This window comes from Euleptes europaea, chromosome 18, assembly GCF_029931775.1.
Source record: "Euleptes europaea isolate rEulEur1 chromosome 18, rEulEur1.hap1, whole genome shotgun sequence".
Lineage (NCBI taxonomy): Eukaryota > Metazoa > Chordata > Lepidosauria > Squamata > Sphaerodactylidae > Euleptes > Euleptes europaea.
Genome location: NC_079329.1, coordinates 5,339,640 through 5,478,330, shown reverse-complemented (window position 1 = coordinate 5,478,330; position 138,691 = coordinate 5,339,640). Strand labels below are relative to the sequence as shown.

The 138,691-nt window shown below is 43.7% G+C and overlaps 10 protein-coding genes, 1 pseudogene and 1 gene segment (V, D, J or C); 2 read left to right on the top strand and 10 right to left on the bottom strand.

Annotated features, from left to right (window-relative positions):
* Window positions 1-2,761: 2,761 nt before the first annotated feature.
* On the bottom strand, window positions 2,762-3,730 carry LOC130490218 (olfactory receptor 6X1-like). Its single transcript, XM_056864043.1, has one exon. It carries the CDS (start codon window positions 3,728-3,730, stop codon window positions 2,762-2,764), a length of 969 nt encoding a protein of 322 aa, XP_056720021.1.
* Window positions 3,731-6,896: 3,166 nt separating this feature from the next.
* Window positions 6,897-7,862, bottom strand: LOC130490217 (olfactory receptor 6X1-like). The gene has a single exon (XM_056864042.1). The coding sequence runs from the start codon at window positions 7,860-7,862 to the stop codon at window positions 6,897-6,899; it is 966 nt and encodes a 321-aa protein (XP_056720020.1).
* Window positions 7,863-12,545: 4,683 nt separating this feature from the next.
* LOC130490216 (olfactory receptor 6X1-like) lies at window positions 12,546-13,517 on the bottom strand. Its single transcript, XM_056864041.1, has one exon. The coding sequence runs from the start codon at window positions 13,515-13,517 to the stop codon at window positions 12,546-12,548; it is 972 nt and encodes a 323-aa protein (XP_056720019.1).
* Window positions 13,518-17,921: 4,404 nt separating this feature from the next.
* On the bottom strand, window positions 17,922-18,893 carry LOC130490215 (olfactory receptor 6X1-like). Its single transcript, XM_056864039.1, has one exon. It carries the CDS (start codon window positions 18,891-18,893, stop codon window positions 17,922-17,924), a length of 972 nt encoding a protein of 323 aa, XP_056720017.1.
* A 2,927-nt stretch (window positions 18,894-21,820) lies between these two features.
* On the bottom strand, window positions 21,821-22,744 carry LOC130490214 (olfactory receptor 6M1-like). Its single transcript, XM_056864038.1, has one exon. It carries the CDS (start codon window positions 22,700-22,702, stop codon window positions 21,821-21,823), a length of 882 nt encoding a protein of 293 aa, XP_056720016.1. The 5' UTR covers window positions 22,703-22,744.
* A 3,427-nt stretch (window positions 22,745-26,171) lies between these two features.
* Window positions 26,172-27,116, bottom strand: LOC130490213 (olfactory receptor 6X1-like). The gene has a single exon (XM_056864037.1). The coding sequence runs from the start codon at window positions 27,114-27,116 to the stop codon at window positions 26,172-26,174; it is 945 nt and encodes a 314-aa protein (XP_056720015.1).
* A 30,904-nt stretch (window positions 27,117-58,020) lies between these two features.
* LOC130490211 (olfactory receptor 6X1-like) lies at window positions 58,021-59,031 on the top strand. Its single transcript, XM_056864036.1, has one exon. The coding sequence runs from the start codon at window positions 58,021-58,023 to the stop codon at window positions 59,029-59,031; it is 1,011 nt and encodes a 336-aa protein (XP_056720014.1).
* Window positions 59,032-78,915: 19,884 nt separating this feature from the next.
* Window positions 78,916-79,484, top strand: LOC130489951 (immunoglobulin heavy variable 3-7-like). The segment is given in 2 exon segments: window positions 78,916-78,961; window positions 79,111-79,484. Coding segments are annotated over 2 exon segments (420 nt in total).
* A 7,646-nt stretch (window positions 79,485-87,130) lies between these two features.
* On the bottom strand, window positions 87,131-92,367 carry LOC130489950 (vomeronasal type-2 receptor 26-like). The gene is made up of 4 exons (XM_056863735.1): window positions 91,567-92,367; window positions 90,860-91,078; window positions 89,854-89,980; window positions 87,131-88,029 (listed from the first exon to the last, which is right to left on the bottom strand). Exons 1-4 carry the CDS (start codon window positions 92,365-92,367, stop codon window positions 87,131-87,133), a joined length of 2,046 nt encoding a protein of 681 aa, XP_056719713.1.
* Window positions 92,368-104,137: 11,770 nt separating this feature from the next.
* Window positions 104,138-116,569, bottom strand: LOC130489948 (vomeronasal type-2 receptor 26-like; annotated as a pseudogene).
* Window positions 116,570-121,960: 5,391 nt separating this feature from the next.
* LOC130489345 (vomeronasal type-2 receptor 26-like) lies at window positions 121,961-127,251 on the bottom strand. The gene is made up of 4 exons (XM_056863042.1): window positions 126,451-127,251; window positions 125,865-126,092; window positions 125,227-125,353; window positions 121,961-122,862 (listed from the first exon to the last, which is right to left on the bottom strand). Exons 1-4 carry the CDS (start codon window positions 127,249-127,251, stop codon window positions 121,961-121,963), a joined length of 2,058 nt encoding a protein of 685 aa, XP_056719020.1.
* A 5,590-nt stretch (window positions 127,252-132,841) lies between these two features.
* Window positions 132,842-136,902, bottom strand: LOC130489676 (vomeronasal type-2 receptor 26-like). The gene is made up of 4 exons (XM_056863447.1): window positions 136,102-136,902; window positions 135,600-135,827; window positions 134,968-135,094; window positions 132,842-133,743 (listed from the first exon to the last, which is right to left on the bottom strand). Exons 1-4 carry the CDS (start codon window positions 136,900-136,902, stop codon window positions 132,842-132,844), a joined length of 2,058 nt encoding a protein of 685 aa, XP_056719425.1.
* Window positions 136,903-138,691: the final 1,789 nt, after the last annotated feature.

Here is a 138,691-nt window from a genome sequence, read left to right as displayed (position 1 = left end):
TTTCTCTTCCATTGTTAACTCTTCAAACCATTTTGTCCTAAGTTTCCATGAAGATCATTATAATGATAAAATGACTACGAGCCAAGAGGATCACATTCCACACACCATGTTTCAATCAAGGTAGCTACAATGATCTTGCAATTGCTCTATATCACTACATTCAAAACAAGAGAGAGCAGAAGCCCTTAGACTTCTCTGTTAGTTTATATTACTAGGAAATGTTGAGTTAATTATTTTAGAATTATAAGGTGGTCCATTCTGAGTGATTCTCAAGGTGGATCCTTTGGAAACAAACCCATTTCCAATGTTGTAGGTAACTGATCGACCATTATAATGAGCTCAACCAATTAAGGTCAAATCCCTGTTTTATCGACCCAGGGGGATTTAACAACACAGGAAAATCAAAATTACATTTGGCTTGATGTCAACCAAAAATGAGTGCTGAAGAAAGGTATACACTACCTATCCTTTTCCTATTGAAGGCATTTTTGATCTCCTTACCAAAGGAAAGGATTGTGCCTTAACAGATCCCCAATGTTGTTTCACTGCTGAGTGTTTGAGACCCATCGTAATGCAAGTTGCAGAGTCTTCACCATTTCTATGGAGTCATACCCTGCCAAGAAGCTGGGCGACTGGTAACCTAGAGACCAAGCAAGTTAATAACAATAGGCATGATTTCCCTAGAGTGGGACATAGAAGCAGGAGACCAACACAGGCATTTTGAGTTGAACCAAGACAAGGAATAACTGAGAATCAACCTCTTTGTAGAAGTCATAAAGAGCAAGAGTCCAGTAGCCTGAAGTGAGCCACAGCTCACTTCTTCAGATACAGCTAGAATGTGAGTCCATCTAATCTATCTTTAAGTAGAGAAGAGTGAATACTTCTCTACTTAAGGATAGATGGATGTAAGAGTAGATGGACTCACATTTTAACTGTATCTGAAGAAATGAGCTGTAGCTCATGAAAGCTCATACCTTGCCAGAAATTCTGTTAGTCTTTAAGGTGCTGCTGGACTCTGGCTCTCTTCTACTGTTATTGACAGACTAACATGGCTACCCACCCATCGTGAACTACCTCTTGTAGAAAAGGTATTTCCCAGCATTCACCCCCCCCCCCAAATGGCTGGATTTTGTCCACTGCTTATATCTATCCAAGGTGCCAACTGAAGGCACCCGTCCACTTTCATCCTGTGGTCAAAACTATTAGTAGCAGCTGGTTGACCCAAGTGTGATTGTGCATGTCCCCACTGCAGGTAGAAAGGGGAAGAATGCTAGGCAAGGCATTAGGCAACGAGGCAAGGGAGCCCCATAATGCTCATACACATGGATTGAGGGAATAAACATTGTCACATTGGGAAATAAAAAAAGAACCCTCTGTGAACATTTTTTTTAAGTTTGTGTGCTCACCAACACTGTAGCTTGCACTTGTGCTTTTTTTTGAAGCCACTGATTTCCTTGGCAATGGTGCTTTCACTTTCCAATCAGATCCTTGCAAGGGAGGAGCATAGAGCACTCCAAGCCAATCACCTTTGGAGAACAGATGTAGAGACGTGCAGCTCCCCTTCACTCATTCCTGGGGGGGTGTTATTCTTCACAAGTACTGTGGCTGGGAAAATAGAGAGCTGTATGCAACTTGTTCAGGCAGGGGGGAGTAAAATTCAACACCTTGGATCAATTTGCTTGACACTCGGGGTTCTAAAGTGGACAGCACCCACTTCACAGCAATTTGGGTGCCATTTGGTTGAACAACAGTGGCGACAGACCCCCCCCCCCAAAAGATCCCCCATAGGGAATAATGGCTGACAGGGAGTGTGGGGGAGAGTTTTGCAAAGGAAGCTACTTTCACTTTTTGAACAGAAACAAAGAGACCACAGCATGGAAGAATGGCAAATGCACAGTTTATAGTGAAAAGGTATTTTATTATTCTTAGTCACTGTAAGAGTGAGAAAATGAAATGAATGCAGATGGGTTTTGTTTGTTTGTTTAATGCCATAACCAGCCAAAGCTCTCCTGCTATGCTTCCATTTGACCATCACTATGTGTGTTTGTGTAAAGTGCCGTCAAGTCGCAGCCGACTTATGGCGACCCCTTTTGGGGGGTTTCATGGCAAGAGACTAACAGAGGTGGTTTGCCAGTGCCTTCCTCTGCACAGCAACCCTGGTATTCCTTGGTGGTCTCCCATCCAAATACTAACCAGGGCTGACCCTGCTTAGCTTCTGAGATCTGGCAAGATCAGGCTAGCCTGGGTCATTCAGGTCAGGGTAACCATCACTATAGGAACCAGTAAAAAAGAAGTGTGGCTGCACAGAGAATCACCTAAGTTGGGGGTTCTGTAAAACTGAAGCCCTCTACTCGATTTCATTGGAACAGAGCAGGTCTTTACATAACAGGAAGGATTGTGTTCTGTGCAGATTTGGGGCCATTATGTTCATAAACAGCTATCCCAGACCCTCATATATGGCTCCTATTGAAAATAAGGGCCACAAACTCCACAACCCCCCAAACCACACAGGTTTGAATCCCAAACTGGTAATGTTTTACTGCAAAATAAGCAACCATAATTTTTAAAAAGTATCCCACCCAAAGTCTTGATCAGAAATCATAATGATTTTTTCCCTTGTCGCACACCCCAGCATCTTGCTATTTTCAAAGAGTGAAGCACTCTAGCAAGTGAAGATTCCCTGGTAAAAGGTGGGAATCCCTTTTCTCGTTGCTCTGAGAAAAGATGGAAACAACATTTCCTTGCAATTTCCTTGCAAAAGCTACTGACCAACCATCCTTCCTAAGAATGTTTTCTCTTTGAGGGGTCCTCCTGTTTTACGGACTGTTCTCCAGAAGGCTTGCTTTACTTCCACATTTCTTATTGTATAAATGAAAGGGTTCAGCATGGGCACAAGGACCGTGTTCAAGAAGGAGACTGCCTTGCTGAGGTGAAAGGAAGAGTGCACGTTTGGCCGAATATACATAAAAGCGATGGCTCCGTACAAAATTGAAACCACCATCAGGTGAGACGTGCAAGTGGAAAAGGCTTTCTTGCGCCCACTTACTGAAGGGATACGTAACATGGTAGAGATGATGCAAATGTAGGACACCACAATGAGGAAAAGGGTGATGACCATAATGGAGATGGCCGACAACAACCCCAGGAATTCTAGCAAACAGGTGTCAGCACAGGACAAACTTAAGACTAGCCCAATATCACAGAAGTAATGGTCTAGGACATTTTTATCACAGAAAGGCAGAGTCCATACCAAGACAGCTTGGTAGAAAATATGCACAAATCCTCCCAGCCAGCATCCCATGGCCAACTGGATGCAGACATTTTTCATCATGATGACTGGGTAGTGAAGTGGTTTACATATGGCAATGTAGCGGTCGAAGCCCATCACAGTCAAGAGGAGGAGTTCAATAGCACCAAAGGAGAAGATAAAAAAAATCTGCGCCATGCAGCAATGGTAACTAATGGTGGTCCTCGTACTGATAAATGTCTCCAATAATTTAGGGACTACTATGCTGCTGTAACAGATCTCTAGAAAGGCCAGGTTGCACAAGAAGCCATACATGGGTGTTTGGAGTTTCTGGTCAATCGTCACGATAATGAGGATGAATCCATTTCCCAGCATGCTTAGGCTGTACATCACCAGAACAACCGAGAAACAGAGGCCATGTATGTTGTAAAGCAAGGGGAAGCCCAGAAGGACAAATTCAGTAACTGCTGAGATATTTGTCATACCTATAAATAGAAGAGCCACGTCAAGTATCAGAATGTGTAGGAAAAGTTCCAAGGGGCATTTTATTCAGTAAAACATTCAGCCAAATTTTGAGTTTTATTTCCATAGGGAAGACATTGAAAGTGGGATTGTAGGAAAACATTGCAGTACCTGAGCTGGTTTTTTTTTTTTTTTGGAAGTTCCTCGATGTAACTGGACTAGCCTTTAATCTACAGGTGTGTGTGTGGGGGGGAGAGATCGCTTATATGAAATAAGATAATATACAAAATTCCCTGACCTGCATAGATACGCCTAGTCTGCATAATCTATCCTGGCTTCGCTAGTCAGGGGAAGGGGCAACAAGCTGTCCATTGAATCCCCACCTTCAGCCTCCCCTTTCCCATTTCTAAGACTCACCAGGCCTTGCCCCTGACCTCGCAAGCATACCTTTGAAGCCATGAGGGCTACAAGCTTGCTTTTCCAGGGTACATACAAACGGCAAGGCTGAGTTACAGAGGAGCTGAGTTCTGTGTCTGGCTTGTTGCTTTTCGAGGGACCACACAGCACCCCAAGTCTTCATTTTCATTTTTCTGTCCTGTGTCCTTGAGCACTATGGTATGACCCATTTTACCAATTTGCTAATTTTTCTTAGTTCCATTTTATTATACATTGTGCTGACAGGTACAGGCATTGCCTGCTGGGAATCACTTTTGTCAGGACTAGATCTACATTTTTTGGAAGGGGGCAAAATTACCAATTGACCACCCCCCTATATTATATACATATTTTTCTTTATATAATTTGCTGCCACGGCCCCCTTCTGCTTGCAGCTCGGGGCTGCTGCCCCCTTGCCCCCCCCAGATCTGTCCCTGACTTTTGCTCCTTACTGGGTCCCCCCACAAAAAAAATAGAAAAAGAGGTACACTCTCCACTCACCTGAAGGTCTTGCAGCCTGCACTGGATGGATGCAATAGAAAAATGGGTTATTTTCTAACTGATGGAACATATTACAAATGGTACACAATGAGAGACTATATCACACTGGGATTCTGTAGCTGCATTGACAGCAAAACAAGTTGCATCCTTCTTTCTCCTGCTCCTAAACCTAGTTACTGGGACATTGTTTCTGTTGTGTTAAGTGGAGTGTCTCAGTCTCCAGGATATTTTTAAATTTAAAAAAATAATTACCAAGCAACCATTTTGAGGCCATGCATTTGATTCTGATGCAAAGCATCGTACAAAGGTCAATAAATCGGTGCATTGTCTTCTAAGGTTGAACTTATGATGCTATACATGAATACATTGTGTGTATATGTGTGTGTTAAGTGCCATCAAGTCACTTCCGACTCATGGCGACCCTATGAATGAAAATCCTCCAAAATGTCCTGTCTTTGTCAGCCTTGCTCAGATCTTGCAAACATGAATACTTTATCAAAAATAATTGTACTTCTATCTCACCAACCTGAGATAGACCAACAAAGGAAGAAAATGATGTCAAGTCACAGTTGATTCATGGCAACCCTCTAGGATTTTCAAGGCAAGAGGCAAACTGAGGTGGCTTGCCATTGCCTGTCTCTGCATAGTGCCCTTGGACTTACTTGGTGGCCTCCCATCGAAGTACTAACTAGGGCCAACCCAAGATCTGATGAGACTGGGCTAGTCTGGTCTATCCAGGTCAGAGCAACAGGCAACTAGATAAGGACAATGAATGACAGGCACCAACCTTATTATTTTTCTATGTATTTGACATGTTCTTTAGAAGCCACTTCTGCTGAAGTGGAACAATTTTGTATTCCTTTTTGATGGTATATCAAAGCATCTGCTGTTATTTCCCAAAGGAATGTATCCAGAGAAAAAATAAACTCTCCTAGACTTGTTAAGAACATTAATTAGGCCTCAAAAAGTGTTTCTTTTAGTTGCTGCTGCCGTCCCCTTTTGCGTGCTGCCTGGGGCAGGTGCCCCCCTTCCCCCCAGATCCACCCTGACTTTTGCTCCTTACTGAGTCCCCCCCCCAAAAAAAAAAACCCAGAAAAAGAGGTATGGTCTTGCAGCCTCCGCTGGAGGGATGTAAAGGAATATCAAATTCTTTCCTAACAATGGGAAATATTACAAATGGTACACAATGAGGTGCTATCTCACATTGTGGTTCTGTAGCTGCACTGACAACAAAACAAGTTGTATGTTTTTCTTCTGCTCCTAAACCTAATTACCCGGACACAGTTTCTGTGGAGTTCAGTCGAGTTCAGCGGAGTGTGTCAGTCTCCAGGATGTTTATAGAATAAGATGACCGACTACCAAGCAACCATGTTGGGGCCATGCATTTGTAACAATTGGTTCAGGAGATCATGAATTCTACAATTTGGAAAGAACGTAAGAAAGGACATGCTGGATTAGATCAAGGTCCATCAAATCCAGCAGTCTGTTCACACAGTGGCCAACCAGGTGCCTCTAGGAAGCCCAGTCAGTTCCAAATCAGTAGGCTGTTCAGGGAAGAACCATAGAGTGGGAAGGGACCAGCAGGGTCATCTAGTCCAACCCCATGCACAATGCAGGAAATTCACAACTACTCCCCCCCACACACCCCCAGTGACCCTTACTCCATGCCCAGAAGATGGTAAAAAAAAAAACCTCCAGAATCCAAATTAAAATGGCCCAAATCTGTTGCTAGTACCATTGCTTTGGAGAGGCGATTTCCCCCCTGAAGTTTGCTATATATTTAGCCAACTTTCTTTTGGAAGAAGAGACTACTATGCTGGAAAAAGGCTTCCTATTGAACTGTGGTAGAATCAAAATTACCTGGATGGTAGCCTGATTTCACCACATCTTGGAGGCTAAGCAGGGTTGGCCCTGATTCATGCTTGGATGGGAGACCACCAAGGAAGTCCAGGGTCACTACGCAGAGGTTGGCAATGGCAAACTATTTCTATGTGTCTCTTGCCTTGAAAACCCTACAGGATCACCATAAGTCAACTGTGACTTAATGGCACTTTCTACCACCAGAATCTAAATGTAACTACAACAAATTCATCTAAAATACACAAACATTTCACAATTTAGATATGAATATACACATTGGTGAACTTAAGAAACAAATGCGATTAGAGAGTCTCTCCACTGAAATATGAAATACTGTCCCCCACTTTGAACTGTTGCATTACTGTATTTGTTACCAACCTTTTATCCACTTTTAAAAATGTTCTTTCAGCAGTCTTATCTTGTGCACCACACTTCTGATGGCTTCTTTCACCTCTGAATTCCTGATGGTGTATATGAAAGGGTTCAGCATTGGGGTAAGGACAGTATTCAAAATGGCTACTACCCTGCTTGTGCGGGATGAGGAATGCACGTTTGGTCTCACATACATGAAGATGATAGCTCCGTACAATATGGAGACCACAATCAGGTGAGATGTACAGGTGGAGAAGGCCTTCTTGCGTCCTGCAGCTGATGGAATGCGTAGGATGGTGGTGATGATGAAGATGTAGGACATCACGGTTAAGATCAAGGTCGTAATAACAATTAGCACAGAGCTCAGCAATCCCAAAGACTCAATGAGGTGAGTATCGGCACAAGCTAAGCTTAAGACAGGCCCAACGTCACAGTAGAAGTGATCGACAACATTGGGCCCACAGAAGGGCAACCTCCACACAATGAGAGACTGAAAAAACATAATTATGAATGATGAGTACCAGGTGGCCAAAGACATCTGAATGCAAACATGGATGGTCATGATCATGGGGTACTGAAGTGGCTTGCATATGGCCAAGTAACGGTCAAAGGCCATTGCTGTGAGGATGAAAAGCTCAGTGGTGCCCAAGATGAAGTGGAAAAAGCCTTGGATCATGCAGCATCGGAAGCATATTGTGGTCCGTCTTTCTAGAAGTGTTTGTAGCAGCTTGGGTACCACCGTTGTGGTGTAGCAGACCTCCAGAAAAGCCAGGTTGCTCAGGAAGAGATACATGGGGGTCTGAAGTCTCGGCTCGATGGCTACGATGACTAGGATGAACCCGTTCCCCATTATGGTTGTGATGTACATCAACAAGCCCACTACAAAGAAGACTCTATGGAGATCACGTAGAAAAGGAATGCCTAGAAGGATAAATTCAGTCACTACTGATGAATTCATCTCCTTCGTGATAGTAAAAATAACCATACTATCCCCTGAAAATATTCAAAAATCACCTATCATTTTGTTTGACAAGTTTTAAAGTGAGAAATTTGTTTTAGCCATATTTCTAATTGAAAGCATTGCCTTTTTCACACTGACATGCTGTAGAGACCTTCAGAAAAATAATGCAGTAATCCTTGATTGGTGTTATGATACTTATGATTTCCTCTTGTCATAAGCTGCACACTTATTATATATCAAGCAGGGGATTCAACTACAGCTATCAGCTAAGTTTTGTTTCCTTTCTTCTCTATCCCTAACATAGAATCTTCTCTGGATCAAATGACTTTTGGAGGGGTCATTTATCTCCTTGATCTTCTAAGGACCCAATTTGTCCATGCTTCAAGAATTCCTCTTGAGACATTTCCCCTCCAAGTAATTGTTAACTGAGTGTTGTAATAATAACTAATACTAAGGGTTTCTTTGTTCTCCTCTTGCTACTGAAGTTTCAGAACAAAAGATACTTCAATTATGAATGGATGCTCATGGGAAAACTTCCTAAGAGGTAGTGTTTTCCCATGTCAATTATCAAGACTCATTCAATATTAGAAGGTTTCTGAAGACTGCGTGAAGAAAGTTTGTGCCCATGTGAATGGAATTTATGACTATTAGTAAATGTCACATGTTGGGAAAAGAAATCAAATGGCCCACCTGTTTCATTAGACTCCATCTGTGATAGGGTTTAGAAGGAAATTCTTAGCTCTTTTTCTTTCATTATCAATGGCCACCAGATCATTCATTAGTGTGTAATCCTACTTCTCAATTTCAGAAACTATAAAAATCAATGGAATGTTTCAAACAATAAAGGGAATTTTTTAAAGGGTCTACAGAGAATGTGTTGTAAGTGCTGTTCTCTGATGAAGCCAACACTAGCAATCTAAGGCACAAATATATGTACCTTAAGAGTTTAATGACCAGAATTCAGGACCCATGGGCTCATATTAAGAATGTCTCTTATTCTTCCAATAAAGACTCACAGCCCATTCCTGAGAGCTGAAGCAGCTGGGGATGGCATGGTCGTGGTGGGGCTGCAGTGCCTCCAAAGAGGTTTGGCCACTGCAGCGGGGTGGGGGGATGAGCTGTTTTAGTAAAGAAATTTAGAAAGGAGGGAAAACACTCCATTGAAAACAGTGATGCTGCACCAGCAAAAACCTGGTGCAGCACCGCTGTTGCTAAAGGGGGCATTCCCGGGCTGAAAGGGGTTAGCTCCTCATCCCAGCAGCTCCTCCTCCCAGAATGCCTCCTGGGACATCAGTGCGAGGACTTGTGCTGACAAGACCCTGGTGGGAGGCCAAACCAGTGTCTGAGGGCCAAGCTGCTGCGGTAGTCCTAGGGGCCAGTGAAAGTGGCACTGCGCTGGTGTCCAAGCCGGTTTGCATGGCACAGGTGGCACAGACACCGGCGTAGAGGTCTGGGTGCCTCCTAAGCCCCTATGGCCCCCAGACTCAGGAATGGGCTGTCACTCTTGCAGAAAACAGTCTGGTACAATACAAATTTCTAAAATATTGTCCCTGAAGAAAATATTCTGTCAAAACACACTGGAGCATGTGTTGCATTTGGTGCCATATGCAATGATGAACACACCGCTACCATTAGCAAAATGAAAACGCAAGGTGTCAATGTGAGTTAAAATAAAACTTATTAAAAGAGATTTTTCAGTTAAACTGCAAGTTATCATCTCTTTCTGTCATGTTAGTGTGGGTTCCCTTTAGCAACAGAAAACGGACTGGAGTAGGAAAAAAGGATATAAACAACCTTGCCATTTAGTTATTTTGATTAACCCATCAGAGCCTAGCAGGAAGGCTATCTGATCTCTGGTATCTAGTAGCAGTGTGCATAATGAAATTGCTGAGCTGAAGATATACGTGGATATCTCTGATTCAGGTTGGTACAGTGATTTCCAAGAAGAGTGATACAAATCCAGGCTTGTTGGTATTAAAAAATACCCTCTGTGAACATTTTTTTTAAATAGTTTGGGTGCTCACCAAAACTGTAGTTTGTGCTTGTGTTTTTCTTTGAAACCACTGATTTCCTTGGCAATGGTGCTTTCCCCTTCCAATCACATCATTGCAAGGGAGGAGCATACAGCACTCCCAGCCGATCACCTTTGGAGACCAGCTGCAGAGACATACAGCTCTCCTTCACTCATTTCTGTGTGTGGGCAGAGTCCTTTTATTCTTTTCAAGTGCTGTGGCTGGGAAAACAGAAAACTGAGTGCAAATTTTCAGGCAGGGGGTGGTAAAATTCAACACCTTGGTTCAATTTGCTTGAAACTTGGGGATTCTATACTGGACAGCACCCGCTCTGCAGCAATTTGGGTGTCATTTGGTTGAAAAACAGTAGTGACAGCCCCCCGGCCAAAAGGTTGCTCATAGGGAATAATGGCAGATTGACAGGAAGGGACACGGGGTAGAGAGTTTTGCAAAGGAAGCTACTTTCACGTTTTGAACAAAAACAAAGAGATTACAACATGGAAGAATGGCAAATGTACAGTTTATGGTGAAAAGATATTTTATTTATTATTGTTAGTCACTGTAAGAGTGGGGAAATGAAATTAATGCAGACAGGTTTTTGTTTGTTTGTTTAATGCCATAGCCAGCCAAAGCTCTCCTGCTATGCTGCCACTTGACCATCGCTATAGGAATCAGTAAAAAGAAGTGTGGCTGCACAGAGAATCACCTACTTTGGGGTTTCTGTAAAATTGAAACCCTTTACTCGATCTCATTGGAACAGAGCAGGTCTTTACATAACAGGAAGGATTGTGTTCTGTGCAGATTTGGGGCCATTATGTTCATAAACAGCTACCCCAGACCCTCATATATAGCTCCTATTGAAAATAAGGGCCACAAACTCCTCACCCCCCCCCCCAAACCACACAGGTTTGAATCCCAAACTGGTAATGTTTTACCGCAAAATAAGCAACCATAATTTTTAAAAAGTATCCCACCCAAAGTCTTGATCGGAAATCAGAATGATTTTTTTCCCTTGTCACAAACCCCAGCATCTTGCTATTTTCAAAGAGTGAAGCACTCGAGCAAGTGAAGATTCCCTGGTGAAAGGTGGGAATCTCTTTTCTGTCTCACCTACCTGAGAGAAACCAATGGAGGAAAAAACCAATGTCAAGTCTCAGCCAACTTGTGATAACCCCATAGGAATTTCAAGGCAAGAGACAACCAGAGGTGGTTTGCCATTGCTTGCCTCTGCATAGTGACCCTGGACTTCCTTGGTGATCTCCCATCCAAGCACTCAGCAGGGTCGATCCTCCTTAGTTTATAAAATCTGATGAGTCTGGGCTAGTCTGGGTTAATTAAGCCTCAAAAAGTTTTTTTCTTTTAGTTCTATTCTCCAAGTGCCTAAACCCTCTGCAGTTGGAATCAGAATTGTCTTTCTTTGTTGTGGCCATGACAAGAATTGGGCATTAATGCACAAAGACTAGAATATCAAAGAACACTGTGTGCATTCCACTGAAAGGGCCTTCCTGTTCCATCTCTCAAGGAACAGAAGATCAAGAGAACAGTGCTTATATAGAAGGTGCTGAGAACAGTAGTGAATGTTAATTTGGGGATCCCTTTCGTTGTACCCTGTGTGTCAGTCCCCCTCCCACCACATAAGAAATAGCTATGTTGAAATATGAATTACTTCACTGTATCCTCATATTGTGACCTTTTATGTGAATATCATAGGGTTGCACGGGAGATACGCCACCAATTCAATTGAGGACAAAATCAAACGCTCAGTGAAAGGCTGTTTTCCTTCATTGTTTTGATCTTGCCGGGAGAAGCTGCATAATTGGCCTCTGTAAAATTCCAGCCCTTCCATTTTCCCTGCCTGACTCTGAAAGCTGAAAATGTTTGTGGCGATCCCAACCTCCACACTGTATCATGACTGCTCTCTGCCCTCTCTCAGTTTCAGTCACCTTTAATGGCATTAACAGTGGGTAGCCGTGTTAGTCTGTTTGCAGTAGTCAAAAAGGGCAAGAGTCCAGTAGCTCCTTAAAGACTAACAGAAATAGTTTCTGGTAGGGTATGAGCTTTCGTGAGTCACAGCTCACTTCTTCAGATTCTTGCCCTTTTTGACTACTTTAATGGCATGATATTCTGCCCTCTCTCACTGTCATCTGGGAATTGTAAGTCTATCTAGCATGTTCTGAGGATGTGCCAATGTGAAGAACAGCACAGGCCAAAAAATGATCACTTCAAATTTAGATTATTTGAAATGATACATGATCAGCACAAATTGGCAGGTAAACAGGGATCTAAGTGGTTGGCTAAACATGGAGATGCTGTAGATGTAGCTCACATCGTACTGACTTTGCGAGCATATGTCAACAGCAGTTCCACCCTTAGCCATTCAGTGGTCGAAAACTATCCCAAATACTGTTAATTTCAATTAAAAGCAATTCCACAAAGCAATATATGAAGTTATTTGCTTAAGTCATTCTATGCAGAGGAGATTCCATTTGGAATGACTGGTTTACAAAAAATGAAGCAGTGTTAAAGTTTGCAAAGTAATGCTGAAGATGAAAACAGGCTCCATATATTCAGGACACTCATACATCCTTGAGCAGAATATTATATGTTTGAGTAGGTTCCCCCAACTACACTGTTTATCAGTAAGGGTGCTTTTATTATTATGTGTCCTGATCTCAGATTTCTCACACCATTAACATTATTTGCTGACTTTTTTCAACACACTTAAAAAATCTTCATTCAACGACTGTCTCTTTTTATGGATTGCATTCCTGACAGCAGCCTTTACCTCTGTGTTCCTTATTGTGTAAATGAAAGGGTTCAACATTGGAATAAGGGAAGTGTTCAGCACCGCTAGTACCCTGGTCAAATGAGATGAGGAATGCAGAGTGGGCCTCACATACATGACCATCAGTGCTCCATACAATATAGACACCACAATCAGGTGAGATGTACAGGTGGAGAAGGCCTTCTTGCGCCCGACAGCTGAAGGAATGCACATTATGGTGGAGATGATACAAACATATGAGACTATGGTGAAGATCAAGGTCAAAATAACCAGTAAGACAGCACTGAGCAATCCCAGAAGCTCACTGAGGTGAGTATCAGTACACGCAAGGCTGAACATGGGAGCAGCATCACAGAAGAAATGGTCAACAACATTGGAATCACAGAAAGGCATCCTCCATACAAGGAGACACTGAAAAAACATGACGATGAAGGATGAGTACCAAGTGGCCAAAGACAACTGAATGCAAACATTCTTGGTCATAACCATTGGGTACTGGAGCGGCTTGCATATGGCCAAATAGCGGTCAAAGGACATCACAGTCAGGATTAAAAGCTCCGTACCTCCAAATGTGAAGTGGAAGAAGTTCTGGGCCATGCAGCAATGGAAACAAATTGTGGTCCGCGTTTCTATAAGCGTTTGTAGTAGCTTTGGTACCACAGTTGTGGTGTAGCAGATCTCCAAAAAAGCCAGGTTGCTCAGGAAGAAGTACATGGGAGTCTGAAGTCTTGGCTCAATGGCCACAATGACGAGGATAAATCCATTCCCCAAAATGGCTGTGATGTACATGAATAAACCCAAGGCAAAGAAAACCCTGTGTAGATCGTAGAGAAATGGAATCCCCACGAGGATAAATTCGGTCACAGCTGATGCATTCATCATCACTTCAGTGGCTGCAAAATACTAACTGACCTTCTCAAAGGGCTCCGATTGCAAACAAAGAGCACTTTCTACCTTTATGTGAAATAAAGACTGAAAGAACTGAAATGATTTAGGTCAGCAGGTACCGTGTAGAGCCGTAGTCAGAATGTTGGACTAAAAGCTGAGAAATAAATAGCCATTAGAGAAGGGGGTGAAATCCTTTAGGAAAGATTCTGTTCTCAGTCAGCACAGAAACTTCATTGTATATCAACAAAATTGCTTGTTATTCAAAGGATTCAAAGGATGAAAGGATAATTATTCACTTGCTCCAACTCTAGATAATTTTACTCAGTGATTCTGTAACAAGGATTGTTACGGAAGACTATCTCTTCACACTGAGATTCTGTAGAATCAAGTATAGCTACAGATATGATGAACTAATTCTTAGAAGGCTTGATAGTCTACATCTTGCAATAACATTGTTTTCAGCACCCACCTGGATGGCCCAGGCTAGAGAAATATCATCAGTTTTTGGAAGATAAGCAGGGTTGGCCCCATTTAGTACTTGGATGGGAGACCACCAATCAATCCAGGGTCACTTACACAGATGCAACGGCAAACCCCCTCTGTTCGTCTCTTTCTTTGATAACCCTATCGGGTCGCCATGTCAGCTACAACTTGACGGCTGTCTCCACCACCAATTGTTACAAAAATTCTGCATTTGTCCTTCTATAACTATAGCTTGTAAAAGGATTCTTATTATTTCAATTTTTATTCAATCCTCAGCAGGGGGAAGCTTCTTCACTATGTCAGTATTTTCTCATGGGAATGACTTCAAAGAAGGTAAACTTCTCCCAGGCCAATTAGCAAGAGTTATTAACCTTTGTTGTTTGCTGCTGTCCAAAATGGCATCATGGAGTTATCTACTGAGCTATTATGAAGACTGCAGAAGAATGAAACAATCTGGACCATAATCCAAGATAGAGGAATGTATCCTTAACTCAAATGCCTTATTTCACTAAATTTCTGAATTATGCCTATAGGAGTTCTTATGATTCCTTCTAATTTCAGTTTGGAAATGTCTTAAATTTCCAAACAAACAAATAAAAAATGGGATTTAGACATTTCCACATCGAAAAAGCAATCCATCCCACTATTCTCATCCAAGTTTGCAAAGTTAAATCTGTTAACTTTTTATTTACTAAATGAGATGTATGGACTTCCTTAAGTTCCTTTCATTCCATGCTAGAGTTCGATTCAAAATGATTAATAAGGTAATCAATCAATCAATCAATCAATCAGGTACCTTATTCAGATTCCAGAGTGCATCACCCCTCTGCTCCTCACCCTTCCCCTCCCCCCACTACTGCCTCTGTTTTGTTTGGCTTTTAGGAGGTGGTATGTGTTCCACAAAACCCTCACCTCAGCTTGCACTTCTGTAGGACCAAGTCCCCATGGCTGCCACCCTATGATTGGTTGGTTCCCTCTGGTTAAACAAAGGGCCAAAACGCATGGTCGCTTTAGCCTCCTTTATTCCCTGTTTCAGCCAGAATTCAGCCAGGATCGAACTCACATTCGGCGAAACACATGCGTTCAATCCTGGCTGAATCCTGGCTGAAACAGAGAATAAGGGAGGCTAAAGTGACCATGCGTTTTTGCCCACAGTCTGGTGTTTAAAGTCTGGTGAGAAAGTCTGCACCTCCTTGGTGGAGAGGAGCACCAACCCAATATTATTTATCTGAGCAGCATGTGTGGTGAAAGAGATGGGCCCTAACACCTCTCAGCACAGGTTTATGTTCAGATGAGGACAAATAAAACTAATAGTCTTTCTGGACATGTTTAGACCTAGAGAAGTTGCCCAAAGAACTTCTGCCCATTAGCACCTACCTGACAGAAGAAGCCCACGGGGGTGGGGGGCATTATAATACTGCTTGATTCTTTATACCAGCCATGAATAAAGCTGAGTTTGATGCATACTCTTGGTCTTCATTCAGGTGTGTTCACGAAGTGTCCACTTTATTGAGAACATGCATGTACGCATGTGCCATCAAGTGGCAACCAACGTTTGGCGACCCCAACAAGGTGCTTTCAAAGCATGTGAGAGGCAGAGGTGGCTTGTCATTATCTTCCTCTGCAGAAGAAGAGCTTGGGGGTCTCCCAACCAAGTACCAAGCCTGCTTAGCTCCCGAGATCTGATGAGATCAGCACCGCCTCCCATCCCTTATTGAGAATGGGGTTATATTATTAAAGCTAAAATTATTATTAAAGCTGATAATGATTGACAGTCACCAGTGGAAGGTTAGCTTGGGTTAGCAATCTTGGTCTTCCTTGTTTTGAATTTCTTCCTCATGCCTCAGACTCATCTCTAACTTGGTCTCTTCAACAATCTGCATCTTTTCAATGAGTCACTGTTAGGAATCACTGAATCCCTTGATTTTTCTATATCTGCATTATCTTTACCAGCATCTCACAAAAGCATACTCAATTCTCCCCCCCCCCCTTTTAAAAGAATCCTCTCTCGCTATCTCTGTTTTCAGGGGTGCCATTTAAAGAAGACAATCCCCTCATTCGATAACACATGACTTTTCTTTCGGAGCATTTCTATCTCTGTCCGCTCACTGATTATGTACCCTGATTGTGTCAAGTGGAAAGGAATAAATGGTTTTAAGTGCTACATATACATGCCAGAAGCAACTATTCATTTGCTGATAAAGAGAGTGCCCGATGTCAATCACATCACGATAATTATTACAAGATCAACAAAAGTATATTATAGTTAGTGATGCTACAGTCTTGGGATTCTACAATCATGAAATCTGAATATCCCCTGATTGCTGTACTATTATTCTTACGGGTTGATTATCCCCCTAACTGTGAAGTAGCTAAGACATCCCATACTTTGAAATGAGCTGAACTTCGTAAAATGTTGTTTTCAATAATTTCGTAGTCTCTTGCATATAGCCCAAATTGGTCACAGTAACACTCATTCCAAACCATTTACCTTAGAATCATAGAATCATAGAGTTGGAAGGGACCACCAGGGTCATCTAGTTCAACCCCCTGCCCAACTACCTCCCCCCCACATCCCCAGTGACCCCAACCTTCCACCCACCATGCAGGATCCCACAATCAAAGCACTCCCGGCAGATGGCCATCTAGCCTCTGCTTAAAGACCTCCAAAGACGGGGACTCCACCACCCTCCGAGGCAGTGCATTCCACCATCGAACAGCCCTCACCATCAGAAAGTTCTTCCTAATGTTTAGGTGGAATCGCTTTTCTATTAGTTTAAATCCATTACTCCGTGTCCTAGTCTCTGAAGCAACAGAGAACAAGCTAGTTCCGTCATCAACATGACATCCCTTCAAATATTTAAACATGGCTATTATGTCTCCCCTCAACCTTCTCTTCTCCAAACTAAACAAACCCAACTCCCTAAGTCTCTCCTCATAGGTCATGGATTCCAGACCTTTGACCATTCTGGTCGCCCTCCTCTGGACACGCTCCAACTCGTCAACATCCTTCTTAAATTGTGGAGCCCAAAACTGGACACAGTGACACTTCAAGTGACACTAAAGAATACTCTACATTTTCCCACACACAAGCCACAGAGTATTAATGATTGGGTTGACAACAATTTTAAGCACTCACTGAAAGGACATTTTCCTCAGTTATTCTGATCTTGCAGGGTAGGTTTGAGGGAAACTGCATAACTTGGCTCCCAGTATTCCAGCCCTTCCCTTTTCTCTGCCTCATGCTCAAAGTTGTACATCTTTCTGTCAATTCTTTGCTCTACACTGGAGCACAACTACACTGTGCATTCACACATTGCTACCTGGGAACTGCCCTTTTTGCAGGAACTACTCAAGGTTGTTAATGATAGGACATTTTGTACGATATAAATTCAAAGGATTGTCATCAATTGGAAGATGGCATATAACATACATACACCTGGGAATGTCAGTCTATACAGTATGTTCTGAGTTTGTCCCAACTTTAACAATGCTGCAGACCAAAAAAATCAAAATTTAGCTGATTTCAAATGATGAATGACCTGAACAAATCAGTACTTTGTGAGCAGATGTCAACAGCAGCTCCAAAGTAGCCACCAACACTGCACCTAGTGATTGAAAACTATTCTAAATGCTACTAATATCAAATTACAAATGATTCATCAAGGCAGAAATAAGGTTCTTCGCTTGACAAGAATAGTTATTCTATGCATGGGATATTGTATTTGTAATGTTTATAAAAATGAAGCAGTGTTTGCAATTTAATATTCAAGATGCAAAGAAATATATACATTAAAAAGAATATTATACCCTCAAGCAGAACATTGCCAGTTCCACTGGGTTCCACCTACTATTATCAGCAATTGTGTTTGTATCTCCACGTATCCCGATCGCAGAGTTCTCATGTCACTCATATTATTTACCAGCTTTTTTGGACACATTTAAAAACTCTTCATTCAGCAACTGTCTCTTCTTAGAGATTGCATTTTTGACAGCTGCCTTCACTTCGGCATTCCTTATTGTGTAAATGAAAGGATTCAGCACTGGAGTGACAGTCGTGTTCACCACCGCTAGTACCCTGGTTAACTGAGATGAGGCATGCAGATTGGGCCTCACGTACATGGCTATCAGTGCTCCATACAATATAGACACCACAATCAGGTGAGATGTACAGGTGGAGAAGGCCTTCTTGCGTCCCTTGGCTGAAGGAATGTGCATTATGGTGGAGATGATGTAGATATATGACACAATGGTGAAGATCAAGGTCAAAACACCAAGTAAGACAGCAGTGAGCAATCCTAGAAGCTCATTGAGGAAGGTATCAGTACATGCAAGGCTGAACATGGGAGCACCATCACACAAGAAATGATCGACCACATTGGAAGCACAGAAAGGCATCCTCCAAACAAAGAGACACTGACAAAAAAAGACAAAGAATGATGTGTACCAAGTGGCCAGGGACAACTGAATGCAAACGTTCTTGCTCATAATCATTGGGTACTGGAGTGGTTTGCATATGGCCAAATAACGGTCAAAGGACATCACGGTCAGGATTAAAAGCTCTGCACCTCCAAATGAGAAGTAGAAGAAGTTCTGGGCCATGCAGCAATGGAAACAAATTGTGGTCCGCGTTTCTATAAGCGTTTGTAGTAGCTTGGGTACCACCGTTGTGGTGTAGCAGATCTCCAAAAAAGCCAGGTTGCTCAGGAAGAAGTACATGGGAGTCTGAAGTCTTGGCTCAATGGCCACAATGATGAGGATAAATCCATTCCCCAGGATGGCTACGATGTACATGAATAAACCCATGACAAAGAAAATCTGATGTAGATCGTAGAGAAATGGAATTCCTACAAGGATAAATTCAGTCACAGTTGATGTATTTACCATCACCTCAATGGATGCAAAATAACAAGTATCCCTCTCAAATGGCTCAGAATGCAGACACACAAAATTTTCTATCTTCATGTGAAATGAAGACTTAAGGAACTGAAATTGTTTCGGTCACCAGGTTCAGTGTTCTACAGCAGTCAGGATGTTGGATTACAAGTTGGAAGATCCAGATCCAAATGCAACCTTGTGCTTACCTGTCACTTGAGTAGCCCTCAGAGAAGAAAAAGAAATCCTTTAGGGATTATCAGTCAACTTAGAAATTCCATTGTATATCAACAAAAATACTTGTCAGTCAAGAGATAATCATTTACTTGGTCCCAAAATAGGCAATTATTTTCCATGTATAAGTTCATTAAAAGGGATTGTTACAATGTATTGTCTTTCTGCACTTTTGTTCCTGTGGAATTAACTAGAGCTATGGGTGATGCAATATTTCTCATATGGGAATGACGCTGAAAAAGGTACAATTCACTCAGACCAATTAACAAGAGTCATTAAGAAGTTACAGACTTACCTTTACAAACAAGCTTGAGAACAGTAGAATAAAGTGCTGTTCCATGTGGAAATGCCTCAAAAAAGTTTGTTTTGGGTTATTTCAGAGATTCTTAATGGCAATTCAAAACAAGGTAGAACAATAGGGCACCTAAAAAGAACTGCTGGTACTTCTTATTTCACCCTTCCACACTATTTCCTCTTTACCTACCCTGGCATACCCCATTAGGGTTGGTTCTTCTTCTTCACAACCGGTGGGAGGATTTTGGGCGGAGCCTGAGGAGGGCGGGGTTTGGGGCGGGACTTCAATGCCATAAAGTCCAATTGTCAAAGCTGCCATTTTCTCCAGGTGAACTGATCTCTATCGGCTGTAGATTAGTTGTAATAGCAGGAGATCTCCAGCTAGTACCTGGAGGTTGGCAACCCTATGCCCCATAGATTCTGCTTCTTGCTTCCTTCTCTCCTCCACATCCATCAACCAACTTTATTTATGCCCCCAATTTTCAGATTTTCCTCTTTCCCTTTCCCTGGCATCTTCTCCCTGGGAAAACTCGGCAGGAGGTCAGCCTCCAGGTCTTTGCAGCTGGAAACCTGCAAAGACTTGAGAGGGGCAGCTCAATCTCCCCACACTATTTCCCCTTCTCCTGGCAGCCCTCATTTCCTCCCCTCGCTCCCTCCCTCCTCTTTCTTTCTTTCTTTCTTTCTTTCTTTCTTTCTTTCTTTCTTTCTTTCTTTCTTTCTTTCTTTCTTTCTTTCTTTCTTTCTTTCTTTCTTTCTTTCTTTCTTTCTTTCTCACATAAAAAACAAGCTGCCTTTTATCTGCCCCCCCTTTCAGCCATATTACTATTTCCTCAATGGAAACCTGAATCATATTGCATTGTTCTCTTCTCCTTAAGGTTGCCAACCTCCAGGTACTAGCTGCTGATCGCCTGCAATGACAACTGATCTCCAGCCGATAGAGATCAGTTCCCTTGGAGAAAATGGCTGCTTTGGCAATCGGACTCTATGGCATTGAAGTCTCTCCCCTACACACACCCTGTCCTCCTCAGTCTCCACCCCCGAAACTTCCAGCCAGTGGTGAAAAGGGGCCTGGCAACCCTAGCCACATATCTGTTTAATCCCGCCATTAAAAGAGACAACATTCAACAAGGGCTTAAAATATTCAGGGTTTCATGTCCCAGTAGCAAGTTCTTGGTGCAAATCAGAGCTATCAGTCACAGGTACTGTATCTGGGGAGGGGAGATAATCTTGGCAGACCCTGTTACTAATAGCTAGATTTGAGTCCAGTTGCACCTCAGAGACCAACATGATTTAAGGGGTATAAGCTTTCAAGAATCAAAGCTCCCATCGGATCTAACTGTTCTGCTGCAGGCCGACATGCTGACCCTCTGAAACTACTTGTCATTAATATCTCATGTCTTCTATTTAAGAATATATATTTTTTATTCCAAGCAGAAAGAAATAACAACATATAACAGCAAATAACAACCAATAGAACAACAATAGACATCTGTGACAAGTTTCTGAATATCTAAAAATATGCCCATGGGCAGCTGTTGTCTGTACGCTATGTGTTTGAACGTCGATAAAGCTATAAAGTCCTCAATACATTGGATTACTGGCGGTAGGCATTTATCTTTCCAGTATTGCAATGTAAGTCTTTTAGCAACAGTAAGGGCATGGAAGGTCCGTTTTCATTAACCATCAGTCAGTCTCCAGTCAGGCAAATAGTTTAAAAGTACATAAGCATCCCAAACAATCAATGAATAATCTAATACAAAATTGATCTGAGTAATTATTCCCCCCAACCCAAAATAGACAATAACTGCACAGGCCAAAAATGTATCTCTAAGAGACACATTTTGTAAATTACAGTGCCAAAAATAAGACACTTTATACATTGTCCTTTTCCAAAATGGCACTATGGTGTCCCTTATATCCTAAACAATTGTTTTGCTTAATAAGTCAAAGCTTAATGTCTGTAGAAACAACAGGTAAGATATTTTTCCTGAATTGTGCAGGGGGTTGGACTAGATGACCCTAGTGCATCCTTCCAACTTTATGATTCTATGATTTATGGCATATCCCATTGCTTTGGCAAAATAGGGCAATCTAGCTCCTTATCTCATTCATTTCTGAGACTTTGCATATCATCTTAATTGATCAATATCAAATATTTATGAACAAGCATAAATCAATCTTGCATGTCTCGCCTATTCAGATTTTAAGGGGATTCCAGTGGAAAGGAGTTGCAATCATAAATATCACTACCCATGCATTTAACAATATTGGGTATTAGTTGATTGCACTGAATTTTGAAAATTGAATATATGGCAAGGAAATTGGAGAAATCGCTCATCTCTGAGGTGTTCAGGGTCCAAGAATGCAAAATTTCCACTTACTTAAATAAATAAAATTTGGTGAAATTAAAATCAATACATGGCATGCTTATACAGAAATATCTTATTTATGGTTTCCTTCAAAACCTCTTTGACTTTCTCATTCCTAAGGCTGTATATAAAAGGGTTTAAAAGTGGGGTAACCACCGTTGTCAAGATAGCAGCAACTTTATCAAAGGCGAGGGAGTAGCTCTGATTCGGACGGACATACATGAAGATGGAACTCCCATAGGCGATGGAAACCACCGTGATGTGAGAAGCACAGGTGGAAAAGGCCTTCTGCCTCCCTTGTCCAGAAGGGATTCTGAGGATGGTGGAGATGATGTAGGTGTAAGATACCACAGTGAGCACCAAGGAGCTGAGTACAACTAGGGAAGACATGAAGAAATCAAGGAGTTCTAGGAAGTGAGTGTCCACACACGCCACCTCCAGCAAGGGAGCGATGTCACAGAAAAAGTGGTTGATGGTTTGACGACAGTAGGGAAGTCTGGAGACAACAACTGTGGGACAAAGGACTGACAGAAATGCTCCCACCCAACACCCCAAAACCATACAGAAGCAGACTTGTCCATTCATAATTGCAGTATATCTCAGTGGGTTGCACAGGGCCACATAACGATCAAAAGACATCACAGCTAAAAGGATGAACTCCACTGTCCCCAGAAAGAAATAAAAATAAGTCTGGGTAATGCAGCCACTGAAAGAAATTATTTTCTTTTCAGCCAGAAGATTGGAAAGCATCTTGGGAGCAATCACTGTAGTGAAGAGGATGTCCAGGAAAGACAAGTTGCTGAGGAAGAAATACATGGGAGTATGGAGGCTTTGGTTGGTCCATATCAGGAAGAGCATGACCACATTTCCCATGAGGGTGAGGAGATAAGTGAGAAGTAATATCACAAAGAAGAGGATCTGCATCTCATTGCGGACTGGGAAGGACAGGAAGACAAATTCTTTAACTGAAGATTGGTTGCTAGAGTCTGACTCCATTCTTTGCTCCCTCTGAAAAGACAAAAGAGAACTGACTGACACAATCTTTGTTATGTGAACTGAGTTGTTGGTCATCTTAGCTAAAAGATCATGGACTTCCTGAGTTCGATGTAAATCCTAATTAAAGAAACAATTAATAAACCCAGAAGTGGACAAACTGGGCAGTTGAGTATCACCTCATGCTTTTAGGGCCTTTGACAGTGAAATCTTACAGATCCCTCAAACAAGATCATAATGTGGGAGATCAATTACTAACTTAATTAGGTGGGACTTCAGAAATATTCCAAAAGAAGAGAGAGAAAGGATTTCTGCTGTGGGCTTCTTGAGAGTTTATGGAACAACCAACTTGGTTCAGCTTCTACACAGAGAAAGGAACAGTTGTGGGGTATGGGGATGAAGGACACAGAAGACTACATGCATATGTGGAAGCAATAGGGAAGGAAAGCCTTTGGGGAACCAGTAAAATTAACATCTGCCATGATGCAGCAAATAAAAATGATGGTTTTTGATGGAGAAGTTACTACTAACAGAAACAGTAGCAACAGTTGGAGTATTACTGAATTTTCATTAAAATCAAGACTGACCTTGCTTGTAAATGGGGAAGGGGGGATACACATCTAAACAATGTGCCGCACTGTTTCTTGTACTCTCCAATCTAAGGAAACTAAGGATGCATGAAAGTCGTGGTATTGTATACAGATGAGAAACCTCCTCAAGTAAAGGAAGCAACTAGCGTGGTATAATGGTTAGAGTGGTGGACTCGAAACTGGAGAACCGGGTTTGATTCTCCACTCCTACACATGAAGCCAGATGGGAGACCTTGATCTAGTCACAGTTCTCTTAAAGATCTCTCAGCCCCACCTACCTTACAAGATGTTTGTTGTGGGGAGGGGAAAAGAAGGATATTGTAAGCCGGTTTGATTCTCCTTAAATGTAGAGAAAACCGGCAAATAACATTCTACTCTTCTTTTGCTGCTGCTGCTGCTGCTTCTGCTTCTGCTTCTTCCTTGAGTCTGATGTTTTCTTCTGTTTCTTTCTCTCTAGCTCCTCCTTTTCACCTTACCTACTCCTCTTTCCCTCCCTTGGACACACATGTACACATCCATCCCCAATGGTGTGGGAATTGCTTAGCACAAGAAACTTAGTGGTTGCTACTCTTTCTCTTCATTCTGCAAGGGGTTTGATTTATTAAGAACTTTCATGGTTCTCATGGGGCCAATTTGCAGAACATTTCTTTGTCCCAGGGCTTCTTCAAGGCTGCCCAGTTTCTCAGTTGATGGAAGTCTAAAGAAATCATGATATTTGATATGAGACAGGACCGCTAAATTCCTCCCTTTTCTGCCTAGGGTTGCCAACCTACAGGTACCAACAAGAAAAACAGCACAAGCTTCATGTTTGTACTTGCTACTTTACAGCACTATTTGTAACTTCTTGTTGCAACCTTCAGGTACCAGCTGGAGATCTCCTGCTATTACAACTGATCTCCCGTTGATAAAGATCAGTTCACCTGGAGAAAATGGCCACTGTGGCAATTGGACTCTGTGGCAATGAAGTCCCTTCCCTCTCCAAACCCCGCCCTCCTCTGGCTCCACCCCAAACCTCCCGCCGGTGGCAAAGAGGGACCTGGCAACCTTACCGATCCCTACCGAAACTAGTTACGGCCTACACAGTCAGTGACCAGGCCTGTGTAAAACCACCTTCACCTTGACATCATGAAGCAGGTGAAAAAGGCAGTCCAGAGTGCCAATGAGGGGGAACCCTAAAAAACCTTGCTCGGACCCATAGGTAGGGTTGCCAAGTGCCCAGTGGTGACAGGCAAAACCCTGCCGATCTAGCAGGCTGCCCGCCGACCAGCTGAGGGTTGGCGGGCAAGCATGCATGTGTGCTTGCACACCACGCTGCATCACTTCCGGTTTACACCAGGAAGTGCCGCATTGCAATGGGCCTTTTACCACTCAAACTCCCGGAGAGGAGAGCATAAGTCTCTCATTAAATGTGTCTACACAGTCAAGATGGACAGTCAGCGTGGCATAGTGGTTAAGAGCGGTGGACTGTGGAGAGGCCGTTCAGAGAGGGGAGATAATCTCAGGAGAGCCAGTCACTAATAGCTAGATTTGAGTCCAGTAGCACCTGAGAGACCAACATGATTTGGGGGATATAAGCTTTCAAGAATCAAAGCTCCATCAGATATCGAGAAAGTTATGGTGACCCTCTGAAACTACGTGTCATTAATATCTCATGTCTTTTATTTAAAAACTATATATTTTTTAATTCCAAGCAGAAAGAAATAACAAAATATAACAGCAAATAAGAACAAAAATAAACATCTGTGAAAGGTTTCTGAATATCTAAAATATGTACATGAGCAATTGTTGTCTGTATGCTATGTGTTCGAACATCGATAACGCTGTGAAGTCCTCAATCTATTGCATTACCAGAGGTGGGCATTTATTGTTCCAGCAACAATAAGGGCATGGAGGAGCCCCGTGGTGCAGAGTGGTAAGCTGCAGTACTGCAGTCCAAGCTCTGCTCACGACCTGAGCAGAGGTTGATGGAAGTTGGTTTCAGGTAGCCGGCTCAAGGTTGACTCAGCCTTCCATCCTTCCGAGGTCAGTAAAATTAGTACCTAGCTTGCTGGGGGTAAAGGGAAGATGACTGGGGAAGGCACTGGCAAACCACCCCATAAACAAAGTCTGCCTAGTAAATGTCAGGATGTGACGTCACCCCATGGGTCCCCGTGCTTGCACAGGGACCTTTACCTTTAAGGGCATGGAAGGTCCATTTTCATTAACCACCAGTCAGTCTCCAGACAGGCAAATAGTTTAAAAGTACAGGCAAATAGTTTAAAATACATAAGCATCTCCAACAATCAATGAATATTCTAATACAAAATTGATCTGAGTAAATATCCTCCCCCCCAAAAAAAAACAATAACTGCACAGGCCAAAAACATATCTTTAACAGACACATTTTGTAGGTTACAGTGCCAACAATAAGACACTTTATACTTTAGTTTATTGTTGTTACGGTCATAGATGAGTACGTGTATAAACAAACAGTCTTAAACCAGCACATATATAAAATGCAATGGAGGTAGTTGTGAATTTCCTGCATTTGTGCAGGGAGTTGGGCTAAATGACCCTGGTGGTCCCTTCCAGCTCTATGATTCTGTGCAGAGACAATGAATCTTTGCTCATGTGTGAATGTCAACATTGTGCGTAAAATTTTAAAAACCTCCCACACACACACCCAGTGCCCAGAAGATGGCCAAGATGCCCCCCCATGAACTGCCCAAGTTCATAGAATCAACATTGCTGACAGATGGCCATCTAGCCTCTGCTTAAAAACCTCCAGGGAAGGAGAGCTTACCACCTCCCCAAGATCATCATATATTTATTTACCATTTGTTGTCCTCAAAGATTTTGTTCTTGGTGAACCCCTTTTTCAGAGCATCTTTCACTTCCTTGTTTCTGAGAGTGTAGATAAAAGGGTTCAATAGTGGGGTGACCAACGTATTCAGGAGGGATACCACTTTGTTCATATTCAGTGAGGCATGACCTGTTGGCCTGATGTATATAAAGATGATTGCCCCATACAACATGACAACCACCACCAAGTGAGCAACACAAGTGGAGAAGGCTTTCTGTCGCCCAGATGCCGACGGGATTCTCATAACAGTCGAGATGATGAATATGTAGGAAACAACCGTCAAAAGAGAATTGCTGAAGACTACAATGGTGGCAATGACAAAGACAATCCATTCAATGGGGCGGGTGTTGGTGCAGGCCAGCTTTAACAATGGTCCAACATCACAGTAGAAGTGGTTGATGATGTTGGGTCCACAGAAAGGCAGCCGGAACACCAGAATTGTCTGCACCAAGACAGTCATCAGGCCGCCAAACCACGAGCCGCATGCCAGTTGAACGCAAACCCTGGTGCTCATGATGGTGTGGTAATGAAGAGGGTGGCATATAGCCATGTACCGATCGTACGCCATGGCAGTGAGGAGGAAGAATTCCGTGGCTCCCAAGAAAAAGTGGGAGAAAGCTTGAGCTTTGCAACCAGCGAGGCTTATGGATTTCTTGATCACTAGCAAATTAGCCAAAAGCTTCGGGATTGTAGAAGACACATAGATGATGCCCAAGAAAGAGAGGTTGCCGAGGAAGAAGTACATTGGCTTGTGAAGCGTAGAATCGTAAGACACAGTGGCAACAATGATGACATTTCCTGTGACGGTTAGTACGTAGATCACCAAGACACCCACAAAGATGAGGATTCGCACCTTTTGGATGCTGGGAAAGCCCAGCAAAATAAATTCAGTTACGACTGTATGGTTCTCCATCCCTACCTGTGGCAAACATAAAAATGAACATGTTGAATGAATGAAATGTTCTGTCTAGTTCAAGAGTCCCCAACTTTTTTGGGACTGTGGACATCTTTGAGATTCTGACACGGTGGTGGATGCAACCATGGGAGGCAGAACCACACACACGTGTACAGAAGGAGCTGAGGGGATGAGGAGTCATTTTAAAAAATACACGGGGATGTACAGTGTACAGACTAAAGCCAACACTATAGTTGCAGCTACCACGAAAACACAGTGATTTAAGCTATGGAGCTAACCGGATCTTCAGTGGCCTATTAAATCCCTGCTGGCAGGAGCCCCATAGGCCGCACTTGCTTTCTAAAAAAAATACTTGGTGTGGGCACTAGGAAAGGTGTCAGTAGGCTCCATGAGAGCCAGTATGGTGTAGTGGATAACAGCAGTGGTTTGGAGCAGTGGTTTGGAGTGGACTCTGATCTGGAGAACCAGGTTTGATTCCCTATTCCTCCACATGAGCGGCAGAGGTTAATCTGGTGAACTGGATTTGTTTCCCCACTCCTACACACGAAGCCAGCTGTGTAACCTTGGGCTAGTCACAGCTCTCTTAGAGCTCTCTCAGCCTCACCTACTTCATAGAGTGTCACCTGCCTCATCGAATGGGGAGGGGAAGGTAAGGTGAATGTAAGCTGGTTTGATTCTCTCTTAATGGCAGAGAAAGTCGGCATATAAAAACCAACTCTTGTTCTCTTTCTTTTTCATATTGGGGACCTCAGGTCTCGGTTATCATTCTGTCTGCTGACATCTGGCTTCAGGGAAGCTTTTGGCCAACAGGAAGAAACATCCCAAGGAGAACATAATGATTTTACCCACTCCCTGCTATTAATCTTCACAATCATGCTAGAAAGATAACGCTATAGCTCCCTAAGCATTTACATATTTCTTTTTTTCCTTTTTTTCCCTTTACACACTTTTTTACCCTATTCTTTAACATTCAAGATTATTACCTTTATTTATTTGACAAGTTATCAATGAAATTTATTACAGGATTTTTGTAAGAAAAAAAATCCTTAAAATAGACATTCAAAACCATTTTTTAAAAAATCTGGATTGTAGATTTCAATTTAAAGAAAAAGTACAAGTCCTATTAGCCTGATTTAATTTTTTTTTCAAAAAAAGGCTGTATCACCTCTCGTTCTACTATACAAAAAAAGAGAGGCAATTTCTGCAGGGGGGCTAATGAAAGATCAATACTCGCATGTTTAAGTGTCTAGACTGCGCCCTGGAGTAGGCATCTTCTGTATTTTCCTCAAAAAACAGTTTTGATTTGTCCAGAACATTTAACAGAGTGGACCTGTTGCTCTTCTTTACTTGCCTGGAAGGGGAAAAAAAAACATGTGTGAACTGCCTTATATGGATCATTGATCAATGTGGCTCAGTATCATCTGCTGTGGCATAGTTAAATTGTGCAACTCCCTGCCCCAGGATGTAGTGATGGCTGCCAACTTGGAAAGCTTTAAGATGGGAGTGGACATGTTCATGGTGGAGAGTGGTATTCATGGCTACTAGTCAAAATGGATACTAGTCATGATGCATACCTATTCTCTCCAGGATCAGAGGAGCACACCAGTTATATTAAGTACTGTGGAACACAGGCAGGATGGTGCTGCTGCAGTCGTTTTGTTTGTGGGCTTCCTAGAGGCCCCTGGTTGGCCACTGTGTGAACAAACTGCTGGACTTGATGGACCTTGGGCTGATCCAGCACCGCTTTTCTTACATTCTTAGGTACATGCTACCTGAAATCCTTTAACTAGAGATGCCAGAGATTGAACCTGGGACCTTCTCTGTACAAAGCACTAGCTTTACCACTGAACCAGAACTCCTAAGTAAAGAGTTCTGGCTGTTCCACCACATGATACATCTTTCCTTTCTTTTTTTCTCAACAGTTTTTCAAAAGGGTGCACAGCTTACATCAATACCTCGTTTAATAGCAAAACCTGCAATGTATGTGTGTGAAGTGCTGTCAAGTTGCAGTTGACTTCTGGTGACCCCACAGGGTTTTCTAGGCAAGAGAAGACCAGAGGTCATTTGTCATTGCCTGCCTCTGTGTTGTGACCCTGGACTTCCTTGGTGGTCTCCCATCCAAACACTAACCAGGTGGGACCCTGCTTAACCTCTGAGATCTGATGTGACTGGGCTAGCTTGGACCATCCTGGTCAGGGCAAAATATGCAATACAAAACTACAAAAAAGGTTTGTAACTATTTAGAATCATTAATATGAATTAATATGAATTTAAGGAGCCCCGTGGTGCAGAGTAGTAAGCTGCAGTATGGCAGTCAAAGCTCTGCTCACGACCTGAGTTCAATCCTGAGGAAAGTCGGTTTCAGGTAGCCGGCTCAAGGTTGACTCAGCCTTCCATCCTTCCGAGGTCGGTAAAATGAGTACTCAGCTTGCTGAGGATAAAGTGTAGATGACTGGGGAAGGCAATGGCAAACCACCTTGTAAAGATAGTCTGCCCAGTAAACGTCGTGATGTGACATCACCCCATGGCTCAGTAATAATCCGGTATTGTACAGAGGGCTACCTTTACCTTTAATATGAATTTGTTCTCACAGATCTTCAGTGTATTGAATTATCCAACCCTCTTCTCCTCTTCACCTCTTTTCCTCTTCAAGCCTTATTTACCCACCCACACGTTCCCCCTACAGTGTGCTTTATTGATTCATCTTATACTCATGAGATGCCACAGTATTTAAATCCCTTACCGACTAAGGTTTCAATCCTAAATTCACATTGTTTGACTGAAGCCTCAATGGATTGAATTCTGGGCATGTTCTCAGAGGACTGGCTTGCATAGTCACAATACGTAGCATTTCAAGTATTCTACTTATATTGGTGAGTAATATTTTACAACAGTCCTGTCATGTAGACCAGTGTTATTATACACACATATTGCAGATAGGAGGTTCCCCTATAAGCATCTAGTTGTATTCTTGTCAAAAGTGAGATTAGAACTTGGCATTTCCCTGGACTCCAGCATAGCACAGGGGTTCAAGTGTTGGACTGAGATCTGGTATGCCCAAGTTGAAATCCTCGCTCTGCCATGGAAGCTCGCTGGGTGACCTTGAGCCAATCACACTTTCTCAGCTTAACCTACCACACAAGAGTTGTTTTTGTGAGGGTGAAATGAAGGAGAGGAAGAATGATATAAGCAGCTTTGTGTCCCCGTTAGGAAGAAAAGCAGGGTACAATTTAAATAAATAAATAAACCCTTTGAGCCATTATACTAGTCCAAGATACAGAAGGAAAACAGCAAGATTTAAAAAAGGAAACAGATACATACAGTCAGTGAAGTTTTGGTTGGCAGAACGGAAATGAGAATAGAAGTATTGTTATGAAAGTCAACTCTTTGCTAGAAAACACAAAACCACAAATTACCCTTCCAGGTTTCCACTCAAGTAAGAGTTTCCGTTTCTAAGTTACTTTATTTCAAAAGCTCAGGCTATGGTTGTTCAAAATTACCCAGGAACTATTTCCAAGAAAGAAGGACCTATTTGGTATTGATCAGGCTGTCCCTTACAATATTGCCCACACAATCTGATTTTGGTAACATACTGACTGAAATACACCTTAGGAACCAAAGGTGAAGGGTACTTACAGGAGGTGAAAGTAACAAGAAGAAATGGATTAATCGACATCCTTTGACATTAACGGACTCCTTCCCAGCCTATGGATCCACGGTAATAAAGCCATTCTTGAATCAAAGCAAATCATATTTTATGATGAAGAGTTCGAAACTCAAGACCCCTGGAGACCAATGGTAGTAGTAAGCCAAGTAAAGAAAGAAACATCTGTGGCAGATTTTGCTTAAATCATTTATCTCGACCTACGATCAGTCTTTGCAAAGAAATCAGCCAGGGTAATGAGTTCCTTGGATACATGGACTGTATTTCGAAGGGCAAATTTGCAATATACAAAATAGTTTTGAAGAAGCAAATATGAATGTACTTCTGGGACTCCATTAAGTAGGCAGCCTCCTCCCTAGGGTTGTCAATTCTGGTTGGGGGAATTCCTGAAGATCTGGGAGTGGAGTCTGGGGAGGAGAAGGACCTCGGTGGAGTATAACGCCATAGAGTCCACCCTCTACAGCAGCCATTTTCTCCAGGGGAATGGTTTTCTGTCATCTGGAGATCAGCTGTAATTCCTGGTGATCTCCAAGCCCCACCTGAAGGTGAGCAAGCCTACTCCTCTCCTCCCACACCATTACAGTTCCCTGTCATTGTGGTCTCCTTAGGAATGTTGCAGATGCGGATACAGAAGTCCCAGGCTCAAAATCTCTGAGGACAATGAGGACAATTAGCTAGCATTAGGCGAGTCAGCATATTCCCATTCAGAACTAAGAACCACCACCCTTCCCTGTGCTTGCAAAGATTCTTGGGCCGTCAGTATGTGAGTTGCCAGGGAGACACATCTGCTGGACCGACCTCCCATGACAGAGTCCCATTATTTTTGCCCTCAAGTCACAGCTGACTTATGGTGACCCCATTCATGTGTGTGTGTTAAGAGCCATCAAGTCGCTTCTGACTCATGGCGACCCTATAAATGAAAGTCCTCCAAAATGTCCTATCTTTGACAGCCTTGCTCAGATCCTGCAAATTGAAGGCTGTGGCTTCCTTTATTGAGTCCATCCATCTCTTGTTGGGTCTTCCTCTTCCTGCTGCCCTCAACTTTTCCTAGCATGACTGTCTTTTCCAGTGACTCTTGTCGTCTCATGATGTGACCAAAATACGATAGCCTCAGTTTAGTCATTTTAGCTTCTAGGGTCAGTTCAGGCTTGATTTGATCTATAACCCACTGATTTGTTTTTTTGGCAGTCCACGGAATCCGTAACACTCTCCTCCAACACCACATTCATACATCTATAAAAATGACCCCATTCATCCATCTATAAAAATCCTTCTGGACTCCAAATTAGGACTAGATGAATGCCACTTATTCATAAGAATAGCTGGGGTGAATCAGATTAATGGTTCATGAATGGAACCGCATCCTGTTTCGCAGCATGGCCAAACTGATGATCCCCAAAGGCCCACAAGCAGGTAACAGAGGGCAAAATCTCCCCCACCCTTAGGAAATATATATACATGAGTGCAGTCAAGTCACAACTGACTTATGAAGACCCCAGAGAGGAGCTTTTGAGGCAAGCGAGAAGCAGAAGTGGTTTGCTATGGTCTTCCTCTGCAGAGCCTTCTTCACAGTCTCTAATCCAACTATTGACCCTGCTTAGATTTCGAGATATTTTTTTTTTATATAAATTTTATTAGGTTTTATACTAAAAGTTTTCCATTACATTGAACAACATCTATAACAATATCAAATTTCAATTCTAACTTAAAGTTGTTGTAATTCCATATCATATAATAAAAAAAAGAAAAAAGAAAAATGGAAAAGTTTTTAGACTTCCCCTTCACCTCTGTCTGCCTCTTAATAAAAAGTTCATCCCGTCGTAGGTAATCTAATCTTAATAAACTATCAATACTATATATAGAAAAAAAAATCATAGTCTGTTAGTAAATATACTTATACTTAATCATTATAAAAAAGATCAAAAATAATCCTCTGGATCAGATTAGAAAGTATTCTTCCATTCTTCCCATTTTTAACTCATATTCACAATAATGCATCCACGCCCCCCATTCCCCCAAAAACCGAACGTCATTTTCTTCATTTAGAATGGCTGTGAGTTTTGCTATTTCTGCCACTTCAAACATTTTGACAATCCAGTCTTTTTTCTCAGGAGTTTCTAGCCCTTTCCATTTCGCTGCATAAAGCAGTCTCGCAGCTGTTGTGGCATAAATCAAAAAAGTTCTTTGTATTGCTAAGTCGTCTGGAATCATACTCAATAGCATCATTTCTGGTGTTTTGGGTATATTCTTTTGTAGTATTAATCTCAATTCATTATAAATCATGTCCCAAAAGTCTTTGGCTTTGTCACAGGTCCACCACATGTGATAAAAGGAACCAATTTCTTTGTTACATTTCCAACAAGTAGGGGACATCGTTTTATAAATCTTTGCAATTTTCTTGGGCGTTAGGTACCATCTATACATCATTTTATAAATGTTTTCTCGCACTGACTGTGCTTTTATTCCTTTTAGATCTTTGGACCATAATCTTTCCCATTTATTTAAAACAATATCATGTCCCACATTTTGAGCCCAATCGATCATAGTTGGTTTAATCGTATCCTGCTCACAATATATTGTTAAAAGGAGATTATACATTTTAGAAATCAGTTTTGTATTATTATCTAGTAAAATCCTTTGAAAAGAAGATTTTTCTTTAGAAAAACCTTTTTTAGCATCTTGTACAAAAACTGATTTGATTTGGTAGTATTGGAGCCATTGTAAATCATCCTTAAGAAGTTGAAAGTCTTTTAGTGAGCATTTCCTTCCTTCCCAATTAATTAGATCTTGATAAGTAATAAATTTGTCTGGTCTAAGTGGGCGCAAAGTTAGCATTTCTTGAGGCGATATCCACATCGGTGTTTCTGGTTCCAAAATGTGTTTATATCTCATCCAGATATGAAGTAAAGAGGACCTGATTATATGGTTACGAAATGTTGCTTGTAATTTAATTTTATCATACCACAAATAACCATGCCATCCACTTAAATTATTATAACCTTCCAAGTCTAACAAACGTATATTTGACAAGTTCATCCAGTCTTTTAGCCATACTAAAGCTGCCGCTTCAGCATAGAGTTGAAAGTTAGGCAGTGCTAAACCTCCTCTAGTTTTTAGATCCACCAAGTATTTATGAGCAGTCCTTGGTTTTTTCCCTTGCCAGATGAAATTTGAAATGTCTTTCCTCCAAATTTCAAAATATTTAGTTTGTGATATTATTGGTAAATTTTGGAATAAGAAGAGCATCCTCGGTAAGACATTCATTTGGATCGTTGAAATACGTCCCATTAGTGACAATTTTTTATTTGACCATATAATCATATCAGTTTTAATCTTACCCCATAACTTGAGGTAATTGTTGGTTATCAGATCTTTATTCTTTGCAGTAATCCAAATTCCCAGGTATTTAACTTTGTTAGCTTTCTCCCAACCAGTATATGATATAAATTCCTGTTGCTGTGTTTCCGATAAATTTGTAAATATTATCTTTGTTTTTTCTTGATTCACTTTAAAGCCTGATACTTTTCCAAAATCGTCCAGAGTCTCCTGAAGTATATTCATTGACTGTGTTGGATTTTCCAAAATTAGCAGTAGGTCATCCGCGAATGCTCTCAACTTAAATTCATGTTTTTTAATTCTTAACCCGCGGATGTCCTCCATACTTCTTAGTTTCACACATAGCGGTTCCAACACCAACAAAAATAAAAGTGGGGACAAGGGACATCCCTGTCTAGTCCCTTTCGTGATTTGGCAATTATCTGACATTGATTCATTAACCAAAATTTTAGCTTGTTGGGAGGTATAAATAGCCGATATACCTTTCTGAAAACGATCTCCAAAATTCAATTTAACCAAAATCCGTTTCAAAAAGTTCCAAGAGACCATATCAAAGGCCTTTTCTGCATCCAAAAATACAAAAGCTGCAGTTTGTTGAATATTCTGGTCATAATATTCCAGTGAGTCTAGTAAAATTCTTACATTGTCTTTTATTTGCCTTCCTGGTATAAAACCTGCTTGGTCCTCGTGTATAAGATCCTTAATAAATTGTTTTATCCTACATGCCAAAACCGAAGCAAAAATTTTGTAATCCACATTTAACAAGGATATAGGTCTGTAATTAGATGTTTTTTCTGGATCTCTTCCTTCTTTGGGTATCAATGATATAAATGCATGTGACCAAGTCTCCGGGGATGTTCCCTCGTCCAAAATTGCGTTGTAAAGTGAGCCAAAAAATCCAACTAAATTGTCACTAAATGTTCTATAAAATAATGCAGTAATTCCATCTGGTCCAGGTGTTTTATCCGTTTTTTGTCTCAGTATTGCTTCTTGTATTTCTTCCCTTGTTACTGGAGCTTCAATACATTCTCTCTGGGTCATTGACAAAGCTTTCATCTGTATTGAGTCTAGAAATTTATCGGAGTATTTTCTTTCTGATATAACTTAGAGTAGAATGAAACAAATTCTTTCTGGATTTCTGAAGTTGAGTAAACTGGTCCTTTAACAGTTTGGATTTTTGTTATAATCTTCTTTTGGAATGAGTCCTTCAGTTGTGTTGCTAAAAAACTTAGATTTCGAGATATGATGAGATTAGGGTATACTATGCTGCCTGTCCTTCTCTCTTGAAGTCTTCTCTCTTGAAGACTTCCTTGCATGATCTTTCTTCTAACAAGAAATTGTCATTGTGTGTTTGTGCACACATGTGCATCATGCAGGCTTCAACAGTACTATGCGTACTGATGAGCATCTTCTTTGGATCTGGTAGCGTGGCTGAGCGGTCTAAGGCACTGGATAAAGGCTCCAGTCTCTTCGGGGGCATGGGTTCAAATCCCACCACTGCCAGTATGTTTTGGGGAGGGGCTGTAGCTCAGTGGTAGAGCATCTGCTTGGCATGCAGAAGGTCCCAGGTTCAAACCCTGGCATCTCTAGTTAAAGGGACAAGGCAAGGAGGTGATGTGAAAGACCTCAGCCTGAGACCCTGGAGAGCTGCTGCCGATCTAAGTAGACAATACTGACCTTGATGGACCAAGGGTCTGATTCAGTATAAGGCAGCTTCATGTTTTCATGTGTTCATGTGCTCCCTTACGAAAAGCAAGTCCCAAAACGATCAAGGATGCACTACATCTATTACATTGCCCATGACCACTAGAGGGAAGCAGAGTCCAAGTAATGTGGGAAAGCCACTCTGAAGGCTCCTACTGCATTGGGTCGCGCTGCTTTGGTTGGGCCACACAGCTGTGGGTGTGAGGCACTTTGGAGGTTCATGTACAGAACAAAAAGAATACTCCAATGTGCCCAAAGAAGGCATGACAAAAAAGGCCTGTCTTCTCTCAACTATCTTAGTTGACTTTGATCCTTGGTCCATTTGCATTCTGTGGACACTGTTAGTGGAAACCATCATGGATCTCAGGAGCTACTGTAGATAGAAGCACAGGAAGATGAGATGCTACTTGTGTAGGTTTTAGGGTTGGGGTAGCGAGGATCTGATGTTCCAGAATGGCAAGGCGGTTGTAAACTTGGCATTGTCCCAAACCAGTGGATCTAAAAGACCTTCTCTGAATCCTGTTTACATGGGAATATGTATACAAAGTTCTCAAGATAATTGGGGGGATGTTATTGACGTTATTTAATACAGAGGGCAGCAAATTGCCTTCAAACGGGATAGATAGTGCCAGGAATGGGACCCTCGGTCCTCAACGTGTGATATGGATCTTCTCTCGCTCATCCTGAGCTGACTAAAGAGTCAAGGCAATTTAACATGACTAAGAGGTAACTGATATTTGTTGCAGCTACCCCAATGCAAATGACACTTCCTCTGAAGGCTCCTATAAGAATTACCCCCTAGTAGAGCTTTCTTGAAGACTTTCTTGCAAGATCTTCCTTCTAACAAGAAATTATCATTGTGTGTTTGTGCACACATGCATATCATGCAGGCTTCAACGGTACTATGCGTACTGATGAGCATCTTCTTTGGTGAGTATACTAAGCTAGGAATGGTGAAAATAATATGATGTATTCCTCTTTGGGGAAAAGAGATGAGAAGCTTTTTGGCCATATCTTGCAGAGGTCCTCAGCTGATTTTCTATATTCCTGAACAGGATGAACTGTGTACATCATGGAAGATTGGATGATGACCTGCTAATTGTTCTCAATGGCTGTCTCCGGTCCAAATAACTGTAAACACCGATTTGATTGACTTGATTGAAGGATTCTGGTGGTCAGTCAGAGTGGTGATCACTTTAAATGCTTTGTAGATCATGGTTTACCATGATCAGCTGAATCTGAGATTTAACTAAGGCCATTTAGGCAGGGCTGTTTCCCTCACTGTCACCCCCGCCAACTGGTCCGGTGCTTGGTTTTGATTATGCATGCCTTTCCCGACTGTCAGGGGTCGCCTCACTCTCTCCGCACCTTTTTGGGGATTTTGGCTGTGTTTTCCGGATGCCGTTTTAGCGAGAATCTGGAAAACGTGGGCAAAATGGAATAGAAATGCATGAGGGGAGTGATGCAACCTCTGACAGTAGGGAAAGGCATGCATAATCAAAATGAAGCACCGGAGCAATCCGTGGGGGTGACCGTGGGGAAACAACCCAGCCCAAATGGCATAAGAATGGAAAACACAATTTAGACTTGAGTTACTATATTTTTCCTTATCTGCCTCAAGCCACCCTATGCTTTTGTTTTCTTCCTCATTTGCTCCTTCTGTCCCTCCCAACCATCCCTTGCATTTATTTTGGAATCTGTATCACTCAGTTATACGGTAGCTATCAGACTACAAAGAGTCCATCAGCAAAAATGGTTGAGGCTAACCTCTGAGATTTCCATTGGGGTTGGAGAACAGATTAATGCAGAGAAGAAACCATCAGGACACGACAGGTTGGACAGAACAATCTCCTGGCTTCTTCCGATTAATATTTTTTCTCTTCTCTTTCCAGCTGCTAAATCCCAGATCACGGTCGTCCAGCCTTCTTCAGAAATTCGACAGCCAGGGGAGACAGTGATTCTATCTTGCAAAGTTTCTGCCTCATCTTTTACTCAGTACTGGATGGAATGGGTTCAAAAACTCGGTGATCAGGGACTTCAGTGGATCGGAGAGATCAGCCCAGATGGCACAGTAAAAAACATACGCCGGATTTGGCAGGGAAGATTTGCCATCTCCAGGAATAACTCAATTAACATGGCTTACTTAGAGGTAAAGAACCTGGGAGCTGCTGACAGTGGCATCTATTATTGCAGCTCCCACAGTGGGATGAAGCCATACACAAACAAGGAATTGCATCTATGTTGGCACCTAATTTGGTGGATGGGGAACAGTGGCATGGTCAAAAACATTCTTCACAAAGGACTGCAGAGTCACATCTCCCCACCCCACCTCCCAAAAAAGAGTCATATTCAAAAACTTCTCTGACATGGTGCATTATGGCCAGGTAAGAGCATTGGACAGCCAGCAGTACCCACATCTACCAGATTCATAGAATCATAGAGTTGGAAGGCACCACCAGGGTCATCTAGTCCAACCCCCTGCACAATGCAGGAAATTCACAACTACCCCCCCACACACACACACAGTGACCAGAAGATGGCCAAGATGCCCTAACCCTCTCATAAACTGCCTAAGGTAATAGAATCAGCATTGCTGACAGATGGCCATCTAAGCACTGCATAAAAACCTCCAGGGAAGGAGCACTTAACACCTCTCGAGGAAGTCTGTTCCACACAGGAACCACTCTAACTGTTAGAAAATTCTTCCTAATGTCTAGATGGAAACTCTTTTGATTTAATTTCAACCAGTTGGTTCTGGTCTGACCTTCTGGGGCAACAGACTCACAGTGTGTGTTCTCTAACTCAGGGCAACGTTGAGATCAGGGTTGCCAACCACTTAAGATGGAGAAGCAAACCTCTTAAGGGAGAATCAAACAGGCTTACAATCACCTTCCCTCCCCCTCCCCACAACAGACACCCTGTTAGGGAGGGAGGTGTGGTGAGAGAACATGACTAGCCCAAGGTCACCCAGCTGGCTTCTTGTGGAGGAGTGGGGAAACCAACCTGGTTCACCAGATTAGCGTCTGTCGCTCATGTGGAGGAGTGGGGAATCAAACCCAGTTCTCCAGATCAGAGTCCACCGCTCCAAACCACCGCTTTTAACCACTATACCACGCTGGCTCTCTAAGTGGGTTCTAAGCCAAATCAAGCCTGAACTCTCCGTAGAAACTAAAATGACTAAACTTACGATATTGTACTTTGGTCACATTCTGAGAAGACAAGAGTCACTGGAAAAGACAATAATGCTAGGAAAAGTTGAAGGCGTCATGAAAAGAGGAAGATCTAACATGAGATGGATTGATTCAATAAAGGAAGCCATGGCTCTCTGTTTGCAAACCTGAACAAGGCTGTTAACAATAGGATATTTTTGAGGTTATTAATTCATAGTGTCGCCATAGGTCAGAAGTGACTTGATGGCACTTAACACAGTAGTTGATGTCAAAGTCCTTTTCCTGTGACCCTGAATAGGCAAGGCCAGTCAGACTAGACAACACCAATCTTGACAGACCAATGGACTGATCTGTTATAAGAGAGCTTGGTGTGGCTCATGTGTAGGGTTGCCACTAGGTCTCTCTTCACCACTGGTGGGAGATTTTTGGGGTGGAGCCTGAGGAGGGTGGGGTTTGGGGAAGGGAGGGACTTCAATGCCATAGAGTGCAATGGTCAAAGCAGCCATTTTCTTCAGGGGAACTGACCTCTTATTGGCGGGAGATCAGCTGTAATAGGAGGAGATTTCCAGCTACTACCTGGAGGTTACTATATAGAGAAACAGCACATGGCTCAATGTATTCACAATTGAAGTAAGAGCATGTTACATCACACACAAGAATATTTCAGAATCAATATATTCACAACAAAATTCAAAACTGAAATAAAACATGTTACATCACACACAAGAAAAACCACCAAACTGAAATATAGCCTCGCAGGGCTTAAGGCAATGCCAATAAGGGCAAGTTCAATGCAGCCAGTCAGCTTAACAAAATATAAAGCCTTTCAGGCTGTAACTGAACGTAAATGCAAAGAGCCAAAAGGCTATAAATTACAATCACGAAAAGTAGCAAGGAGTAGCAAGAATAACAACAATATATTATCCAGACATCGGGTCCGTCACAAGGACGCGTTTCGAAGTCGTCTTCAACTTGCCGACCCAATTAATTCATGGAGCAAGGTGGTCATGAATGCAAAAATTCACATTTTAATATGCATCCCCTGTTATAACACTAGGTGTTATAGATTTAAAATGAAGTTGATCTTGGTGGAGAAAATCACCACCTATGCTCGGCTTGCATTCCTTGTGAAGGAAGATCAGCTGTAATAGCAGGAGGAATGCAAGCGTTCAGTTACAGCCTGAAAGGCTTTATATTTTGTTAAGCTGACTGGCTGCATTGAACTTGCCCTTATTGGCATTGCCTTAAGCCCTGCGAGGCTATATTTCAGTTTGGTGGTTTTTCTTGTGTGTGATGTAACATGTTTTATTTCAGTTTTGAATTTTGTTGTGAATATATTGTTTTTGAAATATTCTTGTGTGTGATGTAACATGCTCTTATTTCAATTGTGAATACATTGAGCCACATGCTGTTTCTCTATATAGTTGCACTATTTCAGCATAGGTTCTTTCCCTTCTTAGTAGTACTACCTAGAGGTTGGCAACCCTACTCATGTGTAAGAAATCTTTTAATGCAGCTGCCTAAAGAGGTTCTCTTTAGCATAGGTTCTTTCCCTTCTTAGTAGTACTACCTAGAGGTTGGCAACCCTACTCATGTGTAAGAAATATTTTAATGCAGCTGCCTAAAGAGGTTCTCTGCATGAAAGGCTAAGGAAGCGGTGGATATATAAGCTTGTCCATTTGTTGGCGAAACTGATATGCAAATGAGGAAACAGAACGTCTTTATTAATTCCACCCAAACCATCACCCACCAAGATTACTCCAACAACCGAAGTGGAAGAGGATAAGCAGTGATTGTTGAGATGGAGAAGCGATGCCTGTTGTACGCTCTTTATTTTATGGCAGGATTTTCAGGTGGGCAAATTCCACAGGAATCAAAGAGGTGATGGTGTCATAGATGGAAGCCAGAGTATATTCATTTTGGAAGGGTAGACTTGTTGGTATGCTGTACAAGAGGTAAATCTGAGACCAGTAGCACCTTTATCTGATGAAGGGAGACTTGACTCTTGAAAGCTTATATCCCCAAAAATCTTCTCTAAGGGAGTATTGGACTTTAATCTAGCTCAGAGTAAGTTAGACTCAGTCAATTGCCATTCTTTTAAATGCTTTACAACCTAAATCTGTTTGTCATCACTGAATTTGAATTGAAGAAGAAAAAGAGTTGCTTTTTATACCCCACTTTTCTCTACCTTTAAGGAGTCTCAAAGTGGCTTACATTCATCTTCCCTTCCTCCCACACAACATGGACCTTGTGAGGGAGGTGGGGCTGAGAGAGTTCGGAGATAACTGTGACTAGCCCAAGGTCACCCAGCAGGCTTCATGTGGAGGAGTGGGGAATCAAACTCAGTTTTCCAGATTAGAGTTAGTCACTCTTAACCACTACTCCACACTGGTTATATTTTGGAGGACATTGATTCACAGGGTCACCATGAGTCAGAAGTGACTTGATGGCACTTACACACACACACACACTATTCTCTATGTTACCATTCTAATCCCCACAGACACACTAATAGCCCATCACACAAACATGCTTCACACAAACACATAACTCACTCATTCTCATAAAGCATATCTCACCCTGGGCAATTCACATGCAGGAAGACGAGCCAACCAAGAGAGCTATTGGACATCACCTTGGCATTCAGGTTAGATGGTCAGGAGCTAGAAGATGATGCTGTACATGAGGGTTACAAGTTCAAATTTGGAAAACATTATCTGTTGTATCCCCACAGGTGTGAAGCTTGAAGTCCAACTCATCCAGTCTGGTGGTGAAATCAAACAACCAGGAGAAACCATCAAAATTTCTTGCAAAGTGTCTGGATACACATATACGGACAAAGGGATGCACTGGGCTAGAAAGAAACCTGGCCAAAGTTTGGAGTGGGTGGCTTCTATCACCAACGGGAACGGAGACACTCAGTATTATGCCAGCATTTTCAAAGGAGGCCGACTCATCATCTCGAGAGACAATCCCAATAACTTGTTGTTCCTAGAAATTAGGATGCTGAAGCATGAAGACACTGCTGTGTATTACTGTGTCAGGTGGGGTGGCTCACAGTGGGGGAGGAAAGCAGCCAAGCCGTTCAAAAACAGTCAACGAAGGAGACTCAGTTCCCAGTTGGCTGCCAGTAGCAAAAAGAACCCTCACACTTTCCCTTCAATGCTCCACTAAACCAGCTCCTCTGAGGTTCATTCTCCTTCTTCATAAAGCCATATTTGGCTTGGTAAAACAGTTGCCACAAAGGAAGGAAAACCAGCTGTGTTTATAGCAAAAATACCACAAATGTAGTTGCTAACGGGTCCAGTCAAACCACAGTTTGCAAGATCGCTGAACTAGATTTATTTCCTCCATTACAAATAAACATACAAATCAAAGCTGTCATGGGGGAAATTCATTGAAGGGGGAAAAAGGGAAGGGTAGAGGTTAGAGGAGTGGCTTAACTCTTTCCTCTCTGGCCCTTTCCTAGCTCACACAATGACTATTTATCAAACTCTGAAGATGCCTGCCACAGCTGCTGGCGAAACGTCAGGAAAGAAAATACCAAGACCACGGTCGCACAGCCCGAATAACCTACAAGAACCTAAAAATGAACTGTTGACCTAGAAATGCACATTCTTTGTGGTGGCTCTTCCCTTGAGGAATGGCCTGCCTGAAGAGATCAGAAAATACTCTGTGCTTCTGTCATTACTCAGCATACGCAAAACAAATGTTCATGAGGCAGGGGCAGTTCAAGGTTTTGTGAGGCCCTGGGCACAGAATGCCTGGGCCCCCCCATCTCCTACTATAACTACCACAGGACACTAGGGTTGCCAACTGCCAGGTAGTAGCAGGAGATCTCCTGCTAATTCAACTGATCTCCAGCCGATAGAGATCAGATCACCTGGAGAAAAATGGCCGCTTTGGCAATTGGACTCTATGGCATAGAAGCCCCTCCCAAGCCTCACCCTCCTCAGGCTCTGCCCCCAAAATGTCCCACTGGTGATGAAGAGGGACCTGGCAACCCCACAGGACACCCATTCTTCCAGTCCACCCACATCTCTACCTGCCTGCGTTTCCTTCCTTCACCCACCTTTTATGATCCTTCCTACTGACCCTATTTTTTTCCCCTGACAGTGCAGGGTAGGGTTGCCAGCTCCAGGTTGGGAAATACCTGGAGATTGTGGGGGCGGAGCCTGAGGAAGGGAGGGTTTGGGGAGGGAAGGACTTCAATGCTCGAGAGTCCAGTGGCCAAAGCGGCCATTTTCTCCAGGGGAACTGATCTCTATTGGCTGGAGATCAGTTGTAATAGAGATCTCCAGCTAGTGCCCGGAGGCTGGAAACCTTAGTCCTGGGTGATGTATGCAGATAGAAAAACCACCGCTGTGACTGCCAGAATTACCACCGTTTCTTCCCTTGCAGCATATGGTTGGGGGCTCTGCAGAAGTGGGCCCTGACAGAGACTCTGGGCCCTGGTAGCTGCCCCACCTCAGGTAGGATTGCCAGTTCCAGGTTGGGAAATACCTGGAGATTTTGGGGGTGGAGCCTGAGGAGGGCAGGGGTTGGAGAGGGGAGGGACTTCAATGCCATAGAGTCCAATTGCCAACGCGGCCATTTTCTCCAGGGGAACGGACCTCTGTTGCCTGGAGATCAGTTGTAATTACGGGAGATCTCCAGACACCACCTGGAGGTTGGGAACCCTAACCTCAGGGTGTGCTGACATTGGCCCTGTCTCAAAGACATTTTTAATCAAGTGATTAGAACTGTAGTAGAATGGAACAGATGAGGAGGGCACTTTTAGAAGGGAATGGGATAGTAGTTTATTGCAGAGTTTACTGTATGCATCACCTTGCTTTCGCTGTGTTGTCTTTGACCTTCATGAATCACTTCCTGCATTATTGTAAGCCATACTGTATATCGGATATTTTGTTTGCATCCATATATCTCTAATTCTCAGCATGGCAAAATCTGTGACTACTGAAATTCGGAGAAAGGCAGATCTTTTAGAAATCTGAGGGAAGCCCCAGGTTTGCAGGACAATCTGAAATCTAGAAACAAACACAAACACATTGGAGGTTAAAACCACCCAAAATAATAGAATTGTAGCTTGAAGAAATGAATGCCCATTGGTAGACAACCACACAATATTATAAGCCTTCTAGCCTTGATTATGGTCAATAAAAGAGACGTCATGACTCACATGACTCTAATCCCCCCATTTTCTGCTGTCTGGAGGGACATGGGCAGCACCAAAAACTATCTAGAGGTTGATAACCCAAGTAGGTGGGCCATAAGCACATAGTAAATGCCTGTGATGAGAATGTACAGCCAGCTTACGAGAAGAACTTTTTAGTTCGCCCATTGGCTAAGCCTTCTTCCCTGCCAGCCAACATCTCATGCTTTATTTGAAATGACAGAGGCTACTATGGTGAATATTTCAGAGTCAGATTCCTGAAATAAATTTTATCTATTAAAAACAAACAAACCGATTTTGCTATATGCAGAGTCAACACAGTTGGTTTTAAAAGTATGTGACATAATTACAAAGTGTTGGCTACCTTAATTAGTTTCCTTAACTGTCAGGAGACAGATCAGTGAAGAGTCCTGAAAGATCTTTACAAACTTTCTGAATCCTTAATTTGTGATTTATTTTTACATTGCCACAAGGGGACCAGGGACCTCTTGGAGTATCCTCCCCAGGAAACCCTTGCATTAGTAATAAACAAGTCACACAAGAAAGAATGACTTCCCTTTAACAACAATGATCTCTATTGCTCCCATCAATGACACATTAAATAAAACATTAAGTAAAAATGTTTACTATGTTATTTGTAAAGGTGATCATGACTTGATTCCTTCTATATTATTTGCTGTTATCTCAGCTTTTGTAATAGTTTGTATATAATGTGTTTTATTATTATTACAAAATAAAACATAGGGGGAAAGTTTTGCCATGCATCCCGGAACCCTGACAGTCCCTTGCTTTGAAAACCCTATTGGGTTGCGATAAGTTGGCTGTGACTTGACAGCACATTACACACATGCACTCAGAACACAAAAGGACAGTTTACTGACCTGAATGAGCTGGGATTCAGTTATCTCCACCCCTTTCAATTTGACAAGCTCCTGATTCCCCCACAATAGGCAAAAACAAAGCCTCCCCTCTAGTCTTTAAAAGCTGTGGTTACCACTTGGGATCATTGGCCAAGCCGGTTCACACCCTTCCAGCAGGACGTTTCAACTTTTTGTCCCATCAGTCAAAATATTATGGCTGTTTAGTTCCTTCATAGTCCTGAACTGGTTCTCTTGTAAGTCGCTGCTTTTAAACTGGGTGAACACATTATTAAGTTTTGTGGGGAGGAAAAGTGCTCATCCGTTCTCTTGCAAGTCATCGCTTTTAACCTTCATTATTTTGAGAACATATTTTTTTATGCCCGTGTGGAGTACATGATTCCATGCTTTTGTAAACTCATTTTGAACTAAAATTATTGCATTATTAAACTATGGGCCTCTTCTCTCTGCAGGGGCCGCTACAGAAGTTGTCCTCATGCAGTCAGGCCCAGAACTGAAAAAACCTGGAGAATCCACCAGGCTTAAATGCTCCACTCGAGGATTTGATCTGAGCACTACCTATATTCACTGGATCCGACAGTCTCCAGGAAAGGTGCCAGAATGGCTTCTTTAATTTTATTCATCATCTAACAACACCTACTCCCCAACCATCCGAGGGCGATTCACGACCTCTAAGGACAGCTCCCACTCGTATCTACAAATGGACAACCTCAAGCAAGAAGACACAGCTATGTACTATTGCGTAAAGCACCGTGAATGAAACTGCCCTGGGCTCATGCAAAAAGCCTTCCACTGTGTAATTTTGGGAAGGAATGTGCTGCTGGTGGTGCTAATGTTCCACAACATTTCAGCCGAGGAAACAGAACTGGGATAGGAAACCACAAAGATGAGAATGTAGAAAAAGAAATCTAGCTTTACTACCAGAAGCTAGTATCTAGGACCTTCTTCTCCCTCCATGAAAGTGACTTGAATAAATAGATAGCCTGACCTTAAAACCTCCCTTCATTGAACCACCACCTATTACTGCTCACTGTGGCTGAACTGTTAAATTAATGCTCTTCAGGGTAAAAAAAAATGTCCAACAGAAATCATCGTCTGATGTGCCACTGTCCTGGGGTCACCACACAGGGTTTCAGGGCTTATTGGCTTGGTCTTAGAAAGGTGTTGTCTTAAATGGAAGGGGATATGCAAATAATGGGCTTGTCCATCCTTTAAAATCCCCTTTCCTTGCCCCGGACTCCAGTTGATATTGCAGAGGATGCGTATAGCTCCCTTCCCCTAATTGGAACTTGGCATATTCTGCCGAGCTTTTCACTCTGAGCCATCCAACAGAAATGATTCTTTGGGTCCATTTCATTGTCACTCTCTCTGCTTTCAAAGGTATTTCTTCTTTCTGACTGTCACACACTGCATGATATTTGCAGGAAGCTAAGCAGTGCTGTTTTGGTTGGTAATGTCTCTCTTCCTTGCTAGGTGTCCAGTCTGATGTGACTCTGGTGGAATCTGGAGGGGGTGTGAAAAGGCCCGGCGATACCCTCCAACTCACATGTACAACATCAGGGTTCAACATGGATGACTGCTGGATCCACTGGGTCCATCAGGCTCCCAGAAAGGGGCTGAAGTATATTGCACAGATCAATAAAGGCACAACGTACTATGAGGATGCTTTTAAAGGCCGATTCACAATCTCCGCAGACAGTTCAAGAGGGCTGACTTATCTGCGTATGACAAGCCTGAAAGCTGAAGACTCGGCCGTGTATTACTGTGCAAGGGAAGCACAATGAGAAAAAGAGAACCAGAGCTTGCACAAAAACCTACACTGCGGCCAGAAAAGGGGAGGGGCAGTCTCTGGTGGTTTCCTTTTGAAGAAGTTTCTGGAAGAGAGGAGAAAAACAGGTTGACCAAAGAGGACTTGTAAACCTCAATGGGTCATCTGTGGTTGCTTTATATGTCACAAACTATTTCTACAGCTAACTCTACTGGGGAGAAAAAGCCCAGGTAGCCCCTGAAATCTCTGAGGTTTGCGGTGATGCCTGCATCACCTAGAATGTCAGACTAAGATCAGGAAGATGCAGGTTCTAAGGCCCACTCTACAACAGAAGTTCACTGTGCGATTTGGGACCATTCATGCCCTCTCAGGCAGACCGACTTCACAGAGTTGTTGTGAGGGTACATGGGTAAGAGCAGAATGATGTAAGTTTCTTTGGGAGCCATCGTGGTGTAGTGGATAAGAGAGGTGGTTTGGAGTGGTGGACTCTGATCTGGGGAACCAGGTTGGATTCCCCACTCCTCCACATTAGCGGTGGAGGCTGATTTGATGAACTGGATTTCTTTCCTCACTCCTACACATGAAGCCAGCTGGCTGACCATGGGCTAGTCACATTTCTCTTAGAGCTCTCTCAGCCCCACTTACCTCATAGGGTGTCTGTTGTGGGGAGGGGAAGGGAAGGTGATTGTAAGCCGGTTTGAGTCTCTCTTAAGTGGTAGAGAAAGGCAGCATATAAAAACCAACTTCTTCTTCTTCTTCTTCGTCATCTTCATCTTCGTCTTCGTCTTCTTCTGGGTTTCCATTGAGGAGAAAGCTGGGGTATCAGTCCAGTAAATGAGTAATAAATAAAGCTAAAGTTATATTAATTAATGTTTATTGTGTGGTTTTAATCGTTTTAACAGTCAATTTATTATGATTTTCTTGTTATATTGTTATAATGTTGTTACCCGCCCTGACCCCTGCTTGGCTGGTGATTGAGGGTGGGTTAGAAATAGAAAAAAAGAAAGAAAGAAAGAAAGAAAGAAAGAAAGAAAGAAAGAAAGAAAGAAAGAAAGAAAGAAAGAAAGAAAGAAAGAAAGAAAGAAAGAAAGAAAGAGAGGGAGGAAGGAAGGAAGGAAGGAAGGAAGGAAGGAAGGAAGGAAGGAAGGAAGGAAGGAAGACCAGGTATGGGGCAGAAGAAAAGGGTTGGTGGGGGCATGGAAAGGAGCAGGGAAAAAGGAGGGAAAATAACATTGTGGGAAGGGGATACATGGGGAAACAAAGTGTCTTTCCACAAGTTCTTGTGAACGTCATGCTTTTAATGATCACATTCTTAGAATCATAAATGTTTGCTAGACTTGCAATTGCAAATAAAACTTTGCTTCTTATGTAAAGGAGGATATGCAAAGCATGGAACAGCTGATATTGCTTCCTCTTCCTATGTAGTATCCAGCATAGTCTGCTGAAAGCTTTCCTCCTGAGCAGCCAACAGAAATGATGCTTTGGATCCCTTTGATTGTCACTCTTTCAGCTTTCAAAGGTATTCCCTTCCTTTTTGCTGAACTCAAGTGGTTGAAACTTTGCAAGAAATGGTTACAATAAATACCTGCATGTTTGGTCTATCTTCCTAGGAATCAAGTCTGATGTTTCATTGCTAGAATCCAGAGGAGGAGTGAAAAGCCCTGGCGGTTCCTTTCAACTCACATGTACAACATCAGGGTTCGATATCGAAAGTTTCTGGATGGGCTGGGTCCGACGAGGTCCTGGAAAGGGGCTGGAGTCGGTCTCGTTCATTAAGACTGGTAACACTTACTATGGAGGCGCTGTTAAAGGCCGATTCACCACCTCCGCAGATGCTTCCAACAAGCTGGTTTATCTGCATATGACAGGCCTGAAAGCTGAGGACACGGCCATGTATTACTGTGCAAGATACACGGTGAGAAAAAGTGAATCTGAGCTGACAAAAAACATTCATACTGCTGCCAGCAACAAGGAAGTCCCTGGTGGTTTCATATTGCAGGAGAAGCAGTCAGGATGTTAGCTGGGACAGTGAGCAAAACAGCTGGCTGTCCCAGGGCTAAATGGGGCTACCGTCAATGTGTGTCATAACTCTATTTACAAACTAAGAATAACTGACAAACCACACAAAATACGAACAAGTCCAAGGTTGGAGAAAAATGGCCACAACTATTTATTGGCAATAGCTGGAAGAAAAAGCATTGGTGTAACATGAGGGCTGGATTGGGGCATCAGCAGGCCCCATGCGAACTGATGTGAGCATCAACTCCCAGCGAGCCCGCTGGGAGTAGCAAGGGATGGCGGTGCCGGGAAGTCACCTGGGCATGTGCCACTTGGTGGTTCCCCCACCACTTGGATAGAGGCCACCCGTGCTGCCTCCAATCCAGGCATCTCACAACTCTTGGCCTCCCCAAAACCCCTTATTGGGGTCCTCCAAAGGGAGGAAAGGGGCACGCAGGCCACTTCCCCACAGCAAACCAATCCAGCCCCATGCTTAATCTGCCTAAGTTGTGACAATAATGACTAGATAAACAAATAATAACAGGGAGGGAGAGTTGGGACAAAGTCGAGGACGGACTGGGGAGTGGGGCAAGCCCCCTTTAAATGCAGAGTAGGAGGACCAGAGTGAAAACTCCCCTCCTGCTCTGCCATCCTCAATCCCGCCCCAACAACTGCCGCCCTCCCTCGATAGGCTCATTTGAGTCTAGGGCTTTGCCCTGATTGGCTGGGAGCCGAACTGCTCCCGAGCCCAACAGAGGTTGCAGCAGGCGGCAAGCCACGTGCGCCCGGCCCCCCGCAGCCCCCACACCTCTGTGCCGTTGCCTCCCGCCCCCGACCAGGACACCAAACGCGGCTCCGGGTAAGTCCTGGGAACCATTGCTGGCAAGGCTTGTATTAGCCAGAAGAAGTAGAAGAAGAGTTGGTTTTTGTACCCCTATTTTCTCTACCTTTTTAAAGGAGCTGGCTTACAATAATCTTCCCCTCCTCTCCCCATGACAGACACCTAGTGAAGTAGGTGGGGCTGAGGGTGTTCGGAGAGAACTGTGTCTAGCCCAAGGTCACTCAGCAGCCTTCATATGGAGGAGTGGGGAAACCAACCCCATTCACCAGATTAGAGTCTGCTGCACAGGCGGAGGAGTGGGGAATCAAACCCGATTCTCCAGATTAGAGTCAACCACTCCTAACAACTACACCACGCTGGCTCCAATAACATATGAGAAGTTTGTCAGGGATCCCTCTTTCTGCAGTCCCATGTAAATGAACCAGAAATGTCCTACAAGCCCAGGTTCTTCGCACATCAAAGGAGTGTATAGTGAAGGTGGCAGCCCCTAAAGGAAGCCAAGAAGTGCTGGTCTCTTGGGAAATCACAACAAGGCAGGGCACTACTTCAGTTCAAGGCCCCCAGGATTAGCAGGTCAGGAAGTGGTCACCCGGACTAGGAAGTTTTATGAGAAATCAAAAGACAGCAGGGCACCTGTATGGTTGCAAAGTGTGGCTAGAAGGGCAGGGAGGTGTAAGATTCACACATGACTTAGAAGACCAGGTGTGTCTTGCTCCTGCTAACTGGAATGAACTTGGGAACTTCTTCATACAAAGCATGTTCTCTACCCCTGAGAAACCCTGTGGTTCTCTCATCTCCCCTGTCCTCCTCATCATTTAGAGTGTCCCATGTAGATCTGAATGGCTGTTGAAAGGTAAGCAGGAGAGTTCTTTATAGATATTATCTACTGGGTTTCCTGAGCAGCAAATGTGGCTACTTCTGAGGTTACAGCAATCGAAGAGACAGTGGCAGAGGTTTGGGCTTCCCAGAAGAATCAATGTGTTTATCGTGCTTGTTTGCTTTATGGAATTTAGTACAATGCAGTGTACATTGACGGGTTTATTGGGGGGGGGGAGTGAATCGATTGAAAAAAAGAAAGAATATAAGTTCTAAATAGGATGCAAAATGAACATGGCAAAGTTAGGCTCACCTGAAATAATGAATAATTCTTAATAACGGTGGCTGCAGTTGAGTGCCAGAGAGTAAAACATCTTAAAGCATTGCACTTGGATTCCAAATGTGACCAGCCAAAACAACAAGTAAACCCAAATCTCACTGCACCCTGAAATCTAGCACCCATCGTTGTTTGTACCATGTTTGAACTGTTCAGTGACCTGTTAAATTAATACTCTTCTGGCTTAAAAATATACAGCCAAAATTTTTGTCCATTATGACTGGGGTCAATCAACCAGCTTTAGGGTTTATGGCATTGGGCGTGGGAAGATGATTTCTTATATGGAGGGGAATATGCAAATAGTAGGACTGTTCTTTCTTTAAAATCCCTATCTCTTCCTCTGGACTCCAGTTGATCTTGCAGAGGATGTCTGCAGCTCCCTGCCCCTAACTGGAACTTAGCATATTCTGCCGAGCCTTTTCCTCTAAGCCATCCAACAGAAATGATTCTGTGGATCCATTTCATTATCACTCTCTCCATTTTCAAAGGTATTTCTTCTTCCTTACTGTCACGCAATGGATGAAATTTGCAGGAAGCTACGCAGTGTTGGTTGGGTTCGTAATCTCTCTCTCTCTGTTTCTTAGGTGTCCAGTCTGATGTGACTCTGGTGGAATCTGGAGGGGGTGTGCAAAGGCCTGGCGATTCCCTCCAGCTCACATGTACAGCATCAGGGTTCAACATAGACAACTACTGGATGGAATGGGCTCGTCAGGCTCCAGGAAAGGGGCTGGAGTGGGTTGCACGGATCAATAAAGGCAGTGCATACTATGCAGGTGCTGTTACAGGCCGATTTACAATCTCCAAGGATAGTTCAAAAGGGCTGATTAATCTGCATATGACAAGCCTGAAAGCTGAAGACACGGCCCTGTATTACTGTGCAAGGAGCACAGTGAGAAAAAGAGAACCAGAGCTCGCACAAAAACTCACATCATGGCCTCGGGGGAAGTCTCTGGCCATTTCCCATTGAAGAAGAAACAGCGGGGAGAGAAAAACATTGTGCAAAGAAGCCTTCCAAACCCCAAAGGATCATCTGTGGTTATGTGGTATGCCAGCATATTTCTGCAGACGGCTACATTGTGATAAAAGCCCAGGAACACGCTGAAATCTCTGATTTCTTTTGTATGTAGTCGTAGTGTTGCCAGCTCTGGATTGGGAAATACCTGGATATTTGGGGGGTGGGGCCAGAGGAGGGTGGGGTTTGGGGAGAGACTTCAATACCATAGAGTCCACCTTCCAAAGCGGCCACTTCTTCCAGGCGCACTGATCTCTGTCGCCTGGAGATCCGTTGTAATCCCAGGAGATCTCCAGCCATCACTTGGAGGTTGGCAAGCCTAGTGGTCGAGGGGTATGTAGTGATGGCTGTCACTCCTGAAGGATGATGGCGGGCACCTGTGTTCTGCTGCTGGCATTCCCAGAGATTCAGGGAAGGACAAAGATCATGACTCTGTTATCAAGGTGATCAAGACCCTCTCCAAAGTTTATGTAAGGCTTTTAGGGTAGGACGTGGTGATCCCAGAAACTTCTCCCCATATGGCTGGAGGATTGGGAAGCCTTCTGTGTCATCAGTAGGCATCTGTGAACATGCACAGCTTTAGAAATAGGACTACCAGTTCCCTGCTGGGGGCAGGGCATCTTCCCTACTGGCTCCTGTTTCCCACCACTGCTCCTGTTTCTGGTGGAAGAAAAATAGCGGGGAAACAAAATGTCTGTGATAGCATGATATCACTTATGGGTAGGGTTGCCAACCTCCAGGTACTAGCTGGAGATCTCCTGCTATTACAATAGAAATCAGTTCACCTGGAGAAAATAATCGCGTTAGCAATTGGACTCTATGGCACTGAAGTCCCTCCCCTCCCCAAACCTCTCCCTCCTCAGGCTCTGCCCCAAAAACCTCCCGCTGGTGTCAAAGAAGGACTTGACAACCCTACTTAAGGGGAAAGTCTGGAAGTGATGAGACTTCTTCTAGGAATTGCCAGAAACTCTATGGAAGGGGTGTCAAACATACAGCCTGTGAGCCAGATCTGGCCCCTTGAGAGCTCTTATCTAGCCCGTGAGCCAGCCGAAAGAGCCATCCCCCCCCCACTCTCGATCTGGGCTGGCAAGGCATGGCCCAGCCCAACCAAGTGACATTTATGACATATCTGGCCCTCGTAACAAATGAGTTTGGCACCCCTGCTCTGTGGTTTCCCCCTGTGTTTAAGGGTTAGGTTCTTTGTCTCCTGTGCTAGTTCAGGAAAGAATTTCCTGGTGATGGCTCTCACGTTCCTCAATAATGGTAACTGGGCAAAAAGGATAACTTATACAAACCACAACTAGGAGAGAAAGTAGAAACGGAAGTTGATTTTTACTGCAGGAAGCAGATGTCATGGAAATCAGTTGTTGATGGAGAAACTGCCTACATGCATGAAGAACCCAATCCTTAAATTGATCCCAGGATTCAGTATTCATCATCTGTCCTTCTTCAGAGCCTTCCCTACTCCTGTAAGGGTTACTGTGATCCTATAAGTTTAAAACAGGGTTGCCAACCTCCAGGTGGTGGCTAGAAATCTCTGGCTATTATATCTGATCTCCAGGTGACAGAGATCATTCCCCTGGAGAATATGGCCACTTTGGCAATTGGACTCTATGGCATTGAAGTCCCTCCCCACTCCAAACCCCACCCTCCTCAGGCTCTGACACCAAAATCCTCAAGTATTTCCCAACCCGGAGCTGGCAACCCTAGTTTAACGGCAAACTGATGGAGAGTCCATGATATGAAGATGCTTTATCGAGCTGTGGTTCAGCTACACATCGGAACATCTACCCTAAAAGGTTCAAGACATCCAGTGTTTTCAGAGGAAGTCTTATTCAGTTCTCATCCTTTCAACTGGAGAAAGCTTGGGACCTTGTGCATGCAAAACCCAGGTCCCATCACAGCCAGCTTAGTGTAGTGGTTAAGAGCGGTGGTTTGGAGCGGTAGACTCTGATCTGGAGAACCAGGTTTGATTCCCAACTCCTCCACATGAGCGGCAGAGGCTAATCTGGTGAACTGCATTTGTTTCTCCACTCCTACACATAAAGCCAGCTGGGTGACCTTGGGCTAGTCACAGCTCTGTTAGAGCTCTTTCAGCCCCACCTACCTCACAGTGTGTATGTTGTAGGGAAGGGAAGGTGATTGTAAGCCGGTCTGAGTCTCCCTTAAGTGGTAGAGAAAGTCAGCATACAAAAACCAACTCTTCTTCATCTCCTCTATGTTTCCTTTATATATTACATAGCAAAAAGAAACCACCGTTTTTGCAAACAACGCATAGAGAGCTGCAGCCTACACTGAGTCTCTGAGAAGTCTATTTTAAAGAGACACATGTTGCAAGGCAAACTGCTTATTTATACATTTTTTAAAAAGTGATTCCTATTGAATGGATTATCCACTACAGAGCTTTATCAGGTGATCTTATATTTCTGGCATGTAGATAACCCCGTGTCTTCTTCTGTGTCTCAAGAACAGAAAAAGAGTGTCATTAAGAAGAGTGTAAAATTCTTCTCCCATCAGTCCATAACTTCTCTCCCCACCATTATAAAGTCTACCTCATGCTACTTTTCCTTCAAGAAGAGTAAGACAAAGCTTCATGGTCATGTTCGATTGGTTAACCTTAGCAATAAACCCTTCTTCTGATGCCTCCACAGGGCAAGCCAGGAGATTATCTTTACATTCAAAGTGTGTATACCTCCTAACCAGAAGCCTCTAATGAGATCACATATCAATGAACTGCACTATTTCAAGGTTTATCACGTGATACAACCAGGCAGTAGCACATTGCAAAGTTTTTTGCCAGCCCCCGAGGGGCAAAAGAAACATCAAGTGTGATGATGATGATGATGATGATGAAGAGTTGGTTTTATATGCTGACTTTACCTTTTAAGGAGAATCAAACTGGCATACAATCTTCTTCCTTTCCTCTCCCCACAACAGGTAACCTGTGAGGTAGGTGGGGCTGAGAGAGTTCTAAGAGAGTTGTGACTAATCCAAGGTCACCTAGCAGGCTTCATGTGTAGGAGTGTGGAAACCAACCCGATTCACCAGATTAGAGTCCACCACTCTTAACCACTACACCACGCTGGCTGTCACATGAAGGGTCCTCACATGATTCCAGATGTTACTGGGCAGATGCGATTATTGCCTCCGTGGCAGCCACACCTTCCCCCAAACATCTCAGTTTTGAGCCTGTCTTGATCTCATTTAACAGGACTTCCTTTTGTGTCATGCAAATGACTTTCTGGCGCAGCCTTCTTTAAAGGAAATTCCTGGTAGGAGATACAAAAATCAGTGTATTTGATTGTATTCCCCTTCAGGTCCTCTGAATTCTTGCCAGAAATCAAAGAATGGAATTGGGGATCTTGATAAGTTTCCTCCTGTTCTTCCCAGCATGTAAGAGAACCTCCCGTTATTCCCTTATGGAGATGGAATCATGGATTCCAGGGTGATCTCTTCTTCATGGCTTTTAATAATGACTTAACATTCTTTTACTGTCCTGCGGGTTTTTCTTCCCAGACCCTTGAGAAGACTGGTCATGGGGTGAAAAGGCCGGGGGAGTCTCTACAACTGACCTGCACAGTGTTTGGATTCTCTCTATCAAGCTGGACTATAGATTGGTTCCGCCAGCCATCAGGGAAGGCGCTGGTGTGGGGTGGAACTATCTGGGGCAACAGGAAAACCCTGTACAATTCAGCCCTCCAAAACCGGATAAGCACCACAAAAGACACCTCAAAAGGTCAGGTATTCCTGCAGCTGAGCGGTCTGAAACCTGAGGACACTGCCAGGTATTACTGTGTAAGAGGGACAGTGAGAAAAACCACTTTTGGGGGCATGACAAAAACTAGCCTTCCAGAAATCTCAGTGTCATTCATGCATGTGTTTGTGTGTATCAGCCTCACACAGACCCTCTTTTCATCCTGCCTATTTCCTCCAGCACTAGTGCATGGCTGCAAAAAGCTTTTTCCTGCCTCGTGTAACTAAAATGACTAAACTGAGGCTGTCGTACTTTGGACACATTATAAGAAGGCAAGAGTCACTGGAAAAGACAGTCATGCTAAGAAAAGTTCAAGGCAGCAGGAAAAGAGGAAGACCCAACAAGAGATGGAAAGGAAGCCACAGCCCTCAATTTGCAAGATCTGAGCAAGGCTATTAAGGATAGTACACTTTGGAGGACATTGATTCATAAGGTCACCATGAGTCGGAAGCGACTTGACGGCACTTAACGCACACACAAACACAGTTAGGAGATGATCACCCACACTAGGAACACTTGAGAAATCAAAAGACATCAGAAGGCTTTTATGGTTTCAGATGTTTCACCTTCAAACGATTTGTCCTCAGAACACCTTTCCATTAAAAATAGAACATGTTACCCAACTTTTAATGAGCTGCCTACCATAAATACTTTCATGATGCTCCAGATGCTGGATGTTTAATTGGTAGAAATACAAACGAGCCTTTTTCGTTCCTTCAAGAGTTGACTCTCTTGATGTTCAAAATAACTTTCTGCACATTTAATTGTTCTCCTTAGTTGTTACAGGAAACACCAGGCTAGCATTAGAAGAGCTCCTCTGGGAATTTTTCAGTTATTAACAAACAAGTTTCCAAAGAAAGGAATATGCCATTTAACAAGAGTGATGTCTCATGCTAAATATACCGGCAACAAACACTTTCATTTGTCATTACTCACTTTTTCTTGAATACCTACTATTTTATGTTAAGGGGTTAGAATTTGTAGTTGAACGAAATACATTGCTAGCATCAGAGGATGGAACAACACCAATCAACCTTGGGTCAAATGTTTCCAGAAGAAATTGTTATGTGGGTGATCAGACAAATCTTTCCATCTTCCTGACATCATGAGGTATGTAACTTTGTAGGTTTTTCAGAGAAGATGTCTTGCAACCTGTGTTCTAGTTCAGTTGTCCTAGCACCTGCTGATTTGTTCTTATAATGGCATTGCTATACAAAAGAATTCAGATAAGAGTCTTTAAATATTGCTGTCTATGCATGATTGCTAATGGAACATTAGATGTTTATACCATTTCTTAATATTAAAGATGACCAAGAATTCTTCAGTGAACCAACAAAGCTGTAAGCTTAGCCAGGAAACCATTACTCTGGGCTATTTCTCTATCATGAGCCAGCATCGTCTAGTAGTTAAGAGCAGCGGACTCTAATCTGGAGAACTGGGTTTGATTCCCCATTCCTCCACATGAGTGGCGGACACTAATCTGGTGAACTGGGTATGTTTCCCTGCTCCTACACATGCAGTTTGCTGGGTCACCTTGGCAAGTCACAGTTCTCTCCGAACTCTCTCAGCCCACCTACCTCACATGGTGTTTATTGTGGGGAGAGGAAGGGAAGGTGATTGTAAGCTGGTTTGAGACTCCTTAAAGGTAGAGAAAAGCAAGGTATAAAAACCAACTCTGCTTCTTCTTCAGACAGAAAAGAACAACATATACCTTGCTTTGAAATGTACAGATTAATTTGCATGGACTTTATCTTTCTACACAGTGATTCCGCAGAGTTTTTGTATCTGATGACCAATCGGAAATGACACTCTGAGCAAATTTTGAGGCACTAAACTCTTTATGACTCTTTCATGTGTTCTCTGAAGCATGTTCTCTATCTCTTTTTAAGACAACTGTATTTTAAAAGGCAGTAGAAAATGAATATAGAGATGTATGCATAAAAATTCGAGCTAGAGGAACATGAATAGATAAGATATCTTGGACCTGTATGGATTTAGTATTGAAGAAATTGTTCCCAGATGTAACTAAAAGCATATATGTATGACAATATGTATAACTATAACTGTATAACATATAACTACATATACTATATAAGAAATGTATGCATATGTGTTTCTGTAGATACAAACAGTTGTGGTCAAATGCTTTCTTTCTTTCTTTCTTTCTTTCTTTCTTTCTTTCTTTCTTTCTTTCTTTCTTTCTTTCTTTCTTTCTTTCTTTCTTTCTTTCTTTCTTTCTTTCTTTCTTTTTGAAGGAATGAAGGAATGAAAGAGATGGAGGTAGGCAATGGAACATTAATCATTGAGTTTGTTCCACATACCCAACTAATATGATACAGGTCCCCAAATACTTATAATGAGCAGCCATGAAATATAGGAATGTGTTTGTGTGAATATGAGCAGTTGTGATCAATTTTTTTCCCTTTTGTTTTAGTTAAGGAAGATAGGAGATGGAGGTGGGCAATGGAACATTCATCACTGAATTTGTCCTTCTGGGATTTCCTGAACTTCATGGAATAAGGATGGCGTTTTTCACTCTTGTTCTTCTGATGTACCTCATTTCAGTCTTGGGAAACTGTCTGATCATCACAGTGGTCTTCATGGAACCCAAACTCCACATGCCCATGTACTTCTTCCTCAGCAACTTTTCTTTGGCTGAACTCTGGAGCACCACAGTGGTGGTCCCAAAGATGCTGACCAACCTCGCCTTGGACCAAAACACCATCTGCTTCACCTGCTGCATGGCACAAAGCTATGTTGCATTCTCTATGGGAGCCACACAGTTCTTCAACCTCACTGTCATGTCCTTTGACCGTTACACGGCCATTTGCAAACCTTTTCTGTATAATGCCAAGATGACGAATGGACTCTGCTTGTCTCTTTCGTTGCTGACTTGGTTCAGTGGGTTTACGCTGAACTTTTTTCAGGCGATTGTTGTCTGGGCTTATCCCTACTGCAGGCAAAATGTCATCGACCACTTCTTCTGTGATGTTGGGCCTCTTTTGAAATTAGCTTGCGTTGACACAACTTTGATGGAGCTTATTGGCGTCTTTTATGGGGCTGTCGTCATGTGGGGCTCATTTCTCTTCACGCTGGTTTCTTATGCATGCATCATCACCACTATAGTCCGGATCCCATCTGTCAGTGGACGATCAAAAGCCTTTTCCACGTGCTCTTCCCATCTCACTGTGGTCGGCATCCTCTATGGGGCAACCTTTTTTATGTACCTCAGACCGTCGACCCAAGGCGACACCCGGATCAACAAAATGATGTACCTGATGATTATAGTTGCTTTGCCCATGATGAGCCCTTTCATCTTCACAATCAGGAACCACGAGTTCAGAGCTGCCACCAATAAAGTACTGAGCATATTGGACCGTATTCCTCCGTTTGCATTCATGGAGGTAATGAAGCAGCAGGTGCCCATGAAAAAATGCCCCCCGTGCTCTCGGAAACTGTGACACCATCAGGTATCTTCAAAGAAGCTCCGAAAGGAAGAAGATCTCGTATCGGAAGGGCCCTTAGAAGTTCCTCAGTTTAAGTCCCTGCTGAAAGCAATGCTCTCAACCAGGCACTTAGCTTCTATCTTTAGATGACACATTAGACCTTACTGTGAATTGTATCCAGAGAAAAATTCAGCGTTAAAAAGATACCCGAGTTCCATCCATGAGACAAATATTAGGATGTATGTGAAACTCCACCCATCTGAAGATCTCTCTGAAGATCTTCTTTCCGTAGTGCTTCTAATGCACTGGCAAGGTACCATTTTATTATTTTTGACCTCTGCACTTTGTTCATTGGCCAGCAGACAATCAGTTAGAAGCTGTTTACTGCGAGAGGTTTCCAGGGTGCACCTGCATGTTTCCACATGGATGAAATACATGTGGAAAAGAATGCCAGTGTGGGTTAATCCATGCATTGGTCAATTGCAAGGGAGAGGGGAGCATGACCTGAACATTTTGAGAAGTTGCACATTCACCAATTCCATAATTAATTTTGAAATTCAGCAACTTAAAGCAGAAGGCAGCTACTGTGAAGCCAGAGACAATAACTGAGTGGAGGGGGAGAAATCTGGTCACACCTTACCAAGACAGTCAAGGAACACATGGAAATTCTGACAGATCCTATCTTTGGAAGTTCAGTCAGGAGGACTTCTTGATTGCTCTGTCAGGATGGATAAGCAGTCAAGGCATGGTGTAGGGGTTAGAGTGTTCAACTACGATCTAGAAGACTTGGGTTTCAATCCCCACCCTACTGCAGAAGACACTGGGAGAGTTATCCCCTGTGTCAACTTAAAGTACTTAACACTGTTGTTGTTGTGAGGATAAAATGGAAGAGGGAAGAACAATGTTGCAGCTGCTTTGGGTTCTCATTGGGGAGAAAAATGGGACATGAATTAACAAAAACAGAACAATGAAGGAACTGTTCTCTGGTCTCTTTTGATTATTTATGTTGATAATATCATTGCTCATTATTATTGCTCACTGCTGTCTTCTACCAGTGGGTGAAGACTTTCTGTGTTTCATTGGCATTCCCTGGTATCATAGAATCATTGAGTTGGAAGGGGCCACATAGTCCAACCCCTTGCTCAGTGCAGGATCAGCCCAAAGCATCCCTGAAAAGTGTTCACCCAGGCGCTGTTTGAAGATTGCCAGAGAGGGGGAGCTCACCACCTCCCTAGGCAGCTGATTCCACTGCTGAACTATTCTAACTGTACATTTCCCCCTAATATCCAGCTTACACTTTTCCACCCATAATTTAAGCCCATTATTGTGAGTCCTGACCTCTGCTGCCAACAGGAGCAGCTCCCTGTCCTCCTCTAAGTGACAGCCTTTCATTTATTTAAAGGGAAAGTATAATCAATCACCCCTTCTTCCTAACCAATGTTTGTTATGTTTTGTATGTATTTTAACTGTTTCGTATGGATTTTAACTCTTTTAAAATTGTTTTAATGATATATGTTTGGGAGGAGTGGCTTATTTTAATGGCTTGACACAATGTAATTTTATCATGTATGTTTTAAATTGTTATCCACCTTGGTGGCCCTTGTAAGGGCAGAAAGACGAGGAACAAATTCTGTAAACAATCAATCAATCAATCAATCAAACAAACAAATAAATAAATAAATTTTGTTTAGGGATGATTTTGTACTTTTCATACTGAATGAAAAAAATCAGTTCTGAAAAGAAGAGTTGGTTTTTATATGCTGACTCTCTCTACCACTTACAATCATTTTCTTTCCCCCTCCCCACAACAGACACCCAGTGAGGTAGGTGGGCTGAGAGAGCTCTAAGAACTGTGACTAGCTCGAGATCACCCAGCTGGTTTTATATGTAGGAGTGGGGAAACAAATCCAGTTCATCTGATTAGCATCTGCCGCTCATATGGAGGAGCGGGGAATCAAATCCGGTTCTCCAGATCAGAGGCCACCGCTCCAAACCACCACTTTTAACCACTATATCACGCTGGCTCCTTTTGCTTCTTTAGCTAACCAGTACCCACAATGCCTGTTTAGGTACTGGTGGGGGGGGGGAGAGTGTTTTGGATCCTTGAATCCATCAGCAGAAAGTGCTTATGGTTACTGTTCTTCCTGGCTTTTCTCTTAGATGCCATTTCTGACCCCAGGGAAACATATTCTTGGGGCTTTGAGACCCAAAAATGGTAATGGCCACATGGGTTGGAAGGCTGTGGTGGGGAGAAGAGTACCGTGCTCGACAAGTGGGTCAATTGAGCGATCTCACGACAAACAAGCAGGGTATGTGCCCCTTCCCCAAGGGATCGAGATGATTTAGTTCACAGACTATGCACGTTAGTTGGCCCTATAGCACTAGCAGGTAGGGCACAGGTGGAAAGCTGCAGAGTGTGGTGCTCAAAGCAAATTTCAACCAAAAAAGCCTTGAGGCAACATCATAAGGAGCTCCCCTCACATGTTAGAGAGGGTGTTTGATCAAAGGAAGTCCCTCTGGTAGCCAAACTCAAGTCTGAATTCACATCACACCTGCAAAAACATATCTTCTGCCTTATCTCCCAAAGCCGTGAGATGACCAAGAGTCCTTCCCCCTATCCCTCTGCCCGGTGCATGTCTTCCCCTTTTATTTCAAAGGCATTCAAGCTGAAGCAGAATATGCAAAGGTCTCATTTCCTCTTTAAAAGGAGCCCTTTCCTCCCCGTGGACAACCCCCCATCTCCCGCTTCACCTATTTCAGTGGGTTCTCCTTAGATCTTCCATTCCACTGTTCAAAATGTTATGGCTATTCAATACTGTCATGCTCATCAGTTGGATGTCTTGTAAGTCCTTTTAAAAAAATTCTTCAACCATTACATCCCCCTGATCAACTGTATTGTTTCCTGGCAGCTTTTTTTTTTACCCCCCCCCCTTTGAATTTTAGTTCTGCAGTCCTAAACTCAGTGTATTTCTTGTACATTAGAGATATTTGCTGTTGGAGTGAAGTTTTTTTTATCAGAATTGATAATGATCCTTGAGTATCAGCGAGAAAAGTGGGCAAAATGAGTTACTATTATTATTATATTTTAGTGGGACCCAAGGTAAAAAAAAGGGGGGGAAACAATCAGATCTTCTTTTGAAAACAAATGTTATTAAACTGTGCACCTTTTCTGTTTGCAGGGGCCAATTCACAGGTTGTTCTCCCCCAGTTGGGTCCTGAACAGAAGAGGCCCGGAGAGTCCACCAGGCTGACCTGTTCCTCCCAAGGGTTTGATCTCAGCAGTTACGGCATGCTCTGGATCCAGCAGTCTCCCGGGAAAGGGCTCGAATGGCTGGTTTATTATTATACATCCTCTAGCAACAGCTACTCCCCGACCATCCAAGGGCGATTCATGGCCTCCAAGGACAGCTCCAACTTCTACCTACAGATGAACAGCCTCAAGCCAGAAGACATGGCTGTGTATTACTGTGCGAGAGACACAGTGAAGGACGGTTGGTCTGGGTTCGTGCAAAAAGTAAGACACAGTGAGGAATGAAGGGTCTGAGTTCTGTCAAAAACCTTCAGCTAACAGAAGAGATGCCCCTAGGTGGCACTAAAGATCTTTGAATTCAAAGTAATGTATGGCATTGGAGACATGCAAATAGCTACATATCAGATTCCACGCTGGCTCCTCTTCCATACCTGGCACAAAGCTCTTTTTTCTCTCTGGTTCTCGTATCTTAGTAACACCTCCTCTAAGAAGTGGTGGATCCCCATAATGTTGGTTTTTATGTGCCGACTTTTTCCACCACTTAAGGGAGAATCAAACCAGGTTACAATCACCTTCCCCCTTCACAACAAATAGCCTGGGAGGTAGGTGGGGCTGAGAGAGGGTGACTAGCCGAAGGTCACCCAGCTGGTTTCATGTGTAGGAGCAGGGAAACAAATCCAGTTCACCAGATTACCCTCCACCACTCATGTGGAGGAGTGGGGAATCAAACCCGGTTTTCCAGATCAGAGACCACCACTGCTCCAAACCACCACTCTTAACCACTGCTCCACACTGTAGCCCTCTAAAAGGCTTTCTCCTTGCTTGGCCAGGCTGTAACACTGTGGTAGAAGAGCGTGGAACAGGGGCGAGAGGGGGGAGTGTGGATGCCATTCCAGCCTGTTCCTTAATCCCTTGCTGCTGCTGCATGGCAGGGGTGTGTCTTTGCACAAACACACACACACACACATTCATTCTGGAAGCAGCCCCATTTCTGGTTGCTCACTGTTGTTTGGTTTCTATGTTTGAAACTGTCTTAAGCACGGAAGAACATGGCCAGTCCTAGCTTGTACCTTATTCCCATTTCTGCTTAGTGTGTCTCATGAAACTATCATTGGAGGGCCTCAAAGAGAGAAGCACAAAGCTTCAAAGCCATGTTGGATTGGGTTCTTTTGGCAGCAGTCACCTCTAGCCAGCATGGTGTAGTGGTTAAAAGCAGCAGAAAGTAATATGGAGAACTGAGTTTGGTAACAAATGGAAATAATAAATAAATAAAATAAACCTTGGGCTAGTCACCATTATCTCCAAATTCTTTCAGCCTCACCTACCTCACAAGGTTTCTGTTGTGGGGAAGGGAAGGTGATTGTGAACCGCTTTGGGACTCCTTAAATGTAGAGAAAAGCGAGGTACTGTATAAAAACTGACTCTTCTTCTTCTTTTGGGGCCACCACCACAGCAGCTCAAGTGGGAGCTACAAAAGGTTTATGTTCTTGTCGAATGGATGGGCTGATCCTTCCATGTAATAAACCTCAAATGGAGAGACCACCAGACAAAGCAAATGACTGTTTTCATATGTGACTGCTTGTGTCTGCGTGTAAAGTGCCGTCAAGTCCCAGCTGACTTATGGCAACCCTCTTAAGGGGTTTCTAAGGCAAGAGACGAACAGAGGTGGTTTGCCAGTGCCTTCCTCTGCATAGCAACCCTGGTATTCCTTGGCGGTCTCCCATCCAAATACAAACCAGGGCTGACTTTGCTAAGCTTCCAAGATCGGGCTGTACCATGCTGCTCCCCCCCCCCCCATATGTGGCTATTTACAGGAGAGCAAATGCAAAAGAAAAACTGGGTGTTTTTCTTTTGCATTTGCTCTCCTGTATTTATACAGCTGTATTTATACAGTCCTTTGTATTTATACAACTGCATTTCATTGACTGGCAAACCCCAAAGAGGTTAATGTGTTGTCTTAGTCTGTTGCCTTCCATTAGATGTTAGACTTGGCAGCTGGGGTGATGAACAGAGGTGAGATTGCTCCCCCCACCTGCTCGCAGACACACGTTCCTTCTAACATCTCAGGTTTAAGTCTCTCTTGCTCTGTTTCAATAGGAGTTCCTTGCTCTTTTTTAATAGGAGTTCTTTTGATGTCATGCAAATGACTTCATGATGCAACTGTCTTTAAAGGGACACTTCAGACATAACAGGCACAGGGTCCATGAATGAACCCCATTCTCCTTCTGGTCCTGGGAGTTCTTGCCGAACATAAAGTCATGGGAAAGAGGCTCTTGGTGATTCTTCTCTTGATCTTCCCTGCCTGTAAGAAAAGCTTCCATTTCCCCTCTATGATTGCAGCATTTTGAGAGCCGCGGTATCATTTCCATTCTTTTTACAGTTTTCTATTCTTTCCTGCTCTGTAGGTGTTTTTTCTCAGACTCTGGTGGAGACCGGTGGTGGGGTGAAAAGGCCAGGAGAGAGTCTACGGCTGACCTGCACAGTGTCTGGATTCTCCATAACAGATTATGGAGTGAACTGGGTCCGTCAACCAGCAGGAAAGGGAGTGGAGTGGATGGGAATTATCTGGGCTGGTGGAAGCAATAACTATAACCCCACTTTGCAAAGTCGACTAAGCATCACAAGAGACACCTCCAAAAGCCAGGTTTTCCTGCAGTTGAACAACTTAAAGCCTGAAGACACTTCCACATATTACTGTGCCAGAGGCACAGTGAGACAAACTCTTTTAGACGCGGCAGAAAAACCACCCTGCCTGAAAGCTGAGCATCACTCATGCATGCGTTTGTGTGCAGAAACTGGACGGAGGGCTGCTTTTCCTCCTGATCATTTCCTCAGCTAGCAGTGTGTGAAGTGTTACGCCACACATTTGCTGGCACAATTCCTTTAACAAAGATACTCTTCTGTAGGCAGGGCCCTGGAAATGTAACATTAGTAAACTAAAAAAAAAAAAAAAAACATGTCACCCCTCCCTCCCCAAAGTGTTACTAAGGAACCGACCATACCCTTTGATGAAATTTCTGTACCAATAGTGGATCCAGATTTAGTGATCCACTGCTGGCAGAGATGCCCATGTGGTGGACCTTATGATTCTCAATTGACCGAACTTCAGTCTCTTTGCTCAGTCTTAGGCATTGTGACTGAGTCTCAAGTCTATGGCCTTTTATGCAGGGACGTTTCCCCGCGTTCCCCCCCCCCCCCGACTGTTTCAGGGCTTCCTTTGGATTATGCATGCCTTTTTTGTCCGCCCGAGGTTGCCTCACTTTCCTCACATATTTTGCCTGTGTTTTCCAGATGCTGTCTTAGCCAAAATCTGGGAAATGTGGGCTAAATGCACGGGGAGAGCAAGGCGATCTCTGACGGACAGAAAAGGCATACTTAATACAAAGGAAGCCCTGAAGCAGTTGGCGGGGGTGACGTCCCTGCATAAACGGGCTATGACTGCTGCCATAATGGCTGGCTTCATTTTTAAAAAAAATGAAATCACGGGTTCTCAGAATGAAGACTTCTCAATAAATATATATTTTTTTCTTTTTCTTTGCATGGAAGAGTGGCGACTTCTCAGGGGCAGTGAGTGTGAGGCAATTTCTCAGGGGCAGAAAAGTCATGCATAATCAAAAGGAAGCCCCGAAGCAGTTGGCAGGGTGACCACGGGAATCATCCTTGCATAAAAGGCCCATGTCAGCTGCTATAATGACTGCCATCATTTTTTTTTTTTTAATGAAAGCTCAGATTCTCAGAATGGAGAGTTAATAACTATTTTTTGTTTGCACAGAACAGCAGCAGCCACCTCTAGTTTTCAAGTAAGCCTGTTATGTCAGCTCTGGGGAAAACAATGTGTGTGGGGTGGTGGGGGTGGGATGAGTTAGACATTCAGATCCCAAGGAAGTAATAATCTCATGAGGTTAAGTATGGTGATAAATTGATGCAGATGGAGGCGGCAGCTTGGTCAGTCAATTGATTTGTCCAATGGGCGAGAAATCCGCTCATTGTTTGAACAACATGACTTCTTGTGCAATGTGGAACAGATGCCCATTCATTTTATCCATTTATTCAGGTGTGGGGGGAAACATAAGGGAAATGTGGATCATTTTTTAAGGTTAGATGGCCATTTGTCAGCAATGCTGATTCTGTGACCTTAGGCAGATGATGAGATGGAACACATCTTGGCCATCTTCTGGTCACTGGGGGTGTGTGACCAGAGGTAGTTGTGAATGTCCTGGATTGTGCAGGGGGTTGGACTTGATGACCCTGGTGGTCCCTTCCAACTCTATGATTCTGTGATTCTATGATTCTATATATGGAGAGAAAAAGTTTAGAAGAAAAGCATTTTGTTCTGCAAATGTTATTCATAGGTAGACAAAAAAGGAGTATAAAAGGTTTAGCTTTTAACTCCGTAAGCTAACCGAAACACTTACTTTTCCCAGGTCTCTTTCTTTAGAGGTTGCTGGGCAGATGTGTCAAAGAAAAGAGGTGAGATTGCTGCTCCCTGTGGCAGCTAGGTGTTCCTCTTAACATCTTGGTTTTAAGCCTCTCTTGGTCTCTTTTAATAGGATTTCCTTTTGCGTAATGCAAATTACTTCCTAGTTTAGCCTTCTTTAAAGGATCATTCCAGGCATAAGATGCAGAATTGAAGGTCTTGCATTCCCTTCAGGTCCTCTGAATTGGTGCCAAAATCAAATTTATGGATCTGGGGCTTTGGATATGTTTCCTCTTATTCTTCCTAGCGTGTAAGAGAAGCTCTAACTGTTCCCTTGTTTAGACAAAATCATGCATTCTATGGTCATCGTTTCTTCATATCTTTTAACAATGGTTTCACTATATTTTTTTACTGTCCTGTAGATGGTTCTTCCCAGCCCCTTGTTGAGACTGGTGGCGGGATGAAAAGTCCTGGAGAGGCACTACGACTGACTTGTACAGTGTCTGGAGTTCATCTAACAACCCATGCAGTGAAATGGGTTCGTCAACCCATGGGAAAGGGACTGGAGTGGGTTGGTGATATTTGGAAAGCTGGAAGCACTTACTATAACAGTGGCCTCCAAAGTCGACTGAGCATCTCAAGAGACACCTCCAAGGGCCAGTTTTTCCTGCAGCTGAATGACCTGAAGCCTGAAGACACTTCCATGTATTACTGTGCAAGCCACACTGAAACAAACTCACACAAAAACTGCCATTCCAGGAAACCTGGGGGAGGGGTTGTGGCTCAGTGGCAGAGCATCCGCTTGGCATGCAGAAGGTCCCAGGTTCAATCCCCAGCATTTCCAGTTAAAGGAACTAGGCAAGTAGGTGATGTGAAAGACCCTTGCCTGAGACCCTGGAGCGCCACTGCTGGTCTGAGTAGACAATACTGACTTGGATGGACCAAGGGTCTGATTCAGTATAAGGCATATTCATGTGTTCATGTGTTCACTCATGGATGGATGGATGTGCTATAGATGGAAAGAGGCTCCTCTTTGAACACATGAACACATGAAGCTGCCTTATACTGAATCAGACCTTTGGTCCATCCAAGTCAGTATTGTCTACTGAGACCAGCAGCGGCTCTCCAGGTTCTCAGGCAGGGGTCTTTCACATCACCTACCTGCCTTTAACTGGAGGTGCCGGTGATTGAACCTGGGACCTTCTGCATGCCAAGCGGATTCTCTACCACTGAGCCATGGCCCCTCTTTCATCCTGTTCATTTCCTTGGCACATAGTCCCAGATATCATACATCTTTCATTCTCCAGCACCATTTCTTTGAAGCAAAGAACCCAAACAATGTGGATCTAACTGCTCCCAAGTAGCCAACATTCAGTCTCTTTGTTCAGTGTGATAGTCAGAGGGAATGTCATTGCATTTTAAAGAAAACTTTCCTGAGAATGAGCCCCTTTGAATAGTCCAGATTAAGATTCTGAGTAGACATGGGCGGTTTATGCAGGGATGTTTTCCCACGATTACTCCAGCCAACTGCTTCGTGGCTTCCTTGTGATTATGCATGCTTTTTCCAACCATCAGAGGTCACATCGTTCTCCCTGCAGCTTTTGCATGTGTTTTCCAGATGCTGTTTTAGCCATTCTCCATTCCTACACATGAAGCCAGCTGGGTGATCTTGGGCCAGTCACAGTTCTCTCAGAATTCTCTCAGCCCCACCTAACTCACAAGGTGTCTGTTGTGCGGAGAGGGAGGGAAGGCAATTGTAAGTTGGTTTGATTCTCATTAAAAAAAGGAAGAGAAAGTCCACCTCTTCATTCATTCATTCATTCATTCATTCATTCATTCATTCATTCATTCATTCATTCATTGAACATCTAATTGGTCTCCAAGTCCTTTCGCAACTCTCTGTCTCTCCCTGCCTTTTTTTTTTTTTTTTTTTTTACTCTTCCACCTATATAATGTGTTTAAATACTACAGGGGCTTGTTTTTCATGAAGATGGTTTCAGGTGGGGTAGACAACGCCATGTTGGTTTACAGTAGAAGAGCAAGCATCAAACCAGAAGCACCTTAAAGACCAACAAAAGAGTATAACCTTTTGTGAATCAAACCAACTGTCACAGCTGACAATGGGAGTTTGGATTCTTGAAAGCTTATTCCCAGCAAAAAACTATGTTGCTCTTTAAGATGCCTCAGGACTTAAAATCTTTCCATGAAGAAGAGCTTGCATGTTATATGTTGGGTGAGATGCAAATCAAGGGGATGTTCGCCTCTACAAATCTGTGTTCTCTATCCCTGACTTCATTTGACAGATTAGCTCTCAAGTTCCTGGACTCAAGAGGAAACATCTAATCCTCCAATTTAAGGATTCTCCCAAACTCCACACATGATGGCACATTGGCTGTACTGGGTTTTCATTTTAGCAGTTTGTGAAGGTATTTGATCCCCTTGAGTTCAATGTGAGAAGCGTTCTCCTCACCTCTGATATCACTGTTATGAGATGTGACCCATCATAATGATTAGTACTGTACATGGTATAAAAGTAAGACTAAATTAACATGGTTTCTGAATTTTATATTTTGCTTTCTAGGAGTCCATTCAGAAATAGTTCTGACCCAAAGGGGTTTTGAGCTGAAGAGGCCCGGCGAGTCTGTTCGTCTGACATGTGCCACAAGCGGATTTGTTGCAACTGCCGGAGGGATGGACTGGGTCCGACAGAAGCCGGGGAAGGGCCTAGAATGGCTGATATACTACTGGAACCCTTCTCAGACCAATTACTATTCCTCCACCATCCGAGGACGATTCACAGCCTCCAAGGATAGCTCGAATTTTTATTTGCAAATGAACAGCCTGCAAGCAGAGGACACAGGGGTGTATTTCTGTACGAGAGACACAGTGAGAGAAAAACAATCAACGGTCATATAAAAACCCTTCTGGAGAATTGAACGTTAAAGGTGTTTCCTGATGGTGGAGCCAAACACCACACCAAAGTCAGAACTGAGGGGGAGAACTTCTCTCCTTGTTACCAAGGAGCTGATGTTCAAGACAGAATATAGAGATTCTATTCATTAGTATGAATGGCCTGAAGCCTGAAGACGCTTGCATCTATTACTGTGCAAGATACAAAATGAGGGGAAACCTCTGCTTGATGGTATAAAAACTACCATCCAGAAACCCAGACATCACTCAGGCATGTGACTGTGTGCAGCACTGCAAACAGGCCTCTCTTTCTGCCTCTTCATTTCCTCCCGTCCATGACATTACACATGATTCACTCTGTAGCATTATTTCTTGCAGGGAAACCTACAGCAGCAATAAAATATTAGATGTTGGAGAGCCTCAATAAGTCTGCTAAGACCATGAGATTGAGTTTTGGATATCAAGCAGCACTAGGGTGGCCAGGTCCCCCCTCCCAAGCGGCAGGGAATTTTAGCGGGTGGGCCTGAGGTGGCTGCTCGTGGGCATGGGAGCCCTCACATGATTACGTCACTTCTGGAAGTGCTGTACCACCATGGTGAATTTAACACCCAAACCTGATGTGGCACTTGGGGAAGTAAAAACGGAAGTGATGTCATCATGTGCACACGCACACGATCGCCACTCCCGGAGTGGCTGGGTGGATTGGCGGGCATTTGCCAGCCAAAACCAACCACCTGGCAACCCTACACAGCACCCCAGTTACAGTGGAAGCAGAGCGACAACCACAGTCTCTTTGCTCCATGGGGCTTAGTGTGAAGAGACTGCCTGGCGTTTGGCCCAGGACTTGTCTGGACATCTCTGTTCTGTATTCACAATCTACCCAGATTCAGGAGCTTTGAAACAAACACCCAGTGGATATTCTTTGTTATACAACAGTTCACTAGACCTTTGGCTTTCTCACTGCCTCTCAAGCCATGTCTTGTTGGTGTGGATCAGGACATTATTTAGCATGCTTAGGCTTTGCCCTTACGTTGAGATCCTCCTGCGAATTCCCTGGAACCAGACGTATCACTAGGGGCTCGAATCCTGCTTTTTTCGCTCTTCAAACATTCTGATTCCTGCAACAGAGCTGTGGTTGCATTGCAGTAAATGACAGCAAGAGCAACAATCCCTTTTTTGCAAACAGCAGACAAAATTAGATGTATAACAAACAGTCGGATCTACCTAGGTGAATATCTTGCTACTGCAATCCTTCATCTCCAGGATTTTGGTGTCTGGACCAGTAAGGGAATAATGACAATTGTGGAATTTCCATTGATGTGTGGATACAGTCATTTACCCATTCACATCTGTCTCTCTCCCTCTCCCTCTCTCTCCCCCCCTCTCTCTCTCTCTCTCTCTTTCTTTCTTTCTTTCTTTCTTTCTTTCTTTCTTTCTTTCTTTCTTTCTTTCTTTCTTTCTTTCTTTCTTTCTTTCTTTCTTTCTTTCTTTCTTTCTTTCTTTCTCACATGTTCTTTACTCCACAAGCCCTCCAGCCAACTCATTCATCCAGCATCCAACTGGTATACAAAACCTTCTCCTTCACTCTCTTTCCCCAATGTTTTTTTTTTTACACTTCTACCTATGTAATTGTCTTTGCAAATAATCTGTTACCTTCTTCTGTCAAAGTACAACACTGTCAGTGGTTGAAAAATTGCAGAAGAAATTCTTTTTTATGAAGATAATTTCAGGTGGGAAGCCAACACCATGTTGGTCTGCAATAGAAGAGACAGATTCAAGTCCAGTTGCATTTTAAAAAATAACAAGTATTTCCAGGGTAAAACCCATTGACAGTCAAGGCTCCCTCCATATCTGATGAAGGGAACATTGACGTTCAAAAGATGATGCCCTGCAAGAACTTTGTTGCTCTTTAAGGTGCTGTAGGACTTGAATCTTTTTCATAAAGTAGAGCTCCTCTCTTATACGTTGGGTGAGATGCAAATCAAGGGGAATTTTGCCTCTATATCTGCGTGGTGTTCTTTTCGGACTTCATTTGGCAGCTGAGCCTTCAAGTTCCTGGGTTCAAGAGAAAACATTTAACCCACCTCTTTCAGATTTCTCCCCCAAAGCACAAGCAATGGCATATTGTCTTGGCTGGATCATCATTTTAGCCATTTGTGAAGGTATATTTCTCCACTCAAGAACACAAAGAAACACTTTCCTTGCCTCTAATATGATTGTCATGACATGTGACCCATCTTTATGATTAATGCATGGAATAACAGCATGACTGACTTAACGTTGCTTCTGAATTTTATGTTTGCTTTTCAGGGGTCCATTCGGAAGTAGTTCTGACCCAAAGGGGTTCTGAGCTGAAGAGGCCTGGTGAGTCTGTTCGGCTGACATGTGCCATCAGTGGTTTTGTTGTCACTAACTATTGGATGGCTTGGGTCAAACAGAAGCCAGGGAAAGGCCTGGAATGGCTGTTATGGTACAGGAAATCTTCTGAAACCAATTACTATTCACCTAGCATCCAAGGAAGATTCACAGCCTCCAAGGACAGCTCCAATTTTTATATGCAAATGAACAGCCTGAAAGTGGAGGACTCCGCTGCATATTACTGTGCAAGACAGACACACCGTGAGAGAAAAAATATCAACGGTCCTACAAAAACCCTTCTGGAGAACTGAATGTGAAAGGCATTTCCTGGTGGTGGAGCCAAACACCACACTAATGTCAGAACTGAGGGGGAGAACTTCTATGCTTATTTCCAAGAGACTGATCTGCAACACCAAATGTCTATACATTTCATATCTTTCTCCCCTTTTCAACAAAAATAATGTCTTTAGTTGTTCCAGTTAACACACAAACTTCAGTCCTGACTTGCTTATTCATAATAATTGAATGAAGTCACCACATGATATTTTTTCCCAGCCAAAGAAGAGAAGAAGCTTGGAGTTCAATCTGAGTATGGAACGGTGACAAAAAACGGAATCAATGAATGGACTTCTAACAAGAGACAATTGGAATTCCAAGAGGGGAGAATTCAGCTCCCCTCACCCAAGTGTGCATCAGGCTCAGACACATGAATGAAGAGAAACAGAAGGAACATAGGTGCTTACCAGAATATGCTTTCATGTACTTTTTGAATGTACCTATTTGATATCTATGTTTACCAAGCAGTAGGACATTCACACACTGCATGCATAAGTGTGTGTGTGGGAGGAAGACTGTACATTAAAAGTATGCATCAATCTTTGCAGGCATTTAGCAAGTAAAACTTTTTTTTCGGGCAATGGAAAGTGCCAAAGAAAGCTTCACCCAATGTAAATCAGGCTGCCCAGTAAAAAGGTGGCAGTTCTCTCTGTCCATGGTTTCTCCCAAGTCACCTGATACTGGGATTATGGAAGACAGGACAGAGGATACATGTTTCTGACAGTGGCCAGACATTAAAACAATACTTAGATCTGCTGAGATCGGGTGATACCATTCTGCCTTCCCTCCATGTGTGTGTGTGTAAGGTGCCGTCAAGTCGCAGCCGACCTATGGTGACCCCTTTTGGGGTTTTCATGGAAAGAGACTAACAGACTAACCATCCAAATACTAACCAGGGCTGACCCTGCTTAGCTTCTGAGATCTGACGAGATCAGGCTAGCCTGGGCCATCCCCTCCATATGTGCCTATTTATTTGAGAGCAAATGTGAAATAAAAACAGACGGAGTACTTTGTATTAATAGAGCTTCATTTCATTGACGGGCAAACCCCAAAGAGGTTAACATGTTGTCTTAGCCTGTTGGCTTCCATTAGATGTAAAACTTAGCAGATCTGGAGATAAAAACCCGTGAAATTGCTCCCCCCAACAGCTCACAGACACATGTCCCTTCTAGCATCTCAGTTTTAAGTCTCCATGCTCTCTTTTAAGAGGAGTTCCTTTGGTGTCATGCAAATGACTTTATGATGCAGTTGTCTTTAAAGGGATGTTTCACAGATAGCATGCACAATCCAAGGTCTTTGAATGAAACCAGTTTGCCTTTAGTTCCTCGGAGCTCTTGCATAAAGTAATGGAAATGAGGCTCTTGATGATTCTTCTCTTGATCGTCCCTGCCTGTAAGAAAAGCTCCCCTTTCCCCTCTATGTCTGTAGCATTTGGAGACTTTCAGATTTCTCTCCCAAAGCACACGAGATGGCATATTGTCTCGGCTGGATCATCGTTTTAGCAATCTGGGAAGGTATTTTTCTCCACTTAAGAACACTAGAGAAACAGTTTCCTTGCCTCTAACATAATTGTCATGAAATGTGACCCATCTTTATGATTAATGCATAGTATAACAGTATGACTGACTTAACATTGCTTTTGAATTTCACGTTTTATTTTTCAGGGGTCCATTCGCAAGTGTTTCTGACCCAAAGGGGTTCCGAGATGAAAAGGCCCGGCGAGTCCATTCGGCTGACATGTTCCACAAGGAGCTTGGTTATGACTGATCATTACATGACTTGGGTCAGACAGAAGCCAGGGAAAGGCCTGGAATGGCTGGTATATTACTGGAAATCTTCTAAAACCAATTACTATTCACCCAGCATCCAAGGTAGATTCACAGCCTCCAAGGATAGCTCCAATTTTCATTTGCAAATGAACAGCCTGAAAGTGGAGGACACTGCTGTATATTACTGCGGAAGACGCACATTGAGAGAAAAAATATCAAAAACCCTTCTGGAGAACTGAATGTCTAAGGTGTTTCCTGGTGGTGGAGCCAAACACCACACTAATGTCAGAACTCAGGGGGAAAACCTCTCTGCTTATTACCAAGAGACTGATCTCTTAATGTAATTCTTTTCTTTCATGTTGGTGAACATCAGAAATGGATGACCAGTTTATAGCATCAGAATACAGCAGGATACATACAGGGTCCCCAACCCACAATATAACTTTTTATATTAGAAGATTTTACTGTTATTGTTCTCATAGTTCAGAGAGTTGATGTTGGTGGAACATTCCATCCAGTCAAAGTTGACTTATGGTGATCCCCGAAAGGGTTTTCAAGGGAAGAGATGTGCAGAGATGGTTTGCCATTGTCTACTTCCACGTCACGACCCTGGTATTCCTTGGAGGTTGAAAGTGATGGACATGGTTGTATATTGCTGCACAAGAGACTCAAAGTCATAGAAAAACAACCATGCAAAAACCCTTCTGGAGAACTGAAATTCAAAGGTGTGTCTTGATGGTGGAGCCAAACAACACAGTAGTGTCATAACTGATGGGGAGAACTTCTCTGCTTCTTGCCAAGGCTTAAGGCAATTCCTTCATCCCTATTGGAGAACACCAGAAATGTGGTTTGTTCAGTTCATCAGGTCACAGAATTACACACAAGGGGTCCCCACCCCACAATAATGCCAAGCTTTCAATATTAGAAGATGTCACTGTTATGGTTCTCATAGTAATGGTGTACGGCAGAATCTCAAAGAGATCAATGGTGGGGAGGATCCCCCCCCCCCAAAAAAAACTTTAATTTCCATCTCCATTAAAGGAAGAACATCCATACTTCCCGTTGATTCCAAGCATGATCCATGCCATTCACAGAACTTTCCCATTTATCCCAAACTGGGGCGGGGAGGCAAAAAAACCAGATTTGCATTTAATTGGTTAAAAGGAGAATCTTCAGAGTGGCTGTGCAGAAGATTTGAATGGACACACTTTTCTTCTTTGCCACTCTAGCACTGTGGTAGCAGTGCATGGAACAGGGGAAGAGGGGGGGGGGGAGTGTGGATTTCATTCCAGCCTGTTCCTGAACCCTTGCTGCTGCTGCCATGGCAGCTGCCGTTCTTGCACACGCACCCTCCATCTGGAAGCAGCCCCACTTCTCATTACCCACTGTTGATTGGTTTCAATGTTTCCAACTGCCTTAAGCGCGGATGAACACGGCCAACCCTAGCCCATACTTTCTCCCCATCGTTGTTTAGTGTGTGATATGTAACTTTCATTGGAGCCCCACCTACCTCACAGGGTGAGGAAGGGAAGGTGTTTGTTACCCGCTTTGAGACTCCTTAAAGGTAGAGATAAGTGGGGTATAAAAACCGACTGTTCTTCCTCTTCTTTTGGGGCCACCACCACAGCAGCTCAAGGGACAGCTACACAAGATCAGTGTTCCTGTAAAATGAATGGGCTGATACTTCCATGTAAGGACCCTCAAATGGAGGGACCACTAGAAAAGGCAAAGGACCATTTTCATATGGGGCTATTTGTGTCTCTGTGTAAAGTACTGTCAAGTCACAGCTGACTTACAGTGACCCCTTATGGGGTTTCCAAGCAAGAGGCTAACACAGGTGGTTTGCCTTTGCCTTCCTCTTCACAGCAACCCTGGCATTCCTTGGTGGTCTCCAATTCAAATACTAATCAGGGCTGACCCTGCTTAGCAGTTGAGATCTGACAAGATCAGATTATACCATGCTGCCTTCCCTCCCCTAAGTGCCTATTTAGAGGAGAGCAAATGAGAAATAAAAACAGTTGGAGTACGTTGTATTTATAAGCTTAATTTCATTGACTGGCAAACCCCAAAGAGGTTAATGTGTCGTCATAGCCTGTTGGCTTCCATTAGATGTTAGACTTGGCAGCCATGGTGATGAACAGAGGTAAGATTGCTCCCCACACCAGCTCACAGACACACGTTCCTACTGACATCTCAGTTTTAAGTCTCTCTTGGGCTCTTTTAAGAGGAGTTCCTTTGGTGTCATGCAAATGACATTATGATGCAATTGTATTTAAAGGGACGTTTCACACATAACATGCACAATCCAAGGTCTTTGAATGCAACCAGTTGATCTTTAGGTCCTGGGAGTTCTTGCCGAACATAAAGTCATGGAAATGAGGCTCTTGACAATTCTCCTCTTGATCTTCCCTGCCTGTAAGAAAAGCTCCCCTTTCTCCTCTATGATTGCACCATTTGGGGAGTCTTGGTACCATTTCCATTCTCTTTACGATTTTCTGTTCTTTCCTGCTCTGTAGGTGTTTTTTCTCAGACTCTTGTGGAGACCGGTGGTGGGGTAAAAAGGCCAGGAGAGACTCTACAGCTGACCTGCACAACGTCTGGATTCTCTCTAACAAGCTATGGAGTGAGCTGGGTTCGCCAACAAGCAGGAAAGGGACTGGAGTGGGTTGGACGGATAAATACGGCTGGGAGCACTTACTATAACCCCACTTTACAAGGTCGACTGAGCATCACAAGAGACACCTCCAAAGGCCAAGTTTCCCTGCAGCTGAACAACTTAAAGCCTGAAGACACTTGCACATATTACTGTGCGAGAGACACACTGAGACAAACCCTTTCAGAGGTGGCACAAAAAACTGCCCTTCCCAAAAGCTGAGCATCACTCATGCATGTGTTTGTTTGCAGAAACTCAAAGCAGGGCTGCCTTTTCTCCCGTTCAGTTCCTCAGCCAGCAGTGCATGAAGTCATACACCACATATTTTTTGGCATAATTCCTTTAATAAAGATACCCTTCTTTAGGCAGGACCCTGGAAATGTAACAAGAGTAAAACAAAACAATGACATCCCCCCTCCCACCCAAGTGTAACTATAATAGTGGTCTCCAAAGTTGACTTAGCATCACAAGAGACACCTCCAAAGGCCACTTTTTCCTGCAGATGAATGACCATAAAGCCTGAAGACATTTTCATGTATTACTGCGCAAGCCACATGGAGACAAACTCACACAAAAAACTGCCATCCCAGGAAACCAGAGCATCACTCTTGGATGTATGTATGGGCAATAGATGGAAAGAAGCTCCTCTTTGTACCATTGAACACATGAAGCTGCCTTATACTGAATCAGACCGTTGGGCCATCAAAATCTCTATTGTCTACTCAGACCGGCAGGGGCTCTCCAGGGTCTCAGGCAGGGGTCTGTCACATCACCTGCTTGCCTAGTCTCTTTAACTGGAGATGCCGGGGGGTTGAACCTATGACCTTCTGCATGCCAAGCAGATGCTCTGCCACTGAGCCATAGCCCTCTTTCATCCTGTTCATTTCTAAGGTACATAGACCCAGAGATCATGCATCTTTCAGTCTGCAGCACCATTTCTTTGAAGCAAGGAACCCAGAGGAAAAAACTAACCACTCCCAAGTAGCCAACATTCAGCCTCTTTGTTCAGTGTGACAGTCAGAGGGACAATCATGGCATTTTAAAGGAATCTTTCCTGAGAATAAGCCCCAGGACTTGCCTGGATATCTTTGGTCTACAGTCATTATCTACTCAGATCGAGAAGCTTTAAAACAAACACACAGTGCATATTCTTTGCTGTATAACAGTTCGCTGGATCCTTGGCTTTCTCACTGTCTCACAAGCCATGTCTTGTTGTATTGGATCGGGACGTGATTTAGCATGCTTAGGCTTTGTCCTGATTTTGAGATCCTCCTGCAAATGCCCTAGAATCAGATGTATCATTAAGGGCTCTGATCCTGCTTGTTTCCCTCTTCATTCTGATTCCTGCCAACAGAGCTGTAGTGGTACTGCAGTAAATGACAGCAAGAGCAACAATCCCTTTTTGTAAACAGCGGACAAAATAAGATTTATAACAAACAGTCGGATCTACACAGTGGTGAATCTTTTACCATTGTAATAATTCATTTCCAGGATTTTGGTGTCGGGACCAGTAAAGTAATAATGACAACTGTGCCAGTTCCATTTGCGTGTGGATACGGTTATTTTTTTCATTCACATCTGTCCATTTCTTTCTTTCTCTCATGCTTTTTACTCCGCAAGCTCTCCAGCCCACTCATTCATTCAACATCCAACTGGTATATAAGACCTTCTCCTTCACTCTCTTTCCCCGATGGTTTTTTACTCTTCCACCTATGTAATGGTCTTCGCAAATAATCTGTTACCTTGTTCTGTCAAAGTACAACAGTGTCAGTGGTTGAAAAATTATGGAAGGTATTCTTTTTCATGAAGACAGTTTTCGGTGGGAAGCTGAAACCATGTCAGTTTGCAGTAGAAGAGCCAGATTCAAGTTCAGTAGCATCCTAAAAACCAACAAGTATTTCCAGGGTAAAACCCATTAATAATCAAGGCTCCCTCCGAATCTGACAAAAGAAACATTGACTTTCAAAAGATGATGTCCTGCAAGAACTTAGTTGGTCTTTAAGGGGCTGTAGGACTTGAATCTTTTTCATAAAGGAGAGCTCCTCTCTTATATGTTGGGTGAGATGCAAATCAAGGTGACTTGTGCCTCTATATCTCCGTGGTGTTCTTTCCGGACTTCATTTGGCCGCTGAGCCTTCAAGTTCCTGAGGTTCAAGAGGAAACATTTAATACACCTCTTTCAGATTCCTCCCCCAAAGCACACACGATGGCATATCATCTCGGCTGGATCATCATTTTAGCAATTTGGGAAGGTATTTTTCTCCACTTAAGAATATTAAGAAACACGTTCCTTGCCTCTAATATGATTGTCATGAAATGTGACCCATCTTTGTGATTAATGCATGGTATAACAGCAAGACTGACTTAATGTTGATTCTGAATTTTACAGTTTGTTTTTCAGGTGTCCATTCGGAAATAGTTCTGACCCAAAGAGGTTCCGAGCTGAAGAGGCCTGGCGAGTCTGTTCGGCTGACATGTGCCACCAGTGGTTTTGTTGTGACTAACTATTGGATGGCTTGGGTCAGACAGAAGCCGGGGAAAGGCCTGGAATGGCTGGTACAGTACTGGAAATCTTCTGAAACCAATTACTATTCACCCAGCATCCAAGGCAGATTCACAGCCTCCAAGGACAGCTCCAATTTTTATTTGCAAATGAACAGCCTGAAAGTGGAGGACACTGCGGTATATTACTGTGCAAGAGACACAGTGAAGGAAAAATATCAACTGTCATACAAAAAGCCTTCTGGAGAACTGACTGTGGAAGGGGTTTCCTGATGATGGAGCCAAACACCACACTAATGTCAGAACTGAGTGAGAGAACGTCTTTGCTTATTACCAAGAGACTGATCTGCAAGACCAAATGTAATTCTTTTCTTTCATGTTGGAGAACATCCACAGTATCAGGTCACAGAATTATTCACAAGGGGTCCCCACCCCACAATAATACCAAGCTTGCAATATTAGAAAATGTCACTGTTATGGTTCTCATAGTTTAGAGTAAAAAATAATATCTTTTTTTATAACCCTGAATTTTTTATGGTGTATGGCAGAATCTCGAAGAGATCAATGGTGGGGAGAAGAAAAAATCAAAGCAAGACACCCCTTAATTTCCATCCCCATTAAAGGAAGAACATCCATACTTCCTGCTGATTGCAAGCATGATCCATCCCATGGCTTTCCCATTTAACCCAAACTGAGAGGTGGGGGAGGCAATAAAAACCAGATTTGCATTTCATTGGTTAAAAGGAGAATCTTCAGAGTGGCTGTGCAGAAGATCTGAATTGTCACACTTTTCTTCTTCGCCACTGTAGCACTGTGGTAGCAGTGCATGGAACGGGGGGGGGGGAGAGGAGGGAGTATGGATGCCATTCCAGCCTGTTCCTGAACCCCTCGCTGCTGCTGCCATGGCAGCTGCCGTTCTTGCACACGCACCCCCCATCTGGAAGCAGCCCCACTTCTGCTTACCCACTGTTGTTTGGTTTCTATGTTTCCAACTGCCGTAAGCATGGAAGAACACTGCCAATCCTAGCCTATACCTTCTTCTCCATCATTGCTTAGTGTGTCTCATGTAAATTTCATTGGAGGGCCTCAAAGAGAGAGGTACAAAGCTTCAAAGCCATGATGTATTGGGTTCTTTTGGCAGCAATCACCTCTAGCCAGCGTGGCGTAGTGGTTAAAAGCAGCAGACTCTGATCTGGAGAACCGGGTTTGATTCCCCACTCCTCCACATGCAGCTTGAGGGTTACCTTCTCTATGAACTCTCTCAGCCCCACCTACCTCACAAGGTGTCTGTTGTGGGGAGGGGAAGGGAAGATGTTTGTTAGACACACTGAGACAATCCCTTTCAGAGGTGGCACAAAAACTGCCCTTCCCAAAAGCTGAGCATCACTCATACACGTGTTTGTGTGCAGAGTGTGCAGAAACTGGAAGGAGGGCTGCCTTCATCCTGTTTATTTCCTCAGCCAGCAGTGCATGAAGTCAGACAACACACATTTTTTTGGCATAATTCCTTTAATAAAGATACCCTTCTATAGGCAGGACCCTGGGAATGTAACAGGAGTAAAACAAAATAAAACCCTGTCACACCACTGCCCCAAGTGTAACTAAGGAACCTTTCTTTTCTTTCCCTCTGTTCTTAGACCAAGGACTTGAACAGTAAAACCATAAAACTTAAATAAGACCCATCTCTAAAAACACCTCCCTTCCTCGCTTCTCCGCAGCCTCCCAAAAAATGAGCAACAAAATAAGTATGGTGCGGGTCAGACTAGTCCTCTAAGAGGAACTGAACCTTTTGCTCCAAAGTTGCTCAAGAAGTTCTGGGCCATTTGTTAAAACAGGGTATAATCCATTTTAGCCTAAATTATTATATGTAAGGACAATGTAATAAGGATATGTGCCAAGGGGTCCACTGACTGAAGAGGGCAGGGACACAGCCGGTCTGAAAAAGGGATCTTTAGCATACGGCCCATCAAAACCATTGAAAAAGGGCAATTAATTCTTGAAAGCATAAAGATTCTACATAACTTTGGACTAACCAGAGAATCTATATAGGAATGAAGATTACCCTTAGATAATAGGCCCAGGGCAAGTGACGAACATGTCCGAGCATCAAAATGAGTGCAACTCCTATCTCTAGCATAGATCAATTTGGCCACATGTTTTTTACATTGATCTACAAAAGAAGAGTAATGGTCTTCCACCTTCAAATTTACAAGTGATAGCTTATGTTCAAAATGCTGGAGACAGGGAGCCTTATAAGAGTCCTTGAGGGTTAAGCTTACCAAGCCATCTTCTGGGGCCTCAAAAAAATAAAAAACGAATAATAGATGAAACCAATAATAAAGGCACGTACCCAGGCACAAGCTTCTATTGAGCTAAGACCAAATTCATAACAATGGGCTGATGATGAAAGGCACCTGAGGAGCCCTCCAATTGCTCAAAGGAATGAGGACTGAACTCTAGTTGTGGAATTGTCTACAGCAGAAATCCATATAGGGGTTACTAAGAGACCAACCATACCCTTTGATGAAATTTCATATACCAATAGTGGATCCAGATTTAGCTATCTATAGCTAGAGCTGCCTATGCAGTGGATCTTATGATTCTCTGCAGACCGGACTTCAGTCTTTTTCCTCAGCCTTAGTCACTGTGACTGAGTCTCAAGTCTATGGCATTTTACGCAGGGACGTTTCCCCGCAGTCTCCTCCGCTGAATGCTTCGGGACTTCCTTTGGATTACGCATGCCTTTCCCGACCATCAGAGGTTGGCTCACTTTCTCCGTGTGTTTTGCCTGTGTTTCCCAGATGATGTTTTAGCCAAAATCTGGCAAATGCGGTCAAAACATGCAGGGAGAGCGAGGCGACCTGACAGGCAGAAAAGGCATGCATAATCCAAAGGAAGCCCCATAGCAGTTGGCAGGGGTGACATCCCTGCATAGAAGGCCTATGGCTGCTTCTTTAAAGGCTGGCATCATTTTTAAAAAAAATGAAAGTTCAAATTCTCAGAATGAGGAGTTCTCAATAACATTTTTGTTTGTTTGTTTGTTTGATTGTTTGTTTGCATGGAAGAGTGGCATCCATCTCTGGTTGTCAAGTAAGCCTGTATTTCAGTACTGGGGGGGAGGGGGGAAAGTTAGATGTTCAAATCCCAAGGGAGTCATAATTTCATTTGGTTAGATAGGGTGATAAATTAATGTACATAGAGGTAGCTTGGTAAGTCAATTGATTTTTCCAAAGGGCAAAAATCAGCTCATTTTTTTTGCAACACAACTTGTGCAATGTATAAGAGTTGTTTTGAATGAAATCTGGCTATTTCCAGGAGAGCAAATGTGAAATAAAAACAGCTGGAGTACTTTGTATTTCAATAGCTTCATTTTGTTGATTGGCAAACCCCAAAGAGGTTAACGTGTTGTCTTAGACTGTTGGCTTCCATTAGATGTTAAACTTGGCAGACATGTTGATGAATAGAGGTGAGATTGCTCCCCCACCCACCAGCTCGCAGACACACGTTCCTGCTAACATATCTTTTAAGTCTCTCTTGCTCTTTTTTAAGAGGAGTTCCTTTGGTGACATGCAAATGACTGTATGATGCAACTGTCTTTAAAGGGACTTTTCAGACATAACACACAATCCGAGGTCTTTGAATGAAACCCGTTCACCTTTAGGTCCTGGGAGCTCTTGCTGAACATAAAAGCATGGAAATGAGGCTCTTGATGATTCTCCTCTTGATCTTCCCTGCCTGTAAGAAAAGCTCCCATTGCCTCTCTATGATTGCAGCATTTGGGGAGTTGTGATACCATTTCCCTTCTCTTTACGATTTCCTGTTCTTTTCTGCTCTGTAGGTGTTTTTTCTCAGACCCTGGTGGAGTCCGGTGGTGGGGTGAAAAGGCCAGGAGAGACTCTACAGCTGACCTGCACAGTGTCTGGATTCTCTCTAATAAGCTATACAGTGCAATGGGTCCGTCAACCAGCAGGAAAGGGATTGGAGTGGATTGGAGGCATCTGGGCAGATGGAAGCACTCGCTATAACCCCACTCTGCAAAGTCAACTGAGTATCACAAAAGACGGCTCCAAAAGCCAAGTTTCCGTGCAGCAGAACAACTTAAAGCCTGAAGACACTTGCACATATTACTGTGTGAGAGAGTACACACACTGAGACAAAGGCGGCACAAAAACTGCCCTTCCTGAAAGCTGAACTGAAAGAAACTTGAAGGAGGGCTGCCTTTCCTCCTGTTCATTTCCTCAGCCAGCAGTGCGTGAAGTCATACACCACACATTTTTGGGAATAATTCCTTTAATAAAGATACTCCTCTATAGGCAGGGCTCTGGAAGTGTAACAGGAGTAAAACAAAACCATGTCATCCCCCGCAAGTGTAACTAAGGGACCAACCATACCCTTTGATGGAATTTCATATGCCAATAGTGGATACAGATTTAGCAATCTATTGCTGTCAGAGCTGCCTATGTAGTGTATCTTATGATTCTCAAGTGACTGAACTTCCATCTCTTTGTTTAGTCTTAGTCACTCTGATTGAGTGTCAAGTCTATGGCCTTTTATGCAGGGACATTTCCCCATGGCCACCCCTGCCTACTGCTTTGGGGATTCCTTTTGGTTATGCATGCCTTTTCTGCCTGTCAGAGGTCACCTCACTTTCCCTGTGCATTTTGCCCATGTTTTCCAAATCCTGTTTTAGCCAAAATCTGGAATATGCGGCCAAAATCTTGAAGAGCTCAATGGCGGAAAAATACCCAAAGACACAACTGCATTCCCATCTATTAACCTCTTCCCTTATATCTGCCACATCTTTTGCATCATGCAAATGACCTTTGAGGTCTCCTTCTTTAAAGGGATATGATAGGGAAAGGATACACAAATCAGAATAACTGCTGGAACTCCGTTGCCTGTGAAGTCCTTGGAGATGTCTCCGGCAATGAAATATGCACAAGTAATGATCTTCATCAGTTTTCTAATGGACTTCCCTGCATGTAAGAAAGACTCCCGTGTACTCACAATGTAATAGATTCCTTAGTAGGATGTCATACTAATTGTTTTTTTCTTATTCTATATATCTTTGCAGACATTTCCTCACAGCAGATCACTCTTGTAGAATCTGGTGGTGGCACCAAGAGACCAGGAGAGACTCTACGCCTGACCTGTACAGTTTCTGGGTTTTCTTTATCAAGCTACTATGTGCACTGGGTTCGTCAGCCACCAGGAAAAGGTCTGGAGTGGATTGGACGTATTGCACATGGTTATAGCCCTAGTTATAACAGTGCTTTGCAAAATCGGATCAGCATCACAGTAGACAACTCATTAAATCAGGTGTTCCTCCAGATGAACAGTCTGAAGCCTGAAGACACTTGTATGTATTATTGTGCAAGAGACACAGTGAGAAAAAACCTTTCCATGGTAGTACAAAAACTACCCTTCCAGAAGACCAGTTCTCAATCTTAAATTGGTTTGTGTGTGGAAGCTGGAAACAGGGCCCTCTTCCTGCCTCCATATCCTTAGCCACTAGTGCATGACATCACAGAGAGTTCATTCTGCAATGTCATTGCCTGTGGGAAAACTTAAAATGGCCATTTACATTACTTTAATGCAGAGCTCCTCAAAATGCGTCCTCATGTCTGAAAAGTTGCTCTTTAACGTTCTTCAAGGATAACTAATGTACTGTCCTCTTCATCAGTTACTACTGTGACTACTTGGGATCAGCTCTACCACAACTTTGATTGGACCCAACAAAATATGCACTGTACCAAGCATCGTCTAAAAACTGTCAGTGCTACCTTTGTACCCATGAGGGCTACGAACTTGTTTTTTCAATTTGAAAGAAAACAATAGCTGAATTTTTCAGAATGCTAAATTCAGTATGTCACCGAATTCTCTGCTTTCCGATTGTTGCACAAACAAAACATTCTTGCTATTATCCCTCCAATTCTTTGCCTGCCTGGCATAATAGATTACGTTAATCTAAAATGCATGGACACATTTCTCAGTTTGCCATTGCAAGCGAGAACTTTTGCCCCACATTTCTAATACTGAGGGAGGGTTCTACAAAAGATTCAGACTGAAACTCCTACTAACATCCTAGTGCAGTGGTGGGAAACCTATGGCACGCGTGCCAGAGGGGGCACTCAGAGCCCTCTCTGTGGGCACACTCGCTATCGCCCCAGCACAGAGTTTGCCTGAGTTTGTTACTAGAAAGCTAGAGGGATGCGGGGCTGAGCTGCTCCCCTCCACCTCTCCATGCGCGCCTGAGGGCATTTCTCACATCACCTGCCCCTCTGCCCAGCAGCCCAATGGGAACGCTTCCTCCCTCCCCTGTCACATGTGGCAGGGCAGCTCACATGCCAGGCAGCATACATGCGGCGTGAGGGTGTGGCGCAGACTGCAGCCTGTTGAGTCTGTGGCGAAGGTGATTCCTGTGGTGGGGTTGGAGAGGAGCTAGGTTGGAGAGGAGCATAGCTCACAGCGTACCATTCAATAAAAATTTGTTTGTATCATTGAAAGCTCTTATTGTGTTTTTCTTTTAAGACAAAAAATGTTAATATATAAGTTGTTTTTTTCTAAATTAAAACCTCAGTATTCAGGGTAAATTGCCATGTTGGCACTTTGCAATAAATAAGTGGGTTTTGGGTTGCAGTTTGGGCACTCGGTCTCTAAAAGGTTTGCCATCACTGTCCTAGCGGATAGTGCTTTCAAATTGCAGCAGACTTATGGTGACCCTATACAGTTTTCAGTGGGTAGTTCTCCCTTGCCTGCTTCCACATAGTAGTGGCCCTGGACTTCCTTGTGAGTCACCCTTCCAAGTTCTAAACAGGACTGACCTTGCTTAGCTTCAGAGCTCTGATGAGATCAGGTTAGCCTGACCAGCCATGTTAGAGTTCTAACTAACATTATAGCTGCTGACTATAAAGAACTATTTTTTCCTGTATGTTTCTGTATGTTAAAAAATATGTTGAGAAATTTTGATCGAGTTCCCCTCTCAAATGATTTTGCAACAAAGAATCCAGATTGCTGGAATAGGAAAGTTAAAAAAAAAAAGTTCCATGGGAAAAACAAATTTGTAACCTGCACCTGATCTACTCCAATGTTATATTCAAACCAGAAATAAAAGTTAACTCATTGATTAAAAACAAAACTACACTTCACTATCCTCTTTATGTTAGATGTTTAATTTTCCAGAGTGGACCTAATGCTTTACCTAGCTACCATTTTACTATTTTTACATCTTTGAACTTTGTTCATCAGCTAGTGAACCTCTATCTCCCAGATCCTTACGGAGGCCACAATACCAAGATGGCAAACATCAACAGATTAAAACATTTTAAAATTAAAACATTTAGAATTAAATGTCTATAAAACAATTCAATATAAACATCCAAACACACATGACATAGAACACTTACAAATGGAGAACACAAGTGTGCACACAAATACACAACCAACATGAGTGGTCTTGAGGGGGAAAGAAAGTTGTTTTTGAGGGCTCTCACACATATAACATTCTTATAATATTGTGACTTTGCTGTGACAGTTGAATATGTGGGACTGAAGAAAGTTGTAGAGAGCTAAAATAAACAGGCTCACTATTGCTGTGCTCACAAACACATGCAAAGAACAAGAGAGAAGACATATGGGGAGCCTGAGCAATGAAGTGAGAGGATACGCAGTGAGAAGTAGGCATCCACAGAAATTACCAATTTAGTCTGGATCTAATGCAAGAGTCATTAGGCAATAAAAGGATTATCTCCCCTTTCTTTTAAAAATTCATATGATTTCTATCATATATTGGCTCTGTTTGGACATTTGTATATGTGGAAGTTATAAGGAAGTCAAAACACATCCTAGAATAGACCCATAGTTCTCGATACAACAATGGCATACCAAGTAAGAGAGAGAGGGGGGTGACACACGAATTCTTAATTTTTTCTCATGAGGTGATCCTTCTTATTGAGTTCAGGCCTCAGCAAAATGATATAGCACTTGGGGGAAAAGATACAAGCTAATAATCCAGCACTGGAGACCAAGATGGAGAAGATCTCCACGGCTACCATGTATTTCCCTTTGGTGCTCAGGTAGGTTGGAACAAAACACAACCAAACACTGCAGAACACCAGCATGCTGAAGCTGATCGATTTGGCTTCATTAAAACTATCTGGCAACTTCCGGGCAATGAAGGCCACAAGCAAGCTTATGAGAGACAGAAATCCCATGTATCCCAGGACCAGGTAAAACATAATGACAGAGCCTTCATTACATTCTGCTATAATCTCTGCAGTCAGGGACTGTGTGTCAAAATCTGGGAAAGGGGGAGAGGTTCCCATCCACACTGTACAAATGTTTACTTGAATGAGGGAGCAAGAGATAATAATGGAGTTGGCCAGTCTTTTCCCCACCCACTTCCTCATGCTGGACCCAGGTTTGGTGGCCATGAAAGCTACAACCACAGTGATGGTTTTGGCCAACACACAAGAAACCACCATTGTGAAGATGATGCCGAAAGCAGCTTGACGGAGGAAGCAGGTCGCCATTCTTGGTTCTCCAAGGAACAGCAAAGAGCAGAGGAAGCAGAACAGAAGAAAGATGAGGAGAGTGTAGGTGATATCCCTGTTGTTGGCTTTGATGATGGGGGTATCTCTTTGTTTAATGAAAGTTCCAAGGACTAAGGCTGTTGTCAGGGACAAAGAAAGAGCAAGTGAAACTAGACCGATTCCTAGAGGTTCTTCAAAAGACAAGAAATTGATAATTTTAGGGATGCATCCATCCTGGTCCTTGTTTGGATATTGGTCTTCTGGACATATTGAACAATCATCCATGTCTGAAAAGGAAGAGAGGCACCATCTTTGTGCTGATTGAAATGTGGTGTAGGATACTCACGATCATGTTTGACGTGTGTGACCAGCAACATGAACATTATATTTCATCTCATTACTAATTGCCCACTGGGTATGGAGATGTTAAATAGCCTTTTCATATTCTCTTTCACTTCATATTTCTCTTTCAAATTATTAGGGTGGTTAAAACAAAATCCGACTGTGAAGAGCTCCAGAAGGATCTCTGCATACTGGAAGAATGGGCATTAAAATGGCAAATGAGATTCAATGTGAGTAAGTGTAAAGTGATGCATATTGGGACAAAAAATCCCAACTTCACATATACACTGATGGGATCTGTGCTGGCAGAAACAGACCAAGAAAGGAAACTTGGGGTGGTAGTGGATAGCTCAATGAAGATGTCAATCCAGTGTGAGGCTGCTGTAAAAAAGGCAAATTCCTTGCTGGCCATAATTAGACGAGGAATAGAGAATAAAACTGCTGATATCATACTGCCCCTGTACAAATCTATGGTGAGACCACACTTGGAATACTGTGTACAGTTCTGGTCACCACACCTAAAAAGGATATTACAGAGCTTGAGAAGGTGCACAAAAGATCAACCAAAATGATTAGGGGATTAGAGCAACTGTCCTATGGGGAGCTGTTAAGACTCTTAGGGCTGTTTAGCTTGGAAAGAAGGTGGCTGAGGGGAGACATGATAGAGGTCTATAAAATTATGCATGGTTTGGAGAGAGTGGACAGGGAGAAGTTTTTCTCCCTCTCCCATAATACTAGGACACGGGGTCATCTGCTAAAGCTGGAGGGTGAGAGATTCAAAACAGATAAAAGGAAGTATTTTTTCACACAACACATAGTTAAATTGAGGAACTCCCTGCCCCAGGATGTGGTGATGGCTGCCAGCTTGGAGGGCTTTAAGAGGGGAGTGGGCATATTCATGGAGGAGAGGGGTATTCATGGCTGTTAGTTAGAATGGATACTGGTCAGGCTGCATACCTATTCTCTCTAGTATCAGAGGTGCATGCCTATTATGTTGGGTGCGGTGGAACACAGGCAGGATGGTGCTGCTGCACTCGTCTTGTTAGTGGCTTCCTAGAGGCACCTAGTTGGCAACTGTGTGAACAGACTGCTGTACTTGATGGGCCTTGGTCTGATCCAGCAGGGCCTTTCTTATGTTCTTACTGTTGAAAATATGTGAACTCAATAAAGTCGATGGGAAGAAAAAGCAACTCCCCCTCCCCTCCACACACACAGAGAGCTAGTCTAGGGTTGTCAACTCCAGGCTGGGTTTGTCCAGGAGATTTTGTGGTGGAGCCTGGGAAGGGCAGGATCTGGGACTGGACCTCAACAGAGTAGAACACCAAACAGTCCATCCTCCAAAACAGGCCTTTTTCTCCATTGGTTCTCTGTAGCCTGGTGATCTGTTGTAATTCTGTGAGACCACCTGGAAGCTGGTGAGGGGCTGTGGCTCAGAGGTAGAGCCTCTGCTTGGCATGCAGAAGGTCCCAGGTTCACAACAACCCTGGCTGTTGTGGAGGATAGGATACTGACTAAGCCTGCTGATCTTAGACCTCATAGTTTGTCATGTGAGGACATGTTTGCAAGAATTGGTCTGGATCTGGCAGCCAGCAACAAACAGCCTATAATTTTCTGTGACAAAATGAGGGTTTTAGTTTGTATAGCACATTGTAAATGTGAAGGAAATGGGAAAAGATAGTTTGAAATGAGTTTAGAAGTAGGATGCTGGAAATTCAAAGGGTCTTGCTGGGGCTTCTACCTTAGGAAATCCAGTTCACTGCATTCCCTACCTTTGTGGCTTGAATACGTCCCTTCTGGGCAGGGAGAACAATCGTAGCAGCAAAATTTCTCCCCTTCCTTCTTTTTCTTCCGATAACCAGGGCGGCAGGGGTCATTGCACACAGAAATGGGCACCACCTATTCCAGCATAGGAAAGACATTGGGGATGGGAGAAATTCACATGGTTCGTAAAATATATTGTAACTGTGAACATTTAAACTTAAATGCATTGTAGTCATGAATTTTTTTTTAAAAAAAATCTCGATATGGCTCCATTTATGGTTAGGATTGCCAGGTCTCTCTTCACTATCAATGGGAGATTTTTGGGGTGGAGCCTGAGGAGGGAGGGATTTGGGAAGGGAGGGACTTCAATGCCATAGAATCTAATGACCAAAGCGGCCATTTTCTCCAGGTGAACTGATCTCTATAAGCTGGAGTGAGATGTAATAGCAGGAGATCTTCTGCTATCACCTGGAGGTTGGTAACTCTAATTGATGGATAATTAAAATACATTTTAGTCATGAACATTTGAAGTGGAAGAAATCAGAACATTATCCAAGCAATTATCAGCTTGTGTCCCCCCCCCCCCCCCCGGTTTCTTGGTTGGATAAGGCGAGTTTGGGCACCAGATAAAAGTATTTGATTATTCTTGAAGGTGGTGTAGTGGTTAAGGAGTCAGACTAGGATCTGGGCAACCCAGGTTTGAATCCCCTCTCTGCCAGGGAAACTAGCAAGTATTGGGAGACCTCTAAGGAATACCAGAGTCGTGACATGGAGGCAGGCAATGGCAAACCATCTCTGAACGTCTCTTGCCTTGAAAAACCGATGGGGTCGTCATAAGTCAGCTGTGACTTGATGACACTTTAAACAAACACACATTAGTTCTTGAATGTAGTATGTGACTCTCACTTTATTATTAAGCCCGATCCTTCATGAGAAGGACAAGAAATTCAGTGGGGGGGGGGAACACAGGAGTTCATATTTGTCTTAAGAAGGGTGTGGTCTTTCAATCCACACCTGGTTAAAATGCCTGTGCCACACAAACATATCCTCATGAATGACGAATCCTTTTCCTTCTGCATCCACCCTTCCAACTTTCACTCGGAGGAAGGACTTGTTGGGGAACATGACCATGTTCATGATGTCAAATCCAGCTCCCATTTCCTTATTCTTGTTAAAAGACATTGTATTGCCGGCTGAATTATTAAAGGAAATGCCTTGGAGAAGTGAATGGAGCTAGTTGTAAGAGAAAAAAAAGAACAGAGGGTGCTTCACGTGAGGGCCGTATTCAACCTCCGAAGGTTCACATAGTTGGAAGAAGAATCACAGCTGCAGTTGTGCATCACTCCATAATCCTTAAACATTTAGATTGTAAAGTGCTTTACCTCACTGTTACAGGTGATGCACTACCCCAGTCTAGAGTTAGCCTGAAAAGGCAACTGTCAAGTCAAGTTTATTAATACGGTCGACTGACCAATCATGTGCCAACACATCAAAATTTCCAGACACAATAGTTTTGCACTGCAGAATCACAGACTTCCTGTACATATACTGTACACCAAGCAAATCAGTGGAAATTACCTTAAACTTCACAGCTGTTAGCTATGACTCTTCGCTTTATACAAAGACCCTCCTGATCCATTAGAGAGGCAGTGCACCAGTAGTATGTATGAAATGACAGAACATGTTCAAGGCAATAAAGAAATGTCATTATACAGACTTACCTCCCAAGGCCAGCTGCCAGGATATGCATCTCTTTTGCCACCTACTGTTGCTCTGTGGTTGGATCTAGATGAGTACATGGCATGCAAAGCATGCGCCACCGCATAGACAGCATTATAGATGCTATAACTGTGACCCGACAAGCGCATTTCAAAAACAGGCCCAGGAAGACTCTCCAATCTCTCCTCCCCAGTACATCTTTCATTGATCTTTATCTGCTCATTGGGATTTGGAAACACACAGCCAAATGCTTGCGCCCAGAACGCCTTGAGAAAATCGTTGCCTTGTGTCCAATAAGGGTTGATGTTCTGAAGAAAATTCTTGAACCCGAGAAGCTCATTGGTGCAAACTGTGAATGATAGAGCACCTTGAAAGAGGTAGAAACTCAAGCCCTTCAGAATGCTGGATTGTATGAAATGAATTTGTGCTGTAGTAATCCATACTTTCCTGTATAATGGTTTTTCTTCATATTCAGGATCTCCTAAAAACAACCAAGTATTCATTGCTATAATGGTCATAGATCCTCCATTGATGATAAAAGTATTGGCTTTGCTCTGTGTCAAAGGTCGATATACTTTTGAGATTAAGTCATTCAAATCATTTAAAGAATCCCATCTGGACTGGTTTGGGATTTTTTCTGTGAAGTCCAAACAAATTCTGTTCTGGAAAAACAATGTCTCCAGGGCCTTCAAGAAGTGTTCTCCACTGTTGTCATCTACCACAAAGAGCCCAACCCACATCCATGCAAAATGGAGAAGCAACTGAATAATCCCCATATACTGAGGGGTTTCATTTGAGACCATGCGGTAAAAGGAAGGGAACTCTGTTACATCTCTATCCTCAGGCGCAAAGGAGCCATATGTGAGCTAAAAGAAAATGTACATATGTTTTAGATATGAATTGTAGGAATGTGACTCATTTTGATGTAAATGGTAAACAGAAAGAAGAGTTGGTTTTTATATGCCACTTTTCTTTGCTGAAAGAAGTCTCAAAGTGTCTTACAACTGCCTTCTTTTCCCCTCCCCACAACAGACACCTTGTGAGGTAGGTGGGGCTGAGAGAGTTTGAAGAGAACTGTGACTGGCCCAAGGTCACCCAGCAGGCTTCATGTGGAGGAGTGGGGAAAAGAAACCCAGTTCATCAGATTACAATTGACCGCTCTTAACCACCATACCACACCAGTACATCAGTTAAGTGTTCACTATGTTTTCCCACTCCTGTCTCCCTTTCCCACTGTTAATCTACTCAAATTTTGGTTTTGTTCTATAATCAGAGAATAATTTGTGTTCTTACATTCAGAATTCTCTCTCTGTCTTATCTGCAGGAGAACTCCAGGAAATAAAAGTGCTCATTTGTCAAATCACTTATATTTCCACACACAGATCCTACCTGTGGAACCTGTGGAAGCTCTCATAAGTGTTCTCTAGTTTTCCCCATTTCTTCTTCACCACAGAATGTCCAAAAAAAAAAGAAAAAAAAGAAAAAAGTTCCTTTATCAAATCGCTCATACCTCCATACACATTTCCTACCTGTGGAATCTTGTAGAGACCTAAAATATTTGTCATATGGAAGGAGGTAGCAACATCGAGTCCGCCGATGATAGCTATCACATTTCTCCGGGAATCACACCTGTAATTAGGGACAAATCTCTGTGATCTGAAGAGCAGGTCCAGGGTGGTCTGGTAAGTCATCCTTGCATCATAGTAGCTGTCAGAGATGTGAAATCCGAGGGTGACATTTGGCAGGATCTGTTGATTTTTGTTGATCTCATTTACAGCGAAAGCCAATGCCAGGGCGTGCTGGTAAATCTTTGTCACCATTCTTTAAAAGAGTTATATACTTTATTATAAGAGAATTCTACAGCTTCCTGCTTCCTGCTTCCTGTTACTATAATTCTGGAGCATTCTGGGTCTGACAAATTACTTAGTGTAACATCTAGCATATTTAGTGGTGTAGTGGTTAAGAGAGGTGATTAACAGTGGAGGAGTGACTCGCCCACCCTGGCAAATGCCGGGGTCAGGGCAAGTAACAACATTAAAAACAACATACAGATCATAATAATTCTAAACCCTCCTGGACGTCCATCTGGAGTGTTAAAAATCATTTGAGTTTTTTATTACCGATACCACAAATCTGGATTGATTTGATCTCCAGTGACCCTCTTCCTTGCTCCGTTCTACAACAAAGGGTAGTTCTAACATTGAAAACCTCTGAAATTCCCAGAACAATTTTTAATAAATATAAGATGCTATTAAAATAAAGAATACATGTTAGTCAAGTTTTTAAAAATCATAATCCACCCTCTTGGTGCAACAGTCTCATGTCATGGGGACAACCAGGTATCTACTAATATTAATCCTGGGGGAAAAATTGTGCCCAGCTGAATACAAATCTAATAATATAGAAACCAATCTCCCTGGTCCCTTAATTAAGGCCTTAACCAACGAGCAATATAATAATTCTAAAAATCTTAAAACTACAATTCTCAGTCTAAAACACAAGGAGACTTATTGGATGATAGTCTTCAGGAATTTCATAAACCCTACAGTCTTAGTCCAGATTTTGGGCACCCTCCTGGTTTTATTAATATGAGTAAAGAGTCTGGCCAGTGGGAAGGCCAGACTAAATGCTTCTAAAAGTATTCAGATGGAAGCCAATCTGAGCCTGGGGTCTTCACAACCTTTTACTTGACTAATTAGGGATTTAATTTCGTTTGGAAATTAAATCACAGAAGGGCATTCTGGAAGATCATGGGAAATAAAATATTGTTATTCAAAAGTTTCGGCTGATGGATTTCCCAACACCAGTTCATGTCATCTCAGTCAACAGGTTGGCTGGCCAAGACAGTCCCTTAAAGGGCCAAAATATCCCTAGACATTGTCATGATTTCATTATATTTGTCTATACATTGTTGTCTCATCTGCATCCCTGTAAGAATTGTTTTTACAGCAACCTTTCTTTCTTTCTTTCTTTCTTTCTTTCTTTCTTTCTTTCTTTCTTTCTTTCTTTCTTTCTTTCTTTCTTTCTTTCTTTCTTTCTTTCTTTCTTTCTTTCTTTCTCTAGATTAGCCCCTCTCCCCATTTCTGCATATTTTTCACTCTCAAAGGGTAGAATTTTGTTAGTCATGGTTTTACTACACATTTATAGTGTAAGAAGCATATAACTGTATATCAATTTGGAGCAATTAAAATAGAGCTGAACCTCTTTTTCAGAAGAGAGAGAAGAAATCCCATATCTACTGCCAAGAGAAGAGAAAAGACTGGCAAAGGGATTGAAAAAGAGGAATGGAATGCTAGGATGGACCCAGCCTACAGGTCCTTCTTTTGAGTACCCCAAACCTTCTCAGAGCAGCTGTTGTTACTGCATTTCCTTATACCAAGGGAGTGGGAGGGCGATTCTTACTCTGGAAACAACTTCCGCGAAGGCTGATCTGTGAAATGGACCATGTGAGACGTGTAAATGATCTGAGAAGAAATCCCTCCAATGAAGAGGTCACCTGGCTGATGCCACTCATGTGGCACAGGGAGAGGGTCAGTCTCAGGACACTTGATGTTGTTTACTCTCCGTGCCTCAAGAAGTGCCAGGAGCTGTAAAACCACGAGCTTCACCATCCTGAAAGGTCAAATATGAAAGATCCAACTGACAATGTCCTGCCTAGACCCTTATCCCACCTCTCAGTGACATGGGGGCATTTCATAAGCACTTTCAGATTTGTTTACTCATTTCTGGCACCTCCACCAAAGCCACCAGAGCTTTGGTCAGTTGAACCAATTACAGTGATGATGATAATTGCGTGGGATGCTGATTACTATTTTGTAGTTTGGACCATAAGTGACACTCTTGGTACAATTTTTTTTTCTTTTAGCCTAATCTCTAGTTTCCTCGTTCCTCATGAGCCAATAGACACAATCTGTGAACAAATACTCCATGATGAACAAACACCAGCACCAGGCCCTTGTAGAGTTACCAACCTCCAGGTTGGGGCTGGAGTTCTCCTGAAATAACAAGTGATACCTTGACCAAAGTTCAGTTCTTCTGGAGGAAAGGGTCGCTTCAGAGGACAGAGTCTATGGCATAATATCCCCACTTAGCTCCCTCCCCTCCCCTCCCTACACTCCTCCCTTCTCAGACACTGCCCCCAAATATCCTGGATTTTTGAAGCCAGAGTGGCAACCCTAAGCCCTTGTCAAACTATCTTTGTTGATCGGTTCTTGTAGGTTATCCGGGTTGTGTGACCGTGGTCTTGGTATTTTTTTTCCTGACGTTTCACCCACAGCTGTGGCAGGCATCTTCAGAGGAGTAACAAGGACAGTGTCTCTCAGTGTCAAGGGTGTAGGAAGAGTAGGAAGAGCTCAAACCCAACCCCCTTCTGACTATATATTACTCTTCCTACACCCTTGACACTGAGAGACACTGTCCTTCAGCGTTACTCCTCTGAAGATGCCTGCCACAGCTATGGGCGAAACATCAGTAAAGAAAATACCAAGACCACGGTCACACAACCCGGATAACCTACAAGAACCGATGAACTCTGACCGTGAAAGCCTTCGACAATATCTTTGTTGAGTTATGTAATGAAGGTATCACCTGCACTGGGAACACGAAATAGTATGTTTTAAAAATATATTTTCCCCTGTTTTCATCAGCTGCTTAGCACAGCTCACACCATCTACCATGAAATAAAGATTAATAACCAGCTCCAGTTATTTTGGGGGCCAGAACTGAGAGTTTAAAATATATATTTATTACAGACACTGAGGTTCACTCAGCAACAATGTCACGTTACCACATCCTCCTTGGGGTGAGTGGTTTTTATTACTATGCAGGGCTTGAAATAGCAATGAAGGAGCACCATTGCATGTGATCAGACAGTGAGCACCACACTGTAAAGAACTGCATATATAGCAAGAACCTGGGGAGGGGCCATGGCTCAGAGGTAGAGCATCTGCTTAGCATGCAGAAGGTCCAGAAGGCATTTCCTCATGGTGGAGCCAAGCACCACACCAATGTCACAGCCCAAGAGGAAAACTTCTCTGCTTATGTGCAAGACAGAATGCAGAGATCCTTCTCATTCTTTCCTTCTGTATTGGCAAAAACCAGAAACGGATGGCCATTCCATAGTATCAGGGCACAGCCGTATACTCAGGGGTCTCCAGTCTACAATATAGCCAAGTCTTCTATGTTAGAAAATTTAACTTATACTGTTCAGAGAATAACCATATTTTTATGATCCTGAATTTTTAATGGTGAACAGCAGTGGGGAAAGAATCAATACATGTCATCCAAATAATCCAAATATATATCTGAGGTGCTGGAGCAAATGTTTTGCCTCTTAAAAAACACACTTTCAGTTCTATCATTTCCATGTAAGAAGAGATCTCAGGTAGGAGGTACTGGAAAGACCTCTTGAGGGCCTGTGCTTCCAAGGACCTGCTGCCAAAACATGAAGCTAGAGGAGCAGTGGTATGGAGTGGCATAAAGGCATCTGAAATATGTTTACAGATTTCGTATCAATCTCAATGTAAAAAAAAAAAAGCCTTTAGTTCCCCCAATTAGCACAAAATTTCCATCCTGGTTTGCTAAGTCATAATGAGTGAATGAAGTCACCACATGCTAATTTTTCAAGGGCAAAGAAGAAGACAGGAAGTTTGGAGCTCAACCTGAATATGAGATGAAAATAAAATAACTTGATTATTTAAGTTTGTTTTAATCTTGGGCCAAGTGCTGTTACTAGGTTCAATGAAACTCAACGAAACCTGGTTCTTGATCCAGGCAAAACATGTTCCCTCTCTGAGGTATGGCTTTTGTCACATTAAATAGCAGGACATCTTTTGCAACCAAGGACACACTTGACAGGGGACTGCAGTCCAAACTGGATCTCTGATAAGCAGTACATGATTGCAAACCATTTTCCCCCATGCATGGAATGCAGGAACCCCCTGCATAAAGGCTACAATCACATCTCTTGGTGTCACCAGAGCAATTCAAGGCACAGATGCACAGCTTCCTACTCACGGTGACCCTATGAATCAATGTCCTCCAAAATATAATCTCTTTGACAGCCTTGCTCAGGTCTTGCAAACTGAGGTCCGCGGCTTCCTTGATTGAGTCAATCCATTTCCTGTTATGTCTTCCCCTTTTCCTGCTGCCTTCAACTTTTCCTAGCATGATTGTCTTTTCCAGCGATTCTTGTCTTCTCATAAGGTGACCAAAGTATGAAACCCTCAGTGGTCCTTTTACAGGAGAGCAAATATGAAATATGAAATAAAAAATAGTCAGAGCACTTAGTATTTACATAGCTTCAGTTTATCGACTTGCAACCTTCAAAGTGGCTTAAAGTGTTGTCTTAGCAGGTCAGCTTCTATTAAATGTTAGTATAGTTGAGAACAGAGATAAGATTGCCCCCCCCCCCGGGGCAGACACATGTTCCTCTTAACATGCTGGTTTTATGCCTATCTTGGTCTCTTTGAACGACAACTCTTTTGATGTCATGCAAATGACTTTCTGTCTCAGCCTCCTTTAAAAGGAAATCCCAGGCATAAAACAATTGAAGGTCTTGGAACGAATCCAGTTTACCTTCAAGTCCAGGGAAGTGTTGCCTAACATCCAAGTCATGGAAATGAGGCTCTGGACGAGTTTCCTCTTGATCTTTCCTTACTGTAAGAAAGGATCCTGTTTCCCCTTTCTAATTACAGCATTACGGGGTTAGGATTCCTTCACTTGCATTCTCTTTACGGTTTTCTCTTCTTTCCTCTCATGTAGGTGTTTTTTCTCAGACCCTTGAGGAGACCAGTGGTGGCACCAAAAGACCAGGAGAGACTTTACAGCTGACCTGTACTGTGTCTGGATTCTCTCTAACATACAATCTAGTGCACTGGGTTCGTCAACCACCGGGAAAGGGACTGGAGTGGATTGGAGTGATCGGGTGGGTTGGAGACAACATCTATAACCCCACCCTGCGAAGTCGACTATGGATCACCAGAGAAATTTCCAAAAGCCAGTCCTACTTGCAAATGAGTGGCTTGAAGCCTGAAGACACTGGTGTGTATTATTGTACAAGAGAAAGAGACAAACCCACTGAGACAAACCCTTTTGGAGGCCGCACAAAAACTGGTTTCCCAGAAAAGCAGGCCTCACTCAGGCATTTGTTTGTGCCGAAGCTGGAAAGAAAGCCAGCTTGCATCCTGTAACATTTCCTCAGCCACTAGTGCATGAAGTCATACACAACTCTCTTGGGGCATCTTTTTTTTTTAAAAAAAAAGCATTGAGATGAGGTGGTGAGCTCTCCTTCCCTGGAGGTTTTTAAGAAGGGATTAGATGGCCATCTGTCAGCAATGCTGATTCTATGACCTTAGGCAGATCATGAGAGGGAGGGCATCTTGGCCATCTTCTGGGCATGGAGTAGGGGTCACTGTGTGTGTGTGTGTATGGGGGAGCTAGCTGTGAATGTCCTGCATTGTTCAGGGGGTTGGACTAGATGACCCTGGTTGCCCCTTCCACCTCTATGATTCTATGAACTGTGTGGGCAGGGTCTCATTGATTTGTTTCCAAATTTCAACCTATCTTAAGAACGAAAGAACAGTGTTGGTAAGTGGGATATTGAAGTGGACTCTTTCTGTGGTTCCGAGCCTCCTCCCCCACTATTGTTTAACTTCATCTCATGTATGTTTTAATCGACTTTATTAAGTTAAGCTGGACAAAGCTTCTTAGCCATTGGCCTTCCTTAGCAGCAAACACCTCTCCTGGGGCCACCAGAGCACCTCAAGAAGCAGCAACAGGTGGAACAGAACTGCCAATAGAATAAAGGCTTTGGGCACTTCTGTAGCAGACGCTTTGGGATACGAGTGCCAGGAGGCAACATCAGACAAAGACATCAGCCTCTGTGCCCCCATTGGCTTTCCAGAGGAACTGGTTGGCCACTGTTTGAGACAGGATGCTGAACTAGATGGACCTCTGGTCTGGTCCACCAGGGCATTTCTTAGGTTCATATGAAGGCCTCATCCTCTATGTCCTGTGGTTGGACCTTCAGAGGACCTGGTTGGCCACCATGTGAGACAGGATGCTGGACTAGATGGACCTCTGGTCTGGTCCAGCAGGGCTCTTCTTATGTTCATAATGATGTGGTAAACAGGGGTTCGTGGGGGGAGAGAGAGACCTGAGATCGTTATTTCAAGAAAACAGTTTATTTGCAGCTGCTGACTCAGAGGCCCTAATGGGCAGAAATCTCTGAGCCCCGATTGTACTGAGGGAGATATTTATCCAAATTCAACATATGACAACCCATCAACATTCAGGGTAGGCTGATAGCACTCCAGACATCGAGGCGGCAGTAGAATAACAGTTTCACCCAGTTCTTGTTATGGTTTACTGTAACCCTCTGTGACTCTTGCCCCAGTTACTAGCACACAGACACACAGAGATATCCTGCCCAGCAACAAGCTATTCCCTTGCTGTCCTAATACATTTCAATACATTTACAGAAAGGAAAAGAGATTATTACAAATTGCTAAATCAGTGGATCTTCCATAGTCAGGAAGTCTACCTTGCTGTCTCAATGTGAAGGCCTCGTCCTCTATAACCTGTGGTTGGCCCTTCAGAGGAACTGGTTGGCCACCATGTGAGACAGGATGCTGGACTAGATGGATCACTGGCCTTGTCTGGCAAGGCTCTTCTTATGTTCATATGTTCTTAACATCAGGAGAAGCCTCAGCCTCTAGGCTGACAGTAGCAGTATTCAAAAGTTACATCGATGCCCACATTTATCTTGGCACTGGGCACCAATTTCATTCATATAGCCCTCTAGAGGAACTGGTTGGCCACCATGTGAGACAGGATGCTGGACTAGATGGACCGCTAGACTGATCTGGCAAGGTCTTGTCATGTTCTTATGAGATCACAAAACAAGACACTGCAACCTTTTAAAAGGAAAGAACCAAAGTAGTGAAAAAATAGCCACACTTTACATTGATATAGCTCATTGTGGGTGGTGGTCAGACAATTAAACACCTAGGGAAACATCGTCTGCTTCTGCTATGTTACTGGGCAGATACAGCAAAGAAGAGAGGTGAGATTTCACCCCTGGTGTCAGCCGCAGGTTCTTGTGATGTTTCAGTAAGCCTCTCTTGGCCACTTTTAATGGGAGTTCTATTATATGCATGTATTCAATCATCTGTTGAGAGGAGAAACATACTAATTTTAAAAAAACCCTTCTGCATTGTAATCTCAGTAAAGAATTTCCTGGTGGGGGGCGCTCATGATCCACCATCTTGGGTATTAGGCAAAAATACCAACCAGTAGAAACCACAGCCAGAAAAGAAAGTGGAGAGGAAAATCTAATTTTATATCAGGAAACAGATGACGAGAAAGAACTCCTTTCTCAGTAGAGAGGCTACATTTAAAGGGAGGACAACTTAACTGTTAAACTGCCCATAGGACTTGGTTTGTCCCACTCCAGAGCTATTTCCTTCCTCCAAGTGCATTCCTATTTCTGCCATACAGGGTAAACGCTGTAGAGAAGAGAAGAGATGACCTCCCTGCACAAGATTGTGGCAATGTGTTACAGCAGTGATGATGTGGATTGTGGGATGGGGTCAATGCTGTCAGAGGAGGCTAAACATTCTTGGGAGGGCCTGTAGCTCAGCGGTAGAGCATCTGCTTGGCATGCAGATGGCCCCAGGTTCAATCCCCAGCATCTCCAGTTAAAGGGGCTAGGCAAATACGTGATGTGAAAGACCCCTGCCTGAGACCCTGGAAGAAGAAAAAGAGTTGGTTTTTATATGCCAACTTTCTCTACCACTTAAGGGAGACTCAAACTTGCTTACAATCACCTTTCCTTCCCCTTCCCACAACAGACACCCTGTGAGGTAGATGAGGCAGAGAGTGTGACTAGCCCAAGGTCACCCAGTTGGCTTCACGTGTAGGAGCACGAAGGGGGACGACAAATCCAGTTCACCAGATTAGCGTCCGCCAGTCATGTGGAGTAGTGGAGAATCAAACCCGATTCAACACCACGCTGGCCATCACACTAGAGAGCCGCTGACGGTCTGAGTAGACAATAGTGACTTTGATGGACCAAGGGGCTGATTCACTATAAGGCAGCTTCATGAGAGGAGGCTAAGCAATCTTCAAACTGATTATTTTGAGGCTCTGATGGTCTCTTATATTAGCAGTCCCTTCTGGTATCATGCAAATGACCTTCTGGTGTGGTCTTCTTTAAAGGGAAGCGGCAGAAACTGAAATCAGAGTCCTGGAGAGACTTCATCCCCCCTCCAGGTTCTGATGTCACAACCCAGCATCATGGGACTGAGATTCTGGATCAGTTTTCTGATCACATTCCCTGCAGGTGAGAAAGGCCTCCATTTCCCCTGACAGAGATGGCACCAGAATTCTGTTGTGTCTTCCCCCCAAGATTTGTAGTTGCTTATGAATTTATATATTTTTTTCTCATCTATGTAGGTGTTTCTTCACAGACGCTTGTTGAGTCCGGTGGTGGCATCAAGAGACCAGGAGAGACTCTGCAGCTCACCTGTGCAGTGTCTGGGTTTTCTCTATCAAGCTATCATATGAACTGGGTTCGTCAGCCTCCAGGAAAAGTGCTGGAGTGGGTGGGATGGATCACATATGGAGGAGGCACGAACTATAACAGTGCTCTTCAAAATCGGATCAGCATCAGAAAGGACAACGCAAAGAGCCAGGTGTTTCTGCAGGTGGATGGTCTGAAGCCTGAAGACTCTTGCATCTATTACTGCACAAGAGACACAGTGAGGGAAAACCTCTCCTTGGCAGTGCAAAAACTACCCGCCCAGAAAACCAGACATCACTAAGCATGTGCCAGTGTGCAGCCGTGCTAAACAGGCCCCTATTTCTGCCTCTGTTTCCTCCAGTGCACAATGTCATACATTGTTCCCTTTGCAATGTTATTTTGGCATGGAAAACTGCAGTAAACAATAAAACATTGTTAAAATGTTTGAGATTTTCCATATGAGTCTGCTCGGAGGTCATAAGAACATAAGAAAGGCCATGCTGGATCAGACCAAGGTCCATCAAGTCCAGCAGTCTGTTCACATAATGGTCAACCAGGGGCCTCTAGGAAGCCCTCAAACAAGATGACTGCAGCAGCATTATCCTGCCTGGGTTCCACAGCATCTGATATAACAGGTGTGCTCCTCTGATCCTGGAGAGAATAGGTATGCATCATGACTAGCATCCAATTTGACTAATAGCCATGAATAGCCCTCTCCATGAACATGTCCACTCCCCTCTTCAAACCTTCCAAGTTGGCAGCCATCCCCACATCCTGGGGCAGGGAGTTCCACAATTTTTGCATTGAGTGAAGAAATACTTCCTTTTGTCTGTATTGAATCTCTCACCCTCCAGCTTCAGCAGATGAGCCCGCATTCTAATATTATGAGAGAGGGAGAAAAGCTCTCTCTCTCTCTCCATACCAGGTATTATTTTATAGACCTCTATCATGTCTCCCCTTATCCACCTTCTTTCCAAGCTAACAGCCCTAAGCGTTTCAGTTTTTGGTCATGTTTTGAGGATCCAGCAGTGCCACAGCTGCCTTCGAACCGGATCAACAGCTTCAGCATCTTTGCTCCATGGGTCTCAGTGTGACAGGATCGCATCGAGTTTACCCCATGACTTGCCTGGACATCTTTCAGTCTACATTCACAACTCCTATGGACTTGCCTGGTCATCTCTCAGTCGACATTCACAACTCCTATGGTTCTAGAAAGTTTGAAAGAAGCACATAGCTGATATTCCACATTGTACAAAAAGTGGCAGCTGCAGCTGCAATAAAATATTATTATAATGCTGGAAATTTGCAACATGAGAAGAAGAAGAGTTGGTTTCATATGCCAACTTTCTCTACCACTTAAGGGAGACTCAAACTGGCTTACAATCACCTTCCCTTCCCCTCCCCACAACAGACACCTTATGATGTAGGTGAGGCTGAGAGAGCTGTGACTAGCCCAAGGCCACTGAGCTGGCTTCGTGTGTAGGAGTGGGGAAACAAATCCAGTTCACCAGATTAGCCTCCGCCGCTCATGTGGAGGAGTGGGGAATCAAACCCAGTTCTCCAGATCAGATTTCACTGCTCCAAACCACCACTCTTAACCACTACACCACACTGAGTTGCAACTGGATGTCTAAATTTTGTATGCTTAACATTATTTTCTGATGGGTTGTTCCTTCCAGAGGCAACAAGGACTTCCAATGCAAAATGTGTGTGGGGTGGGGGTGGGGGTGTTTGGAAATTATGTGGGCCAGCATGTTCTGACTCCCTTCATGCTTGACACTACAACTCCCATAATTGTCCTAAAGCCTGTGGTCAATTTTTAGATTCCTAGCTTCAATTTCTGAGGACTTACACATGGCACAGAGAGAAGGACAGATAGACTGACAGAAGGACAGATTCTATTCTACCAGCGCCAATGGCCCTAAGTCCATGAATGGACTTTTCAGAGGTAAACATTGATGATTGCAGCTGTACTTTCATACTGACTTTGTATTTCTCCCTTAGGCAGCTGACTTCCTCTAGAAACACATGTCAAAAGGACCTTCAATCCTCTAATTCTTTCTCCTGATTATCTCCTCTTTTGTGTTCAGCTCAGTTCTCAGGAAAATAATGTAAACCTTTGGAGAAAAGATACAGCCCAGTAATCCAGCACTGGAGGCCAAGATAGAGAAGATCTCCACAGCTACCATGTATTTTCCTTTGGTGCTCAGGTATGTTGGAACAAAGCACAGCCACACACTGCAAAAGATCAGCATGCTGAAGGTAATGAATTTGGCTTCATTGAAACTGTCTGGCAATTTACGGGCAAAGAAAGCCACAACCAGGCTAATGAAGGACAGAAGTCCCATGTAGCCCAGGACAAGGTAAAACATGGTGACAGACCCTTCATTACATTGAGCCACAATCTCTGTAGTCAGAGACTGCATGTCGAAATCTGGGAAAGGGGGAGAGGTTCCTAGCCATACTATACAAATGCCTCCTTGAAGAAAGGAGCAGGAAAGGACTATGAAGTTGGCCAGCCTTTTCCCCACCCACTTCCTCATGCTGGACCCTGGTTTGGTGGCCATGAAAGCTACAACCACAGTGATGGTTTTGGCCAACACACAAGACACAGCCACGGAGAAGACAATGCCAAAAACCGATTGTCGGAGAAAGCAGGTCACCCTGCTTGGTTCTCCAAGGAACAGCAAAGAGCAGAGGAAGCAGAAGAGAAGGGATATGAGGAGAATATAGGTGATATCCTTGTTGTTGGCCTTGACAATGGGGGTACCTCTATGTTTAATGAACGTTCCTAAGACTAAGGCTGTTGTCAGGGCCAAAGAAAGAGCAAGTGAAACCAGACCGATTCCTAGAAGTTATTCAAAAGACAGGAAGCTTATAATTTTATGGATGCATCCATCCTGCTCCATGCTTGGATATTGATCTTCTGGACATGTCAAACAGTCATCCATGCCTGAAAAGAAAGAGGAGAGAAGCCAGCTCAGTGCTCTTGGAAATGTAATATAGGCTTCTGTGGTGCCCTTTCCTCTCACACACAGAGCTCCCAACACCCTCCACCACCTTCCTCCTGCAGGCTCTGAGTTACAGGTAGGTCAGGCCTTCACACATCTACTCAGCCCCTGTTAAAATTACTCCTCACTCAGATACTGCACAGAGTTATTGGGGTCGGGGACTCAAACACTGTTCCATTCACACGCTGCCACCATTTATTCATATCCTAAAATATACAGAGACTGACATCTTACCGTGTGTGTGTGTCTGTTCCCCCCTCCCCCAACACAACCAGCCTAATGGGAAAAAAATAAACTCCCACTCCCCTCTAGATACACTGAGTGAATGAATAGTTTTATTTGCATTTAGCCATAAGCCATTACAAACATGTCAAGGATACCACAGATACATAATAAAAGGAAAGATTAGATTAATAAAATTCTGGATTGATAATAAATATACATAATAAAACTGTGCTAAAAATGAAGCATACAAAGAAATAACAACTAAAAATTGTGGTGGTGTCCCAATTGTCCAATGGGAGCTAGCCACCACTAAAATCGACTCGGATGTTCAGCTCTCTTAGCAACCATATTGGACCTTATTTTCTTTGCCGCCAGAGCATACAGGGAAGTCCTATAAGAAACAAACCCATTGGTGTCTTTTAACAAAAATACTAATTTCTCAGTACTAGGCCAGAAACCAACCCGGCAAGAAATTTAGCCCTGGGTTCCACATATAGAGGGCATTCAAATAAGTAGTGGCAGATACACTGAGTGATACTATGTCAGCCCTTGGCCCACAGAACCAGAAATCACCACAAAGTCGTATAGAGTCCAAACAGGTGGATTTTACTGATCAAATAGGCATACAGTGCAAACGAATAAAATGACAGCTATGAAAGGCTCACTAGCTGGGAGATATTATAAGGCAGGAAAGGCGGGAGATTACACGCAGGAATACAGTTTCCCAGGAGCTGGGTTCCCAGGCTTAGGCTTAGGCATGCGACCTTGGGGGGCAGACAATACAGCACAGAGACAGAGGCAATAACGAAACCGAGATAGCAGCCTGACATTCTGCTCCCCTTAAGGCCCCCTCCCAGTTCGCAAGGGGGCTGGCCTGTTTGGGTAAGCAATGTGAAAGGCGTCAATGAGATCGGGGGCGGAGACATCCCGTGCGCGCACCCATTCGTCATAGGCAGGGGGGAAATGTTTCCAACGAACTAGATACTGGAGAGTACCATGGTGAATACGGGAGTCAAGGATCTTGGAGACTTCGAAGTGTTCTTCCCCCCCCACCATGATGGGTTGCGCAGGCGGTGGGTCCGGATGCCACCGTGGAGAAGCAACATGGGGTTTGAGGAGGCTTATGTGGAAAACAGGATGCACACGCCTCAAAGATTTGGGGAGAGCCAGTTCCACTGTGACAGGGTTTATGACCCGAGTAATGGGGAAAGGGCCAATGAATTTGGCGCTGAGCTTATGGCACGGTTGGGTGGAACGGAGGTTTTTGGTGGAAAGGTAAACCAAAGCACCCACTTGCAGATCACCCCCGAGGGAGCGATGTTTGTCAGCTTGCGCTTTGTATTTATGTTTGGCCCGGTCGAGGTTGCTAACGAGCCAGGGCCAAGTGGTACGGAGGGCGTGTGCCCAGGAGGCAATGTCGGGGTTCCCCTCCCCCTCTACATCATCTGTAGGAACGATGGGACTGAAATCTTGTCCATACACAGCAAAAAACGGGCTAAAACCTGTGGATTGATGCATGGCATTATTGTAGGCATATTCTGCTAAAGGTAGCAGTTCCAACCAGTTATCCTGGTGGTAGTTAACATAACAACGCAAATAACATTCGAGTACAGCATTGACACGTTCAGTTTGACCATCGGTTTGAGGATGGTATGCACTAGACAATCCCTGTTCCACCCCCACCAACTTGAGGAAAGCTTTCCAAAACTTAGAAACGAAACCACTTCCGCGGTCACAAATTATTTTACGCGGAAACGAATGTAAACGAAATATATGCGTCACGAAGAGGCGGGCCAGTTTCTGAGCAGAGGGGATCCCTGCACATGGAATTAAATGTATTTGCTTAGAAAACAAATCAGTAACAACCCACAACACAGTTTTACCCCCACTGAGAGGGAGATCAGTCATGAAGTCCATAGCGATCACTTCCCAAGGTTTGCTGGGCGTTTCAAGAGGTTGTAGCAGTCCCGGGGGTTTGCCCTGCGATCGTTTCGCAGCGGCACAAACGGGACAGCTGCGGATGAAGGAGTCAATGTCGGAACGCATTCCCCCCCACCAGAACTGTCTGCGCAATAAGTGAAGGGTCTTCAGAAACCCAAAGTGCCCAGCTGTTTTGGCTCCATGAGCTAAATGTAAAACGTCCTTCCGGAGAGCTTTGGGTACATACAATTTTGAGTCTTTGTACCAGGACCCCCCTTGTTCCAAAACACCAGGAGGTAGGGTATGAGCGGAACGTTCTAAAAGGCACTGGTCCCGAAGGACAGTTAAAAAGGATTCGGAGATGGGGAGTTTGGAGGGAGCCCCCCCGTCGGTTCTGGAGATCTGAGAAATAGTTATAGGGCTAGTGCTTACGTGTGGCGGCGCGCAGACTGCAGGCGGCTGAGCGGTCGGAGGGGTAGGAGGGGCGGGAACTCCGGTCTGTTGCGGTGGCGGCTGGGCAGCCGGTTGGGCTGGCGGAGCTTGCGAGGTGTGTTGATGCTGGGATCGGGTTTGCACAGCCAGCATAGGTAGGGCCCCACGTTGCATAGGGGTGAACAGAGAGTTGGTGGGTCTTTCGAGTTTTACCGGATATTGTGGTAAACGGGAGAGGGCATCCGCGAGAACGTTCTGCTTCCCAGGGACGTGCTTCAGGGTGAAACGGAACTGAGCAAAGAACTCCGCCCACCGTTGTTGTTTCGCCGATAGCTTATGGGACCCCGTGAGGGCAGCTAGATTTTTGTGATCGGTCCAAACTTCAAAGGGTATTTTAGACCCTTCCAAGAATTGCCGCCATAAAGTCAGTGCATGATGAACTGCAGAGGCCTCTTTCTCCCAGATGGGCCAGTTTAATTGAGCGTGCGCAAATTTTTTTGAAAAGTAAGCGCAAGGGTGAAGAAGACCGTCCGGTCCTTGCTGGAGGAGAGCCCCTCCCATGGCTACATCGGAAGCATCGACTTGCACAATGAACATTTGATTTGGGTCTGGGTGCCGTAGCACCGGCTCCGAAGTGAAGAGGCGTTTGAGGGCCAGAAAGGCGGCTTGGCATTGCTCAGTCCATAGGATCTTTGCGGAGGGCAAGGCAGCCGAGCTTACTTTTCCTTTAGTTTTCAGCAGGTCCGTAATGGGTAGAGCCACTTGGGCGAAGTTAGGGATGAATCCCCGATAGAAGTTTGCAAATCCCAGAAATTGCTGTACTTGCTTACGGTTGGTGGGGGGAGTCCAATCGAGGACGGCTTGGACTTTGGCGGGGTCCATGCGAAGACCTTGGTGGGAGATGATGTATCCCAAAAACGTGAGTTTGCTTTGGTGAAATTCACATTTAGCTAGTTTAGCGAACAGTTGATGGTTACGCAGGCGTTGTAGAACTTCTCTGACCAGAGTCACATGCTCGTCCATAGTTTTCGAATAAATGAGAATGTCATCTAAGTAGACCACCACCCCACGATATAGAAGGTCATGTAGGATTTCATTGATGAGTTGCATGAAGACCCCCGGGGCCCCTTTTAATCCGAACGGCATTACAAGGAATTCATACATTCCGAAACAGCTAGAGAAGGCAGTGAGGTGTTCATCTCCTTCGCGGATACGGACTCGGTAGTAGGCTTCTACCAAGTCTAATTTAGAGAACACACGGCCTTCCTGTAATTGTCCCAAAATATCCGATATTAATGGGATAGGATAGGCGTTGGTCTGGGTAACCGCATTGAGCTTTCTGAAGTCAATGCACAGGCGAAGGTCGCCCTCTTTTTTCCGGACGAAAAACGCGGGGGCCGAGTTTGGGGCATTCGAAGGGCGAATGAACCCTCTGGCGAGGTTTTTGTCCAAAAAGTCCCGGAGGACAGTGCGCTCGGAAGCGCTCATAGGGTAAATCTTACTTTTGGTTAATGTGCAGTCCTTTACTACTTCAATCGCACAGTCTGAGGCCCGGTGGGGGGGTAAGGCATCACATTCCTTAAGGTCGAAGACATCTTCAAAGTCCCGGTATACAGCGGGTAGAGCCGGTGGTACTGGGGCAGTAGAGGTTAACGCTGGAACGGGCGGAAATGGCAGAGCAAAGTTTTGCCGATGCTGGTCGCAGGTGGGACTAGCGAAAGAAATAGTGTTTGTTTCCCAATCAATACTGGGACTATGTCCTTTAATCCAGTTAATTCCCAAGACCACTTCAAATCGGATAGGGGCTATAGTGAAGTCTATTTGTTCCCAGTGGGAACCAATTCCCATTGCCACCCCTATGGTGCGATGATCAACTGGACCCCCCTGGAATTGGCTCCCGTCCATTTGAGCAAATTGGACGGGGGCGGGTAAAGCCTCTGAGTCGGCTCTGAGGGCAGCAAACGTGGCTTCGCTTATGAGAGTGCGACAGCAACCGGAGTCAATTAGTGCTTTGACGGGGATTTGTGGACCTCCGTTAAGTTGTTGTAAAACTGCATCTACGTAGACGGTGGAGTCCACTTCTTTGATTTTGGTAGGAGCATTCGGTTTGATAGGAAGATCCTGAGAGGTCTGTGGAGATGCTCCATTCACCACAGACCGGAGCCGTTTTTTGACAAGTCGAGGGGAGATTCCAGGTTTAAGGCTGGAGAAATCCAAGGGTTTTCCTCATCCGAAGAGGGAAAGCTGTCCCCCAATGGGGCACTTGTAATCCGAGACCCGGCGGGGTCGTTGGAAGCAGGCAGGGAGGCTGGGTCCCCGGCATGGAGTGCAGAGGGTGTGGGCCTTCCCGGAGCTGCGCTGCGGGTGGCCGCGGTGCCTCTGCGTGGTGGACGACCTCGGGCGCGGGTTGTCGTGCTGGGACGAAATAATTCCTGGCGGCGTGGGCAAACGGCTGCACAGTGGCCCATTTCTCCGCATGTAAGACAGGCACCCCTCTGAAATCGGACTTCACGTTCCTGGAGTGGACGTGGGGGATTTCGTGGGACGAGCAGTGGTGCCTTGGGTTGAGGCTTTTGGGTACCCTTCTCCTTGTGCTTTTGACGGACGAGAGAAATAAAGCGGCGGCGGCTTTCCACTTCCTCGGCTAATAGGATCCAGCCTTCGAGGGTATCGGGATCGCCCCGCATGTAAGACCAGTTCAGAATGTCAGGATGCAAGGCTTCCCTGAAATGATGGATTAGGGTGGTCTCGGGCCAACCTACAATTTTACTTGCCAGTCGCTGAAATTCATCGGCAAATTCCCGAACTGTAGCAGAGCCTTGTTTTAATTGTAAAAGTTCCGTTTTGGCTCTTTCTCCCAGGAAGGGGTCCTCAAACCTCCTTCTCAGGGCAGTCATGAAGTTGTTGAGGGAACGAATCGCACGAGAGCGGGTGTCAAACTGGAGGACCATCCAGTCAGCCGCTTTGCCTGTCAGGAGGGAAGCTACGTACCGCACCCGGCTATCTTCCGTGGGGAAAAGTTGACCTTGTTCTCGCATATAACTGTCCACTTGATGCAAGAAACAAGGCAAAGTCTCAAGAGATCCGTCATACGTAGTTCTCAATTTGAGTTGCTTCCAAGGGCCGGGCGCGGGCTGACCCGGTTGCACGGGTGGTCCGGGCGGAGGAGCAACAGGAGCTCCAGGAGGCAAGGGTGGAGCAGGCACATTAGCAGGTGGTTGCACGGGTGGTTGGAGCGGAGGAGCAACAGGAGCTCCAGGAGGTAAGGGTGGAGCAGGCACATTAGCGGGTGGTTGTACGGGTACCGCCTGACCCGGTATCGGAACGGGCTGTCTCTGAGCTATCAGGGTTTGTTGTAATTGCCTGTTCTCGTGAAGCATAAGTTCCATTACTTCTTGGAGTTGATCCACACGGTCGGAGAGCTCCCGATTCTGGGCTCGTAAAAGATGAACCTCCTCACTTGGGCCCCCAGTAAGATGAGGCTTACTGGTTCGGAAGCTCGTGGCCCATTGAGAGCTATCCCCATATAAATCCTCGTCTTCAGACTCATCTGAGTCTCGACGTCGGTCAGCCAAACGGCGTGCGCGTTGGGTCGTACGCGACGGGACAAACGCCGGGGAAAAGGTGAGACCTGATAGTCCCAGTACATAGTCCTTGGGGCGCGTGTCCACGTTCGCCTGATTCCTTGCTGCAGCCGCCCTGGCTGCTTCCGCCGCCTCTCTCTCTCTTGCGACCCTAGCCGCTTCGGCGGCTTGCTGATCCGCAAGAACTTTGGCGTTCTCAAGTCTTAGGGCAGCCTCTGCCGTAATGCGCGGCAAAAGTTCTGTCTCGAGGAGCAAGAGTATGGGGTCAGGTTCCCCGCCCAGCAGAGGTTGTACTCGAACCGCCAGTGCGGATGCCTCGGCTCCAAACGTCGGGGTCAAAACTTGAGCCAAGTTGGCTACCGGGGTGTCCTTTGTACATTCCACAAGGAGAAGAGCGGTGCTAATAGCGACTCGCTTGGCCTCAGCCTGGCAGCTGGCCGCATCCGGGATCAGGGAAAAACCCTCCGGTGGGGCTCCCGCCATGGTAGAAAGAGTTTGTCGAGAAATAAGATTATCCAGAAGTCCAGTTAATATTTGTAAATCCTCAGTTGCCAATCGGGCATCGTCCAGTAATTGATCCAAGTCCTGAAGATCTAAACGAGCATCAGTATCCTCCGATGTTAACATCCAGAGACGTCCTGTAAGAGATTGCCACTGCGCGTGTACCAGTCCCCTCAAGCGGCAAACCTCTCGGTTCGTCCGGAAAAGTTCAGCAATTAAGTCTTGTAACAGAGTAGGGTCCTCTGAGAAGGGCTCCAGGGTAGTAGATCACCTGGAGAGCTGCACAGCTCCCATCCAAGTGGCAGGCGAACCCCCCCAGGCTCCAGCCTGGCTAGGAGAACGGTGAAGATGTGAGATAGCTGTCATATTGTCAGCCCTTGGCCCACAGAACCAGAAATCACCACAAAGTCGTATAGAGTCCAAACAGGTGGATTTTACTGATCAAATAGGCATACAGTGCAAACGAATAAAATGACAGCTATGAAAGGCTCACTAGCTGGGAGATATTATAAGGCAGGAAAGGCGGGAGATTACACGCAGGAATACAGTTTCCCAGGAGCTGGGTTCCCAGGCTTAGGCTTAGGCATGCGACCTTGGGGGGCAGACAATACAGCACAGAGACAGAGGCAATAACGAAACCGAGATAGCAGCCTGACATTCTAGGGTTCTTGACTGCAGGTTGGGTATTTCCTGGAGATGTTGTGGTGGAGCTTGGGAAGGGCAGGGTTTGGGAAGGGAACACAGGATTATGCTATGGAGTCCATCCTTCAAGTCAGTAATCTGAATGAATTCCTTTGCCAACAGCACAGCTGTTGTCCAAAATTGGTGGCAGTGGAGGAACTTCAAGACTTGCTGGAATTCATTGCCATCAGCGAGCTCTCTAGATCACCTTCTGCTGAAGTAGCTGTCACCAGCTTAGATGGCACATTGTTAAACATTTTTTAAAGGAAATTAAAAAAAATGAAACTCCCCAGGTGCAGCACTAGGACTGTGATGTGTGGCCTGTGCGGGAAATGTGCCATCACCTGAGTTACAGAAAATTATCCTCCAGTATATCTTGGGAGCTCGTTCTATTGTTGTTTAACAGATATGATGGTAAATTGACATTTTATTAAATGGGCTTCTACCTTTATTCTCAAAACTTGGAAAATCATGGGCATCACCTACCTTTCTGGCTAGAAAACTTCCCTTTGGGGCAAGAAGAACAATCATAGCAGCAAAATTTCTCTCCTACCTTCTTTTTCTTGTGATAACCAGGATGGCAGTCAGCATTGCACACAGAAATAGGCACCACCTATACCAGCATATGAAAGCCATTGAGGGTGGGAGAAGTTACACACCGTTCATAAAATGTATTGTGAAGAAGAACATTCAACAATCTGCTTATGATTTCTGATCATGGCAAAGAATTTTTTTTTTTTGTCTGTTGCTTGGACAAGGAGACCAGATAATAGCATTTGATTCTTCAACTCAGTTCCTCATTCCAAAGGAAGAGGGATGACCAACTTCTGGGGCCAGTGGTGACTCTTGAAGAATTTGGCTGTGGCTGCCTCACAAATCTACCAAATTTTAACGAAGGTAAGGAAATTGTTTCACAATGTTTCCTTTACTCAAAATACTATGATGAATAGAGATATAAAATCAGGGGACCCGTCATGACTTGTGGGGGTCATCTCATTTCCCCCTCTCCTACGACTTCCATTTTTCATTTGATTCATTTGATGCCCCCATAGCATCTCCCCTTTTCCTACCCCCTTCTCTCCTTCCACCCACCACCTAACTTACATTTTTCAGCCTCCCATAGTCAGCTTTCTCTCCTTCCCTTTCCCTGGTTACCACTGTCACTTTATTGGAGAACCCAATCCTTCATGAAAAGCGCCAGGAAATCTTGGGGAAAACTAAACACTGTTCTGTCTCCATTCTGTCTCAAGAAGGTTATGGTCCCCAAGAATAACTTTCAATCCACACCTGGTTAAAATGCCTGTGCCACACAATCATATCCTCATGAATGACAAATCCTTTTCCTTCTGCATCCACCCTTCCGACTTTCACTCGGAGGAAGGACTTGTTCGGGAACATGACCATGTTCATGATGTCAAATCCAGTGCCCATTTCCTTGTTCTTATTAAAAGAAATGGTTTCTCCAGCTGAATCATTAAAAGAAATGCCTTGAAGAAGTGAGTGGAGCTAGTTGTAAGGGGGAAAGAACAGAGGTTGCTTCACATGAGGGCCGTATTAAATTGTTGAAGGATCACACATCTGGAAGAACTCCATAGACCTTAAACATCCAGAATGTAAAATGCTTTTCTTCATTGATAGAGTTGATGCACTGCCCCACCCCAGAGTTAGCCTTAAAGGGCAGCTGTCTTGCTATGACATATGGCTGAACATGTACTGTCTTCCTATTATTTTAGTTCCAATGATAGGATGGTATCTGAACTCACAAATCTTTGTCATTGAAAATGTACACAAACTGTTTCCCCAAGTTATCGCTGCAAAACAATGTTGAATGTGACCTAAATCAGTTCTTTCATTGATATATTTATTGGTGTTATTTCTAGCACGTCTTTTTCGCTGAGACCCAAGATAGATTACATTTTTAAAAAAAAATCAAATCACAGCATTTTATGTAAAATCATCAATATCATAAAAGAGGATTTGCAGAACTGGAGTAATGCACTAAAAATAGGTGATAGTAAAATGCATAAAACAAATAATGAAATAAAACTGGGTTATATTATTTGGAATCAATGTAACAATATGGTGTACACAAGATGAAAAGCAATGGAAGCTACCATAAACTTCACAGATGTCAGCTATGACTCTATTAACTTTATAGAAAGGCCCTTCTGATCAATTAGAGAAGCAGAACAACAGTATAGTGTAGGGAATGACCCAACAAGTTCAAGGCAATATAGATCTTTTATTGTGCAGGCTTACCTCCCAAGGCTGGCTGGATAGATATGCATCTCTCTTGCCACCTACTGTTGCTCTGTGGTCAGATCTAGATGAGTACATGACATGCAAAGCATGTGCCACAGCATAGACTGCATTGTAGATGCTGTAACTGTGACCCAACATGTGCATTTCAAAAATATGCCCAGGGAGACTCTCAAGTCTCTCCTCCCCAGTACATCTTTCACTGATGTTGATCAGCTCGTCGGAATTTGGAAACACACAGCCAAATGCTTGCTCCCAGAATACCTTGAGGAAATCATTGCCTTGTGTCCAATAAGGGCTGATGTTCTGAAGAAATTTCTTGAACCCGAGAGGCTCGTTGGTGCAAACTGTGAATGACAGAGCACCTTGAAAGAGGTAGAAACTCAAGCCCTTCAGAATGCTGGATTGTACAAAATCAATTTGGGCTGTCATAATCCATACTTTTCTATATAATGGTTTTTCTTCATATCCATGGTCTCCAAAAAACAACCAATTATTCATTATTATGATGGTCACAGAACTTCCATAGATGATGAAAGTATTGGCTTTGCTCTGTGTCAAAGGTCGATATACTTTTAAGAGTAAGTCACTCACATCACTCAAAGTATCCCATCTGGACTGGTTTGGGATTTTTTCTGTGAAGTCCAAACAAATTCTGTTCTGGAAAAACAATGTCTCCAAGGCCTTCGAGAAATGTTCTCCACTGTCATCATCTATCACAAAGAGCCCAACCCAGATCCATGCAAAATGGAGAAGCAGTTGAATGATCCCATATATTCAGGGGTTTCATTTGGGACCATGCGGTAAATGGAAGGGAACTCGATCACATCTCTCTCTTCAGGGGCAAAGGAGCCATAGGTGAGCTAAAAGATAATGTACATATATTTTAGAAATGTATCACAGGAATAGATTTTATTATGATGGAAATGGTAAAGAAAAAAAAATCACCTAATCATGGAAATGTTCCCGAAAATTTGTTTTTGTATTTTCAGTTCCAAAAGCAATTTTTTTTAGATCTCAGCCACAGCACTGGTTTGCAGATTTTCTCAAGAACAGGACAGAGTTGAAAATCATCACATTCTCCAGAATAATGTTTATTAAAAAACAAATAAACAAGGTTTTGTCTTTTGCAAGGCATTCTTGAATTACATCTTTATTATCTAAGAGGGTTCCCAGCTACTCTTGATTCAGTTAAGCCAGTTCATTATCAACACGCACACTACTAGAAGAAGAGTTGGTTTTTGTATGCCGACTTTCTCTACCACTTAAGGGAGACTCAAACCTGCTTACAATCACCTTCCCCTCCCCACAACAGACACCCTGTGAGGTAGGTGGGGCTGACAGAGCTATAACAGAGCTGTACCTTGCCCAAGGTCACCCAGCTGGCTTTGTGTGTAAGAGTGGGAAAACCAATCCAGTTCACCAGATTAGCCTCCGCCGCTCATGTGGAGGAGTAAGGAATCAAACCTGGTTCTCCAGATCAGAGTCCACCGCTCCAAACCACTGCTCTTAACCACTACCCCATGCTGGCTATCAAATTTGATATGTCTTAGGAGGTATCTAAGGCTATTTTTTCTACCTGTGGAATCTTGTAAAGCCCTAAGATATCTGCCATATGGTATGAGGTAGTAGCATCAAGTCCACCGATGATGGCTGTCACATTTCTCTGGGAATCACACTTGTAATTAGGGACAAATCTCTGTGATCTGAAGAGCAGGTCCAGGGTGGTCCAGTAAGTCATCCTTCCATCATAGTAGCTGTCAGAGATGTAGAACCCAAGGGTGACATTTGGCAGGATCTGGCGATTCTCGTTGATCTCATTGACAGCAAAAGCCAAGGCCAGGGCGTGCTGATAGAATTTAGTTGCCATTCTTAGAAAAGAATAATATTCTCTGTTATAAGTACAACATCCTGGTTCTTTTACATTAATTCTGGACCATTCTTTGCCTGCCTTAATTGCCTCAATGTAAGTTCATGCATATATACTTTTATTGATATTTTTCAAATAATGAACATCTTATCCTTTAGGCCAACTAACGCTGATGATGCTGTTATAATACATTATAGAACTGATGTTTCTGGTCTTTGAACCATATTGACACCCTTATGAGTGTTCTTGTATCTAATAGCCAATAGTAGACACTGTTTGGATTTTTTTTAAAGTTGTATAACCTCCCTAAACTTTGGAAAACATTTGAAATTAAAAGGCAGGAATCACCCTCCATAGCCGTAGAATGAAATCTGCTCCAGAGAAGATGTTGCAAAGAAAGAAACCTCGGTGTTCTTTGCTGATGGTGACCTCACAGCAATAGTTTGTGAGATCTCAGTCACCATGTTGGGTTGTTGAGGCCCTCCCTTAAAGTACCCATGCCTCCTCTCTACTTGCAGTGAATTGGCATGGGGTTTCAGTCTCCTGTTCCAGGGGTGGGGTGGGGATTCAAGACGGAATGTAGGAGTGCTAGCAAATGCAGTGAATACAGCGAATATGTAGTTTTCAGTAACAAGAAACAACTAGATTAGAGTCCAGTAGCATCTTAAAGACAAGATTTTCAGGTTCTTGTAGGTTATCCGGGTTGTGTAACAGTGGTCTTGGTATTTTTACCAAATACCAAGACCACGGTTACACAGCCCGGATAACCTACAAGAACCAATGAACTCTGACTGTGAAAGCCTTCGACAATAAGATTTTCAGGGTTAACGTTTTTGAGAGTCAAAGCTCCCTTCATCAGTAAGAAGAAAGATAATGAGATGCCGCTACAGAAAAAAAGATTTCGCAATGTAAAGTATTAAATACATTATTTCATGGTTGATGTTAAGTTTTTCAAACTTTAGGTGCTCTCGCGATTATCAAAACTGAAGAAACCCAGTTGTGCCCACAGGCAGGTTGACAGACCCCCCACTTTCAGCCTGTTCCACCCGGCACCGTTCAGCCAGCTGCCGGGGGTCTTACCAGGTGGAAATTGAGGCCTAGGGCTCAATGCCATTGGTGCCTTGATGTCACTTCCAGTAGTGATGTTATCACATCACCAATGATGTGGGACACGCTCTGGTTAAAAAAAAAAGTTTTGCCCCAGTTATCACAGTGTTTCCCACATCATCGGCAATGTGATGATGTCACTTCCGGAAGTGAATTCAACGTGCCAATGGCAATGAGACTAAGGCCTCAATTTGCAGCTGGTAAGTTGCCAGTGGGTACCTGGCAACCCTACCTTAAAAAGATAGGGGACCCCTGCCCTAGACCAAGGTAACAGAATGTGGGAGGTGATTCTTACTCTAGAAAATCAAACAACTTCTGGGAAGGACATTCCTTGAAATGTAAAGTGTGAAGCGTGTAAATGATCTGGGAAGAAATCCCACCAATGGCAAGATCACCTGGCTGATACCACTCATGTGGCACAGGGAGAGGGTCAGTCTCCGGACACCTGATGCCGTTTACTCTCCATGCCGCCAGAAGTGCCAGGAGCTGCAAAACCCCTAGCTTCGCCATCCGGTGAAAAGCTTCCCTCTAGACCCAAAAGGTGAGAGATCCAACCGGCAATGTCCTGCCTAGTCCCCTCTCCCACCGCTCAGTGACACAGGGGCATTTCATAGCCGCCTTCAGATTTGTTTACTGCTTTCTGTCGCCTTCCGCATAGCCCCTGGAGCTTTGGTCAGCTGAATAAATCATAGTGATGTAGATGATTGCAGGGGAAGATAATCACCGCTGTGAAGATTGGGCCATAAGTGACTTCCTTGCTACCTCCCTCCTCTTTTAGCCTAACCTCTAGTCTCCTCGTTTCTCCTGAGATAATAAACAGGACCTTTGATCAAATTCTCCATTATGAACAAACACCAGCATCAGCACCTTGCAGATTTACCAACCTCCAGCCGGGGGCTGGAGTTCTCCTGAAATTACAAGTGATACTTTGACCAAAGTTTAGTTCCCTGGAGGAAAGGGATGCTTCAGAGGACAGAGTCATTTCCCCACGGAGCTCCCTCCCCTCCCCACACTCCACCGTCCCTAGGAATGCCCCCAATTAGCCAGGATTTTTTAAGCCAGAGTTGGCAACCCTAAGCTCTACTAAAAAAAAAAAAAATCTCTGCCAGTTTATATATTGAAGCCATTGACTGCACTGGGAACATGATGTAGTACAATTTTAAAATATATTTTCCTTGTTTAGCACAGCTCACACTATCTACCGTGAAAGCAAGATTAATGTCCAGCTCCAGTTTTTTAAGTGATGAGAAATGAGAGCTTAACATACAATCACTGAAGTTTCTGCCATCTGTGTTGCACTCAGTGCTTGCACAGGGGACTACCTTCACCTATCTTGCTTCCAATAACAGTGAAGGAGAAGAAGACTGCATAGAATTGGCCCCAAGATTTGCCTGGACATCTTCTGGTCAACTTTTACATTCCACAGAGTTATAGAAACTTTAAAACAAACACACAGTGGATAGTCTTTGCTGCCCAAAAAGTGGCCAGATCCTTGTTTTTCTCACTACCCCATAAGAACATAAGATAGGGTTGCCAACCTCCAGGTACTAGCTGGAGATCCCCTCTATTACAACTGATCTCCAGCCGATTGAGATCAGTTCACCTGGAGAAAATGGCTGCTTTGGCAATTGGAATTTCAACTTATGGCATTGAAGTCCCTCCCCTCTTTAAACCACACCCTCCTCAGGCTCTGCCCCAAGCATCTCCTGTCGGTGGCAAAGAGGGGCCTGGCAACCCTAGCCATAGATTTCAATGGCCAAAGTGGCCATTTTCTATGTGTGCGTGCTTGTATCGGCATTGAATCATATATTGAGAGGACAAACATGATAATTAAAAACATTCTTCTGCTTTATAATCTCAGGAAATAATTTCCTGGTGGGGGAGCTCATGATCACCACCTTGGGTATTAGGCAAAAATACCGACAAGTAGAAACCACAGCCAGAAAAGAAAGTGGAGAGACAAATCTAATTTTATATCAGGAAGCTGATGGCAAGAAGGACCCCCCTTCTCAACGGAGAAGCCACATTTAAACTGCCCATACAGCCTAGCGTGTCCCACTCCCAAACTATTCCCATCTTCCACGGACATCCCTATTTCTACCATTACAGAAAACACTGTAAACGACAGATGAGATGACCTCTCTGAACAAGACTATATTCATTGGATGCTAGGTGTGGGTAGTAGGGTTGCCAGGTCCCTCTTCGGCACAGGTGGGAGTGGATCCTGAGGAGGGCGGGGTTTGGGGACGGAAGGGACTTCAATGCCATAGAGTCCAATTGCCAAAGCGGCCATTTTCTCCTGGTGAACTGATCTACATTGACTGGAGATCAGTTTTAATAGCAGGAGATCTCCAGCTAGTACCTGGAGGTTGGCAACCCTAGTGGGCAGTGATAGAGGCTCATTGCTGTGAGAAGGAAGCTAAACTATCCTCATGCTGCTGTGGCCTCTGATGGTCTCTTATATTGGCATCACCTCCCTGGTGTCATGCAAATGACCTTCTGGTGTGGTCCTCTTTAAAGGGAAGTTACAGAAACAGAACTCAAGGTCCTGGATAGACTTCAGCCTCCCTTCAGTTTCTGCTTTCACAACCCAGCGTCATGGAACTGTGGCTCTGGATAAGTTTTCTGCTCTTTTCCCCAGCATGTAAGAAAGGCCCTCGTTTCCCCCGACACAGATGGCACTAGGAATTCTGTTGTCTTTCCCCCAAGTCCACTAGGGTTGCCAACCTCCAGGCAGCTTATCCGTCTATATTTTTCCCATCTGTGCAGGTGTTTCTTCTCAGACCCTTGTCGAGTCTGGGGGTGGCATCAAAAGACCAGGAGAGACTCTGCAACTGACCTGTACAGTGTCTGGATTTTCTCTGTCAGACTATGAAATGCACTGGGTTCGTCAGCCACCAGGAAGAGGGCTGGAGTGGCTTGCACTTATCAGAGCTGCTGGAAGCACGGACTACAACAGTGCTCTTCGAAATCGGATCAGCATCAGAAAGGACAACGCAAAGAGCCAAATGTTTCTGCAGGTGGATGGTCTGAAGGCTGAAGACTCTTGCATCTATTACTGTGCAAGATACACGGTGAGAGAAAAGCAGTACAAAAACTACCCATCCAGAAACCCAGATGTCACTCAGGCATGCGTTTGGGTTTACCATTGCAAAACAAGCCCCTCTTTCTGCCTCTCCATTTCCTCCAGGGCGTGACATTGCACATCATTCACACTGCGAAAATATTTCTTGCAGACATAAAGCTGCCTTATACTGAATCAGACCCTTGGTCCATCAAAGAACTCTCTGCTCAGACCAGCAGCAGCTCTCTGGGGTCTCAGGCAGAGGTCGTTCACATCACCTACTTTCCTAATCTCTTTAACTGGAGATGTTGGAGATTGAACCTGGGACCTTCTGCATTCCAAGCAGGAGCTCTACCACTGAGCAACAGCCCCTCCCTTCTTGCATGGAAACCTGCAGTGGCAATAAAATATTATTATATTTTGGAAATGTTCAGCATGAGTCTGCTATGGGATGGAGTTTCGGGGGTGCGGCAGTACCGCCACTGAATTGCAAGCAGATGTACTACCACATCCTCTTTGCTCCATGGGCTCCATGTGACAAGACTACATAGAATTTGTCTCAGGACTCGACTGAACATCATCTGGCCCACATTCACAACACACAACAGAAACAACCACAATTCAGCAGAAACAACTGAAGGTTTGGTCGATCTTGCTAGGTACTGATGGTGTTCCCTCACCAAACACTTTCTGACATAGGAATGAGTGATAGTGTGTTTGAGTAGCAGCCATTCCTTCCTCTGGCTGTGTGATAAGTGCCATGGCTCAGTGGTGGAGCGTCTGCTTGGCATGCAGAAGGTCCCAGGCCCAGTCCCCGGCATCTCCAGTTAAAGGGACTAGGCAAGTAGGTAATGTTTCAGACCCCTGCCTGAGACCCTGAAGAGCTGCTGCCAGCCTGAGTAGACAACACTGACTTTGATGGACCAAGGGTCTGATTCAGTATAAGGCAGCTTCACGTGTTCATGTGCCTGAATAGGACAGATGGCCTGGTCTTCGAAGGTTCTCTACCAGTCTCTCAATTGTTTGGGTTCAAACCACCTTCTACTATTAGCTTCTTGTCATTTACTTATCTATTTGGAAAGTGAGGGTCTGACACAATGGCACTAATGTCCCAAAGTCCATAAATGAACTTTTCAGAGGTAAACATTGATGTACTGCCTTTGTATATTTCCTTTAGGCAATTGGCTCACTGTACATGTACCCTAAGAATCATCAGTCCTTTAATTTTTTCTCCTGATTAGCTCTTCTTTTGTGTTCAGCTCAGGTTTCAGGACAATAACGTAAATCTTTGGAGAAAATATACAGCCCAGTAAGCCAGCACTGGAGGCCAAGATAGAGAAGATCTCCATGGCTACCATGTATTTTCCTTTGGTGCTCAGGTACGTTGGAACAAAAGACACCCAAACACTGCAAAAGATCAGCATGCTGAAGGTGATGACTTTGGCTTCGTTGAAACTATCCGGCAACTTCCTGGCAAGGAAAGCCACAATCAGGCTAATGAAGGACAGAAGTCCCATGTAGCCCAGGACAATGTAAAACATGGTGGCAGAACCTTCATTACATTGAGCCACAATCTCTGTAGTCAGAGACTGCATGTCGAAATCTGGAAATGGGGGAGAGGTTGCTAGCCACATCGTACAAATGCCTGCTTGAATGAAGGAGCAGGAAAGGACTATGAAGTTGCCCAGCCTTTTCCCCACCCACTTCCTCATGCTGGATCCTGGTTTGGTGGCCATGAAAGCTACAACCACAGTGATGGTTTTGGCCAACACACAAGACACAGCCACGGAGAAGACAATGCCAAAAACAGATTGTCGGAGAAAGCAGGTCACCCTGCTTGGTTCTCCAAGGAACAGCAAAGAGCAGAGGAAGCAGAAGAGAAGGGATATGAGGAGAAGATAGGTGATATCCTTGTTGTTGGCCTTGACAATGGGGGTACCTCTGTGTTTAATGAACGTTCCTAAGACTAAGGCTGTGGTCAGGGACAGAGCAAGACCAAGTAAAAGCAGACCAATTCCTAGAGGTTCTTCAAAAGACAGGAAGCTTAATTTTTTAGGAATGCATCCATCTTTATCCTTGCTTGGATATTGATCTGCTGGACATTTGATGCAATCTTCCGCATCTGAAACAAACAAAATGATTAAGGGTTGTCACAGTAGCAACTCATGATTGTGTTTGATGTAGGACCATTGTAGAACATTTTTATTCATGTTCAGTGCTTACTGCTGGTTCTGTGTATCAAGTAGAGGCATAAAAGTTCTACATATGTTGAAGCCATGGGGGAAAGAATGGTTTTTTGAAGGGGGAGTAATGGAATTTGGGGAAAATGTAAATATATGTATTACATACTTTCCTATCAATGTGATGCATATTGGACTGGTATAACAATATAATGTATAACTTAGTTATCATATACAATTGTGCTATTTGGCATATTTTTGGAATTTTTTAAAATCTCATTTTTTGCACACAAAAAATTGCAAATACACTCAGTGATTTAGAAAGAGCTGCAAATTTCATATTGCTAGTATAAATGTGACTACACCAAAAGGCATGCTAATATATTGTATTGCGGCACATTAGAACATAAGAAAAGTCATGCTGGATCAGACCAAGGTCCATCAAGTCCAGTAGTCTGTTCACACAGCGGCCAAACAGGTGCCTCTAGGAAGCCCACAAACAAGACGACTGCAGCAGCATTATCCTGCCTGTGTTCCACAGCACCTCATATAATAGGCATGCTCCTCTGATCCTGGAGAGAATAGGTCCGCATCATGACTAGCCATGAATGCCCTTCTCCTCTATGAACATGTCGACTCCCCTCTTAAAGCCTTCCAAGTTGGCAGCCATCACCCCATCCTGGGACACAGAGTTCCACAATTTAACATTAACATACCACACCCTCATTAGCACATATCTTGATACTTACAGGACAATGATTAGCACATTACCTTTAATACTTTGCAGGACAATGACTCAGCTCAAGCCCAACCCCCTTCTGACTATATATTACTCTTCCTACACACTTGACACTGAGAGACACTGTCCTTCAGTGTTACTCCTCTGAAGATGCCTGCCACAGCTGCTGGTGAAACGTCAGGAAAGAAAATACCAAGACCACGGTCACACAGCCCAGATAGCCTACAAGAACCGATGAACTCTGACCATGAAAGCCTTCGACAATATTTAGCACAATGTTATGCCACTGAAATTCTCCATGCTCAGGACTGAATCTGAATTTACAAGTTTCATAATTTTGTTTCCCATATAAGTTGATCTTTTCAACCTGAGTGTTCTAATTCATCTTCGATACTGAGTAATAGTAGTGCTCCTACTTCCTTTCCCTTTGATTTTTTAATTCAAAGGAAAGTTCATGTAGTTGTGACTGTTCCTACCAGGCTCTCTCTCCTCTCTCGTGGAGACCATTCTGTCCCTTGACTTCCCAAGAAGCATGGGATAATGCAGCAAGCTGGAAGATGCTTAGTTCACAAATGGAGGAACAGTTATGATGAATGGGATCAACACCAGGCTGGAGCACAGGCTGGGAGAAAATCCTGAGCAAGTTTACTCAGAGATAAGTTTCGTGGTATTCAATGGAGCCAGCATGGTGTGGTGGTTAAGAGCGGAAGTGTGGAGTGGTGGACTCTGATCTGGAGAACCGGGTGTGATTCCCGACTCCTCCACATGAGTGGTGGACGCTAATCCAGTGAACTGGATTTGTTTCCCCACTCCTACACATGAAGCCAACTGGGTGACCTTGGGCTAGTCACAGCTCTTAGAGCTCTCTCAGCCCCACCTACCTCACAGGGTGTCTGTCGTGGGGAGGGGAAGGTGATTGTAAGCCAATTTGATTCTCCCTTAAGTGGTTGAGAAAGTCGGCATATAAATATCAACTCCTCCTCCTCCTCCTCCTCCTCCTCCTCCTCCTCCTCCTCCTCTTCTTCTTCTTCTTCTTCTTCTTCTTCTTCTTCTTCTTCTTCTTCTTCTTCTTCTTCTTCTTTCTCCCAGGAACGAGCCTTTAGGATTGCAGCCTCTGTGTGGAAACGGCGGAGGTGAAGGATATTGCTTCATCATATTCATGGACATATTCATGGAGGAAAGGGGTATTCATGGCTATTAGTTAGAATGGATACGAGTCATGCTGCATACCTATTCTCTCTAGTATCAGAGGAGCATGCCTATTATTTTGGGTGCAGTGGAACACAGGCAGGATGGTGCTGCTGCAGCCATCTTGTTTGTGGGCTTCCTAGAGGCACCTGGTTGGCCACTGTGTGAACAGACTGTTGGACTTGATGGGCTTTGGTCTGATCCAGCAGGGCCTTTCTTATGTTCTTATCATCATCTCCAATGTGTCTATGCAAAGCTTCCTTATTTGCTCCAAGAAGACACAAACTCAGGAGACTCAATGATGAAGGCTCACTGTGACTTATTTGATAAGCATTTCACCTATAAAGTCACACATATCTGTATCCTGGGCATCTCTTACCCTTCTGGTTTGATATCTTCCCTGCTGGGCAAGGAGTGCACTCATAGCAGCAAAATTTCTCCCCTTCCTTCTTTTTCTTCTGATAACCAGGACGACAGAAATCATTGCACACAGATAAAGGTAGCACCTGACAAAAGGTGGGAAAGGTTTGGGATTAGGAACATGGGGAAATCATTGTATTGTTTGTTACCTGACATATCCAACCAAATACTGAGCAGCTAAAATAGAATAAAAGTTAATTGTGCATAGAAGACAAATGGGGGCACCCTCTTCAGACTCCCATAAAATAAAATTGAACCCCCTGACTCAAACTTAACCAAACATGGGAGTTCTTCTCAGGAGAGTCACCTGCAGGTATGCTGCAAATTTGATGCATCTACCTTTTTTTAAAAGCCCCCCAGAAACCTGCAAAGATTTCCCATTGACTTTAATGGATTCCAGAATTTTCAGACATCTGAAAAAAAGCTGGGGGGAAACCCATATTGGTATGGTGATTCAGCTTTTTTGGATTTTCTGAAAATGTTTGGGTTCAATAAACCTGAATCTGAAAAAAACCAGAAAAAAATTGGTGCACCCCTATCCTTAAATCATTGATCCAGAGAGTCGAGTGGCCCCTAAGAAGACCCTGATATCCAAACCTGATTAAAATTGGCTTGCCATACAATCATATCTTCATCAATTGTGAATTCTTTTCCTTCAAGAGTGTTGGGATCCACCCTTCCAACCTTTATACTCCTGTAGGACTTGTTTGGAGATGTGACCAGATTCATTATATCAAATCCAGCTTTCCTCTCTCTGGATTTATCAAAAGATATCATTTCTCCAGCTGAGTTATTAAATGAAAGGCCTTGAAGAATCAGGTGCAGCTAATTGAAGAAAAGGATAGCGACATATAGAAAAAAAGTATCTTCTTTCCAGGCTTCATATATCAAAAGAGATAATTCCACTATCATGCCATTGAATAATATGAATAGTTATTTGTGTGGCCTCAACTTTAAAAAAGAGACAAACATTAATCAATTTGGTTCTTGTAGGTTATCCAGGCTGTGTGACAGTGTCTTCAGTGTTACTTCTCTGAAGATGCCTGCCGCAGCTGCTGGCGAAACGTCAGGAAAGAAAATACCAAGACCACGGTCACACAGCCCGGATAACCTACAAGAACCAATGAACTCTGACCGTGAAAGCCTTCGACAATATTAATCAATTTCCCTAGGTAGACATTACCTGCCAAGGCTGGACATGTGGAAATTCAATTTTTTTGCCACCTGTCATTGCTCCATGCTTGGATCTTGATGAGTGAAGGGCCTGCAGAGCATGTGCTATGGCATAGACCGCATTGTAAATGCTATAACTATGGCCAGTCATGAGCACTTCAAAAACAGGATATGGAAGGCTCTCCAGCTTTTCCTCTCCAGTACATGTGTCATCAGCTTTCAACAGCTCCAGTGGATTGGAAAGTGTGCAGTCAAATACTTGCTCCCAGAACTCCCGGAGAAAACCATCTCCTTGGGTTGAGTCAGGTTTTATGTGCTGAAGAAATTTCCGGAACCCTAGAACCTCCATTGTGTGGACTGTGAAGGAAATGGCCCCTTGGAAGAATTGGATACCCCAGTCCTTCATATGGCCTGTTAATACAAAATCAGTCTGGGCTGTCATTATCCACACTTTCCCTAATGCAGCATTTTCCTTACTTCCAGGATTTCCTAGATGCATAAATAAGCTGAATGCTACAATGCTCGTGGATTCTCCATAGAAAATAAGTGCACTGGCTTTGCTATCTGAAAAAGAACCATCAGCATTTGAGACAAAAGCATTTATGTCATCAAACGTATTCCAAAAGAATTGCTTTGGGACTCGTTGAATGAAGGCCAAGCAGATTTCATTTTGGGATAGAAATGGCTCCATGGCCTGCACAAAATGTTCACCGCTTTCATCGTCCACCGCCAACAGCCCAACCCACGTCCATCCAAAATGGAGAAGCAACCAGAGAATCCCCATGTACTGATGGTCTTCATTTGGAACCATGCGGTAAAAGGAAGGAAACTTGCTTGCATCCATGACCTCAGAGGCAAATGACCCATAAGTCAGCTAAAAAAGGACAGATGTTTTACAGTAGATATGGAAAGAGTCCATTGCTAAGTAGTAGAGCAGGGGTATCAAACTCATTTGTTATGAGGGCCAGATATGACACTTGATCAGGTCGGACCATGCCTCGCCAGCCCAGAACAGGAATTGGGAAGGGGGTTGCCATGACTGGCGGGTCTGCAGCGAGCTCATCAGCCCAGATTGGGACTAGGGTGGTGGCTGCCTTGGCTCATGGGTTGGATAAGAGCCCTCATGGGGCCGCATCCAACCCGCTGGCCGTATGTTTGACACCACATATAGAAGAGCACTGATAGAGAATCAAACCCTGGCATCTTCAGTTAAATGAAGCCAAGTATCAGGTCATGGGAAAGACGTTATCTGCCTGAGCCTCAGGAGATCCAATGCCAGTCAAGCAGATAGTATTCAGTTAGATGGGCCAATGACCTGACGTAGCCATACAGGATTTCAGAGAGTGCCTGTTGAATTCTCTTACACAGTTGTTCCCAACCTGGGGTACATGTACCCCCATGGATACAAACCAGGACATTTAGGGGCACGAGAAAAAACTGAATAATGGCAGGAAAAGGCATTTGAAATAACAGCAACTATATTAATTACAAACATTTTGGTAATATGAGGGGTACAATTTATGGAAATGGGCTGCCAAGGGATATACAAGTGAAAAAAGGTTGACAACCACTGCTCTTGCAGCGCAGGAACATGATACAATTCCTGGGAAATGAACATCAGATAGAAATCTGCTGCTAAATTCCTTTGCATCCTCCCCACCACCACCACCACCACCACCACAAAAGGAACAATATGGCAACCCCCCAAAAATAAGAGAATGCTGTACCTTCAGTCAATCAGTCATATCCCACCCTCCTTAAAACACTTCTCAATTAAAAAAAAAAACTGTGCAGTTTGCAAACATGCGTAAAAGAAGTCTCGTGCACACATTCTACCTGTGGAATCTTGTAAAGACTTAAGATGTCCGCCATATGAAAAGAAGTCTCATAGCCAAGTCCCCCAATGACAGCTATGAGGTTCTTCTGGCTGTCACATTTATAGTTGGGGACAAATCTGTGTGACTTGAAGAGCAGGTCCAGAGTAGTACGGTAGGTTGTCTTCATATCATAGTGGCTATCATAGATGTGGGACCCAAGAGTGACATTGGACAGGGTCTTGGGATTCTCGTTGATCTCACTGATGGCAAACACCAGGGCAAGGATGTGCTGGTAGAACTTCGTCATCATGCTATAAACAGCGTTGAATACGCTTTAATAGGATAATCCTTCCCCCAGCAAGTCACTGCATCGTAATTTTGACCCATTTCGACTCTGACTAATTTACCGTATTGTAAGGATAGGCTATTAGTTTTTTTCAGAGTTGTCAGCTTCCAGAATTCAGTGTTCTCCTCAGGGGTGTGGAAATTAGGATCTCAGAATAAGGGGATTAATCTTGCCTCTGTTGCACTTAAATATACTTGCAGAAGCATGGACACACAGCCCTCATGGAAAACACAGCCTCTGTGGAGGTATATTGTGAGCACTAGATAACATATTTTATGAAAGTACTAAATCTCTCTCACCTCCTTTTTTTTCCTACACAGAAGGAGCTCTCATTATTGGAGAAGCAATCCCTCATTTGTTGCAAAGTATGCACCATGAGCCAGATTCAGAGAGTGATTGGGAAAAAAAGAGTGCTGAGGAGAACCAAGCCTTTCCCTTCTATAGGTTTATAGTTGTCTATTAAATGTCCATCCTGTCTTTCCTCCAGGATGGTGTACATAACTATCCTCTCCCTATTTTACCCTGGCAAAATCCTATGGTTAGTATAGGTGGTTAAAGATGAATTATCCCCAAAACCATCCAGCAGTCTTTCTGACTGATCAAGATTTGAACCCAAGGCTCCTGGTCTATTCTAAAACCCATCCCTCCCTGGTCCTACTATACCTACGTGGTTCCTAACCAAGAGAGTTCTTATGTTAGGGATTATATCTGCCCCAGTGGATATGGTGGTGGATGAAAGAAAAGGGCTTACCTTGGATCCTCAGACACATTCTCTTCAGGTTGCTTCTCGAAAGACGGTATGTGAAAAGAATATGTGATCAGAGAAGACATCCCACCCAGGAGGAAATCCCCAGGCTGGTATTGTTCATGTGAAAGAGGGAAGGGATCAGGATTTGAGCATGTCATAGGGCACACTCTCCATTCAATGGGACGAAACACCATAAAAAGCACCACCAGCCTCAGCATACTGGCAACTCTTTCCTCCAGATGCATACTCTCTGGATCCCCTCTGCAGTGTCACAGGCAACATTGGATCGTGGCTACCTCTGGCAAATATCCTTTCTAAGGGAAACACGTGCCCCTTGTTCCCGTGATTTTTACAATTACAACTCATGCCTTGGATGCTAACTCGGATTACATGGATGCAAGCGATCAAACTGGAAGAGCTCAGTGTACTGGCTGTTTGTGTATGCATATATCTCTCTAAATAACCTCTTTTAAGCTTGTATTTTGAAAGTTTGCTCAACCTTCTGAAAAGTCACCTAGCCTTTGGTCAGGAGGAACAAATTACAGTGATGTGGCTAATTGCAGGGGGAGATGATTAGAGGGAGGGAATTTGGACTATTGGTGCCATCTTGGAAAATAAATGCTCTTTCCCCCCACATCTGATGAAGGACCTATTTTTCTCCAGTGTTCCAGATGGTGCAATTCCCAACAGGAAAGGCTATCCATACAAGAAACTATTGACTTGATTGATGACACGGTGAAGTGATACCCTGCCATTACACTCATGCTCAAGGCAGTTCAAGACATCTGTGTTGAAATCAAATTCATTGCCCAACTCTAGTTTTAGTAGGAAAACCAGTGTTAAAAAATCTTGGAAGGGATAAATGATCTTCTTGCCCCTTCGAGCAGTTAATCATGGAAGTAACCCTAGGGCAGCTAGAACTTGATCAAATCCCAACAGCAGGGACTCATCTCTCAAGAGAAGTGAGTGTTGTTAGAAATGATACCAACAATATCCAGTTGGTATAAAGAAAGGAGCAGGAAACTGCTCAGAAAGGAATATGTGAATTAGGAGATGAGGAGTCCAGACTATTTTGTGTGGTTGGCTCCCTTCTGTCTTGGAAGTCACAGAGTCCGTTACGTCTTTGAGTCACAGAGCCTGTTACGTCCCCCATAACTTCCTGCTAGATTTCCCCACCATGACTCTCTTCCCCTACCTGCACGACTGAGAAGCCATGTCTGGCCTACATCTCTGGATTGCTTTGTCCAATTCTAACCCCCTTATGACCCCAGCAGGTTTTCAGTATAGCCTGCTGCCCACCTCTCTCCTATTGGGCACTTGGTTTGGTCAGATACTGCCTGAGTCTTGCCAATCCTAAGAATTGCTGAACTTGGCAAGTGAAAAGTGTATCATGAACTACTTTGGCACTTCCAGTCTATCTATCTGGAGCACTGTTAGCATCAACCAATCATAGTGGTGGTAGTACACAGATGATCCTTGAACACATCTCCTTCTACCCCTGTTTCACATGCAGCTCACTGACACATTATATTAATGGCAGCTTTGGTCAATGTAGTTTTAATCGATGGATTGTAAAAAGTGCTGTCAAGCTGCAGCTGACCTATGGCAACCCTACAAGGTTTTCAAGCCAAACCATGAACAGAAGTGGTTTGCCATTGCCTGCCTCTATGTAGCAACCCTGGACTGCCTTGGTGGTCTCCCAGCTGATCACTAACTCAGGCCAACCCCGCTCAGCTTCCAAGATCTGCAGAAACCGGGCTAGCCTGGGCCATCCAGGATAGGGCTTTAATAGATTAGGCAAATTAATAAAGAATGGGATTTTCATTGGCTATTAGTCAAGGTAGCTAACAGTAACTTCTGTGTAAGGTGCCAGCTTCAGCTGCTGAGGAAAAACAACAGAGATGAGATGTTGTTTTCATGCCATGTCAGCAGGACTTCTCAGAAGCATCCAAGTTGCCCTTGTGGAGAAAAAAAGATGCTGGGATACATCATTCTGTTCTCTGATGTTGAAAAGCAGCTATTATGTTGATCAAGCAAACTTTTAAAAGGTAAAAGTCCCCTATGCAAGCACCGGGCCATTCTTAACCCATGGGGTGACGTCACATCTCGACATTTACTAGGCAGAATTTGTTTACGGGGTGATTTGCCATCACCTTCCCCAGTCATCTTCCCTTTACCCCCAACAAGCTGGGTACTCATTTTACTGACCTTGGAAGGATGGAAGGCTGAGTCAGCCTTGAGCTGGCTGAAACCCACTTCCATTGGGATTGAACTCAGGTAGTTAGCAGAGCCTGGAGTGCAGTACTGCAGCTTACCACTCTGCGCCACTGGGCTCTAAAAGCAAACTTAGGAATACTATTAAATCCTCTTTGAAGCCATTTGTAGGCATAAGAATTGCGTGTACAACTGGATTGACAAACACTTCCACAATTGCAGGCACAACAACCACTGACCCTTGGCCTGTCCTCCCATCCCAGTTCTGCAATCGACACTCCCTCACCAATTGAAATAATCTTGTTTGTTCAATGTAGCCTGCATCCCACCTCTAGTTTCAGGAGGGGGTCCTTGTGTGATTTAATTGAGAATCATTTTGCAGACTCAAACAATCCAGTGCATGTTTGTCTCCACATAAGCCCTATTAGAAAGAGTTAGTACACTTCAACTCATTCGTTCCTTAATGAGAATCTCCTTTAGAGCATCACTCCATCTCCAGAACAGAACAGAAAATTATTCTGTAGTTACTTAGTGGCCGGAAGCACCCATATGAAATAAGATGTTTCAAAGAACATCTCCAGAATCACCACTGTTCATTGTTAACTGATGTAAGATTCTTGGGCTGTCTGTTTGGAGGAAGGAATGTGGTTAAGAGTTACTTTGCAGATGGCTCCTAAAAACATCAATAAATTTAGAACTGGATCAACTTGAAATTGTTTGAGAATCATTTGTGTGACATTCATCACTGGAATTAAGAAAGCACATTCTTGTATCCCTTTAATTGTTCCTTTTCTAAACTGGTAACACCCTGACTATTTCCATGAAAGGGAAAGAGGGAACACACGTGGGTGCCTTATACTGAATCAGACCACTGGTCTCATCAGGGTCAGAAATGTCTCCTCAAAATGGCAGCAGCTCTTTGGGCTCTCAGGGAGACATACCCATCCACATGGGTGTCACTTTGGCCTGGTGGTGATCTCTCACAAAATAAAATGGGTAAGTAGGTATTGAGAAGACAGCATAGAACATGTGGACAGCCCAAAAGGTGTGCGGAAGCACCACAATTGTTTGGGTTCAAACCACCTTCTACTATTAGCCTCTTGTTATTTATTTTATCTATTTGGAAAGTGAGGGTCTGAAACAACGGCACCATTGTCCCAAAGTCCATAAATAAACTTTTCAGAGGTAAACTCTGATGACTGTAATCGTACTGCCTTTGTATTTTGCCTTTAGGCAATTGGCTCACTGTACATGTATCCTAAGAATCATCAATTCTTTAATTCTTTCTCCTGATTATCTCCTCTTTTGTGTTCAGCTCAGGTCTCAGGACAATAACGTAAATCTTTGGAGAAAATATACAGCCCAGTAAGCCAGCACTGGAGGCCAGGATAGAGAAGATCTCCATGGCTACCATGTATTTTCCTTTGGTGCTCAGGTACGTTGGAACAAAGGACACCCAAACACTGCAAAAGATCAGCATGCTGAAGGTGATGAATTTGGCTTCGTTGAAACTATCTGGCAACTTCCTAGCAAGGAAAGCCACAATCAGGCTAATGAAGGACAGAAGTCCCATGTAGCCCAGGACAATGTAAAACATGGTGGCAGAACCTTCATTACATTGAGCTACAATCTCTGAAGTCAGAGACTGCATGTCGAAATCTGGAAATGGGGGAGAGGTTGCTAGCCACGTCATACAAATGGCTGATTGAATGAAGGAGCAGGAAAGGACTATGGAGTTGGCTAGCCTTTTCCCCACCCACTTCCTCATGCCGGACCCTGGTTTGGTGGCCATGAAAGCTACAACCACAGTGATGGTTTTGGCCAACACACAAGACACAGCCACTGAGAAGACAATGCCAAAAACAGATTGTCGGAGGAAGCAGGACTTCTTGCTTGGTTCTCCAAGGAACAGCAAAGAGCAGAGGAAGCAGAAGAGAAGGGATATGAGGAGAAGATAGGTGATATCCTTGTTGTTGGCCTTGACAATGGGGGTACCTCTGTGTTTAATGAACATTCCTAAGACTAAGGCTGTGGTCAGGGACAGAGCAAGACCAAGTGAAAGCAGACCAATTCCTAGAGGTTCTTCAAAAGACAGGAAGCTTAATTTTTTAGGAATGCATCCATCTTTATCCTTGCTTGGATATTGATCTGCTGGACATTTGATGCAATCTTCCGCATCTGAAACAAACAAAATGATTAAGGGTTGTCACAGTGGCAACTCATGATGGCCTTTGATGAAGGACCATTGTAGAACATTTTTATTCATGTTCAGTGCTTATTGCTGGTTCTGTGTATCAAATAGAGGCATAAAATTTATACATATGTTGAAGCCATGGGGGAAAGAATGGTTTTTTGAAGGGGGAGTAATGGAATTTGGAGAAAATGTAAATATATGTATTACATACTTTCTTATCAATGTGATGCGTATTGGACTGGTTTAACAATATAATGTATAACTTAGTTATCATATACAATTGTGCTATTTGGCATATTTTTCAAATTTTTTAAAATGTCATTTTTTACCAAAAAAATTCAAATATACTCAATGATTGAGAAAGAGTTGCAAATTTCTTATTGCTAGTATAAATGTGACTACACCAAAAGGCATGCTAATATATTGTATTGCTGCACATTAGACTCTGATCTGATGAACCGGGTTTGATTCACGACTCCTCCACATGAGTGGTGGACGCTAATCCAGTGAACTGGATATGTTTTCCCACTCCTACACATGAAGTCAACTGGGTGACCTTGGGCTAGTCACAGCTCTTAGGGCTCTCTCAGCCCCATCTACCTCACAGGGTGTCTGTCGTGGGGAGGGGAAGGTGATTGTAAGCCAATTTGATTCTCCCTCAAGTGGTTGAGAAAGTCAGCATATACTGTAAATGCCAACTCTTCTTCTTCTCCTCCTCCTCCTCCTCCCAGGAATGAGTCTTTAGGATTGCAGCCTCTGTATGGAAACGGCGGAGGTGAAGGATATTGCTTCATCATATTCATGGACATATTCATGGAGGAAAGGGGTATTCACGGCTATTAGTTAGAATGGATATGAGTCATGCTGCATACCTATTCTCTCTAGTATCAGAGGAGCATGCCTATTATTTTAAGTGCAGTGGAACACAGGCAGGATGGTGCTGCTGCAGCCGTCTTGTTTGTGGGCTTCCTAGAGGCACCTGGTTGGCCACTGTGTGAACAGACTGCTGGACTTGATGGGCTTGGTCTGATCCAGCAGGGCCTTTCTGATGTTCTTATCATCATATCCAGTGTGTCTATGCAAAGCTTCCTTATTTGCTCCAAGAAGACACAAACTCAGGAGACACAATGATGAAGGCTCACAGTGACTTATTTGATAAGCATTTCACCTATAAAGCTACACATATCTGTATCCTGGGCATCTCTTACCCTTCTGGTTTGATATCTTCCCTGCTGGGCAAGGAATGCACTCATAGCAGCAAAATTTCTCCCCTTCCTTCTTTTTCTTCTGATAACCAGGAGGACAGAAATCATTGCAGACAGATAGAGGTAGCACCTGTCCAAAGGTGGAAAAGGTTTTGGGAAGAGGGATATGGGGAAATCATTGTATTGTTTGTTATTTTACATATCCAACCAAATACTGAGCAGCTAAAATGGAATACAAGTCGATTGTGCATAGAGGACGAATGGGGGCCCCCTCTTCAGACCCCCAATAAAATTGGACCCCGACTCATACTTAACCAAACATGGGAGTCCTTCTAAGGAGAGTCACCTGCAGGTATGCTGCAAATTTGGTGCATCTACCTTTTTTTAAAAAGCCCCCCAGAAACCTGCAAAGATTTCCCATTGACTTTAGTAGATTCCAGAATTTTCAGACATCTGAAAAAAAGCTGGGAGGGGGTATATTGGTATGGGGATTCAGCTTCTTTGGATTTTCTGAAAATGTTTGGGTTCAATAAACCTGAATTTGAAAAAAACCCAGAAAAAATTGGTGCACCCCTATCCTTAAATCATTGATCCAGAGAGTCGGGTGGCCCCTAGGAAGACCCTGCTATCCAAACCTGTTTAAAATTGGCTTGCCATACAATCATATCTTCATCAATTATGAATTCTTTTCCTTCAAGAGTGTTGGGATCCACCCTTCCAACCTTTATACTCCTGCAGGACTTGTTTGGAGATGTGACCAGATTCATTATATCAAATCCAGCTTTCCTCTCTCTGGATTTATCAAAAGATATCATTTCTCCAGCTGAGTTATTAAATGAAAGGACTTGAAGAATCAGGTGCAGCTAATTGGAGAAAAGGATAGCGACATATAGGGGAAAAGGTTATCCTGTTTTATTCAAATATCTTTTCTAGAAGACAAACTTTTATTTCATTCAGAACAAGGCAGATAATGCAAGTATTTACAGTTAGTAGGAGACAATCTCTTCTTTCCAGACTTCATATATCAAATGAGATAACTCCACAAATCATGCCATTGAATAATATGGATAGTTATTTGTGTTGCCTCAACTTTAAAAAAGAGACAAACAATAATCAATTTTACTAGGTAGACATTACCTGCCAAGGCTGGACATGGAGAAATTCAATTTTTTTGCCACCTGTCATTGCTCCATGCTTGGATCTTGATGAGCGAAGGGCCTGCAGAGTATGTGCTATGGCATAGACCGCATTGTAAATGCTATAACTGTGGCCAGTCATGAGCACTTCAAAAACAGGATATGGAAGGCTCTCCAGCTTTTCCTCTCCAGTACATGTGTCATCAGCTTTCAACAGCTGCAGCGGATTGGAAAGTGTGCAGTCAAATACTTGCTCCCAGAAGTCCCGGAGAAAACCATCTCCTTGGGTTGAGTCAGGTTTTATGTGCTGAAGAAATTTCCGGAACCCTAGAACCTCCATTGTGTGGACTGTGAAGGAAATGGCCCCTTGGAAGAATTGGAAATCCCAGCCCTTTATATGGCCTGTTAATACAAAATCAGTCTGGGCTGTCATTATCCACACTTTCCCTAATGCAGCATTTTCCTTACTTCCAGGATTTCCTAGATGCATAAATAAGTTGAATGCTATAATGCTTGTGGATTCTCCATAGAAAATAAGTGCACTGGCTTTGCTATCTGAAAAAGATCCATCAGCATTTGAGACAAAAGCATTTATGTCATCAAACGTATTCCAAAAGAATTGCTTTGGGACTCGTTGAATGAAGGCCAAGCAGATTTCGTTTTGGGATAGCAATGGCTCCATGGCCTGCACAAAATGTTCACCGCTTTCATCTTCCACCGCCAACAGCCCAACCCACGTCCATCCAAAATGGAGAAGCAACCAGAGAATTCCCATATACTGATGATCTTCATTTGGAACCATGCGGTAAAAGGAAGGAAACTTGCTCGCATCCATGACCTCAGAGGCAAATGACCCATAAGTCAGCTTAAAAAAGGACAGATGTTTTACAGTAGATATGGAAAGAGGTGTGAGTCCATTGCTAAGTAGTAGAGCAGGGGTATCAAACTCAATTGTTATGAGGGCCGGATATGACATAAATGTCACTTGGTCAGGTCAGACCATGCCTCGCCAGCCCAGAACAGGAATTGGGAAGGGAGTTGCCATGACCGGCCAGTCTGCAGCGAGCTCATCAGCCCAGATTGGGATTAAGGGGGTGGCTGCCTTGGCTGGCTCATGGGTTGGATAAGAGCCCTCAAGGGGCCTCATCCAGCCCATGGGCCATATGTTTGACACCCCATATAGTAGAGCACTGATAGAGAATCAAACCTGGACATCTTCAGTTAAATGAAGCCAAGTATCAGGTCATGGGAAATACGTTATCTGCCTGAGCCTCTGGAGATCCAATGCCAGTCAAGCACACAGTTTTCAGTTAGATGGGCCAATGACCTGCCATACAGGATTTCAGAGAGTGTTTGTTGGAGCAATTAATATTTCCTGGAAAAACCTGCAGTTTTTGCTACAGTTAAAGTTAAAATTAGATCTGGGTGAATGATCTTACACAGTTGTTCCCAACCTGGGGTACCTGAACCCCGGGGATACAAACCAGGACATTTAGGGGCATTAGAAAAAATTGAATAATGGCAGGAAAAGGCATTTGAAATAACAGCAAGTATATTAATTACAAACATTTTGGTAATATGAGGGGTACAGTTTATGGAAATGGGTGCCCAGGGGTACACAAGTGAAAAAAGGTTGACAACCACTGCTCTTGCATCGCAGGAACATGATACAATTCCTGGGAAATGAACATCAGATAGAAATCTGCTACTAAATTCCTTTGCATCCTCCCCCTCTCACCACCACCACAGAAGGAACCATATGGCACTCCCTAAAAAAAATAAGAGAATGCTGTACCGTCAGTCAGTCATATCCCACCCTCCTTTCAAAAGACAAAAACACTTCCCGATAGACAACAGTGCAGTTTGCAAACATGTGTAAAAGAAGTATCGTGCACACATTCTACCTGTGGAATCTTGTAAAGACTTAAGATGTCCGCCATATGAAAAGAAGTCTCATAGCCAAGTCCCCCAATGACAGCTATGAGGTTCTTCTGGGTGTCACATTTATAGTTGGGGACAAATCTGTGTGACTTGAAGAGCAGGCCCAGAGTAGCACGGTAGGTCATCTTCATATCATAGTGGCTATCATAGATGTGGGACCCAAGAGTGACATTGGACAGGATCTTGGGATTCTCATTGATCTCATTGATGGCAAACACCAGGGCAAGGATGTGCTGGTAGAACTTCGTCACCATGCTATAAACAGCGTTGAATACACTTTAATAGGACAATCCTTCCCCCAGCAAGTCACTGCATCGTAATTTTGACCCATTTCGACTCTGACTAATTTACCTAATTGTAAGGATAGGTTTTTAGTTTTTTTCGGTGTTGTCAGCTTTCAGAATTCAGTGTTCTCCTCAAGGGTGTGGAAATTAGGATCTCAGAATAAGGGGATTAATCTTGCCTCTGTTGCACATAAATATACTTGCAGAATCATGGACACACAGCCCACATGGAAAACACAGCCTCTGTAGAGGTATATTGTGAGCACTAGATAACATATTTTATGAAAGTACTAAATCTCTCTCACCTCCTCTGTTTTCCTACACAGAAGGAGCTCTCGTTATTGGAGAAGCAATCCCTCATTTGTT

What these genes read in the sequence shown, in the direction of transcription:
- LOC130490218 (XM_056864043.1), bottom strand. Translation starts at nt 3,730, where the DNA reads ATGACAAATATCTCAGCAGTTACTGAATTTGTCCTTCTGGGCTTCCCC.
- LOC130490217 (XM_056864042.1), bottom strand. Translation starts at nt 7,862, where the DNA reads ATGGTTATTTTTACTATCACGAAGGAGATGAATTCATCAGTAGTGACT.
- LOC130490216 (XM_056864041.1), bottom strand. Translation starts at nt 13,517, where the DNA reads ATGATGAATGCATCAGCTGTGACCGAATTTATCCTCGTGGGGATTCCA.
- LOC130490215 (XM_056864039.1), bottom strand. Translation starts at nt 18,893, where the DNA reads ATGGTAAATACATCAACTGTGACTGAATTTATCCTTGTAGGAATTCCA.
- LOC130490214 (XM_056864038.1), bottom strand. Translation starts at nt 22,702, where the DNA reads ATGCAGATCCTCTTCTTTGTGATATTACTTCTCACTTATCTCCTCACC.
- LOC130490213 (XM_056864037.1), bottom strand. Translation starts at nt 27,116, where the DNA reads ATGGAGAACCATACAGTCGTAACTGAATTTATTTTGCTGGGCTTTCCC.
- LOC130490211 (XM_056864036.1), top strand. Translation starts at nt 58,021, where the DNA reads ATGGAGGTGGGCAATGGAACATTCATCACTGAATTTGTCCTTCTGGGA.
- LOC130489950 (XM_056863735.1), bottom strand. Translation starts at nt 92,367, where the DNA reads ATGGTCTCAAATGAAACCCCTCAGTATATGGGGATTATTCAGTTGCTT. An exon ending in GGCACAGGCATTTTAACCAG is followed by an intron (nt 89,981 to 90,859) that starts GTGTGGATTGAA and finishes ATGCTGGAATAG; the next exon opens with GTGGTGCCCATTTCTGTGTG. An exon ending in GACGTATTCAAGCCACAAAG is followed by an intron (nt 88,030 to 89,853) that starts GTAGGGAATGCA and finishes CTTCCTTTTCAG; the next exon opens with ACATGGATGATTGTTCAATA.
- LOC130489345 (XM_056863042.1), bottom strand. Translation starts at nt 127,251, where the DNA reads ATGGTTCCAAATGAAGACCATCAGTACATGGGGATTCTCTGGTTGCTT. An exon ending in GGCAAGCCAATTTTAATCAG is followed by an intron (nt 125,354 to 125,864) that starts GTTTGGATATCA and finishes ACCTTTTGTCAG; the next exon opens with GTGCTACCTTTATCTGTGTG. An exon ending in GAAGATATCAAACCAGAAGG is followed by an intron (nt 122,863 to 125,226) that starts GTAAGAGATGCC and finishes TGTTTGTTTCAG; the next exon opens with ATGCGGAAGATTGCATCAAA.
- LOC130489676 (XM_056863447.1), bottom strand. Translation starts at nt 136,902, where the DNA reads ATGGTTCCAAATGAAGATCATCAGTATATGGGAATTCTCTGGTTGCTT. An exon ending in GGCAAGCCAATTTTAAACAG is followed by an intron (nt 135,095 to 135,599) that starts GTTTGGATAGCA and finishes ACCTTTGGACAG; the next exon opens with GTGCTACCTCTATCTGTCTG. An exon ending in GAAGATATCAAACCAGAAGG is followed by an intron (nt 133,744 to 134,967) that starts GTAAGAGATGCC and finishes TGTTTGTTTCAG; the next exon opens with ATGCGGAAGATTGCATCAAA.